The 111,490-nt window shown below is 41.7% G+C and overlaps 1 protein-coding gene across 4 annotated transcripts; it reads right to left on the bottom strand.

Moving 5' to 3' along the window:
- Nucleotides 1-8,853: 8,853 nt before the first annotated feature.
- Nucleotides 8,854-108,190, bottom strand: LOC117549173 (SH2 domain-containing adapter protein F-like). 4 transcript variants are annotated; one of them, XM_034220826.1, is made up of 8 exons: nucleotides 107,429-108,190; nucleotides 90,129-90,264; nucleotides 34,934-35,149; nucleotides 33,966-34,064; nucleotides 24,148-24,294; nucleotides 17,061-17,235; nucleotides 16,641-16,760; nucleotides 8,854-9,580 (listed from the first exon to the last, which is right to left on the bottom strand). In XM_034220826.1, exons 1-8 carry the CDS (start codon nucleotides 107,858-107,860, stop codon nucleotides 9,394-9,396), a joined length of 1,512 nt encoding a protein of 503 aa, XP_034076717.1. In that variant the 5' UTR covers nucleotides 107,861-108,190; the 3' UTR covers nucleotides 8,854-9,393. The 4 variants fall into 4 exon arrangements, with proteins under 4 accessions (XP_034076717.1, XP_034076718.1, XP_034076719.1 ...); XM_034220827.1 differs by lacking the exon at nucleotides 33,966-34,064 and having other exon boundaries at nucleotides 107,429-108,187; XM_034220828.1 differs by lacking the exon at nucleotides 24,148-24,294 and having other exon boundaries at nucleotides 107,429-108,184.
- Between the last annotated feature and the right edge of the window lie 3,300 nt (nucleotides 108,191-111,490).

The following is a 111,490-nucleotide window of genomic DNA, read 5'->3' as shown; positions in this document are numbered from 1 at the left end:
AAGTTTTAAGTCACTAGGACACACAGGTTCGGTTACTCATGGAACAAGAGACGTGTTTCAATTATCAAAAATAGAACAGTTTATTTGTGTACAATAGTAAAAAATACAATTTAAAAACAGTCACCGGGCTATATCCAAAAGGGAGAACTAACAAGGGCGCTGAGGCTTACCAGTGGGAGAGAGGGTCAACAAATGAGTAGAGGGATCCCGCAAAAATAAACCTAAGTCACCCCGGTCACACGTGTTCCACGCTCACACAATCACACGGAGAAAAGATCCAAAAAGCCGGGGAAGCACAGCACACGGAAAGGGGACACCAACACCACCACCTTCAGCTCTCAGTATAACTAAAACAGGGAAACACAATAAGTGGGGGGCAAAAGCACAGCATAACTCAAAATGAAATAAACCTAAATTAGCCGGAGCCATACGGGCAATCATGCGGCATAAACAAAACTATGCAAAAAGCAAAGAAAGAACCTAAACCAAAACAGTTTTCATCAATAAACAAAAATGAATTGACCAAAGATATATCGACACTATGTAAATAAGCCAAAAGTAAAGAAAGAAAATAACGAAAGAAAATAGGAATAAACTATAAATGAAGTAAACAAAATAGTTTAAATTGGTGAAGGAAATAATAACTAAACAGAGGGAGTTAGCCCACCAGTCCAGTCACTAAAATCCCACTAGGGGAGCGGACCTACAGTACAGAGTAGGCAACGCTAAACCGGCCCAACCACAGTAGCCACAAGCGAACAATTGAGGTAGCGTCCAGCAGCACAGGATCGGTAGGAGAGGTGATGATACTGCCGTATAGGCAATGCCAAACCGGACCAGACACGATATAGCCATGAAGCAGACAATTAATTAGCACTTAGCAGCACACAGGATCAGCAGTAGGCCTACCCTGCGCCAGAAACCCGTATTTTTCGGTGCAGCAAAACAGCAGCGGTTCTTTAAAGCTTGGCCCTAGATTCATAATAAACTAGGGCTGCTCAATTAATCGTATTTTAATCGCAATTACGATTATGGCTTGCAACGATTACGAAAACAACGTAATCGAAATAAAACGATTATTATTACTTTTTTCAAATACATTTTTTTTGTATTGGTTATTCAGTTGAATTATACTTAAAGTTCAGGGTAATCAACTGTTAAAAACATACTGTTCAAAAAAAATTATACAATAAATTGATGTTTTCAAAGTAAATGCATAATCGTTTTTAATAATCGTGATATCAATTATTGACCCAAATAATCGAGATATAGTAGCCCTATAATAAACACACAAGTATAATATTAATGTTCAGAAAAGGTGTGGTGAATGGACTGAACACATCTCTGAAGTCCATTTAGCTTAGGAACCTTCCTAACGGAGTGAAATGACCCGGTGTCGGTACCATATTATGTGTTCGGGGTACCATCATGGATGTATAATAAGAACCATATGTACCATGTTCGGCGGCCGTCTCTTACCAATGACGTCACGCATTGTACGCATTGTGATTGGCTGTACGGTAATTTACCCAGGGGTGCTCGGGGGCAAATCACAGACGAACCGAATTGAAGTATTCCTATACTCCTAGCGTGTGAAAATGTTTGTGAAAAACATGTAATAAAAAAACTATAATTTGTATTAGCCTTAACATGAAGTAACCCAAAATGTTAAACAGTAAGAGTAGTAGTCATCTTTCGTGAACCCTTTGAAGAGTACTCTCACACCGGTGTGATCATTCTATAATACACCATTTAAGCCCGGGGGAGAAATGCTAACGCTACATTAGCATCGGCGATCTTTTATTACATCATGCTATCTGCACAAATGGTTAACATTGAACATTAAAAAGACCAGGCAGTTAAGGGAGAATCAATGGAAGGCAGGCAGGCAGCTTTGCATGACATTCTTCTGGACGTGTTTCATTGTGTTGATAGCATAGACTGTAGGCTATATATAAAGGTTGATAGTGAAGGCAAGATAGTAGTGACGGCCATCTTGGGGACGTGTGTTGTTGTGCGAGACCAGAAATGTAGTTCACAGAAAAAAAGTCTCACTTCACAGTTTTACGGCAAAACTTTTTTTTTTTTATTGCAAAATTATCTTTTCAATTGACAAACATCATATGTGTAATTCGTGGCAGAATTCAAACGGGATCGAAAGATAACGTTGCTCTCGCCATTGACTTCAATACATAACTTCTCCGAAATAAGGTCCCATGGAGGTCCACCGGAAAGGGAGGGACTTGATTGGACAGCCAGTAACATAAACAAGGAAGTTGCAGAGATAAGCTTTATTAACATCCACTGATATGTTGCTTGTCAGGGTGTTGTTTCCACTCTCTAGCCCCATTCCCCCTCAGCCTTATTACAGAATGCTACATTTGCTTTGTCTGCTTGTCTCCCATCAGGGTATTTGGGGGAGGACATATTGCGGGCCCCCCTCCGCTACCTAGCGTTCTCCATTTACAGTAATTGCCCTGCTTAGTTTTATTACTGCATCTGTGAATGTGACAGCTCAATCAGTGGATTGCCCTTTCATGAGCACAGCACCCAAACAGCGCTTTGTGTCCGTCTGTCCCCATTACTGCTTTATATGCATGCACACCTGCGGGCAATTTCCACCTCAAACTGCCTCCAAGGGTATTTCAAAACCACAGCTTTTCCACTGTGCTGAAGAATCAATGTCAACAAACAATAGTGAATAAAAGTGCCATTGCCTTTCTAGTAGATTAAAAAGGAAACTGCTTGCCAAGATGAGATGGTATTTCAAACCGAGCAGGAGAAGAGTTTTGCATTTCCATTTAGACTGTGAAGTCAGGTGTGGTATGTGTTGCAGCATACACACATGTTGGTGTATTGTTTCTGGCTACTGTTTTCTATGCATAGACTGCCATCACAAGCCTCGTAACTGCAGCTTCAGGAAGATTCGCCTTGGAAAATCATGTGAAGTTGTCATGGAGACACTACGATATGCCGTCACACATATGGTATAGAAAAGCTGTTATTGCACACCATATGTGGGTCCCTTTTGTTGTCAACTGTGAGAGGAGTATTGGCTATATATAATATATTGCTTGAGATGAAATCCTCTACTGTGAATCCACCCTCACGTCAACATAGAACTGAAATTACAATACTCTATATCAGGGGTGTCAAACTCAAGGCCCGGGGGCGAAATCCGGCCCTCGACTTCATTGTATGTGGCCCGCAAGAGCTTGCAAAGAATATAATAAGTTTATTATATGGTTACATGCTACTTTACAGTATGGCTATATATGTTCATTTTAATTAATTTCTTATTTTATAGTTATTTATCATTTTTTAAATTTGATTTATCCTTAATTTTATTCATCTGTGTGAATCTGTGCTGTCCTGTTTTTCAATCTTACCCTGTTGCTGTTAAACAACTGAATTTCCCCACAGGGATTAATAAAGGTCCATCTTATCTTATCTTATTTTACAGAAGCATGTTGCCCTTAAACTACATGTCCCACAATGCATCTCATGTTGTGACATGCGCACTGAAGAGACTTGCAATTATTTGCCCTAGACTTCTGCTTTCAGACGTAGTTAATTATGAAGTTATTACCCTATCCAATAAAAATCCAATGCAGAGGCAATAATATAATACATTATTTCATATATATTATGTATTTATATATGTATATTTATATAGTTACAACCGGCCCTTTGAGTGCAATATGCATAATGCTAATGTGGCCCACGATGAAATTGAGTTTGACACCCCTGCTCTATATGAACTGTTTACTATTGTTTGCAACACTCTTTCAAAAGCTGTTCTTCAGTGTACAACCTTGCTATTCAAAAAGTTTCTATTTACTATTTTTCTTTGGAAAATCCAACACGAGATAATTATTTAGAAGTTTTTATCTGTCTTATTTAAATGGTGCTGTATGACACCCATTGTAGGCAAGTCAACTACTAACTTTGGCAACCTCAGAGGGAGTGGAAATAATATTAAAACATTCTTATGTCTCTTTCTCTGCACCTACCACTTGATCTTTTGTAGATACATATAGTCCCTCTTTATTGGGCTTTGTCACAGAGAATTTGAATAGCTGTAAACAACGACATTATTCTCCAATATTATGAGACTTTCTCTTTGTGTTCTTTAACACCTGTTATTATAATGACACGTACAGTATGTGTGGAAAAAAGCACTTCTGAGCAGGAACAGGAAATGGCTTAAACAACTGGAAATATGCCTTTATAATGAATAAAGTCTGGGGCTGGCACGAATCTGCCCAATTACTCCCACAGTGACCTGAGATCCAGGTAATGAGCAAGGTGCTGCACCAGCTCATTATGGGCAATATGTTAAACCAATAGAAAGCATCAAAGCCAGGCCTTTAGAAATGGTGTAAAAGCTCCTCTAATCAAGCCTTCACAGACAAGCAGAACAATGACAACACTATTCTCTCCAGATGAAATCCTCCGTCGTGCCAGTGGAGCAGGGAAGGAGAGAGTTGGCATAATGCCCTCAGTGCGCTTTCTGAAAGGAGGCAACTCATGTGGTATTAACATAAGGTCTGTTACCTGAGATTGCTTTCTGACTGGTGTGAGCGGAATATGAAATACGCCTCGGATGGACACGAGGCCTTTCTATCCCCGTGTGGGCCATTCATTGCTTTCAAGCCTTGCTTTTATTCTTCCTTTTTTTCAGCACTCTTTTTCTCCATAAAAGGGTCTTTGATGCATTTAATTCCAGGTGCTTTAACCCTTGAAGGAGCTTCTCTGGAGGAGAACAGAGGTAAAGATCATGAACAAACCGGTGTGAGAAACTTAAAATAGCAACTTCACTTTGTCAGGAGATGTGGACTGGGCTGACTTACTGTAGCTGTACAAAAGAGGAAGCCATTAGAAAGACAATACATTCAGTGCATGAGCATGTGTGTAGACAGTCATTTCTTGAAAGATGTACACTGCTATTTCAAGAGAAGAGTCTAAAAAAAAAAAAACATAAGAAATGGAGCAATTATTTGTTTCATTTGTACTCACTTTTACACCATAAAACGTGTACTATTGCACACAGACAAATGTATCCACAGATTGTCATCACATCCACATAGACAAAGTTCTCATTGCCTTGCTATTAAACTACTTGTGAGGCAGTGAATGGTCAATGTTTCCTAACATCAACCCCCTGTGCACTTCCTGAAAGCCTGCCAGATGTTTTATGACCAGAAAGTGGTGTGTAAAAACTCCCTCTGCTGTTACAATGCAACAGCTGTAAGACAAGGCACAATATTAAGGAATTTAATGTTAAAATTGCCTTCAATAGACCTGAATGCAAGCAGGTTACCTTACATCAAGCACTAACATCCAGTGTGTGATCGCTTGTTCTTTGTAGTGATGTGTTTGACTGAAACGTATGACCAGTTACCGAAAAATAATCAGGTACTTAAAACACATCGTATGGTTTTGAAACAAAAAAACAAAAAGATACATTTAAACCACCAACTAAATTATTTTTGTTGATGTTGCAAAGCATCCATAACTTTTATTTAGCTGGCATTTCAAATTTGCATTAAAAGAATATTGATTACATAACCTAGATGGCCCAAATGTGTTTTCAGCCAAGCACACAATAATTTAAAAAAAGTATTCAGTTTTTACAATAAGTTATTTTGAAATAATTTGGTTTAATTTCTCCTATAATCAATATCCAAGCCCAGGGTTATTCCAGTATATTTCTTGTAGAGACATATTTGACAGACCTATAAAATAAAGTGTTACTATTACAAATCAACACTACTTTTCTGTCTCCTCTGGGTTGAGATATCCTCTCAATCTGTTACTTCAGGCAAATACGTTCTGCAAAAGCCAAGAATAATATACGCTTTGCACTTCATTACATTTACAGTGTGGAAAAAAATAGCCTGCATTCATAAAATGCTGCTATAAACTTTTTTTTTATTGGACAAAAGGGCAGAGAAGAGATTCCTGGACGTAGCAGGGAGCCTACTTTTACTGCAGGAAATATGGACTACTGGAGCGCGCTTCAGACGGAAACACATCGGGCAAATGCTTCTGGGATGAACAACGGAAAAAAAAAATGGGATGCTACAAAGTGGATCAATAGAGGACAACAAGTGCTGGAGTACTGGCTAGATAATAGCTCTAGCTCTCTGTCCTTGGTGCAAACAATGGTCGCTCTCCATTATGTGTCAAAGGGCTTCACCATGGTTACTGGTGATGGTGAAGATACAGGAGCAGCTTTTTCTCTTACTAGTAATGATGTGTTTGAAAATAATAGAGCTCAGACATTATATCACACATTAACTCATAAACCCAATTTTTATTTATTTTGAACCTTGATGCCTCTTGTCCCCATACATTACATTCAGTATATACATTTGGCCATGAGGGACTGTACAGAGATATGTTATAGTAGTGCATACATACGTGGCACGGACATGTACACAAAGGAAACTCATACATGCCACTTTAGCACAGTAAAGTGAAACACAAGATACACACGGGGCTGATGGTTGCTCACACACACTCACACTTCTTTATGCATGCACACAAGCACACTTTAAGACACTTCTGAGGGAGGAGAAGGGCTCTTTCAGGTTCTAATGATAGACATATGAGAAGAGTGGGTCTGCTGATTGCAGCAAATCCCCCCCCTGTCAGAACACCCTCCCCTCTGTCTCCCCTCCTTACATCCATTTCTCCATATAGCTAAGGCCTCTCTTTGGGGCAGTGCGGCTGTCACACACAGGCTCTTTCCTTTTAGTAGAGACATTTTCATCAGCAGCAGTAACTTAATAAGGAGCCTCTACTCTCAACCTTTGTTATCTTAAACAGGGAACACAGAGGATACATCACACATAGTTTATTTCATTTTCATTTCTTCTTAGGATATCTTTTATCAAGAAAATACAGAGGTCCACTTCAACAACATACCGTTCCTTAATAAAGCCGCAGAGGTTACTATCTGATGTCTGCTCACTTACTACACCAACTAAATAAACGTCTTTCTGCCGACTATTCTCTTTAACATATCAAACATTCTGCTGATAAATCTCTTCCCGGTGGACATCTTGTACCATCACATTTGTCATAAACATTTGGTGGAGGCACACACTCCAATACATTTCCCTTCAATGACAGCAGTTTAAAGTTGCATAGCACACAGCAGTGTCAATAAGTATTGACTTTGTATTTACAGTGGTCATGCTCGCTTAAGTCTGTTTCTTATTCATAGTGTCTTCACCAAAGCCCCCCGTCATTTTCATTGTAACTGGGATTTGCTCATTAAACCACAGAAATGTGCAACTCATAGGACTGAAAAGGGTTTCCTGTGTAGTGCTACAAACATTAGGCCCTCTGCTTAGACTGAACTTGTTGTTGTTATTAGTCAGAAGTAGTATTATTTCATCAGAGAGCAGCCCACATAACAGTCCTATGAGTTGCTTAAATATAAATGTGGTTGTAAAAGAATACAAGAGGCCATTCAAATAAAACGAGTCATTGGGCTGACTTCTAGTTTCTTGATTCCAATGAGGAAAAAATACGGTTCTGACAACCAAAGACTTCAAGAAAGGGCTGTTCCCAGTTTGTACCAGCAGGATTAAAAACACTGGAACTCAAAAAGTATGCGCACACATTCTCATATGCATACATAACATTTTTCATTTCATGTTGGACGGGTTGGACACATGTATACTCATCACATTCACACATGTATGCACATCTGGTAGTAAAGGGTAGATGATTGAGCCATTTTAATGCAAAGAAGAAGCATGAAAAGTTGAAGGTAGGCGTGTTTTTTTTCTGGTTCTAACAGGCTGCGCTGTGATTGGTCCGGAGGAGAATATGCGATCGTCTCTCATGTGAGGTTTGACAATCCCCTTGGTCAGGAGACACCATGACTTGTTTCCCAAAGTCAGGCCACTGAGGCAAACGTGCGTTGAGCAGAACTTGGAACAACAAAAATGCAAAGCACCACAGGTAAAGAGGCTGGAGTAGTCCCAAAAAACACGATCACATCGGCACAGAACAATGAGGGCCAAGGGGCCGACGGGCCATCACAAAGGAGTAACACATCAGTAATAATTACCCCAGAATAAATTACAGTCACAGAACAATCGTTAAAAGCAGAACTGGAAATCAGCTGATCTAGCGGACTGATTCGACCCATGCATTATAAGGCATTAACCAAACATCTGTTACTGACATCACACAGTTTCATATTAGTGACTACTATACATACAATTGCTGATCTGAAAAATCTACTTTAGTTTTTCATTAAAAAGAAATATTTTATTTAAAAAACATATCCATAAACTGATGATGTCATTTTAAGGGAATTGGGAATGTCATAGGGAGAGCAGATCGATGTCTGAAATCCCATTGTACCTATTGATCTGCAGATGGGCGAATGAAATTGATTTTCTGAGGTAGACAATGCAGGCATATTTCATTCTCCCGATGCAAAGCCATTCTAAGGAGGGGTCGCCGCACTAATTTGGTCCATTTGGACAGGCTCTGGTCTCTAGCCCCGGCCAATTGTACTGTGTCAGATGAGTTGACCCATCCATCATGATCTCCTGCCTGTCTCGCCACCATGGTACTTACACCGTCATTGGTGTGATACACCCCCTCGGTGATGGATAGCAGACAGCATGTACTATGACAAGATAGAGAGATCAGCGTGCACTGCTCACAGGCCTGTTATTTCCACACAGCTGGGGACACACTATTCATACAAGGCCAGTGTATTCAATATCCAGACCCTCAACAGGGACAATATCTCTGTTGAGGGATATTGTCCACATGAGCCTCATACAGCGGTATGAGGCTCATGTGGACAATATCCCTCAACAGGCCTCATAAATGTTGCTTCCCTTACACAGCTCTTACAATCTTCAAGTCCTCTTACAAACAATTACAGAATCAACAGAGCCTAACCAAATGAGCATACACTATTTTTATGATGTGCACTCCTAGGATAAAACATTTTCTGAGAAAAGGTACACCCCAGTGACACATGTTACAATGTTGTACCTCTCTTTTTCTATGAGTGATAAGTGCTTAGGGAAATCAGCTGAAGAATCAGTGAAATTATGTTCATCAGGTGGTCAGTCTGTGATGTGATGAAGTGGGTGTCCGTCATAAATAAAATAAAAATAATAAAGCCTTCTACCTCATTGAGTCTGTACAGCATGTGTAAGATAATATGCAGTAGGCCTTCAAAACAGGTCTGGAATCCGTCGGCTAGTGAGGTGAGTTAGAATCAGCAGTTTTGGGATGTCACTGTTCGAATTCCCATGAGCCTTCTGGGCACTGTCCAGAGGGACAGGAAGTGTGGAGCCACAGGGTTGCCCGGTGGGTACGGCAGGGGCCTGCCAGTGACCCGGAGCACTATAGTGTCCTGATGGCTACGGGGTACAGCAGGGACATGTGTTCGGCACCCTTGATGGGCAGCTTGCGGCTAGAGTAGAAATAGATGATCTCAGGCACGCTGTCAAACGGGCAGCTGTTCTGGCCCAGGATGTACTTGCTCTCCTTCGTCCGTGACAGCTTCATGTGCATGAAGCCCTGGCTGCTCCTGGGGACAGAAGAAAACAAAAAGGGAGGGACCGAAAATATTTATTTATTATATCAAAACAAGACGAAGAGACTGCTTTATACATTTATATTTCATTAAGTTACAGATTTCATCTTCAATCCGGCATGAAAACCAATTATTTGTGCAAACCAAGGAGGAATCAGACAGCTCTGAGACAGTTTGGAGAAAAATGCTAATATCAGCATCTTGTATATTAAAAAAGCGAGAACTGCAGCTTCAAAATACCCTGCGTTATGAAAAGCACTTTCCCCATAAACCAATATCAATGCCACTTATGTAAAACTTTTGACAGGACAAGTTCAATTTATTTGTTCTTACCTAAAACTTTCTCCAAGCCTAAAAAAAGCCATGTTCATGTGCGTGTGAGTTAATCAATTATGCAATGGGCCACACAACATGGAACGTTTGCTAGTTAGCACAAACTAAGCTAAAACTAATGGGAATGCCATCATTTTCCAGGTTTTCATAAACACACAATATATACATATTTATTGTAGGTGGTGCAGAACAAATAAAAGTAAAGGTATCACAAAACCATTCTTTGGAACCATGAATGTCTCAACAAATAATACTCTAATCCATCATGTAGACATTTGGACATAACTTTGACGAGCTACATGGAAAGTGAGGGGATTACAGAAGTCATAAGGATACATCCTCTAGGAAACATGGGCACACGTATGCAATCCATTTGATAGCTGATGAGATATTTCAGTCAGGACCAAAGTTGTGGCCCAACCGACCATCACTGCTGTGCCTGGAGCCATGTAGCATGGCTCAAACCCAATTTAGGGAGAGAGGTATGTCAGGAGCCTGAATATATGGGGACTCAGCAGATTGCCCTTCCTTGACAGCTCCTTCCTCATTTACTCCCAGAGTAGTCGCTCCCTACAGTACGTGACAATGTTCTGAAAGCTGGATTACCTCTGATAACTTTGGAGCTGTCATGGGAGAAGACTAAAAGCCAGGTTGCTTAAGGTGCTGGGTTTCACATGCAGAGCATAAAGAGAAAGCTAATGAACCCCCAGGATAAATCACTTAAGCTACAGCAATAAATGCACGGCAAATTAAAAGCTCCTTGTGGATTTCTCGGGGCCTTGGATCAATATATTTTACAGCTTGCCAGTAATCTCCTGCTTTAAAATAGAAAATTACTTTTTGGAATTAAGTAATGCAACAGTGGATCTAATTGTCCCTATATCCTGCTGTAAACATATTGTTCTGATGATCTGTCTTTACAGAAACACATTAGCAAAATAGCTTTTTCAATCAGAAGCTAATGCTTCCAGCAAGTTATGATTGCTGCAGGCTCAAATACTGTGGACTCACTCGCTGTGATTTGGCATTATAGCCAACAAAGTTTTTTTTCCCACACCACTTAACAACTTATTCTACTTCATATGTGTGACTTCCTTAATCTGAAATGTAACCCCTGTTGCTGAAATGCGAAATAAATGCCAAGAAGGAGGATAATTACACTAGAAGAAAGAGAGGAGAATGAAACCCCTCCTCTAAATCTTGCTGTGACATGCAGCCAAGAAAATCAGGTAGGCATGAGAGTTGCGGACGCATTGACTCATGGGACCATTTAGTGTTATCTGCACGACACATTCTGTATGTGTCAAGGACGGTGTGGAACAGGACTCTCGTGAAGACACTACTACTAATTATACTACTAATATAAGTGCATACAAGGTGGTAACTAGAAGAGATAATATACATTCTATCAACAAAACTAGGATGTGAGAATATCGTTCTGACAGACAGAATATGCACGTATCTCTGTTTGGATAAGATAAGGTGCAAACACGGTGGTCAAGAGTGTTGATGAGGTCCATCTCATGCCATGCTCCTCTCCTCCATGTGTATTTGTATCTGTTCCTGATCATCATGTGTTTTCATAAATAGTGAGCACATTACAAGTGTAAATAAACGCACGTATTTGTGAATGTGTCCATTATCTGGCATGAGCAGCAGCAAGAACTGGGCTTTAGGCGCCTTAAACGTAAGGAAGGTCCATTCTTACTTATCTCATAATTACATGTGTAAAGCCTGCTGATGTGTTCGCTCCCTGATGCACAGAGAGACGCCGGCACAGAGATAACGCTGAAGTGGAAAACAGCTCAGAATGTACAGGGTTCAATCCAGGGACATCCATCAGGAATACGAATACAGGCAAAGCGATAAATGGTGATTATGTCATCAGAGGAAACCAATCCTTTTCTTAATATAAGTGTGATAAATACTATTATTACAGAAAGCCAGATAAAGCTTTGATCTATCTGCTCTATGAGGTTTGAGTCGTAGGTATTGTTGATAGCAGATGAAGGAGATTTCATTTGAAATGCTCACATTATTTTTCATCGGCGAGCTGAAGAGGATAGCTGCAGGCTCGCTGGGCTGTAAAACTGAAGTAAACAAAACTATAAGACTTCTCCATTACCTTCATCGCTTTTGGCCTCGATATTTATTTGTATCATTAACAATTTAATTATGATTTGAGGAGAAGAGGACACATTTTACTCGCATCCTTCTTCCACTCTGCAAGTGGTGCCAGGAGGGATCATTTAAAAAAAATAAATAAAAAAATCCTTCATGGAAAGTGCATCCGATGAGTCTTCACTGTTGGAGCGCTGGGACACAGGTGTTCGGTTACATAGAGCCACACTTAAAAAGGCAAACACATCAATAGCATCATTTTTAGATTCCCAACTGATTTCCAGTCGGTGCTCATGGCCGCTTATCACGTTACAGTGCTGCAGAGACCGGGTCAATGGAGCCATAATGCTGTTGGTAACATAAATATGGGGTTATCTTTGAGAAAACAAGCCTTCGTGGTGTTGTCATATCCCGGTTTGTTTGTTGATTAATCTCACTGGGGTTTATGGGGGTTCATGACTTTGACTTGAACCCTGTCGCTCTGAGAGCAGGAACAGCCTGGCAGCACTCACAGCTTATCTCCTTCAACATATTGGATTGCTCTATGAATGATGCTCTCAGCGTTATGGTTCTGTGGAGAAAGTGCAAAGCCCTCTGCCAAAAGATAATGATCCTTGGCAGAAGTGATGACCTTTTTAGACATTACTGGTTATCCTGTTCGCCCATTATTTCATATGCGCACTAATTGAATGAGTCTACCTGGGAGGAGCCCAATAATGCAGTAAAATACAAATGATGTACAAAGGATTCATTTATTGGTGTTAAGCAGACTGAGAAGGTGAAGTAAGACAATCTGACATCATATCCGATCTGGTTAATGGAATATAGCATGATGAAAACATAGCTTTGATCGGCTAAATATGCAAAAAAACACACAATATTAACATTGTTTTGTGTTATATGCAGTTAGTTGTGTCGTCTGCTCCACATAAAGGAAATCTCTGACACCATAAAAGCATGACATATCCTGGGAAGAGGAGTCAAATCGAAGAAGCAAATGCGTTCTGGTTGTTCTTTCAAATGGGTATTTAGTTTCCGCTTGTCTGTGTTGTGGCATCAAACAGATTCTAAAGGATAGATGTTATTCTACCACTAACTGTTTCTCTCCTCAGCCAGTGGGAGCCTGCTGTGCAGAGCTCTCTCGCGAGCAGAGGAACAGGATGACACTGTGCTCTGACAGACTTGTAAAGGGTTTAATATGTTTCAAATACCTCTCTCTTTCTCTCAGCGGAGACAGAAGAAAAAAAGCAAAAAGGAGTGGAGGGGCAGAGGGAGAGGGAACAGAAGAAAGGGGTTAGAAGGGCAAAATGCTTTCCCTCAGGCCAGAGGACTCTGGGGGCCGCAGTTCTCTGCGACGGCTGTCTTTATCAATAATGCAATACACATGCGTGCCACCTCATGGCCTTATACATTTTCAGCAACCTCAGACATGGAGGATCTTCACCTTGGGTTTCCACTCATTTGCAGTGGCAACCTGGGAGACAGGCTTGTGTGAGAAAGCTGAACTCAGAGAAACCTTTGCCTGCAGTAAGGTGGCACTTGTCATTCCCACAAATTGGCCCGCTGTTATCCAGGCTGGATCTGATTGATGCCAAAGGCACACGATATGACATTCGGTGAGACTTACACAAATATACACGTCTACACACAGAAGCACAAAGCTTCAAGAAACATTCTATATTTAGGGTTTTGCGTACTTCTGCCTTTTGTGCTGATCAACGTTTCCAAAAATATCAAACTAGTGTTTGCCAGCAGATCACAGCTGAATACAATTATGGCCTCAAAAAGCTGTGGGTAAGGAACAGAAACATTAACACTAGCTAGGGTGTCAATAAGGTGTCATCCAACGCCTTGCTCTTGGTTTTTGAAAAGAGAAGCAGGCAATTGGTAAGTACATTTGATGAATTAATGCTCATGGAGAATATGGTGAATAAACATGTAACTAAATAGTCCATTGGTAAAACCAGGTATAAAACTGTGGGATGTGAATTAGTGTGGCGACATGAATGTTATTAAGGCCATTCCTAAAATAGAAGGTTAAAACATTACCACACACTAAATCTACTCATCTCATTGTACCTGTCTAATGACAATAAAGGATTATATTCTATTCTATCAAGTGAAACTTTTATTTGAGATAATACCTTGCTCTTATTACTTTCTGTGCCTTCTGGACTTTCTCCCTCAAAAACGTTTCATTTAATTAATCTAGCAATTCATTAGGATAGGTAAAGCCCGCAAGCTGGGTAATTTACTTCCTCATATAATGGAGGGACGGGGTGGATCATTTCTCTCTAGCTATACAAAAAAATAATGTCTTCATATGTTCATGCTGCTTTTATCAAATTCACTCCTTGTACTATCACTAACTTTACCAGCATAGGGATAGCAAACTGTTTCAAACTTCATTGGAAATACTGTATAAGTCTAGTCCACTAAGACTTTTATATCTGTTTTTTAGTGACCATTTTACCCTGAACAATATTGGTGTTAAATCTGTATTTTAACTATTTGTGTATGTAGCTTTGAACTATTACTTTTGGTCTTGGTTTGCATTTCTTGATCATGTATCCTTTCTTATATAGCGTGGTATTTTAAAAATAAATATTGATTCCTACAGTATCTATGATTTTTTGAGTGATATGATTACTATTAGATCCATTTGTATCTCCAAGGTACCTTCCTTTTGCCAATGGAAATCTTTCAAAGGAGCTTCATGTAATGGATGATTTAAAGATAGTGTGTTCGGATACTTTAAAAACACACAAAATACTATACAGTATTGTAGTAGAGTAATACAGGCTTTGAGTTTTAGGTTTGTAGTCAGACAGAATGTCAGAGTGAGAGCACAAAAGGGAACCAGTCACACAAGCAAAATAAAATCATCCGTCACTGAGACAGTCAGCTACAGTAGCATGAAGAGAATTTGAGCAATGGAAAACATTATGTTTCCCTGCCAAGACACATAAGCCTCCAGCAAGAAAAGCTCTGCCGTAATAATGAAGGCTAATCAACGTCTCTGAGCATGTTATACTTTCATCTCATCTGAAGGCTGTCATTGAGCTGTGGAGATTTCTATAAATGTCATATGGATAAGCCTGCCAGGAAATGTAAAACTGACTTTATATGAAGGGAATGGGGAAAGTTACAAGGATTTTGAAACTGATGGCTCAAGCAAATTTACCACATTTAATCTTGGCAGGGCCGGTTGTGATTTTGCCACCTAGAACTTGCACTTGGCAACAAAATCATAAAAAAAACCCTCCAAAGACACACACTCCCGTCAAAACAATAGGAAGTGACTTCACCGCGGGGCCTTTCAGCTAACGTAACCTCTACCTAATGTCAGACTGGACTAAACCAATCAGAGGGGCTCCTCTGGACCCTCTGCTGGATGCGGCAGGGATCATGGGTCGCTGATGGAGGGCAACATTAACTGTGTTGTGGGCACATCAGCAAATCAAGTAGTGCACGGTGTCAGAGGGGTGACCGGGGGGAAGGGCAGAACAAGGGATGGGCAGGATGTAGCTGGGAGATAGAGGTCTGAAAGGTGAACATTATTACCATATTGAAAAGGTCGAGTCAGCAGAATATTGGGGACAGGTATACAAGGACCTTTGAGAGCAAGGTGTTAGATTTGTCCACCATGTGCACTCCTGGTAAGCATGTAAAGCTGCTAAAAACCTTTTACACAGAGGCAGGGGAAATGCCTGTTGCAAATAATTCTTGACACTTAAAGGGGACCTATCATGCAAAAAGCACTTTGTGATGTCTTTTATACATAAATATGTGCCCCCGGTGCGTCGGGGAACTCACACAGCGTCAGAAAATAAAACCCTCTCTCTTTTCCTCCGTACCCAAATCTTTTAAAAACGGGTGTACAACGAGCGGATACAGGTTTCCATCCGAACTGACGTGTCCATCCGTGGTGACGTCGGCGGACCCACAGAAAATTGCTATCAGAAACAATGCCTGACGTGTTTTGGACGTAATCTCGTCTTTGTTTACATTAGCAAGCCTCGCTAACACTCAGAGCTAAACTGTACTGAAGAGCACATGTGTTTAAAAAGCAGGAAATTAAAAAAGGAACTCACCTTGTGATAAACCCGCAAGAGAAAAAGCATTTGAGCTCCATACTGTTTCAGAAATAATCATTGATGTGGTTTAAACAGGATGGCGTTTTATCACAGCAGAATATAACTTTATATCCGGTAGAATTCTGATCAGGCATTAGCTCCGCCTCCTCTTATTTATGTTTTTCAAGCTAAGGACCCAAAATCTGCGTTTCTCTAACAGGGCTTCAAAAGAGGGGTATGAGCAGTATGAGGCATGGCTACAATGGGTGATCTGTTATGTATTTTGAAAAACATGTTTTATATAGGTATGGCCCTACAATATATGTTTCCAATATAGCATAATAGGTTAACTTTAAGACAATGAATACTGAATTGTACACATCATTTTCTTAACTCTAGGACACTTTAGTAGGTGAAATCACATTTTAAATTACTTTTGCACCCAGCTGTCATGTCCTCTTGTGCTTTAGTTTATCGTGTTTGTGGCTAATTGTTTTTCTAGGAAAAGAAAGTGCGGTCCTTACTTGAGGGAGAGGGAGTAGTCGTTTTTGCTGGTCTCGCTGTTCCTCACCAGGTAGCTGGCCTCCTTACACAGCCTGAGCAGAGACTCTGCGTCTGTCCGGCTGATCGCTCCATGGTACCAGCTGCAGTGAACAATAGGAAATAGGGAAGAGAAATAAGAGGAACAAAGGAATGATGAGAGATGCTGAAGAGTGATCATAATCGTGTTCCTACCCTGGGTCTGAAACAGAGATACTGAATAATGCTGGCTTTAATAGCGGCTAAAGCAGTCAAGTGCAGGGGTATTGATGATAGATACCATCTGTACCCTATTAACGAAAATGCCAGTTTTCTTTTCAGTAATTGACCAGGATCAGGGTACTACTGTGATATGTTGTGATGAATGGCCGAAGTGCTTTTTGGAATAACCCAATCTGACTCACAACTGGCTCTCCAGGGGCATGGTGGGGTCGATGCGCTCCCCGAGAGAGGAACCGCAGTGGTCCAGTGAAGACAGCTTCGTGTTGACCAGACAGCTACTGGAGTGTCGCTGCAGCGGGCGGGTTTTCCCATCCTTGGTAGGCGACATTCGAGACTTCTCCACACTATCAAACTGGACTGTAATAAAAAGAAAATGAAACAGTTTAAATATTTGATTCTGGAAGAATACAATAAGACTCTTCACAACTCTGGTAATATAACAACATATTCTCTATGTATACTTCAGCTAGAGTTCAGGTTAGGGTCACTTGAAAAGAATATATATAAAAGTTATTCATTGCTGTTAAATGTACCTGCTGAACTAAAACAGAGCAATGTAACTCAACGAACTAAAGGACATGGACACACAGTGGAGGAGGCATACATCAATCCTTTCACACTGTGCACACATCCCAGTGAGACAACATACACACAAACTTCCTCCATACCATTCAAACAACCACAGGCATACGTAAACACACTACAGTCTATGTCAGCAATTTACACTCTTTAACTGCACACAAACATATGTGCAGTCATGCAAATAAGCCGAATTGGAAAGTCAAATGTACAAACACACACACACACACACACACACACACTTGCACAAATCCCACGCACAGGTACTGCTAGTTAAACATTAAACCTGCTTTCCAAAACTCTCACGGTCAACTGTGGACATGATAAGCTGTCTTGGCAGCTTCACAGGGAAGTGTTTGATGCCGAGCGGGGGCTGGGGGTGACCTGTGCTCAGGACATGACTGCTGGAGGTCACTGAGCAGCTTCACAGCCAATCAGGACACAGAAAAACATTTACCGTAATTTACAAAAGCTAACACAAGAAGAAAAAAAGGAGATAATGTCCACAAGGCCGAATGAAAGTGAATTCTCTTTTCTGTAAGAGGGTCATGGAGGCCAAAAGAATGAAACGTACTGTGGGATGGGGGAGGATGGAGTCACAGAGTGGTCATCTGTGTGTGTGTGTGTGTGTGTGTGTGTGTGTGTGTGTGTGTGTACATGTGTGTTTGAGCCATTTCCCTCCACAATCCATCACTATAATTGATGTCATAGCACTCTTCTCTTTGGGAAGGCCTATTACAGCCACTGTCAGCTTCTCAACAGCCACACTTATAGGGCAAGATATAGCTGGAGATCGTTGGCTACTTAAAGGTTTTAGATCTGAGGCTTCGAGGAAAGGAGTTCATGTTTTATGAAGGTCACAGCCACTGCCTCCGTCTTTCCAGCTCCTGCTAATGGCCGTTATTGCGTCTAGTGCTTAATTACCTGGGCTGAACACGGCAGGTACTGTCCTGACAGACGTGCACTGTGATCTTCACAACATGTCGATAAAGATGGGTCTGTCTAGACTTAGTATTCCAGTCAGCGCATTACATTACACTTTACAGTTTGTGAGCTTGCCAAGCGTTCCTGTATCAGACTGAGAGTAAAGGCTGACAGCATCAATCAATCAATTTGGGCTGGACGAGACAACAGCTTGTCGACAGATTTCATTGAGATTGTGGACACTCCTAAGTGGGGCCTAACAGGAAAACGAAGGACCTTTTGCAGATACTGTAAATGGTTAAACAGAGATAATAGAATTAAAAGCAAGTTACATGATGATGGAACTGGACGAATAATTTCATTAACTCCAACTGAGAAAGTAACCCTGTACTAGTACTGCATCTCCATATGAAGTACTCTATACTTGAACTCCATTACATTTGAGAGAGAAATATATAGAGTTTTTAACTCAAAATGTTTGAGTTGTGGCCTATGACGAAGGCTGTAGTACTTACAATAATTGTAGACATTATAAGGGTCTCCTTCTCCCAATATTTCCAAAAGAAAAGTAGAAAACAAGTTTGTCGGTCATAATTAATAATCTCACTACAATTCAGATATAGCGTGTGACCCTTTGGAAGGGGTGTCAGCCCTAAATTAGGAACCACATAATCTATTATAGTTCGCTTAAACTACGAGCTCCATGTCATCAAAAAACCATATGCTATTTGAAATCATAAAACAATGTAATGTACAACACTTCATAAGCCAGAGGGCCCATTTTAAGTATGATTTATTGTGATACTTTTTATAGTAGATCTTGCTGATAATACTGTACTTTTACTCATATTAACCTTGATGCAAGATGAGATGCAAGACATTTTGAATGGTGTTATTAAGTTAATGATCAGGTTACTTTTTTCTATGGAGTATGATTTAACAGAAGGTATGAACATTGTCACATTGCTGCTGTTTCAGCTCTGACCACCAGGGGGTCCCCTTCATCTCCTCTCAACTCCACGTTGAACTCGCTGGCCTTGAGCTCACTGATGCATTTCCCTAAACATCATCTCATGGAAGTGATTATTCCAAATGACACCGCCTACCATTGTTGTCTTGGCTTCTGCCCTTTTGTCCGTAATAGGTCTACGGCGAGTCTTGAAATGACAGCTAAATTGTACTGTTGCATGGCAGCTGGGGAAATTGTGGCTCTAACCTCAGACCTGGGGAAGACTATGATCTGTGTCTGCACTTCCTCTGGGTCGGATGCTCGGACTGTGGGCGGTCACATTACGATCCCGTGTTGCGAATAAGTCAACGTGAAAGAAACCATTAGTCCTCTACTTTTTCATAAAGTCCATTTAAACCACATGCTGGCTGTTGGGAATACAGTGCCAGTAGGATGCACATACAGTACATGTGTAAGAGTAAAAAATAGCGTTTCCATGGAAACTGACCAAGGAGACAAGGGAGATGCATGTTTGCTCTGCTCATCCCTGTCAACGCTGACAGATCACAACATGAAGACGCAGCGAATTGCTCTCTCTTTCCCTTCTTCGCTCTCAATTCCTCTTTCCTCTTTTTCCTCTCCTCACCGTTTCTTTTGATCTTTCCATCTCACTGACTACGGTCCTGTCCGTCTTTCTGTGTTTTTCTCTGTGTTTTTGTTCATCAAGGACGGGAAAAGATAGTGGGAAACGGACTGTGGAGGAATGTCTGGTCGTCTGATAGAAAGAAAGAAGGCAGAGCAGTAACAGCTTTGATCTGCTATCTCCACTGTGTCTGATGGACCTAATGCAGGGCTATCAGTCACTCTCTGATCCTGCAACAAACATTTCAAACTTTCCATATGTATATATCAAAATTGGTTAACATATTCACTTTGAACATGATTTTTTTCTTCAGGTCCAACACTGATCTTAACAAATGCTGGAAAAATGTATCTGCTAGTGTGGCATGAGGATGGATGTTGCTATCTTGGTTTTCCCACACAGTCCATCTCTCAGTGTATCTGTAGCCCACTCAGCCATCCGCCTGACCTCAGCTCTTCGCAATTTCAACATTCTCCCAGTGCCCCCACTAATTCTTCCCCTTCCCCTGATTCAACACAATCAGTGCTTTATTTGACCATGATTAAACCCTTTTTCCTTCACCTGCTAGAAAGGGTTGAGTGGCTTTTCTCAGAGGAGCTCACCCCATCAACCTTACCTGTCAGAGCGGAGTCTTTTCCACAGACAGAGTGCATCGTTCTACAAAAAAAGTATTAACCTTAAGGGAGGGAAAGCCTGCAAACTAAAGAATAGCTATCGGTATATGTGCTCAACAATTAATTAACCCATGTCTGCTTTGATTGTCAGCCATATTACCAACACTATAGTTTTAAATAGATGAAGAACTTTTTGTAAAGGCTGAATATCATGGGAGTGAGCCAAACTCATTCCCCTTTCATTCTCTGGAGCACAGTCTGAGACATGGCGGACAGCAGATTGACGAGAGAATTGGCCCTGAGGAGAACAAAACCCCTGAGCGGCAGATTGAGAGAGACGACACACACACACACGCCTTCACATACACACAAAGACGTGTACGTAAATGTGCAGGGGCATCTGTGTGTGTTATCGGTATTGTTGCTTGTAAAGCACAGCAAATGGAATCTGCGTATCAGATTGAACTGTCAGTCAGATGGTGACGGATGGCTGGAAGACCTGCCCCCTTTAAACACAAAGCTTCCTTTAGAAAGATCCATAAAACACAGCGGAGGTTTAGGAGGGAGAGTGTGTGTGTGTGTGTGAGAGGGAGCTGATTGGCTGGGACACAGATAAACACAGAGGTCAAAATGACATTTCCATGATTACACTGCAACCAATACACTACATGAAGGTCTGCAATGTTATTCAGCACAGCACAATACACAAGACGCAATAATGTCAGACAGAGAGACTGATAGAGGCCATAAAAACACCGTAAAAAACATCTTGAATAAAGAAAGACTATTAAACGTAATGGGGTTTTTGTTCATGAGTGTTCGGGCCACAATATTTAAAAAGATAAAGTAAGATAAACATTTAAAATGAATTTACAATAAAGAACATGAGGCTTCTGAACAGCCTGACTACACCTCTTTCTCATCTGCACACATCCCTGAGCAAATGTCTCTAATTAAGCTGGCTAATTAATTCTCATTTACTAATGGTACTCCTATCAAAAGGATGACTAGTCTGAAGGGTGAAATGTGCCACCGACCGCCGTATTGTGAGGTGAAAATTAGCTAGGACGTGTGAGATGATTATTGGTCTGCTTCTCATTAGAATACAGAGCTCAGCGTGGAACGATAGCCCGGGAACTGGCAGCTTTAAAAATCACTCACTTTTATGTTGATATTAATTATGTGCATCAGGAACTCAAATAATCATTTGTTGAAATTGATTTTAATAAGATATTTTTAGAGCCTCTTTGCAGCTGCCGGATCCAGTAAAGCTTTGATGATCGTGCCATCTAAGAATATGCTTTCTTCTTTTACATAAATCCCCAAAATTATCTGCTGATAAGGTTTCTCAAGAAAAATGCAATGACCCTGCAAAGTGACAGCTAGTTTTAAATTATATCGGGATACATTTTAATTGCTTTGTTTTTTTAAGTCCTCTCAGATTAGAGGAAGGAGAAGGTAGGAGCAATGCTTCAAAAGCGTGGGATAATTCATTCATGTCAAAAAACAAAAGCTCCTCATTATACTCAGAGAAAAGAGCCCTCCATTTATATGTAGATGTAATATCTGCCCTGTCGAGAAGCATTTACATTTTGATAATGAGGTTGGACGGCTAAGCCAGATTTCCCTGAACTATAATGGATATTGTTTTCTCCTGGTCTCTATTGGAGCACACCTCATACATACACATACATAACCTTAGCTATTTAACATGCCGAGCCAATCTGGAGAATGTTAGCAGCCTGGATGTCTCAGTGTGTGTGACTGAGGGTCTGCCTGTACAACGAGGTCAAGAGAGTGCATTGTAACTGTATTCACCGGGGTCACGGAGGCCGCCCCCCCTCCCCTGTCTGCCACACTGGCCTTTGACCCCCAAGATGTAGAGTGGGGCCATACTGGCTCAGACAGAGAGAGGATCACTTTACAGCTGGACGCCAATCTTAAACCCACTGACATCACAGAGGGAACCAGAACCTTTCCCATGGATTTATGGATATAAATCAACTTCTTGCCCTGTCCTCGCCTTTAGCACACAGCGGTGTCCTCTTACACGGTCTCACTGCAAGTCTTCCCGCTCTTCCAGGGGGAAATCCCATTCCTGGCATTTGTTCTGCTACACGTCCCTCTTTTCCCCGGGTAATTACAGCAGTCAAAAGTGTGCTTTCAGGAATCAACTGATGGCTCAATCGGTGTTGACAAAAAACACGATTACGTGCGTTTTGTTTGTTAAGATGGTAAATTACAGTAAACCTGAGGTAAAGAGACTCAAGTCAAGAAGTGTTATGGACTCTAATGAGTTTCATTTTTCACATCATGTAGAACTGTGGAGAACAGTGAACCAGGGGGACATCTGGGACAGTTATGAGTATGTTGACAAGAGGAAATGGGGGTCACAGCGAATGGCAATTACGCATGCAGAAGGCAGTTTAGTACAATTAAAACTAATGAGCCTTCAGCCCTAAAAACCTGCATGAGAATCAGTGATTTTCTGCCACATGTAATCCAGATGGAAGAGTGCAGTCATTACTGAGCTGCTACCTAAAGTCACATTGCGCAGTTCTTCTAGAAGACTGTCAGTAAGTACAGTAATAACGGACTATAGTGTCGGCACATTAGACGTGAGAGAATTATCCTAAAAACTGTTTTGATTGTACATTTTACATTTATATATTCAGTTTAATATGTAATATTCCATCCCTCACATACATATGCATAGATAATAACTTGCTTTATATTTTAGTTTTAGTTAATATTTAAATTCAACATGTATATTTTCTACTTTTTTGTTTATTTCTAGTCTTTTTAATTGTTATTGTACAATGCCATGTCTTTTATGCTGCCGCAACACAAACATTTCCCAAATTGGGATAAATAAAGTCCTATCTTATCTTAGATTCCCATCCATATCACCTATTAATGCAATCATAGTATTGGTGATATTCTCCGCAAGCCCAATATGATGTACTTTACCTATATCACCAGACTCACCCTCGCTAATGGAAACAAGCAAGCAAATCACCAACATGCATTTTTAAAGAATAGGCCTTCCGACACCCCCACCCCTCACAGAGCACTGACCTTATCACACAGTCTCTGCCATCCCCATGCCTCAACCTTCACCCCTCTGGTTGCATTTACACACTACAACTACTCTGCAATAAAACTCGCTTTGGCAGAAGATTTGACCACACAGTAACATGCTTGTGTTATGTTGTTGTGTTGTTGATGTATACACCTGTATCTGCCGGTTACATGTTTTGTGTTTTGAGAGTGTTCCGACTGTTAAAAAAACCCACTCTCTACAGAAGACGAACAAGAAATGCACAATAAAGAGTTCTTGTTCTTTTTGTTAAATTATCCTCTACTGTCTACTATCCTCTAAACACATTTGCTGATTTATCGTACACATGCACACTCTTCACCAGTCAAACCGTTCCTCAGATTTACAGATAGATATATAATGACATTAAAGGGATTGGATGGATGGATTGGCGGATGAAAAGGGTTGGGGGGGGTCGATGATGGGAAAGACGCTGGACAATGTGAACACCAACACCCACCATGGTGGTGCTGGTCACAGCTGGTCTGTCCTGGCGAGGGCTGAGCCGTCTGCGAGGGAGACTCCAGCCCCTCCACCAGGGGAGGGCTGGTGTTGAGCTGCCCGACGGGGGGGGGCCACGGTAGGTCCTTGATCACTTTAATCTCTACTGCAAGTGTCGCCCCAAGTCACCAGAGGAGAGATGGAGGGAAGGAGAGGACAGCAACAAGAGGCATAAATGGACAACCACAAAGGAAGTGAGGAAAGGGAAGTTATGGCAGGAAACAAGGAGGAAAAAGAGAAAAGGAGGAAGTGAAAAATAGATAGAGCATTGTAGTAGAGAGCTGGTAATCCAAGAATCAGCAGTAGATGTGGACTACAAAAGGAGAGGAACACAACAGGACTGGAAAAAGATTCAAGTTAGTGTACGAGTAAGTAGGGTTGGGTTTTGATAGCAGGTGCTTTTGTGGATTTCATTTTAGGCCGATTTCTAAAGGGCTACGGTGTAATGGTCAACTGGTATTTACAAAGGTTGAAACTTAACTCCTAGAAGGAATGTTAAAGGACTCAACAACCACATTTCAAAGCAGATTTAGATTATATACAGTGCTAATAAACCCCAACCCTACCTAAAGAGTTCCCCTTTCCAATGGCTCTCACTCGACAATCCAGACTGAGGATCTTAAGTCTCACCAGAGATACATTAGAAACATGGCATTGCACAGTTCTCAATTGCTACTGTTATAAGAAGTAATGCATGATGTGCTGTATGACAGACTTACATAAGAGGCAGCCCTCAAGAATACAATGCTGTACTTCAAAGTGCAGACTGTGATATATAGGACTGCCTTGAGCTCAGCTACAGATGGTCACTGATACAGTTCAGCATACACTCTGCTCTTACTCTTTGAAAGACCTAAGGCTTCTATATTAAGATAAACAACAATGTAGACAATATCCTTCACTGGAATTTACCTCACAGCAATCCATCCTGGCAGTGGACACTCCCCGGCTTTGCCCTTTAAATAATGCATGCCTCGTGTCCAGCCGGGGTATTACCAGGGTAAATTGAGCACCCTAGCAAAAGCATATCTATCACTGAACAAGCCACTTGTTAGTAGCTGAGCATACTTTATAAATAGGATGGAGATGGGAAGGCTTTTCGTCATCCTCTGAAAGTTAAGTGGCCTGTTTAATTATACCACTCTTTTTAACATACATCTTCATACACTCATCTTCCAGTGAGAAAAGTTGCAGTAATGTCACTGTCCATGGTGCTGGAGATGTTACTACAGTAGATCAAAGACAATAGTGTGATTTCGTCAAAACAGTTTCCACTGATGGTAGCCAATGCCTTTATAGTCTACACAAACAGTTGGAAGCTTACAAAACACTAAAAGTTTCCAACCAAGAAAAACAAAAACAAAAGAATAGAAACAAAACTACAACGGGGAAGGGACCAAAAAAGAAAAACTCACAATAATATACCAAGAAAATGTGGTTTCAACCCAGGATAACTCTTCAAGAAGTCATGGCCAAAAGCTCACATTACGCTTGTTAATGGAACAGATAACTATGGGATGACACTAGCAAAAAAGCCTTCAATGTTAGTCTACCCTCGTACCTGGCCGCCGCGTTGGACGAGGTCAAATTGACGGAGAGTAGCAACAGATTGTCAGTTAAGCCCCTGTCACACTGTCCCGAAATTGACACCCGATGGACACACGATAAAGGAAATGTTCAAATTCGGCTGTGATCGTAGCAACATCGGGCCATTCGTGAGGGCATCTAAGCCATCGTATGACCGCCGGTGGAGTTTCTCAGGCTCCGGCAGCAACTTCGTGAGCGACAACTTCGTAAGGCACTCGTGAGGGCATCTTGTAAAATCGTGTCATCTTCATGTTATCATCGGTGCCATCGGTGCATTCACCCTCACTCTGATCGGGGCGAATGCCCGATGGCACCGATGATAACAAGATGCCCTCACGATGGCCTTACGAAGGGCAAAATGTACACACGAAGTCAACACAAAAATGAACCTTCGCAAGGTCCTTCGGCAATTTTTTGGCATGCCAAAGATTTTGGCACCGCTCACGAAGTCGCTGCCGGAGCCTGAGAAACTCCACCAGCGGTCATACAAAGGCTTAAGATGCCCTCACGAATGGCCCGATGTTGCTACGATCACAGCCGAATTTGAACATTTCCTTTATCGTGTGTCCATCGGGTTGTTTTATTGCACAACAAAATCATGTAAACATATTATGTAAATAACCCAATTTGTGTTCTGTGAAACTAAAAAGGATATAATATATTATTTTGAAGGCGAGTTGACAGGAAGTTGTTGTTGCTATGGAAACAACATTAAGGAGAACACTTAATATATTCTACATATAAAGACGGAGAAAGTAAAGAACAAAGTCTGAAGATATCAGTACAGTATCATAGTACTGTAACATAATTGTTTGTGTTACTTTCGTTGCAGTTGTACGTCTTAAATGTAATGTAAATGTTGCCTTCGTGTGTGGTTCGGGGCCATCTTCGTGCGAAATTCACAATTCAATATTCGTGTGTCCATCGGGTGTACATTTCGGGACAGTGTGACAGAGGCTTTAAGCAAATCAGCAAGAACATATTAAATACAGGACACGTCAATACATTCTGGAATTCTATAATTTTTGTAGATTTGTTCAGCATTCATTGGTTAGAGAAACATAAATGTACATAATAAAAAATATAAAAACGTTGTGAGAAAAAACCACAAGACTGCTAATCAGTCAGTATTTTCCACTGAGTATCACTTAAATTACGTCGTCCTTGCTACTTCAGTTAATAGGAACATAATGCATCTGTATTCATAATAACCATTAGTGTGTCTCTGTGTTGTAATGTTTCGCATAGAGGCTAGTTTTCAGTGCGCAGAAGAGCATAATGTTAGAGACGTGTCTATCTTCAACCCTACAAGGAATTACAGCTGCAGTGCTACGGGACATGCTAATGAGAAGCAATATCAGCGGGCTAGATGAAGGGGAAACTGGAGAATATTCAATCCGACAAGCAATTAAATAGCTAGACCCGCGGTGTCAGGGGGATAATCTGAAGAAAGGTGTCTGGGAGGAGGAGCTGCTTGCGGTCTGAACTGATGGCAGAGATGGGAGAGTTGTGGCTGGAGGCTGGGAGACGGAGACAGAAGGTCAGAAACTTTAGCAGCTAATATAACTTCCACTACTTTGGGGTGAAGTAGGGGACTCTCTTCCTATGAGATTAAAAGCCTAATACTCATTTCACATTGCAGATTAGCGTGTAATTGTTTGGGGAGCAGAAGGCTGCCTCCACTCTGCAGACTCACTGTGAGACGATGTGGGCGAGTGTGGCTTGGATTCGCTCCGTGGCACAGCTGAATAATAGTATTTAGAAATGTGGAAATTAAGGCAGGCTGATTCAATATTCTGTTTTTTTTTTTTTAAAACTCTGGGTGACTGCATTCTCCCTCACTTTGTAACACCATTAAAACAATTCTGCCATCCCCTAAAGTCTGGAATAATCATTGGCTTTATATGCTTAGGTGCCTCATGGATGAGTGCTTTTTCACACCTGTAGCTATCTATCCGAATTCAGGACTTAGGTGACAACAGCAGATCAGTAAAGCTGATTCACACATCAATATACAAGCTATCATAATATCACAAAATGGTTTACAGCTGTTTTAATCATACAGATTTCGACTATATATCAGCTCTGTGGATCAGAACAGTATTGGGTTTAATGCGAAGTATGTTTCTACATGGAAGGAGGTTGCTTTGGTGTATAATGGTGCCAACATAGACAAAGCAAGAGAAATACAAATGTATAATAAGATCAAGTATAAAATAGTATTAAAATAACTGGAAATGACAGGGATGGGACTTAAGTCAAGTTGAACTGGATGTAAATATCAGTGGAAAAAGTTAATTCCACTCACGATGAATCTTGTGACCTTCTGTCTTTTAATTGGTTGGTAATCTTTTCATTGTAAAGAACTTTAAGCCAAACCTATGTAGCAAAATATAGCTGTACAAATATATGAATATTATATACAATTTAACCCAAATTATTTGAATTATTGGTAGCAGTGTTGGTGCTTCCTTTTAATGAAAAGACACAGAAATAAGGTTAAGCCAAATTAATGAGGACAATGCATATATATTAATAGATTTCTACAACTCTGTCCCATCTGACTGCATTTGGATCAATATGCCATCTCTCATCTGCAAAATCCTGGATCTATATTAGTACGCATCGCCTGCTGTTGACATAGGGAAATACTGTAGGCTGTTAACGATTCTCGAATTGGAACACAGTGTGTTGCTTTGGAAACGTGTGTTGTTGGCTGGATGTCACGTGGATTGGACACAGGTTGATCAGCAGCATGATGGGAGGGGGGGGGCATTCAGTCAGCTATAAACACACTGCAGCTGATTAATTATTTGTTTCACAGCATGTGTGTTGACTACAGTTCATCAACAGAACCAGAGAATACTTGAACAATGGTCCCTTTTTAATCTGTGTTTACCTTCCCTTTGTTCTTCCAGGAGAAGATCTATTTTCAGGCCAGGTATTTGTTTACCCAGGCTTTTCATTAGCCCATGGCACTTCATCACTGTAAAGTGCTGCACCATAAATCACCAGCTATGCTTGTTTCCACCAACGCCATTTAATTTAGTTCTGCTTAATTTGGTTGGCTAATTGCATGCATATTCAGAACAAGCTGGAAGAGTGCGATGTTTATGCGTCACATTATGAGCAAACAAAACCAGCCTCTTCTGAAGATGTGTTTGTTCCACCCAGCGACACCCAAATCATCACAGATAACAACTGTGTAATGCTCCGGGGGAACTGAAATGCCACCTCATAATTCTCTGCATACTGTATCCGTCACATTATACGGTCCTGCTCTCTTTCAAAGCACAGATCTGTTTTGAAAGACTGTGTGTTTGCATTAAAAATGAAAAGTGGCCTTTTCCTTGCTCTTCTATCTTGAGATTGACGGAGGAGATGCGTTAGTGACGGCCGGCCAGCAGGAGATTTCGGGAGGGTGGGGGACGGGCTCGCTGGAGGAGCATCCATACTTTGTGAGGGAAGTTCACAGTGTGGTTGTGTGTGGCCAATGTGTGTGAGTGAAGATAAGACGTGTGGCAGCGCTGGGTAAAAAGAACACAGCACACGCTCATGAAAGAGGTCTGTCAGGAAGGTTATCAGCAGGGTGTTGCTGCAGAGGCCAGGAGGACGACACAGGGCTGCGGAGTGACAGACAGCGCGGGGAAGCAGAGAGAAACCGAGCCATGGCACCCACAAAACAGCTGGCTTTAACCCAGGTGCAAAGCCAGCGCAGGACTGTAACTGAATCAATTATTTATTTTAGGACATTAGACTTAAGCCTCAGCTTTCTGGGTCGTTAAGCCCATGAAGATTCATTAAAAAAAACATAAAGCTCCCCAAGACCTGAGGGAGCGAGCCAGAGCGCTTTCTCTTATCTCCCGTGTTAAATGCAGGGTACCCGGCTGGCTGGGAGCCAAGGGAAAGGAGTTAGTAGCAGGTAACAGAGGGCAAGGAGATTAAGTGACAATGGCTCTCGATCCCAATCCTGCTGTGATGAGGCTCAGATTTCCGATGGCGGCCTGGCCATGTCTGGGTGTGTGAGTGAGCGAGCCATATGCAAAAAGGGCTCACTGACGGACATGCGAGCCCACATGCAGGCTTCGTCATGTGGTCAAATTCTAATGTGTCTTCCTCACTGCTCATCCATCACCCACTCAGCTACCATGAGGGAGGAGGAGAGACGCTGTGGCGAGTGTGGGTTCAGTGTGTTGGGTTGGGGGGACAGCGGGGATGAGTGATTAACCAAACCGCAAGTACAGAACCCCCCAACACCCTAACAAGGCAGGGAATTCAAATTCCATTGCATACCTGTCAGTAGATAGCCCGGCAGTGAATAATAACGTAAGTGTTGTGAAGAGGCGAGTGAGGCAGCGATAGAGACGAGCGAGGAAAAAGGCTGCATTAGTCTGCTCTCCTTCCTCCATCATTAATGAAGACAAATAGTATTTTACGCAGATGGTATTAGAGTGTGGTGGGAGGGCGTAGGCAGCTCTTATTTTATCCCCCACCCCCCTCTGAAACCACTCAATGGCTTGGTAAGGTTGTGCATCTTTTTTTATTATCAGCTAATACTTTGTTTGCTGACACTTTCATTCCCCACGTAATTGTTGAAATATAAACTGTGAACGTTTTTGATGAGCGCAGAATAGTGTCCCTAAAATCCAAACGGTGAGCAGTATCATTACTCATTGATATTACCCAGTCATAAAGCGCCCCAGCAACTACACACATAACCGAGGGGAAATTGCTCTCTAGAAACCTAACACAGGGAGCTTTGGTTTAGTTTAGTGACTTTCTGCCTACAGAAGTGCTTCAATCAGGCCTGAATTAGTTGCCTGAAAATATTTATATATACTAACTTAATTGCTGACATCTGGGGACACGGCAACATCACCATACTGGAGTACATAAGGTCCAATGAAACAATAAACAGTAATGCAGCGTCCACACGGCGGTGTGTGTTGAAGCTTGCCGGTGGGCGTGTCTGAAACTCGACCAACAACCAATCACATTAATCTCCCACCCCGGACCCACAAGCACGCGGTTTGATTGGTTAGAGCTTGTACTGGCACATGATTTGATTGGCTGACGTTCAAAAGTTGAACATTGCTCAACTTTTGAAGCGAGCAACGCGAGCAAAGCGAAGCTCCCACAATGCAGTTCGGCAAAGTGTGACGTCATCCCATTCAAAGTGAATGGGCAGAAGCGTTGAAGCTTCAACGCACGCCGCCGTGTGGACGGGCCGTAAGGGCAGTCAGATAACCACACAGGTTGTCAAGAAATCACAATGAACTGAAATAAAGGGTATACAAATGTAAAACGATACACTAATGCGTTATCATCCATCATAAATAGGTGGTTTATGTTATATGTTCACATCTTTTTTTAATTTAATTACGCTTTTGGTTTGTATCCTAAACTAAACTCACATTAAGCTTTTTTGGAAATAGTCTCAAAAGGGACTACTTTCCTAAAAAGGGCTCAAACACCTAAACAACTTCAGGAAATGTATCTCTGAAAAAGCCTAACCACTAAAGTCACTTGGCCTTAATTTGAGAGACCAAAAATATCTAGTAACAGATTCGTCAACAGAAAGCAACTCTTTATCAACCATAATCCAATCCCAACTTGGATGTCACAACTACTTGGGCAAACATGTCCAGACGCATCAAGCTGGAACTTAAAGTAAAGCCCATGACCTCATGAGTCATGACTGCAGTCTAACATTTCATAAACCCCAGATAACCCTGCTTTGAGTACAAATGCAAGACAATTCTATACTGCCCCTATGAGAAATGTGATACCAAAGACTTTCAAGTTTGTATGACATCAACTTCTAAATCAGAGTTGTGAAACAGCTGTTCAGCCAAGTTTGTTCTTAATGGTTTCTGGTTGTTATAGACAGGGACGGGTGAGAAGGGTTTGATTGGTAATCTGGGACTGTCAACATTGCTAAAGAACTGGCTCACAAGTGGACTTAAATGCTCAAGTAGTGTATCATTTCTTGACATTTGAAGGTAAGCTGGTTGCAAAGATCAGAGCCTCGGGTGCAGGCGCATATGCTCGAGCCTTGAAAGGTGGGAAACTTTCTCTAAGCCTCTTGATGTAGGCCGGTCTACAGTGACACCTGCAACAGAAACAAGCCCATGTTGACAAGGCTTGTCCCAAAGACGCCTTTCCCATCATTCTTCCTCTTTCTGTCTTCCAAATAGAGGGTAATTATATCTGCCAGAATGAAACGCAGAATGAAGACGTGCAATAAATCAAAAAAGGACTCGCGGCTTTCTTCTTAACCTAAAGACGTATCGTCCCCGATTCCCAGCCAACACTTTGACATCGAAAGGAAATTCAATTAATCATCATCAAAAGAGGGACGCTATCTGTAAAAGAGGGGGTTGAAAGAGGGATGTGTTAGTAAACAGCGCCCTACACAAACTCTTCTGAGTAAAAATAATGAGGGAGAAGAAGAAAGTGATTAAGAATGCAGCATCACTTATTTAGCTAATCATTGGCAGAGGCAGAACAGAGAGACTCATATGAAGACCTCAGTGCCAAGATATACACATGAAACACAAATAAGGGTGACAGAAACATTAGTAAAACATAGAACAATGGTAAAGAATAGACAGACATATGATGTGTGCATTCAGAGAGATAAAGCCTGCTCTGGTTCTTTCCATCTGAACATGTAAATGATAAGATTACCGAGTCTTCAAAAAGGGAAAAATCAAGTCATTTATTCTTGTCGGTTTTAAGTGGTGCTACTATCTTTACCTTAGGAGGTACAGTAGGTTGGTATAAAGCTCATCACTTGCAAGTATGCACTAAATACTCCCTTACGCCTCCTTTTTTGTCTACAATAAATGAGATTGATGAGCTTGCTACCGTGTAATGCCACATAAGAGACTTCACACACATTTAAACACATTACATCCTACAGTGAAGACCACCATAGCACCATATCTGCCTCTTTTCACATTAGCAGCTAGCAACTGAAAGTAACAACTAATAAAACATATACAAAGTGAGAATTACAATCATAAGCCAGCTCAACAAAAGCAACACAATTGCTATCAGAGGAGCCAAAAAATGAAAAGATCCCATTTTAAATGTTTGGATCTAAATCAAAAATGAAGCTAAGAGTTGAGATACAAAAATACTCATATTTAAATACATTCACAGTGGGGGGTGTTTTAGCGTCCTTGAGTTGGTTTTATAATTTAGTGACGCAAGGCTTTTGAACATTTCGCACAATATAATATAAATATTTTGGAGATATTACCCACCAATATTTATACAATGATAAATCCGACTACATCCAACTCACAATCAACACCTCAGGGGTTTAATCTCGCTCTCATCCTCTCTACTAAAACATGCTACTTTATTAAAGTGTCACAAATCGAATGCTGTGTCTACAGAAAACAGAAAGGGAAATTAAAAGAGACACACTATGGACAAAAACATGGAAATAACAAAACAATTGTAGTTAAAAAATAATAGAATGTCATCAAAAAACATAATGAAGAAAAATACCCATTATTCTCATATTGTGTCTTGCTCGGTGAGATTACATTTACACCTCGGAAAAGCGCAATTACTCTTCCAAAGATTAAAGAAAAAACTAATCACAAACTTGGCAACTTATTTCCCCAAACGCCTCAGCTTTAATTAAAAAGAAAGAGTTCATTGATGGATGATTTAGTCCTCCTGGTGAGTTGAGCACAAGTCAGGTTTGTGTGCAGAACATCCCAATAAAGTAAAAACAGTTTCAGTCTTTCTTTAACTTAAGTGTTTTCTGTCCACAATAGCCTTAAAGTTAGTGGGGTGAAAAGTTCAGCTACAGCACCAAGAAGTGTGACTACACTTATTGCACTTCACAGTGGAAGCATCCTGATAATGCCATTTTAATCAAGGCGATTTGCATTTGAAGTGGCTGACTTTTTGTTAACATAATGTGCTGGTAGATTTTAATTTGATCATTTCTGAAGTGTTTAGCAAAACTTTACAACAGCTTATTATCTGCAAAACATGCTTTTAACATCAATTCTGAAGGACTTTTTAGCCTGTGTGCTGAGGATTTCAGTACAAAATAAACCTGAAAAAGCACGATTCACCGCAATCCATAAAAGGTGCAGACATCAAAGTCTAAGATGAGTAAACAGACAGACAAGAGACACTCCCCAGCCCCGTCTCCAATGGTACCTGTGAGGGGTTTAGAGTTGCAGTCCTTTCCTCCGTGGGGACTTGATCCAGTGCCACTTACAGAACCCTCGTAGCTAATGCAGTCATAACAAAGCAGAGCTGTTCAAGGATAAAAAGACAAATATAAAGAGAGAAGGGGCGATGAAAAATCGAGTCATGGGTTGCTGATTTTCTGTTGTTATATCAGTTAAAAGGCTTTGCTTTTTTCATAATTTGGGGTGCACTATTTATATTCCAAAGCCGTTTTCTTTCCAGGAACAGCCCTGTTTGATGTTATGGCTGTGTTAGCCATGCTGAAGCTCTAAAACCACAGTGACTACCTGCACCTACATGCACCTGCACCATGCCCCCCTGAGCAGAATCATCTTAGCTTAAACAGGCAGCCATTGGATCAAAACAGCAAACAGAAGACTGGACACCTGCAAGAGGACTTAGCTGGTGCTTTGACAGAGGCAGAGAAAAAGAAGCGTTAGCAGGGAGTGTAAAAGCAGCAGCAGCAGAACCCTCACAACCTGACAGAAGCCAAAATTGAATTTGTTAGCGCTGGGAAAGCAGACACCTGGGTTAGTAAAGCAGAAAGTAAACTGTGTTAAAAGCTTGAAATTGAAAAAAGGCAACCCTTACAGAAATGCAGTCATCGCTAACATGAATCAGTTTACACGGTTATATTCACTGTCTAAGCTTCTGACAACAGTACTTATTGTATGTAAAAGGAAGAGCTGAAGGAGTTTGCAACTATTTAAACTATACATGTGTTTTGATTGGGATTTAAAAAGCTTGTTATCTGTATGTTTCAAGAACAAATTGCTCCTGTTATGTGTATGCATTATGAGCAAAGAGTGTGTGATTTTCTACGGTCATTTTGTTTTAGCTACTTCTCCTTAAGCCCAATTTCCCGCTGGAGAAATAAAGTATTTATATGATTTGGTTTCTTGTGTCATATATTATGTTCGTGGTTATTTTCGTACCTGCAAAAGCTTTGGAAATCCTCTCCTTCTTCCACTCCCAAGGCTGGTCGTACTCCTCGGGGGGTCGCTCGTCATCCTGGGGCAGCCGGCTCTCTCTGGGGCAGCGCACGTCCGGGTCAGAGTCCCCCCCGTTCTCCGCCGGCTCGTACGGCGTGTCGTACAGGGGCAGCTGCCGCACCGATCCTTCCTTATTTCCTCGCCCCCCAGATCGTATTTCTACAAACAAGGAGAAAGACTGGTCGTTAATGCTGGGTTTCTGTAATAAAACTTTATAGATGAAATGGCTCCAAGGGGCAGAACACCGTCAGCATGTGAGAAAGGAAGATTTATGACGGTAGATGCACTTACAGAACACTAAAGCAACACATTTTGAAAAGCCTGACTTGCACATTTCTTGTAGCATTTGATGAATGTTTGGTGATATTTCAACTGATTCGACAAAGGAGCCCTAATGCCCAGAGATCCAGATACTTGCATGCTCGCTGTTCTGTAACTAAATGAACAGCCAATGACAGTTGTCAGGCTAAAGTGCACTAATAGCATTGCGTATCTTAAAATGAGACAGCAGCTGTAATCCAAGCAAAAATGTCACTTATGTTATGGCTGGTAATGAACATTTCCAGGCATCGCAGAATAAACTGAAGAAGGTCAAAAGGGAGACACAACGTTTATAAACTATTAAATTGCAATTTTTTCGGCTAATTTATTTTGCTGAGGAAATTAAGTGTCCACTAAAATTGTCCAAAAATGGCCAAGTGTTGAGCTGCATCAATGAAAAGTGAACGTGGACTGGGAACATGGACTGGATGCCTCACAATCAAACTATAGCCTAAATAAATACAACAACAAATAGCAAGGGATTTCAAATCTTGACAATGACATGGGACTAAAAGGTCCAAAGTAAAAGGTACAAAGCCTTTCAGTAATATAAATGGATGTTGGGCATCTCTCACCCTCATTTTATTTCTCAAATCCCCAACCAGCAACTGAAAGACATATCTATTCTACATGTTGGTTGGATGTTCGAGTGGTAGAGAAGGGGCTTCTTACATGAAGTGAATGATGGTGACAGTTTGCTGTTGCTGAACTGGTGACAGAAGCGAAAGGCAGAAGTGAGTGTTGAAATAAAGGGGAGAAGACGGGGGGCCTGCAGGGCTGAGCACCTGCAAAAGCACATAATGTAACCCCCCCAAGTACAGGACAATCACACAACAGCCTGGCCCCGGGCGGCACGTGCCTGCTGAGTCAGAACAGAGATGAAGAGAAAGCGCTTTATGTTAACCTTGTTCCCACCCCAAAAATATGAACATCGTACTAAACATTCAAAGTCTCTAGCTGTTGAATATACATTCTCACCTGTCATGTTAGTAGTATTAATATGTTCAAGATATCAAATCAAGATAAACTAACTTATTTTACGATAGCATCAAAAAGTGTCCCAAATCACCAAGTTCCTCAGTGTTAATAATCTAGTTTGGGAACTATGATACATTATGAAACATTACAAGTGAACACTGAGTATCATTCATCTTGCTGTATCAACAATCTGCAGTTATACAATATGTATGTATTAATTTAGTGGGCAATACATACTGAATGAGTATATATTTTGCAGTTTGAACATAGGTATACTTAAGCCCTCAAGATGGACAATTTCCTCAAACCTTTACAAACCAAAGACGGAGGTTAGAGATCTCCTCTACTGTATTACTATCTAATATATTCAACTCAAAAGCTTGAAGTACAACCTCTCTGAAGCAGCTACTTAGCAGCGTGTGCCACTCATCCAAAGATGGACTGCAGGAGAGGACTCGCAGTGCCAGAACAGAAGTTATTAGACGAAAAAGCTACTTGTATCTTAAAGTGACGAGGACTTCACCAACCAAAGTCTACAAAAGGGAACGAGGGCATAATGACATTCACCTTGAGAAATCCTCACACCATGCTGAAAGGCTCCTCAGTACATGCACCTTGCAAATGTCCACATCTCTAGTTTGTGTATATTTGGACTTAATGTCACCTTTGTACTGTAAACATAATAAGAAATCCTGAATAAGAAAGACTGGCTTGAGGGATGCCTGGTCGCTGTATGAGATATTTAATGTCATACAGCAGCCAAGCTTATCTAGAACATTTTCAAAGAGGCTATGAAAATCATAATTCAGAGAACTTAAATCACATTAAAAGATGTTTGAAAATGTCAAACTGTTGCCTGCATATGATTTCCTACATATATAATACGGAACAATGGACTCACTAATGTGTAATATGTGAATGTATTAATGTTGTTGTATTCATGTTCTGCTGACTTAAACTAAGATGCATGCTTAGGAGTAGAAATAGACCTGATTCCTGATAAAGCACTGTGCCCTTGAAAACTTTCCTCGTCTTCATTTCCCTCCTCCCCTCTCCCCTTACTCATACAAAGTTGTTAGCAGTTTGCACCCATCCTCCTGGGCCACATGAAGCTGTTAGTGGCCAGCACCTCCATAGAGTAATGCAATGTGAAGCGAATGAAATATTATGCCACAGAACTGCATAATTGCCTCTTAGCCCAAGGGAGCTCTAGCGGGAAAATGAGCAATGCGTTGAGCCTAATGGAGCTACCCGCTGGTGGTGGTGGAGGCAGAGGGGTGGAGTGAAGTGGGGTTGCCAGGTTCCGTATCTCAGCGTAATCCCGCAACTCACACTCTCTGATCCAGCAGTTAAAAGAGTTGGTATTACGAGATTCTGGCATGATTAGGCGCTACCTCCCCCGCAGAATAACAAATAGCTCTGGAAGAGGCTGAATGAAGTGAAGGATTGCTGCCAGAAGATGTCAAATGATAGTGGGATGGGAGGAGGGCCTTACTGGTGGTGCTGGTGGGTAAACCTTTTGGGAAGAACCCTTTAATAGGAGGCATGTTGCCTTCGATAAAATGCTGCGGTGGGTTGAGACCCCATGCTAGCTCCTTGGAATGAGGCACGCGTGTGCAGATAGGAGCCTTGTCGACTTCTTAGCACCGTCTTTTTACATTTCTTTCATCCTCCCTTCCTTCCTTGTTTCCTTCCTCCTTTTCTCTGTCAGCTCCTGTTAAGGCCTGCTTGGTAAACTGGGCGGGGATACATCTGTCTAGGTAAATTACAGTGATTGGCATGACAGTGGGGTTGCATGTTGCAACACAGCTGCAGTCTATCTTCTGTGTTTGACCTCTACCCTCTGTTCAGGGTCAGAGGGCAGACACCACACCCTCCCCCTCCCCGGATGTCAGAGTTCCTGTCCAGATGCTGCACTTCCTCTCTAATACCATTTGCCAACCCCTTCATTCATACCCCCAAAAGCTGGAGGTATTTAATTGAATGTCCCAGTATTTTTACAAGGTGAAGAAAAGGAGATATTTCAAGACCATTTATGCAGCCAGAAAAGCTGTTGCTCCAAAGTGTATTTCAAGAAACAATTAAACATCCAGAAAGTGTGCCACACTCCACTAGGCTTCAACAGTCATGGCGCAGCAGCAGCAGCAGCAGCAGCACTGACCACAACCATCTGTTTAGTGCCACTAGAAAATATGTGTTTGTGGGGGAATAGTAGAGCATACTGCTGTAAAACCAAACATCTGCATTGGAGTTACAAACCGTTTTTCCCTAATGAGAAAAGACACGGATACTGGCTTTCATAAAGATTCAACTGTAAAGCAGCAGCGGGTTGAATATAAGCTCCCACGAAATCAGAAGCAGTGAGGAGAAGCTCTGAAAGTGACAGATCCAGTCTTTGTTATCATCTTTCTTTCTGGTTCATGAACTAGAGAGATGTATCCTATAGGAGAGAAAAGAAAATGTCCATGCATTGAATCCAGGGGGGTTACTGTCCCACTTACTACAAGATGTAAGATGAAGCCTTCTGGGCATATGATCATGGCAGAGCGGGGGTAGAAAGATAGCTCTGGATTAAATCAAAAACATTAACAGCAACCAACAAGGCAGCCGCATCCTGCTGCACATAAAGGACTGACCCATCCATTTGCCCTCAGCGTCCAGACCACTCCGATTCCTTCTCCATTATGGCCAACAAGTGATTGCATTTGAAAGAAAGTATCAAACAAAGTGTGCTTTTATTGCCTGGCTTAAGCTTCAAATATGTAAAGGGAAAACACATTTATCTGCCTCTGTGGTTGAATGCCACCCACTCCTACTGAGCCAGAGAGAAATTGCAGCTGCAAGCGCTTGCAGACACACAGGGAATATCTGGATTTGATTGAGGGGATCTTCTGTGCACTACTGAAGGATTAAATGCGATTGACTTTACACCCCAGGAAAACAATAGCCAGAAAATATCCAGGCCTCAAGGATTTGCTCTGCCTGTTCCTCCCCTGCTCAGTCACTCACACAATCTAAAGCTGTGTATTGTCACTTCAGAGAGCGCGGCTATCAACAAGTTGGATCTTCATCTGAAGATAATTTAAAAAAGGGAAAAGGGTCAAGGAGTATAGTGTACATTAAAGTGCAACTATCAATGTCTATAAACTTTAAAGTAAAGACTTAAGATAAATGCATTGGGATCTTTTTTTCTGATTCACACGGATTGAAATGTTCAAGAAAAAAATGACTTGAACCATAAATAGCAATATGATGATTTGGCAGTATTTTTGCATTATTAAAATGTCTTCTTAAATTTGTAGAATACGATTTGTAGACCGGGACCAATAAACTGTATTTTGTAATATTTCTTCCATTAACAAAATATAACAATATTACATTTTTACAATAATTGTTTAGCCCTATATTAAAAGCATTAATAACTGAACTCCTGCCTTGCCGCTGAGCTCCTCATTAATAGTGTTGTAGTAACCTTAGCTATGTGTGACTGTTTGAAGCTTGTTCCATGACAAAGCCACATGTTAAAGCAAGCTGCAGGGTTGATTAACAAAGCCGCTGCAGAGGCTCATATGCGGCAGTGAGACTTTTTTTATAGCTTTGATTCATTCTGTGTGATGGCCCAGGTCTGTGAAGAGTGAGCCGAGTCAAACTCAGTCAGTGGTTTGAGCCGTATCGGGGGGGCCACCCACAGGTATTGTGTGTCAGTCTGAGATTCTGGCTGACAAGTGAAGGTGTTTGCTCCTTGACCCGTGGCGGCCTGCCATTGAGTGGCTTTCTGCGTAGTGACTGGAGCCGAGAGGAGGCTTTCTGCGCACGCTATCCTCCACAGACCACTGGGAGAATAGTAACAATAAGCAAAGACAAAACAGGCCTGTCAGCTTTGTGCTCAAATCTCGCTCCAATTTTGATTTCATTTTCACGTCTCGTGTGTTATGAAGGAACAAAAGCAGCAAAGACAAAAGGAATGAATTAGCATGTGTGCTTTTGACATACGCCTGCATAATTTAGATATTCCTTATTTGATATTTAGAGACAATTTGTACGAAGTCTGCAATTGCAGCTTAGATTTTTTGACACGCTCCTGTCTTTCTGTCACAGGTTTGTCCATCTGCAAGCGTGTGTGTGTGTGTGTGTGTGTGTGTGTGTGTGTGTGTGTGTGTGTGTGTGTGTGTGTGTGTGTGTGTGTGTGTGTGTGTGTCTGTCAGTGAGCTGCTGCTTCTCCATCAGCCTCCTGCAGACAGAACAAAAGCAGCCACGTTGTTTGTTCTCTCCGTCTCCCTCTTCCTCCTGGCTCACACTGTGCCAAGCTCTCGTTGGGTACTGGGTACACTGCGAGGTCTCTGCCTGCCTGTCTGTCACATTCACACACGTATTCGAATACTTTTGGGAAGCCTGGGAGCCAAAGCTCAGACAGTCTATTCATGCTTGGCCCAGACAGGAGAATATTTTGGTCTTGTGGAACTATTTTTGGTTTGTGCTTTCTTAAAAAATGCTGTTTCTATTTCAGCTGGAAGCCGTCGTTCGACACATAACAGATGTTGAAAGGCGCTTTTAGGCAGACTCAGAGAGCCGGGTCTTAATTTCAAACAAGCAACAAAAACATATCAATTTGCTCAAAGACAGGATATAGAAACTAATTTAAAGCCAGTTACACGTACTATCCTAGTAAATGCATGTCTGTATGGGTCTGTGCACTCGTGTTTGAGTAAATCTGCTGTTCTCCCAGATGTCCTGGGGGAACAGAAGCTGAAGGGTGTCTTCCTCAATATGCTGACATGTATACAGATTCATTCCCTTACTGGAGCAGGAGTAAGCCTAAAGAGATGACTTAAAAAAACAAATAAAAAAACAAACAAGAAGGAGGCGGCTGATGACGGAAGTAAGCCAGACAAAGTAACAGAGACACAGAGAGAGAGGAAGAGAGAGGAGCGTCGGAGGAGACTGCAGGGAGACAAAGAGCGACATGGAGTGAATCGAAAAAGGGAAGGGAAAGATGGAAAATTAGAGACAGGCAGGTGATGCAAGTTTGTCACTGAGGGAGAAATAAACAAAGACATTGTGACAGGAAGTCGAGGGGAGTGAAGGGAAGAGAGAGGGGGAGAAACAGACACACAAGGAGAGTGGCAAGAATAATAACTATGCACAGCAGTGAAGGGTTCTCCGTATCCAGCAGATAATGAACACACATCAGTGGAAAGCTCACTTCTGAGGAAGATAACTGTTACTTATGAGGGGCAGGACTAGCAGACCAATACGTGTAGTCCACTTTATTAAATTAAAGGGATGCTTCCAAAGTATTGGGTCATGTTGCAACACTTCAGTGAAGCCTTATTGGTTCTTTGTGTGATAACTTCTTGTATCTCATCCCTTTAGTATGCGTAAAGCCACGCTAAACGTATGTACACATCAATTATCTTTAAGACTGTGTGTAAGCATGGTTCTTTAAAAAGGAAATGCCCAAATTAGAATGCTAATATGCTAACATGTTTACCATCTTAGTTCATGTTCGCCAGCTGTCATCCAAATAGCATGTGCGAGGCGTTAGTTGTGCATTTACTTTGGTATAAACCTAAGTATGTGATCCTGGCACATAGTTGAAAGGTCAGGAGAACAATGTTTTTACAATTTGTACTCTTGGGAGCTTGAATGTCTATATCAAATGTCCTAGAAAATAGATCAAAGATTCAACATAATCAAGTATATAGATGTTTCACAGGGTAAGAGAACGATTTGACCTGCTGTCAGGGGATCACTAAAATCCTTTCAATCAATTCTCGAGGGAACTTGCATATCCCGTACCAAATGTCATGGCAATCCATCACATAGTTGTAGCGATATTTGACTGATGTCGACCAGGGGACCACCCCTCCCTTGAGAATGCCACTAGCTATAAACAGGACTTTTCAGAAAGGTATGAGGTAAGAAAGAAAAAGTTGGGATATCATTTATTTTCCTGTTATCATTGATAGGATTGCTAATTAACAAAGTCAGACATCCTGTAATGAGTGATTAACTGGATTTACTGTTTAACGGAGAATGATGTAATGCCCTTGAGAGGTCCCCTGTGATTTGATGCTGTCTGGCTGTGTAACACTGGCAATGCTTCACCTATGCAAATGCCTTTCCACTGCAGCGCCCCTGCATGGACGGTGGCATCGATCCTATGCGGGGCACACTCGCAATTACAGCTCGTTAGGATTGAGGTGAAAGCTCATTAATAGGAGATGAATGAGGACAGCTGCTTGGAAAGGTGCCCGTCTACCTACATGAATCACAAAATAGTCCTGCCTCGCAGCTAACTTTCGCAACTCTGTAGAGAACAACAAAGAGACGAGCAGTAGATCAACACGAAGACAAGGCGACATAAGTACAGAGGCGATTAGTCATTCACCGCTGCCGTCAATTGCACTGCAGAAATAGAAATGCAATTTGGACGACAGTCAAACACAGAAGCTGGAATCTTTACTCGACACGCTGTGTGGAAGACTTAATGTGAAGCAGTGACTGTTGGATGCAGAGGGTCCTAGTGCCTTGTGGGAGTGGAGCTATTTTTCTGCAGGCTGTGGTTCTGAGCTGCGGCTATTGTTCCTGTGCTGAGATAAGACTGGCGGTGGATTAGAGGAGAGTGCAACCAGAGTTCAGGTTGTGAATGGTTGCTGGAAGGGGAACACAGCATGGGAATGGGATTGGTTCTGGGAAGGGAACTGGGAAGAGGAGAGGAGATAAACAGAGGCGAGGAGAAAGGAAAGGAAGCACGAGTGAGCCGTGCCAGTGAGTGCCTCTTGTCCTGATGCCTAATCTGCGTGTGTGGTCGCAGAGGAGGGGGTTCTGATGACACGTGGATGTGGCTATGATGAATAGTCACTTCATGCCCCCACCCCATAGGGGGCAATAGCCCATTAATGGTGATAGGCCTTCGGCAAAGAACCACTTGCACCCCCACCACTTCGCTGCTTCAACCTTCAACTGACTCACTCACTCACTATCCCTCAGGGGGAGTAAAGACTACTCTTCTCTGTGGGGAAGAGAATTGAGAAAGATATGACATTGCGCCAATTTGTAGCACAAGTGGAGCGCTGTAAGAGATTTGGAATTATGCAGACATCGGTCAGACGGAGGTCATGTCTGTATGAAGTCACAGTGACTATAGATATTTGTATGTTAGATTTTAATCTGCAGTGTCTTGGTTAATATGTTAAAGGGCCTTATAAGGTTTTTTGGGGGGGGGTTACCTTTCCTGCAGTGTGTTATACAGTATAGATTGTTATGCATGTAAATGGTTTGCAAAGTCTAAAAGCTTCTCTCCCACACAATGGTATTTGGAATCTTTCAGTATGAGCGCAACATCATCCTGGTGCTGGATCTCCAACGATTTCTCTCAACAGCCATCTGCAAAGCTAAGACTCAAACAAAGCCCCCACACAGCTGTACACTTTAATAGGCGTCGTACTGAGTGGGGAAGAGTCTGATACTTTTAAGTCTATCCATCTTTTAAGTCGCTTTTCCTTATTGTCAGATAATCTGATAATCTCTCCCTGCAGCACAACAATGTAGACAGAAGCCGCAGCCGAGAAATCTGAGGGAAATTAAGTTCCATCACCTCCACGCTGAGCAGAGCTGACAGTCACTCTGCTCTCCTTGGGCTGCCTTTCATTAGCAGGGATGGATGCGTGCTCAAACGCTGACATGTTTTACTCACAAACTAGGTTAAAACCGAGGACAGCGGCAAATCCTTTTTTGTGGCAACATTACACAACCTGAACTGTGTATGACCTCAGTTTTACTATTTCCTCTACGCCAGCATGTCTAATCTCTCGAGACTCTTAGAAATACACCCTAAGAGCACTTACAAAATAAAGCATGATCATACTATTCCTGAACTTCAAAGCCATGGCTCATTATAAAGCATAACAAGAGGGTGAAACTGCAGCAAATTAGAGAAAAATAGTGTAACTAGTTCAACAGCGTAAGAAACGGTTGCATCTTAGAGCTAAAAGGTAACAGATAGGAAGGTGCTTGTTATTGATTTGTTCCCTTTATCGGAGAAGGCTACTTATGTTGGAGCAGCTTTGTGACCCGTTTACAAATCCTTCCAGTCCACAGGGCGTGCATGTCCTCGGGGAATCGTGCATTATAGGGCTTTAGCAATGCTAATAGTTCCATAGCAGTGACCTCACTCTCTGTTTTGACCTTCAGATTAGAGCAGGTTTTCAGGTAGGCGGTCCCCAGATGACTGTACGGGCAGTAGGTAAATACAGTAAGGGTGGATTACCACTGTAAACTGCTAACAGTGTTTACACGACTGTGTGTGACCTGATCGCTGTCACCTGGAGTCTGAGCGAACAAAACCCAACATGACCGCAAATAGATTAAACAATGGGAACTCTGACACCAACTCATACCACAGGAGAGGTCGAGCCTCAGCTGGCTGTTTCACAAAGGTGTTGTTGGGTCAGTGAGCAACAGATTTGTTGCCAAACATCTCAAGTATCATTTGATTAATGTCTGCTTTTGCAAAATATGGCATTCAAATGTTTTAAATGGTAACTATGTGTTTCCTCAAATGGTGCTCAAAATATTTAAAACACTGGAAATTATTTATGGGAGTAGAGTTATATAATGGATAGAGTTAAAGGTGGGGTAGGTCATTTTGAGAAACCGGCTCGAGATACACTTTTTGTTATATTCCATGGAATGCTCGTAACATCCCGATAGCAATGAATACATTAAATGCTTTGACAATAAATCCATTAAAAATATCATCTGTGGAAGCCGTGGCGCTGTAAAAAGCACGACCAATCATCTGTGCCGGCCCGGCTAAAGTAACTGGATGGCCTACCTGCCTGTCAGCCTTCCATCTGTGCACAAACTTATCTCGTGCCCTCATTGGTCATGTGCGCGTTCGTGTGTGCTGGAGGAGGGGCTCTGTAAGGAAGTGGCAGATTTTTTCCGGCTGTGTATTTTCAAATTCGAGCGCACTCGAGCTGGTTTCTCCAAAATTACCTAACCCACTTTTAAAACTGCAATATACATTATATAAAATATCACCATATTTTTTATCAATACCTCGATAATGACATTGCAACAATATGTTAGGGTTGAGTATTGGTGCATTCATAACATATTTACACAGTGGCAATTAATACATTATCATCAGTAATGACGATGATGCCTTAAAAAACATGAAGACAACACTATTGCAATATCATGATAATATGATCCATATATAATATAATACCAACATATGGACCAGCCTAAATGAAGGATATACATGTTTGAAAACCAAGCATTTCTCTGGTGCTAGATTATGCTTTTGTTCCCGTCTTTGACACAATATATACCTCAATGCAGGCAATCTAAGATCGGCCTATACAAATTGTAGTCTAGTTTAGAATATGAAGCTAGACAAGACTCCAACTCAATATTGTGAGACTGGATAAAGTTAATTTGTTTTGCATGTTTTATGGGATGTACTACATTGCTCAATGTCTGACATCCACTGCATCCAGTCATACTCTCAGATATGAGATGCTGCAATTGACCACAGTCTAATTAAAACCTACTGAACAAATGTCTGGATCTCGCTTGAGGCTGTTTCGTTGTTTACACCAGCTTATCACCATCTGCACAAAAGGCTGAGTATGCATACTGATAAATATGATACACTTCACCTCTCTGCTGCTCTGTCTAAACAATATCTGCCCACTCTGGTCCCTGTTTTGTACCCGGTGACCAATAGTCTGAAGTGCTGGTGTGTGTGTGTGTGTGTGTGTGTGTGTGTGTGTGTGTGTGTGTGTGTTTCTGCAGTATGTCCTCTTCAGCCTCCATTACATAAGACAGCCCGGAGAGAAGCTTATTGAGTCCAGTCAGACCTCTCAGCTCTGTCCAAGCTGATTCAATCTGACAGCGCATAGAGAGCGGTGCAGGGGAGGCAGATGAAATATGACCTACCCGCAACTTTACAAACAAAACTAAAAAAAGCAGACATAACAGGAAAGCTACTGATACTCAGAGAAGTGAAGTAAACATATACTGTATGCATCTGCTATGTAACCAAAGCAGATTAGTCTTAAAAACATCATGACATTAGACGGAGATGTTAATGTCGGTGAAGAAAATAAAAAGTCCTTATGTGTCCTCCCCTGATTTGTCTAACCCACATGCCCACCAGTTGGCAGAGATATGCCAACCAAGCTCCATGCAGGTGCAGTTTAGTGCGAACCAGTACAGAGACAGACGGGAAGAACGAACACAGAGTAGCAGATGGTCATTTGCATTATTTTCTTCCGCACCAATGTGTCTCTGAGGACATGGGAGATATGCAGGGTATTGAGTTCAAGCTCAACGCTGAAGAAATAGAAAAAAACCATAATGCAGGTTAGAAAAACCTTTACGTTCAGTATTTTTAGCATGTTTTGAACTACTTCAACAAGAAAAATCAACATAAGAACTGTTGTTGCAAATGGTTCCGCATCTTATTTTTCTTGGAAATAAACTCCCATGCTGAATATTATATTATACCATTTGTTCTCTGGCTATGAACATGTCATACATACTGCAGAAGGTCCATGAGAGGCATGTATTGCATTTAGTTTTTATTAAACCTTTCATCTTGTCATTCAATTCATATTATTTTCTTACATTTTCTTACCCCTGACATTTCATTGCTCTCATAAGCTATTTGATTGATTTGTCACACGGTATCAGAATCAAGATCCCTTGTTGGCATTTAAGTCAATATTTGACAACACGGCATGGGAAGATGCATCATTTTTACATGGGCTGCGTTTCTGAGATGTCTTCAGTATTTCACATGGCTCAGTGTTAATCAAAGGTCTTTAAAATGCATGGGGAGGGCTTACATATCAATACTGCTGAGCACCTTTCCCTAAGGAGTAAACAAGACACAACACTAGCAAAAAGAAAGGATGTCGCTTCGATTGTCAGGAATACGTTTATACTCTGTTGCGAATGTATGTTGTTGTTTGGCCAACTGAGGCTGATATACGAGTGAACTACTTAACATTGACGCGTGCTTACGGTGGAATATCAAACAAGAGAGAACACAAATCCCGCTTTCATGGCAGCATATAACAAACATCTCTTTAGTTTCCCCCCGAATGAACTTCCTAATTTAAATATTTTTCAAATTTGCTTTATGCAGACTCTACAAAGAGCTGTCCAATAAAGGCAAACTCATTTTCCTTAATGAATCAACCACACAGCAAAACTCCAAAAGACTGAACAATGAATGCAAATTGTCCCCAAGGGTGCCCTGTAGAAAATGAGCTCTTGTAAACAAAACTGATTACCCAGGAAAAAACAAGCTGCAATGTAAACCTTGACTAAGCTAGTTCTATTGCTGCCTAATGAGCAAAGCCTTTAGCACCTCCCGCTGCACTGCCATTCTTACACGGGAGGTTACATATGGCAGTTGATACACTGCAGGAGCACGACTGGTTTAGAGACTGCTGATTGATGGTTCGTGGAATTAGCCTTAAAGATTTTTGGCGTATTCCACAGTGACCTCGGATCAAAGTACCGATTTGCCAATATTTGCTTGTAATAGAAAAGCCATTGGAATTAGCATATTTAATTTTGAAGGCAGGATGTCTGTGATTGCTTCTGGCCATATGACATATCTGCAACCAAATTCTGATTACTGTCTTCTCTTTCTTTAACAGTGCTTATTTACACTATCGCTCCCTTTGGATAATATTACATAGAAATAGGTCATAACTTGTTACATATTAGGTACATCTTTTTTAACTCGTATTTGTCACCTATATGAAAATGTTAACACTTGCACTAGTAATTATTGTCATAAGACAGCTACTTAATATGTATATGATTGTGTTAAGCAAAGTGGTCCTTCAACCAATAGGGATTGCACAATCTCAGGATTAAGTAGCCAATACCAGTTCAATAATAATAAAAAACACTTTTTCTAATGTACTTCAACATGGATTCCTCTACAATCCTACAATTTCCATACTGCCATTTAAAAATGGGCCATCATTTCCTGACTAATTTATATTTACACTTCAAATAACTCAATTTTACAACATTACATTGAACAAATCATGATAATGCTTTAACTAACTGAATAGAGCTTGAATACACCATAACAACAATATGGAAACTCTGCTACTACGAGCTAACAGCTATAAATAACTAGCTTTCCACCGGCTGTATTCAGTTTTGTTGTTCAAAATGTAATAGTAAAATGTTAAGTCTTAAAAACAAATCCCTGCAGGAAAGACAAACAGATGCCTTCATTAGTCTCATAGCTGAACAATGATTACACCGTAATACTACTATGTCAGTGTCTGCTGGGCAAGGCCGCATACCTGAGTTTTATGACGCCTCTATGTTGGCCGGGCCCCAGACATGTGGCTGCAGCGCGCCACGTGGGCTTCTCCACTAACAGCAGTCGCTAGGGAAACTCTGCCAAACATCCGTCAGCCTTTTATAGCCCAAGCCCGAAAGAAAACAAAAAAAACACTGCAAGAAAACTACGACTTTGTGAGAGATCTCTGCCAGCCCAGAATTTCAGGAAAGTCAGAGTCACTGTTGCAGGACAGTCATAAACATCTGACTGGAATCTTGTTTGGGAGTTGCACGGAAATGTCCCATAGAGTATCTTTGGACCAAGCATTTAAAAAGTCAATTTCAATCCCATAAAAACACTCTTGCCATTAACAATGTATGATGCTGAGTGAGTAATCTTTGCCTCATCCCCTTCCCGGATCCAATAACTTGCCTCTGCCATTGTGGAAAGAAGAATTGCAGTACAAAGTTGATAAGAGTTCCCAGCTATGGGTCAACTCCTCCTGATGTAGCAGCCGTGGTTGATGTGGCAATATAAGTCAAAATAACTTGCTTAATAGTCATTAACTCATGACCATGCAGTTTCAAAATGAAGAAAATGTATCAGGAAATCTACTTTTTGATGATTTTAAAGACAAACCCAGAAAGAAAAGATAAACAAAATGACCCAAACGAGGTAGGTGAACAAGCAGTGGTGATGTGCCCAACGAGGCTTCCATCTCTCACTGTATCCGCTGTTTCCCTCAGGAGTGTAATCATCCTCCATGTGGTCTGGCTGCATCCTTCAACCCCAGCAGGAATGCCTTCCTCAATGCCAAACCCTCTTTCATAAAATGTGGATGCAAGCGAAACCCAACGAGGCTGACCGTTGAGCGGGATGAAGCTCATTCTGTCACTAAGGCAGAGAGCGTGTTATCACAGGGTTATGAGCAGCTGTCGAGCGTGTTTCGTAAAGGAATGCCAGTGTTGATTCAAGCCATCTCCCTCTACACGTCATGCTATACGAAAAGGAGAACCACACCACCCATTTTCTACCATAATTATTCACATACACACAAAGAGACGCGCACATATTAAAAACTCCACCTCTTAGAATAAAACCATCCATTACTGAGGTCTAAAATACCACGCAGGGCCTCACAAGGATACATATATGCTGCTGGCCTGGTATAGAGCTGGTGAGAGAACCAGCAAATGGAAGGTTTCTGGATTCCTCCCCCAGCTGTGTGGGTGACTACACTCAAACAAATCTCTGTTAACGAAAGGTCAGCCGGCTCACACACTAATATTAGGCCTGTAGTAACATGTGAGGGCACACATGACTGGCATAAATGTCCGTACAATACACAAGGTGCATACCAGGGACAGACAACCGTTCACACACCCATGGAGGTACGTCATGCTGTCGCCGCACCCCCCTCCAGTCCTTACAGTATGCCAAGGGTGGGCTGACAAGACCCATCCCGCTCAGAGCTGCTAACACATTCTTGCACCTGCTGCCTCCCTCAAGACGGCTGCTCATCCGCTCTCTTCAGGGAGCACACACACTGGATTCCATACTGGTGAGGTGGGTGAATGTGGAACAGTCATAATCTCTCAGCTACGCGCAGTTGTGCCGTTAACCTCTGACAAGTGTAATTCTAACTCCGGTTCTCAGTTTTCTCCAATGAATAAAACATAGGAGTAAGGATAAGGAGTCTCTAAGGAGCTGACAGGAAATTAGGTACGAGGAAATGTTCAGTGTGTGTGTGTGTGTGTGTGTGTGTGTGTGTGTGTGTGTGTGTGTGTGTGTGTGTGTGTGTGTGTTTGGTGTGTTCTCTGTGTGTGTGTTTGGTGTGTTCTCTGTGTGTGTGTGTCTGAATGTAAGACACTTTTGATGTATGCTGAGTGGGAGTTTGGAGTCCATACCATGTGTCTGTAATACTATGTGTGTGTGTGGTGTGGTGTGGTGTGGTGTGTGTGTGTGTGTGTGTGTGTGTGTGTGTGGTGTGTGTGTGTGTGTGTGTGTGTGTGTGCGCGCGCAGTGAGCCAGTCAGAGACGCACTAACAAATGAAGGCAGACTATTCGAACAGTGTATGAAGCCGCCAACTAAACACATGGAGACAGAGCCTCCAGTCCTGTGGGCGTGGAGATGAAAGACTAAGAAGTCTGACTTCTTGCACTTCCTGCTGAGACACAGGAAGCTACCAGAATCCTGTCAGGAACAGGAGGGGCCGTTTTCATTTCTGGCTCAGATTCTCCAGAACTTGTGAGTCTTTCCTTCACACGCTAGAGCCAAAGGAAAAACTGAGAGTACACATTCATGAAGAAAACAGCATGAGTCGTACATCGCTAATTCCTCTAAATCACAACGAGGTAGAATAATGTCGGAACGGTCTTATCACCATGCTCTCTGTGTATTGACATTTTCTATTGCTGTTGTGTAAATTCTTGTGGACACACTGTGGAGGATGTGGCACCGGCAAAATCTCTGCTGGCTAAATGATGGCTGACCTTTCTGCTGGCAGCCTACGAAACAGGGAGCTCAGCTCACCAGCGAGTCCTGATAGCACACAAGGAATGGAGTGGCAGATGCGGCCGAAGAATATTGACGACTCCGAGAACTCATGAATAAACACATGGATGGATGAAATGGATGAAGCAGTTGTTGCGAATGAGGGGGGAATGTTTTTTGTTACCTTGAAACGGTTGCATTTGAATGGCTGTCCGCTTGCATTAGCAGGCTTCATTTATAACATTCATTAGCCATTCATGGTCTATTTGAAGCACAGACTCTGCAGCCTCCCCTTGGCTCCAGTCCTGATACACTTACATAGGCCGTGTAATGCCTGCAGGACAATTCAATTAGAAGAGTGGCATTTGATCACTATTAAGACTCAAGACTCACGTCCTAAAAGCATAATTTATCCCCATCAAGGTCTATTGTATGACGATAGAAGATTAAGCGTTCTGAACATTTTCTGGAAGGTGACACATGGCTTACCAGAACTGTTAGTGGTAAATGAGATTAGCCTTGTATGTGCCTCTCCTAAAAATGGAGCCCAGCAGAATTAATGGCACTGACTAGCTTGTTTTTATTGTTTCTCCTACAATAGATTCTGGTTGAACACGGGCCATTTGTTGGCCCTCTCATCATGATTGCACAGCTTCCTTAAGGGAGCAACAGAGGGAGATGAAATCAATCAAAAATAAGCCTATCTGCAGACTTCACTTTAAATCATCATTAAAACATGTCCTTGAAAACTCTCCACCTAAACAGAGAATTGTGCTTCACAAAACCCTTCCAAAATCAGTTTATGCTGACTTTGCCAAGTGGGAGAGGAATGAGTAAGAGTCGACAATGAAAAAAGGGAAATAAGGGAAATGGATAGAAGATGAAGATGCCAGGAAGTGAGAAAGGGCAGTGTGTGAGCGGCTCACTGTTGGCAGGTCTGCTGCTCTCAACAGTGTCCCGGCACAGAGGGGGATCCTTGGTAATTTGTCCGCTTGTTTGGATAATCCACCATCTGCCTCCCTGCGAAAGCCCTCAGGCCCATCCATCAGCCTTCTTATTGGACCCTGAATGCTAAACATATGGGGTCAAGCAAAAAAAAAGTATCCAAGTTTCTCTGAGGGCACAAAAATTAAATTACAAGACTCAATCAGGAAGACATGGTTAGAGGGAACATGGGTCTATTCATGTCTTTACTGTACCAACACAGAATGCCTTGCTGTTTTAATGCTTTCAAGGAACCGCCTGCTTTGAAAAATGTATGATTGGGAATATTATGCCTAGAACATTTTGTATTGGAACACAATAAGCCAAGCACTCATTTGTATTCACTATTTCTTGAGATGTCTCCATCTGCACCAGACGCACAGTAAAAATGTTATAGGTAATCTGCACTTGACAGATGTCGAAAATTCAGTTGCCTGCAAAGATATCAATACTGTGCATCCTAAGAACAAATTACTTGTTAGAGCACATCCTCTACATGAATCACCATTTCTCCATCAGTGGACAAGCGGAAAGACTGTCTTTTAACAGCCTTGGATCAAAGTCTACCTTGATCCTCTGATGTATTAAACAGTTCTGTGCTTTGCTGTCGCTGATGAGAAATATAGAGCGCACTCCTGAATGAATGAATCCTATTCAAATACAGATTGTAAAACAAGTCTGCACCAGCCCAACAGAAATGATATTTTCCAAAGTGAAGGAAGCAGGAGGATAGTAGAGGATACTCAAATGTCATGGAAAACCCATCTCAGACAGGTTTGCCATACTGTCAAGAAATATTACTTTCAATTTCCTGGTTGTTTCTAGGCACGGGAAATGGAGACAGACGTGAAGCTTTATCTTATACATGACAGGGTTCTCAAATGACCTTTAAGAAATAGGAAAATTACTTTCCAGATCCTTCCAGGGTGAGAGCAGGATCAGGACAAATACTGCATAGTTGACATGGTGATATTTAAAGCAATTGTTGGATGCCAGAAATGCCAACAAATAAATAACCGGTTTAAAAAAAGAAAATACAGTATGCCCCCAATCTCCCCATGAGGAAAAACAAACATGACCTATTGAAATGTAAGAATGTCATTCCTTTCCGATCTTCTTCCTAATACAGATTAGTTGTTGTACTTCTAACAGCAACAACAAAGGAACAGGTGAAATGTTAGGAGAGAAATGGAGCAACCAGGGAGTCTTGGCAGAGAGACATTTTGACAATGACTCACTTTGCCTAAGATTGCCTCACAGCAGGATTTGGAAAGACTTGTCCATGCTTTTATCTTCAGTAGACTCGACTACTGCAATGGTGTCTTCACAGGTCTCACTAAAAAATCTATTAGAAAGCTGCAGCTGATGAAGAACGCCGCTGCTCGAGTCCTCACTAACACTAAGAAAGTGGATCACATCACTCCTGTTCTGAAGTCTTTACACTGGCTTCCTGTGTGTCAAAGAATAGATTTCAAAATACTGCTGCTGGTTTATAAAGCACTGAATGGTTTAGGCCCAAAATACATTTCTGACCTCCTGCTAAATTATGAACCATCCAGATCTCTCAGGTCTTCAGGGACTGGTCAGCTTTCTGTCCCCAGAGTCAGAACTAAACACGGTAAAGCAGCGTTCAGTTATTATGCTCCAAATATCTGGAACAAACTCCCAGAAACCTGCAGGTCCGCTGCAACTCTGACTACTTTTAAATCCAGGCTGAAGACTTTTCTTTTTGTCGCTGCTTGTACTTTTTCTTTTAATGTTTAATTGAACTATTCATATCTTAGACTGCACTGTAACTTGTATCCATGTACTTTTTCTTTTAATGTTTATTTTATTAGCTTTTCTTTTTAATGACTGATTTTAAATGCCATTTTCTTAATGTCTTTCATTTTTTGTAAAGCACTTTGAATTGCCTTGTGTTGAAAAGTGCTATATAAATAAACTTGCCTTGCCTTGCCTTGCCTTGCCTTTCAAACTATTCTCCTATTGTATTCCCTTTTTGACAACACTGTATTGCGGCACCGGCACACAGTGCTTTAAAGTGCCATGAAATGACAAACACCAATCTTTATTAAGGGGATGTAGTAAATTGCCAGGGGGTGTGACCGGGACTGAAGAGGTCGCTGTGAGGTGGAGGGTGGGGGGCTTACCCTGGCAGCAAGGCTGAGCGCTACAAAGGTGTGTTTTAATCTCACCAACTGAGATTTATAGTCACTTAAAACAAATGACAATCACGGTAATCAAAGATGGGGGTTTCCCCTTGAGCCATCCACACCTGCGGCTCCTACACTAACATTATTCCCTGGAAGACACATCACCAAGGATCTGTTTAATCATTTGGTAATTTACGATGGCTCTGAAGACCATGAAACAAATCCCGCACAGTGCGCTTAGGAAACGGCCATCAGGTGTTTTTTAAGAGGACTGACAGAAGTATTTTGTGTGGTTTGAAGATTGTTGTGCCAGAAAATGTGTGAAAAGAATGCCATCAGAACTACCAGCTACTTTACGTGGGATATAAAAAGAAGATTTAGTGAACATCAACAAGGCACAAAATATAAACAAAGGTACAGAATACAGAAAGTACACAGAATATTCAAACCGAGAGAGACCTTGCTAATGATTAATGTCCTTGCATGATTCCTGCTGTTGTTGCTTTTTACCCACAGAAATGACTGATTGATGTAATGTAAAAGAGTGTTACATTTCTTGATGAATATAAGACAAGTTTACTTATTCTAAACGTTCATTCATGATTGGGACACATTGAAGTTTGAACAAACAAAATAATGAATTTACCATTCAGTATCCCTTATCAATGGACAAATAGTTTGTTTTGTTTTTCTAACAGCTCAGTACTTATTGTGTAAGCCAACACTTTTTAACAATGTATTTCTGCCACACTACAATTTTTTGTTTGGCTCTTATAAATCCCACCTTTGCTGTTTTGTCGCCTTATTTTCCAGAGGTAGACATCACAGTAAGCACATTCTTAGTAAATCTAAAACATATCCTTTGGTTACATGCAACATCAAAGTATTTGCATGATAAGACACTTACTAGAACTGGCCTATGATATGTGTAATGTAAGGGCAAAGGTTAGGGGGTTAGCATGTTGTTTTTGAAGGTAATGGGATAAAAGAAAATCTGAAAACTGTACCTGTCAGGCTGCAACCAATAAGGGACAGGGTCAGGGGAAATTGATCTGCAGCTTTCTATACAAGCGGCTTTTTTGTAAATGATCACTCTTGTGGCATAGCTAGAACTTTTTAGTGTTTTGTTTCAGTGTATAAGTCAGCTGGGACATAATCAACAGGAACAACACATGCATATATCTGGAAATGTGTCAGAGAGGCCTTAATAATTGATTTGACAAACACAAGTTTTATATCACGCGACGGACTGTTGTCTCTTGAAGAGCAGGACTGCTTCATTTTCTAAACGCTTACCGGTGCAACTTCACATCTGCACACTCCTCCAGAATGCTGAATGAGTGCAAATTGCTATAATGAAGCTATTTCATTATGGGGATGAGCAGTGCTGAATAAACAGGAACAACAAGGCAGAGTGCTTCATTGAGTCATCTGTGGAAGTACTTTGGCAAGGAGTGCTGTGTTTACAACACTGATGGCTGGCAGGAGGACAGAGATGACTTCGAGCTAAGTGGAACAACACCATCTCCAACTTCTAGTGATTTATAAACAAAACTAATGAACAGCTCGGGCATTGGATGGAAGCTCCAAACTATAGGTCATTAATATTCAAGTGAGGTTGGTGTCATTTTGAAAAGCATCAGTGTCAGTGTGTGTTTACTCAATGTAATAACACCAGGAGATCATACCTTACCCAAACGGTGTCCATACATACTCAAAATATGCAATCCTTATTTGTTTTCATTTTATTGATTTCTTATAATACAGAAAGGGCACAGAGAAAGAAACTACTTACTGGTGATGTTTTGATAAAAATATAACATTTGAAAGTATATATTTTCCTCAATTCTCTCAAGCTTAGAAGTTTTGGATGACAAGATGAAAGGTAAAGCTAAAGAACACAGTGATACAAAAAAACGACCTGTGCTGACTTCAGGGAATAGACAGCAAGCAGATAAAATAGGCCAGGGGCAAATTCAACATATTTCACAAACAGCACGAAGACAGAGAGGTGAAGAGAGAAAGCATTAACAGTGCAACACCATTGCCTGTGACCGTGGTTTTGTTCAAACTCATGTAAAAAAAAAAGGGGAATTTCCGGGCATGTGTATTAAAAAAGGACAATTATTTGAATTCAAAAGATTTCGTGTTCTCTTTGATACAAAAATTGTCGGGCAATTTTGTCCAGACTGAATGCTTGAAGCAACAATGGACTAATACAAAAGGCATGCCTAATGAGTGCAAGTTGTTCCCTGCTATTGAAAGACTTCAGAATTGAAATTCAAAATATGTATGAGGTAAAAGAAAAAGGATAAGAAAAAACTACTTCTTTGTGAAATAGAGAAAAACTCTAAAAGCAGAATAGATATTGTTTTCTGGAATTCAAAAACAGCAACTGACTGCGCAGAACATAAATCATACTGAGGACGCTGCATGCTACAGTATGCTCTCATGTGATCATTTAACACATCATCCATATAGAAACATGTGTGCATTTTTACTCTTCATATTCAAGCATGCAATAAAAAAGAGAAACTCATGTTTGCACCTGTGACCTTCTGCTTATATGGTGACCTCTCTAATTGCCACCCTCCCCTCCTGTAATATTCACAGGTCACGCTCCACAGATGAGTACATGCTAAAGACGGACACATCCCCATCACATAAATCTCTATTCTCACTAATGCATCAGTCTGGATCAGCTCATTCTCATGCCGGAGTCACATTCTCCAGACATGTCATAATTGCTTGTCTCCTGAGTGTGTGTGTGTGCGTGTTGTGTGTGTGTGTGTGTGTGTGTGTGTGTGTGTGTGTGTGTGTGTGTGTGTGTGTGTGTGTGTGTGTGTGTGTGTGTGTGTGTGTGTGTGTGTGTGTGTGTGTGTGTGTGTGTGTGTGTGTGTGTGTGAGCACATTCCCCACACTGTTGATTGCTGTAATGGGTCGGGGCAGCTGCTCTCAGTTTTCCTGTCCTCTCTGTCACAGTGATGGGTTGATATGCAGCCACACAGCGCGCGTGTTGCTTGCCGCTCAGGCCTGCGTCTCATCCTCCTGTTACACTGCTAATAAACATCAACGCTAAATGAGTTACTCATTATGGGGGGGGGGTTGACCGATAATCCAGAAGTATTCAACGGTATAAGTTAGATTGATATCTTCAAAACCTGCTCACTGCAGCAATTAATATGAGAATGACTTTCATGACGTTAACGGAGTAGCTTCATTAGCATTTTCTATTTTATAAAATATACATTTGGTTACAAATTGCTAAGGGAGAAAGAGGTAAGCATAACATGGTTATGCTATGTCTACAAATGTTTGTTATTCTACTTTACACCTGCAACTCGCATGTTTTTCATGCCAATTAGAGGCTAAATAAAATAAACATAAAATATTCCTCTTCATTTTGAGTGAACCAGATGGGCTTATTCTCATCTCAGCTCTGAACAGTTATCAGAGTAACACAATCAGCAGTTAGGGAGCCTGCCCAGTATTGCATTTATTTGCCATTCAAACACAGCTCACCGTAATTTGTGACCGTGTGCCATGTCTCAATTACACCTGCTCTCACCCAGAAGATGATGCTAATGCCCTTAACTCTTCATATGTGCCATTAGATGTCATGGCCAATCATCCAATCACACAAGTTCAAGAAAGCAGAACAATCTCATTGTAGCTTCTTTTCTTCAGCATTATAGTACATCACATTTAAATGACTCGGCACAGTTGTAAAATGAAGACATTTTAATTGAATGTGTCTTGAGTGATCAGGTGTTAGAATTTAAAAGTGCTTAGGGTCTGTCAGGTGGCATAGTTGCAGTATAACTGTACCTGGCACGATGTCGACAAAAGAGATGAAGAACACTGTGAGTTATTGAAAGGTGGCTGGTTCAAATTCTCAACAGCTACAGGGGGCTTGGTTCCTGCTGTGAGCTGGTGAGTAGAGGGAGGGCGACCTGGGGGGCTGCAGGTGGGTCTAAAGAAAAGACCAGGTAATAGTAATGAGTGCAATAAGGTGAGATGCTGTTTGGGCTCTTCAAGCTTTGGTTTCTCCACATGTTGAAGTTGTGTGCATGGGCTTAGCTTATTACCTACTGTACAGATGCTAATTGAGTGTTATTTCACAGGAAGAAAATCACATCATTGGTTAACATTGACATTTTGCCAATATCTTCAAACACGTTCTGGCTAATTGCTAAAACAGATATATCTGCATATGTTATTATACCTCATTGAAGACTCACCTACTCCCAAGATTCATCCATAGTGGAATTTAGAGATTAGTGGTGTTTACTGCTCGAGTGAAACCACCTTTCACGGATATGAACTGTTTACCTAAAAGTAAAATTAACATGAAGTCATTCATATTAGAAATACATTATCTAACTATTCACCAATAATGATCTCTACTGATCTACATCAACATTGTATCATGTTCATTTAGGGTAAGGATGTTAAAAGGTCACTAAGTTTCACCACTTGACTTCAGGATTGTTTCCTTATCGTATAACCCAGTCAGGCAGAACCGATAGTGTCCTGGAGTTTATCTTGACGCACTTGAGCAAAACAGAACTGATCTAGACAAACTTTGCTCCTGTTTACACTGAATCAATTCCATGTAAGGAAGGGACAGATTTCCAAAGAAGTCTGACGAAGGTTTCTCATGAAGTGTCAGAGTGCAGTCAGATCAAAGCCATCATTATTTCACTTGTGAAGTCTGATTGATAGGATACAAAGGTGTTTTCTTTTACTCAGGAAATGAAAGGTCTCACTTTATCATTCGTTGTATGAAAGCCAACTAGCAAGACAGTAACCCTAACATTTTAAGCCTACAACTGATGTGTTTCCACTAATACGTCTTGTCCATGTCCTTCAGAAAACACGGAATTGTGCCAGAGTGGAACTATTAAAGCTGCAACTTCATTATCAACCTTCACTTTCTGGGGTTGTTGCATTTGATCTCTACACTTGCTTCCTGTATTCCAAAGAATCATGTTTAATTGACTACTGATGGCTGGTAAAGCACTGAATACTCCAACAATACTGATCTTCTGCTAAAGTATGAACATTCAAGAACAATCAGTGTGTGTGCTTTCTGTCCCAGAGTCCAAAATAATAAATAAGGGTTCAGTTCATGCACCATATATCTGCAACAAACCCCCCAAACAACTGCAAGTCTGCTGCAACTCAGTTTCTTTAATCAGTTGTTTCTTTAATGACTGTTTTGTACTTAAATGTTCTTTTGTTTTCCCCTCTTTTGTATTGATGCTTTCAAGGTTTTTCTTTGTTGGTTGTTTTTAGAAAAGCCTTGTTATTAAAATGTGCTGTATAGATAAAGTAGCCTTGACTTGCATTGTTATAATGAGCAAGACGATGACATACTGACCAGTTCACATTCAGATGAGGTTGGGCCCATTGTTTACTGGCTGCTGTGTTTCTATGAAATGATTTCACTTGAGTAATAGGAATACATTACTTTATAATTAGCATGATAAAACACACCACACCACTGTGCTTTATTTAGAACATCTGCCGTGCTTATTCTTTATTAATATGATCGCTACATTGATGTCCATGTGGGAGGACGAGCGTTTATCAAGCAGAGAGATCAGCAGGCCGCTTCACTACAACAGGGACGCAGCGCCCATGTCTCAAACATGAAAGTGTAAGGTCAGGGCTGTGCAGGACTATGAATATAAAACAGCTACAGTATGAAGGAGGGCTGCCAATATAGAAACCAACTTGGCTGCTACACACTAAGCCAGATGGGAGAGAAATACATCCACTTGATGTGTCAGAAGCATCTAATAATAGCATAAAACCACTACTGACCTCTGTGTTATGGACAGAAATTGACACGTAATGACCATTTTCCCAGTATTTAAAAACTTTGCCCATTTTCTACATAAGATGTTGCCACTGCACAATAAATTGTAAATAGCATAGTATTGTATTTTGGCCAATGTTATCAACAATACGTGCTTATCCTGTACCCGTTGTTGACAATATTCCTCATTAGAATTGCTCATTAAAATTATTCCTGCACCAGTTGAGTTATATTTACCATATTGGATAACAAGAGCAAAACACAAGGGTGGCAATACATTTTCTTTTTAGTAATGCATGGCAGTAAATTACAGGAATCATGCCAACTGCAAGCCATTATTGTGGCTCTATAGATACACCCTCACTTCTCTGTAGTGTTTCGACATTATGATTATTGTGATTCAAGAGAACACTGAGTCATCACTCCATGTGTGGACGGCTTAAACAGAGCCAATGTTAAATTAGCATTATAAGATATTAAAACATGCAAATTGATTTGTGTATTACCTTCCAACAAAGTATCTGTCCTTTGCAGAAGCTTGTTAAGCTTGTTTTATGTCCTTTTTGTTGTTCTGTTTATGTGTTTATGTTTCATGTGGAACCTACTTGAGCAGGTCTCCCTTGAAAAAGAGATCAATGATCTCAATGGGATACACCTGGATAAATAAAGGTTTGAAATGAAAAGTATCTAAAGACAACATAATTGTTTGTATGTGTACTTTTCTTTTTGGTTCATCATTAGAATACCTTTCATCTGGGAATTCAAAGGGAAAGACTAATGTTTGCTGAATGGCTCTCGGGGTGATTGACGTCACACTCTTTTGAGTTTTGCCTAATCAAAAAAAGGGATTGATTGGTATAAGAATGACAGGAATGCTGCTGGAACAACACTGTTATGGCTGTCTGTAAACAAACATCAAATCATTGACTGTTTACCATATTATAATATATGGTGTCTACCTGCAGCAAATAAAGCTTTTATTTAGAAAGCATCAAACTCTGCTGTCGTATGTCAGGTCTTTGGGCAATAAACCGTTTTTAATTGCCATTCAGCTAGAGTCACAATTTATAATTATGGCAGTAGACATACACATTGAGCACTGACACTGCTTCATCAATGTGAACATGTTTTTTTATATATGAAAACAACTGACAGGTAATTTTCAGTCATCAATTTTGTATGTATACGATGATGACTAAGTCGCAGGTGAACACACTCAAATTAACAAGCTTCTGCAAAGCAACAACCAACACGTATATAATGTTTCTACAGCATGAATTCCATACCACATGCAAGAAAAGCATGTAATAACAAATTGTCTAAGATGTATCTTTTAATCTTTAAACAAAGATGTGTCTTGAAACAGAGGATTTTGAACACCCATTCATATGAAATCAAATATCACAATCCTGGGCTAATGTCGAAAAAAGTCAATGCAACATTTCAAGGAACTGCTCAATTCCCAATTCTCTATGAACACATCTTTTCTGGCCTATTGAAGCGGAGTTGGGAGGTTTTTTTGCACAGTTGTTCAAAGAGTGACTTTGCCAAACAGGCTCTCTGCCCCATATCCAGAGGGCCAGTCTGAACTTCAGTACAAGACGCACCTGAAGCCTGTGTGAAGCGAGAGTGCATCAATCTGAAGGCACATATATTCAGGGAAGGAAATAGACATGGTAGCACCAACAGCACTATAGTCTGAGTATAGCTTCAAGACAGCATAACATCTTTTGTCTTTCAAACAGGGAAAGCTATTCTTAAACGCATAGATTATTATAAAAGTACGGATAAAAAGCCTCCAGATACATGGCTGCTTTCACATCTCTCTCATGCCCCTTTCACACCAGCGCTTTTTCAGCTCCGGCTCGGAGCTGGAGCCTGAAAAGCGCCGGTTTTTCCTGTTCACACCGCAGCGGCGCCGGCTCTTAGCTCCGGAATCCGGTTCACTTCCAGCTCCAAAAAATTGTCGGTCTAGAGGCAAGAGCTTCGGAGCTAAGAGCTGGCGTCGCTTACGTCTCTCTTACGTCGAGGCGTGCAGGAAACTAAACCCACCTCCCCTGAACATGGGTCGACTGTCATGCCTGCCTACAAGCAGTAGTGCTTATATAAACACACTTTATAAAGTCAGGCAACACTAACCAGGCTTCGTGTGATTCTGTTTATTTGTACCTTACTTTGACCATCCGTTCGCTGTTATTGATCATTGTGGAGAGAGGCAGACGTTTTGTTTTGTATTATAGCAGCTATCGGATGGAATCAATACATGGGCTGCACAGGTTGTCGTGTCCGACTATCACAAGTAGAATCATAATAAAAATACGCCGGTAAAATGGGCCTGTAGAAAACGGTTTATGCCACAATAGGATAGCAATAGCAAGTAGTCAGTTTAGCTTCGGTTGCTATGCTAACATCACCCATTTTATACCAGAGAAACTTTCATAACAGCGTTGTGATACCAAACAGCGTCAATTTAGACTGACACACATTCACTTAAGGGGAACTGGGGATATGTATCAGCTGCTTGTGTGAGTCGGACAGTGAATACTTTAGAGCGGCCGCAGCAATGTGAGCTAACCGGGAGCTAACGGAGGATAATTAACTCCCGTGGAAGAGCAGCCAACACTGCAGCGGTCGGTAAATGCTGCAGAAACACATTAATAAACAATGAACCACGGCACTCTGGAGCAAAGTATAAGGTTGGAGAAGTCGTTATTCAATTTATTCTGGCTTCGTGTGATTAAAAGCAACACGATCATCGACCCGACGCAGTTCCCCGTTGTTGTGAGCGCCGTGAGCGCCGTAATGCCGTTGGGGAGCAAATCAGCTTATCAGCGATGTAAACGGTGACGTCATGACGCAGCAGCGGCAGCACCAGTCGGGTGCTGGGCGGTGTGAACAGAGCGGGAGCAGAAAAGGGAAACCGGAGCTGAACCAGAAAAGCTCTAACTCGGAGCTAGAAAGGGAAAAGCGCTGGTGTGAAAGCCGCATAAGTGTCCTGACAGCGTTTCAGCAAGGCAAGCATTCAGCAATCACCCCATCACTCTGATTCAACACTTTCCAAGGTCCGCCTTAGCTTGCTTAGGCTATTTCAATTATGCATCAACTACTGATGAAAGGCAATTAATAGGCAAAGAAGCCTTTTGACTCTGTGGCTCTTAACCTTGTAAGGCCTTCAGTTCTGTTGAATAAATTATCAGCCAAAGGGATCTTGTGTTTGCATAGTGCTGTTTGTAGATTGAAAGGTCTGCTGTGTTGAGAGCAGCACACACTTATTGTTTTAGACTTAGTCAGGTCTCTGGGTTGCTGCTGCAAGATTTACCTGCAGCAATGCCTGACTTTGTGGAAAGCGCAGATAACCATCGGCTGATCCATTCCCACACCTCCATCAGTGGACAAGCAATCCCATTAGCAAACATCATCAGTATGCTGACAAAGGTATAAGGATCAGGGCCTTGGAGATCGACAATAGACTGTGTTTTAGGCACAGACAAACAGGTTAGTATTCTCAAAGAAAAGACAGCTGGAGAAACAGATGCTTTAATTATTTGTGCAACAGAGCAGACATGCCCTTTGTCAGTGTGACCTTGTTTCACATTCACATATGACAAGCCCAAAGCAGCAAGTATATAACTGCTGGATAAAGAGCAGCTCCTCTGAGGCAAGTGAAAGCTCGACCGTGAGCCACTCAACAGAAATAACACACTCTTGTTCAGGAATGAAAATCATATTGAAATGGGAGTTCCTCTATAAAGCACACTGTCCCGAAATTGACACCCGATAAAGGAAATGTTCAAATTCGGCTGTGATCGTAGCAACATCGGGCCATTCGTGAGGGCATCTAAGCCATCGTATGACCGCCGGTGGAGTTTCTCAGGCTCCGGCAGCAACTTCGTGAGCGGCAACTTCGTAAGGCACTCGTGAGGGCATCTTGTCAAATCGTGTCATCTTCGTGTTATCATCGGTGCCATCGGTGCATTCACCCTCACTCTGATCGGGGCGAATGCCCGATGGCCCCGATGATAACAAGATGCCCTCACGATGGCCTTACGAAGGGCAAAATTGACACACAAATTCAACACGAAAATGAACCTTCGCAAGGTCCTTCGGCAATTTTTTGGCATGCCAAAGATTTTGCCACCGCTCACGAAGTCGCTGCCGGGGCCTGAGAAACTCCACCAGCGATCATACGATGGCTTAAGATGCCCTCACGAATGGCCCGATGTTGCTACGATCACAGCCGAATTTGAACATTTCCTTTATCGTGCGTCCATCGGGTTGTTTTATTGCACAACAAAATCATGTAAACATATTATGTAAATAACCCAATTTGTGTTCTGTGAAACTAAAAAGGATATAATATATTATTTTGAAGGCGAGTTGACAGGAAGTTGTTGTTGTTGACGGAGAAAACTTAATATCTTCTACATATAAAGACGGAGAAAGTAAAGAACAAAGTCTGAAGATATCAGTACAGTATCATAGTACTTTAACATAATTGTTTGTGTTACTTTCGTTGCAGTTGTATGTCTTAAATGTAATGTAAATGTTGCCTTCGTGTGTGGTTCGGGGCCATCTTCGTGCGAAATTCACAATTCCATATTCGTGTCCATCGGGTGTCAATTTCGGGACAGTGTGACAGAGGCTTAACTAATATACTGTAGGAGAACGCTTTAGTGTATTTTAAAGTAGGGCTGCTCAATTAATCATATTTTAATCGCAATTATGATTATGGCTTGCAACGATTACGAAAACAACGTAATCGAAATAAAACGATTATTTTTGTATTATTATTATTAATAAATAATAATAAAAAAAGATTATTGGTTTTTCAGTTGAATTATACTTAAAGTTCAGGGTAATCAACTGTTAAAAACATACTGTTAAAAAAAAAATTCTCCAATAAATTGATGTTTTCAAAGTAAATAATACGTTTTTAATAATCGTGATATCAATTATTGACCCAAATAATCGAGATTATGATTTTTAAAGCGGTATACAACAGCTGCATCTGTCATCACCAATTCCACTTTGTGCAAAAAGGGGAGAAATATATAAAGCCAGTATAGCCATCTCTTACATGAACTCAATTTAAAAACCCATAAATCTCAGCCTACATCCCATAAGGATATCTGCAATATTGTGTATTACAATGGTTCAGTTCCTTTTATATTATTCTGTACACAAGAGACCAACTCTTTTGTTGCACTTTATTGCGAAAAGCACCTTCCTTTTCTCTGGACGGAAAATAATGCGGCACGAAACGACTTTGTTAGAATCAACTGGGAGGGAGAAAACATCCAGGATCATTATAGGGAGTGCAGAGACAGGCGGGATGTCAGACTTCCTCTCTTTCATTTTGTTTTAAGAACATGACCTATTTCGTTCACTGTACACTTCGTCTTCTTTCCCCGGGTACATTTCCGTGCTTTTACAGAACAGAGGCCCTGAAAAGGAATGGGAGTTTTCATTCCGGATCTCCTTTTCAATTAAAATGCCTCGCCTGCCAGGAGGAAAAGTCGTCCAGCGCTTATGCAATCCTCCTCCAAACACTAAGGCTAAGTGGCATTGGGAAGAGAAAGAATGAGAGACGGGAAGGAATGAAAGGAGTGCAGGAGGGGCGATCCTCAAAAGTGTCTGGCACTGTCTGACCCAGTGAGTGGCTTTCCTTTGTCAGGATGTAGAGAGTGTGGGTGGGAGGGAAGCTTCCGTCTCCATTTACACGCTTACTTCACAGACAGGGCCACTCTGTCGCCACACGCCTCCACACAGCTCTCGTAATTGTGCCAGTCGACAGGTAAACACAAAGTCAGCCCACCAGGCGTCACAGGCCCATGCCTCTCAATAAAGTCCCCAACAGATTCAGAAGTTTTCATCAAGCGGGCTGCAGAGCTGGCAGAGATGGGGGAAAAAAGGGGACTTGGTCGGAACTGGAAAGAAACTTTGATAAATATAGGGGGTGATAACATAACTCCCCAGGGAGAAGGAGTGAGGCTAGAATGAGAAATGGAGAACACAAGGCAAGCCGCAAAGTTTCGAAAAGTGAAACTGCTGTGGTGGCTTTGCGTGAACCCCCTCCTCTTCTTCCAAACTCCCCAGCAGCCCCTGTCTGCTACCTCAGAGTACACAGCAGCTTCTGGAAATACTAGGTCAGATGCATCGGAGAGAGGCTGCTGACTGATAATGCAGAGATTTTCTGCATAGCACTTCACTGCTCCAAGAAAGCCCAAAGAGTGCAATTACTCAAGATGAAACTGCTGCCGTATGCAGATCAGCATTATAGGGAAGATGTCTACGCCAATGTGACACCACAGATTAGATTTATGCGTAAAATGTTCAAGCAATCCTGTGATGGTTTATCTATGAACAATCTAACATCACAGAACTTTTGTCTAATGTAAGGAAACATGACATAAACATGCCAATTTCAGAAGGCGCTCTGGCAGTCTGTTCTCTCTGTTCATACACCTACATAAGTGCATACACAGATTTCCCTACTGTTTGCCTGCATAATCGCTACCTGCATACATACATGTAATAACCACAGCAAACAATCCCCATAGACTTCCAAGAGGAAAAGCTCTGCAGAGGAGAGGCCTCTTAAAATACAATGCATCTTTTAAGTAATGAGGAAAAAGGCTGCTATATTTTGCCTGGGGATGTATACTAATGGGGCTGAGCTGCTCTGCTGCAAGGCAATGAGGAACCAAATGCATTACATATGCCTTCTACTTTCTAGCATACACAATTGTAGAATGCGAAACTAGGGTCTTGTAGTAACGTGATTACATCAATTGAAGACGTACATCAGTTTATCCATCCATCTGTCCATAACGACTTCCTCCAGCTCCTTTATGGGAAGTTAATGGCCATCGTATTGTTGGCCTGCCTTGGGGTTTCCTCTGAGTTCCTGGGGTATTGTGAAAGGGAGACATCCTTCCTAATCAGATGCCCAAACTACCTCTACTGGATCCTTTGGGTGGCCCTTACCCTAGTTTGTTGGGTCACTACGCAAAGTAAAGGGTTGGATTCACTGGTAAATCAACACCTTTGCATTTAGGATAAGCTTCTTCTTCACTACAAATGTAACTGCCTGACCGATTTGCTTGTCGATCTCACGGTACAAGTCCCTCTCACCTATGAACAAGATCTACAGGTGGCATTTGCAAATGCTTAACTGCAAATTGCCCAGGTCGACGTAGTCATTTTTTAAAATACTAAAATTAAACTAACCTTGTGTTGAGAAATACCTAGAAAGCAGTGCAGTTATTTGAGTTTAGGCTACTACCATCCATGTTCAAATAAACCTCATCACCTCGACAATATATTCTCAAGCTTTTCTAAAGAGTGATCAAAGAAGCTGGAATCAAGTCTCTCTCTGTGTTTACTCCCCTCAACGCTACTGGCCATGTTTATGTGATGCCCTTCAAGATGGCTTTGGTATTGTAATCTCTTGCAGTGAGCTTTGGGTGAAATACAGGATGGAAAAGCCCATTGTTATTCTGATGGTCCTCACTCCTTTCTCTGGTCAGGAAACGACCCACCTGATTCAATCCAAGTATAGAGGCTTTACAGCTCAAGTGTTTTGTTGTGCTGAATACTGCCTCTTAACAAAGAGGGAGCATTGGCTACTAAGCAGAGGCAGAAGAGGGTAAGGGTCTCTTCAGATTACCCCTGAGAAGTCTAAGTAAGTTTCTCTTCTGGGACATTCATCTTAGCACCATGCATTAATGCACCAGCAGTGGAGCAGCTGTGGGAGCATATGAGGGTATTCCAGTGGGGTGAAAACCCATCCGAGGGTGAAAAAGGAAAGAAAATGAGAGCAGCGAATGCAATCCTATAGTGTGCACAGGCATCACGAGGGAAAGCAGTATTGACTTGAAATCAGACTGCCTTTGCCAACTGCTTTAATTGTGTTTCCAAGAACCACAGGAAAAGGAGTTTGCTGTCAGTCTCCCTTCTCGTTTGATCAGTCTAATCACATTAGCCTGCTTCATTTCTTCACACTTTGAGAAGAGAATGTGAGCTAACACACTGCCTGACTAATTAACAACAACACATACAAGAGGTATTGTCCACAACTTGGACCTCTCATTCAGTCATTTTCAGAAGCTCTATGATTAGTGCTGAGACTAAGCCCATATGCAAAAATCACACATTGAATGTCAGATGGTACTTGCGCTTGAATCAAAATGACTATGCATCACATCGTTTCTGGTGTTGATAACTGCGGAGAATTGTTTTGACTGAAGTTATTCACTTAGGTCTGATTTATGCGTCCCGTTTATTCTGCTACAAAATCCAAACGGAGAAGACAGCCAGGGGACACAACGGCAGCAAAATAGAAGAAGAAGGGGAAGACAGTTGAGCCAAGTCTCCTCCGTGTGTTTGTGGGTGCTGGTGAACTAGGCTGAGAGGATATGGAGAGGGTTTCCTGCAGGGCAGCAGTCTGCTCTGAATGGGCCAGCTGTTCTCCGCTCATTCTGGTGTCCCAGTGCCCGCCGAGCAGCCAGGCTCTGCCAAACAGGACAGACAGAGCCTCGCTGCATCGCACACAGTGACAATGGCTGTTCTTAAGGGGGGTTTCATTCAGAGGTGACCAACAGGCTCCGGGATAACTGTGCAGAGCATATGGTCTAATCTGAGCTTCTGTTCCTTCCGCAGCCCTTCTCCTTGGGATAGAATCCACCTACATTCACTCCTACGGCTGGCCCGGCCTGACCTGGCACGGCTACCCTGCGGGTGACCTCAGGGTCCCCAGGGAGGTGTTGATGGGCTCGGTGTCCCAGCCTGGATGCCCCGCAAGAAGCCAGCTGACAGTGACATGTGGGCCTGCTGACGGAGCACCGAGGGGGAGCTGAGAGGAGCATGGTGGAGTAATGTAGCTCGACATCTGTGGACTTGTGAGGGGGGGAGAGGGTCAACACCAAGCCAGAGAGGTGGAGAGCAATGGATGCTTTTACATTTTGTCTGTCAGCGAGTGCAACGACAGGTGCATACAGACAGAGAATAATGGAGTAATTTAGTGCAGTAAGTTCATCATTCACTTCAAAACCGAGAGTGGCATACCTTGAATGTTTTCACTGTACGGGGAATATATCCATCATAGCAGAATACAAAAAGTCAAAAGGTTCAAATTGAAGCGTTACCTTTAGGGTCTCTGAAGGAAAGATTAGTGTTTTTCAAATTAACCTTGGTTTCTTATCTCTTTGAAATGATGTGTGATAAAAAGCATATGCTCTGATCACTGAGATGCTCTGGTATCATCATGAATAATAACATGATTCCAATCACCTCACATAATCAGTGTAAGGAGAAAAAGAGACACAGGAATTGTCCTGAGTAAACAACGTGATTGATTATATTCACAAGGCACTAATCATTGGATGCCACAATGCAATTAATGTTTAATCTAACTTCCAAAGAATGCCATTGCTGAATCCATTTTTCATCAGCAAGAAATTACACACTGATAAGATAGACTTGAGCGGCTAAATAAAACGTTATTAAATGCATATAAATATAGTGTTTATAAGAGTCCTTTGTTTGGTATTAAAGACCATCTGATACCGGTGATACATCTGATACTTAAGATATGCTTAAGCACCTGTATTGGGATGGTTTTGTATATTGTGTTCCTATGTGTTGTTAAAAATGTTCAAAGATGGACGTCAATTGTCAGCACAATACTGGCTTTAAGTATTTGGTCTTTCTGTAAATTAGAATTTTACAGCTCAATATCTGAAACCGGTGTATTTTTTCTCTTAAACTTGAAATGTTGCATTTTCACAAGCTGTGATGAGAATGAAACATGTTGAAAACAGTTCAAATGGATATGCAAACCGTGTCATTCAAAACCTTTGTTCCACTAGTTATATCATTGGAAGCAAATCAATACTAGCTGCCTCACCAACAGTCATACGGACCAGCACTATCATCCCCACTGCTGCAGCAAAGAGCGCTCGCCTCTGTAATTCACCTGCTGCTTGTGTAAGCGACACATCTCTTTGTCTGCCACATCTGCTCGGGCCTAATGAGCTCTGAGGCCTGATAATGATATTACTGCCTGCAGAGAACAGCAGAGGAGAGCTTTCCTTCCCCTCTGCATAAGGGACAAACCAAACACAGACGGTCATATGCTGTCAGTAGTCATTACCGAGACCACAACGCTGATGTGCCCGCATATGTGGAAAAAAGACGATATGTATATGCCCATGTAGACATGTTGTCAGCCATCTTGTCTGCAGTCATTACCCAAAATACCTTGACGTGTGTAGAATGCAAAATTACACTTATTATGCACTGGATGTCATTTTTAACAAACATGCTGCTGCACTTCTTTGGATCTAGCTGACCACTGGCCATAAAGCCGGTCTTAACAGGTTGCCCTTAGGCTCTCAGCGAGGCCTGTGAAGCGGAAACGTCACCAGTTGAGATTATAAGATATGTATTGCCTATCTCCCCACTTGTACTCCTCCACCCCCAAAGCTTCAGATGCTTGTCGGGGCTACTATGAGTCACGCACAAGTCCACATTTAATTCAGGCTGACAGTGCTCAATACAAATATCCTCAGACGTTAATGTAGGACAGGATGTTGCATTCCATGTTTGATGTCCGTGGGTGTTGTTGCAGAGGCCCAACAAGTCCCTATCAAAAGATCGATTCATATTGTATCAAACTGTTTTGATTTATATTGGCAAACTAGACTCTTTATTTTGAGTGTTAAATATTTTAGACATATGGTATTGAGTGGTGTATAACAACATCTACATCAGCATGGGTGTCTGTATGCTTGCTACTGTACATTCATCTAATATTGGATTTGTCCTAGTAATGGTAGCAGCCGATTGGAGGGTATTCAGATGCTATTTAGTTTAGAAACTCCCCAACTATTGTCTGCGCTTTCTAGTGATACGGTCCGTCCACACAGCGGCGTGCATTGAAAGCTTCACCATTCACTTTGAATGGGGTGACGTCACTTTTCGCCGAACTTCATTGTGGGAAGCGACGCGTTGCTGGCGTGGCTCGCTGTAAAAGTTGAGCAATGTTCAACTTTTGACGCCTCGGCAGAAGCGTCAGCCAATCGAATCATATGCCAGTACAAGCTCTAGCCAATCAAACCGCTGCTTGTGTGTCAGGGGCGGGAGATTCATGTGATTGGTTGTTGGTCGAGTTTCAGACACGCCCGCCGGCAAGCTTCAACGCACGCCGCTGTGTGGACGGGCCGTTAGGCTCTGATTACAAAGCAGGAAGCCAACAACAATATCTTAATAGGTGGACAGCATGTAAATGTTTAAATAGCAGTCATGAAATTACAACATCATCAAGCCTGTTTCAGACAATAAGATGCTTTAGTACATGATGAGATAAAGTTTAAACACTGAACCCAAATGGGAGCAGTAGACTAAACAGATTGCAACCGCTCAGATTTATTTACATGACACATCTTCTAGAAGCGGTCCAGTGCGACAGATTAGAGAAGGTATTAGCGTTTCTGAGAACACAAACAAATGGAATTATTTATGTAACTCAGGTCTTCTGTGCTTGTGTTGATCTGATTACTCAGCAGCACGTATCAGTGACGCACAGCAAGAAGGTTCAAAGAAATGTTGGGTGTTATTATATGCCACTGTGAGTGAGTGAGTGTGTGTGTGTGCGTGCGTGTGCGTGTGTGTGTGTGTGTGTGTGCGTGTGTGTGTGTGTGTTCAGCCTTGCTTGCTCAGCGGCTAGCTGAGTCAGAGCATAGATGACATGTCTGGCTAGTTAAACAAGGACACATATTTGTCCAATGTCAGACTGATGTCACTTACATCCAAACAGCAAATTACACAGACTTACAGAGGAAGGCCGTTATTTGGCATAATCTTTGAATGTTTGTTTGAGACGCATTCATAATCTGGGTGTAAAATAAATGTGCAAAAGGTTTAGGATGAAGTACCCAGGGTTTCTTACTCTTAACTACCTAGTGGTGCACTCCCAAAGCCATGTAATGTGGCCTGGAGTAACTGTATGAATTTAATATAAAGATTCAAGATCTGTCCATATTGATATAAAAATAATTAAACTATCATTTGGAGTCGCTACAGTGTGGTGTGGTTTAACCTCATTTCTTGTTCTTAATCCTATTTTTCTTTGGGAAGATTTATCATGTTCTTGCGGTGGCAGTTTAAAAAAAGCAGTCAAATAACTAAGGTCGACTTCTCAAGGTCCACTAACTAGATATTTCCAAAGCTTTCAAATTCAGCTCTAACAAAACAAGTAAGTGGGCCTTGAGTTGAAAATGTTGAGTCCATTTTGTTCTTTTGAAAATAAGCCAAAAATAAGCTTGATAATTCACTTTTAAGCCAACACTGATGAGCAGTGTAAAAAGAGCTAAAGTTGAAATAATAACGGCTACTGATCTCCCAGGAAAAGACATTCATGTGTGGTATGAGACAATGTGTAATAAATAAAAGCTTTGGGGAAAAAAACTAGTAATTTGACAGGGACATAGAATTTCCAAGTACAATTTTCTTAAGTAAAAAATTAGTAACGATTGAACACTCGTTTTAATCAGTAGTACAATCAAATAGTTTGAAAGCGTTAGGAAGTACGGCACGTCTTTTTGTTTAGCTTTGTAGTGTTGCAATATCAAAAACACTCTAAACTTGAAAGTATGTGATTCACACTAGTCAAATGTAGGCAACATTACTTTAGACTTAAAATTGTGGCTGAAAAACAACTTTCCCTGCTTTTTCACAAAATGGTGACCAAACAACTCCTATGACAAACCAGGCTTCTTAACAAAGAAATCCTGGTGGACACACACGTATACACCAACAGAAAAACATGTGACTGTCCATCTTGGTTGTCTATCCCTGTAAAAATCAATACTGCTGCAATCAAAAAGTCAAACTGTTCACCACAGACGCAGGTCAGACTGCCTGTGCTTTATCCCCTGAAGTTCCACATGAACAGAGGTCACCTTACCGCTGGATTTCTCTCAGTCACACTCATAGACTGTATATATAAAGGTCACACTCCACTGAAAAGCACACATTTTTCAGATTTTTCCCCATATTCGGTTGAATATTCGGTGCTCAAACTTTAGACCATCCACCAGGTCATTCCAGTCATGACTCATCCTTGACACACACGTTTTTCAACAACAGATGTGCAAAGATTTTGATACAAAAACACAATATGATTCCATGCGAATGTGATATGTGTTCGGGGCTCAGTAGACTTCTATCAAGTGTTATGTGAATAACAGAGGGCGTGGTAAGATTGCATCATTCAAACAGGTGTAATAAATCTTCCTAGGCTCTGGTAGATCTTGACATTGGATTGCTCTTTCACACCTTAGCTGGTTTGGATGTGTTCACAACACCATTGCTCTATAAAGGGAATCTACTTTCAACATCCATCATCCTTTGTTACATCTTCACTTTATTGGTACATCAATAATTACCAGTGACATGAGCGTGCAACTTCCAAACATAGACTGTGCAATTAACATGGAGACAGAACATGTACAAGACAGATTCATTGGGAAACAAATGTCTTAAGAAAATATCATCTAGGGGAAATACACAAAGGGGGAAATAGAAATGAAAGTAAGAAATGGCCAATAAAGAGGGGGACTTAAGAGAGGAAAGAAACCCCTCAAGCAGCAACAAAGTTTGTGTGCAAGAATATATCAAACAAGGGCTTAAGAGGTGTTTCTTTTTTCCCAATCCGCCAATTAGCCTAGATTTCCTGTGAAAGCAGCTTACAGACAGAACGTGTGAGATACCGAAGAAGCCAGAAAAAGAGTCAACAGGATGCAGAAAGAAACCCCAGGCAGCCCTCAGCATCCACTGTTCCACATCAATACAGCGATCAGTACTTCCAGATCCCTGAGCTGGAGGTTAACCGTCCGGCCTGAGCTCTGGACAAAGGTTAACCAGGATAGGCTTGCTGTGAGGTCCGGTGACCCAGACACCCTTAATCACTATCACCAGATAGTCAATACTGTCCACAAGTCAATTACCAGGGGAGGAGAACTCATGGCGCCACGTGATCCAAGAGTTCCCCTTATCCAGGCCACCAATCTTCCTGACATTCAAATCATAAGCAACTTATTGGATTCAGTGGAGAAGCAGATCTTTACATTAATAATTCACTCAGGCCCAACGCTGCATCTAATCTCCCTCAGTGCTAGAGTGGGACCACACCGATGCACACAGCAGGCGAGAAAATGCAAAGTGCGAATGGAAACTAACCTCTCATTCTCTGCTTCTTTGCTCCCTCTGTGCCATTATTTGTTTTTCTTTCTTCTTCCACCTCTGTATTCATTCTGGTCGAGTGATTGTGTTCCTGTGCTTTTTCTTGTGCTGTCACAAAATCTCAATGTCCAACAGCTCTTCTCTGTACCGGCGACGCAGTTGAAAATAAAAACATTAATGGATAAATGACGGCAATGACAATAGTTTTTGACTTTCATATCAAAAGATTCATGCCAATATGAAGTGGCAAGGCGAGGCGAGGCAATTTGATTTATATAGCACTTTTCAGCACGTGGCGATTCAAAGTGCTTTACAGATTAAAAGCAAAAGACATTTAAGAACAAATACAGCATAAATACATTATTAAAAAGGCATTTAAAAACAGGCATAATAAGCAAAGGTAATGAAATAAAATAAATAAACACAGCAGGTACAGAATACATGACTAAAAAGGCATACTGCTGTGTGAGTATGGGCAGCTCAATTAAAAGTAGCGGCAAATAGGTGTGTTTTTAGTCTGGATTTAAAAATAGGAAGTGTTTCGGCGGACGTGCACGATTTAGGCAGTTTGTTCCAGATTGTTGGGGCATAATAACTAAAAGCTGCTTTTCCATGTTTAGTGGTTATTCTCGGAACAGAGAGCAGACCCGACCCAGAGGACTAGAGACTCCTGGATGCTTCATAGTTATGCAGGAGGTCGTCTATATACCTCGGTCCTAAGCCATTTAGAGATTTAAAAACTAGCAGTAGTATTTTAAAATCAATTATTTGGCAGACAGGAAGCCAGTGTAATGATCTCAGAACCGGAGTCATGTGATCCACTTTTCTAGTGTCAGTGAGGACTCGAGCAGCAGCGTTCTGAATCAGCTGCAGCTTTCTGATGGATGTTTTAGTGAGCCCTGTGAATACACCATTGCAGTACTCGAGTCCACTGAAAATAAAAGCATGGACAAGTTTTTCTAAATCATGTTGCGACATTAGTTTTTTTTAAAGTGTATATGCCTATTGCTGGTCTACTTGTTATGATTTCCTGGTGCTCTCTTCCTCTCTGTTCTCATTCCCCTCTCCACTGACCCATGCTGCTCTGCTGCCGACAGATCTATAGTGTCTTCTACTTCATTTTCAGCCTCCTCTCCAAATGACCTGTCTTTCTCTTCCATCCCCTTGCCTCAATCCCATTTTGCTCTTGCCAGTGGTATCCTGGTGGTGATGGAAAGCCTAATATCCCTCTGTGATCTGCTGTCCCTAATGAGGCTGCTCAGCCACACAGCGTATCAAATTAACAGGCTGCACCAAACCATTATAACCCAAACCCAGCAGCCGGGCCCTAGGCAGGCCGAGCGCCTCACCTCATCGCACTGGCGCTCGCACTTTGTGATTGATAAGATGTGGTGCAAACAAAGACAGAAGGGCTGGAGACAGAGAGCTGGAGAGAGAAAGAGACAGAAGTAGCCACATTTAAAGTATACACATCTGTATTTTGTCTGCAAGGAAACATATCAGCCTTTCCAATGAGTAATTGTCCTCTTGATGGAATATGTAATGAGGAGAAAAGGTCACAGATTGCTTAAGTGAAGAATAGCCGTTTTTTTATTCCTAGAAACAACATTGATTATTGCAAAAGACTCTCAAGGCCTCTCTTAAGTGCTCGACTAATAAAATACGCAGGTCATTCGTCAAGCTTACGATTTGACATACTAGTATTTTGGCAGTGAAAACATCCAAAAATGCATTTTGATTGGCTCCTGACCAGGCTTGAAATGCGCCACTTGGAAGGGAGAGTACGCACGGGAGAGTGTGTTATGCTGTAACCATCCATCTGGCTAATTGGATCTTGAGTCTTGGAACAAACACTTGACATGCTCTGATAAGGTTATAATCTCCCCTGTGCCTTTATGGTGCAAGTTTATTATTTTAATTAATTAGTCGACTCAAGTTTGAGCATGACATTCCTTTATAACTGTGACGAGGGAGGGAAGTGTGCGCTCGTAAGGAAGCAGATGCACCAGGGAAAATGACATTGGGTGATACAGTATTTATTGATACAAGACACACGTGTGTTCATTGCAGCATTGAGATGTATATAGACTAGCATATATCGAGCTTCAATAATGGTTGGATTACCCTGCGAGGAAAGATAACGCTCAGTGTTTCTGGAAGACAGACCTAGAGAAGGTCACTCCTGAATAAATGTCACAAATAAATTGGCTCCCAGAGAGAAAGAAAGACCCCAGGGTTGTTTTTACAAGACAACAAGGCTCTTATAAAAAGGGCTTAGTCCATAGTCTATCAGAGAAAACAGGAATGTCTCAGACTATTACCTCCTGGCTAGACTGATAGAGGACAACGGAGAGAAGGATGCAAGCAGTGAGGGAAAAGAAAATTCAATGTATATAAAATAGATGGGGACAAGATAAGCAGATAAAAGGATATGGGCCAGGAAGATATGGGAAAAGACAAAGAGTAGGAAGCGGGGAAAAGAGAACAAAACACAATGTGATAGACGAGAGAAAAAGAAAGAAAATACAGACGAGCTTAAGATGACGGCTTCATCTCTGCACTGAGTTGGATCTCAAACAAACAGTGTGTCAACAGGCTTTCCCTCCTTCATTACTCTCACTGCAACAGTAGTTATATGCTGCTCCACCTACCAGCCGAGGTTTAGGCAACATATCAATAGTGAACCATGCATCGAAATGGTAGTAATGTATGTTGCCTGCAAATGTCAACAACAACAAAATCTGTCATTTTCAAACTCAATTAACAAAATGTCATATTGAGGATCATTTGTTGAAATGTTCTGTATTGTTTTACGATTCCTAATCTGAGGTACCATGACTAAGCAACACTAGTAGGCACCTTCTTACAAACCCTTACAAACACACACCCCAACAGGTGCACCATGTTTCACTCAACAAAATAGAAAGCCATTGGGGTAGTACATCTTGTACATGACACAGTGAACAGCCACTTGAAGTTAAAGTAAGATTGTTTGAACTACTGTCAGACAGGAAGCATTTAACTCCTAGTTAATATAATGAAACCACATGGGGGAACATTTGACCTGAAGGTAACAGGTATCCACAGATTGACAGTAACTGGTATATTTAAGTGCAATGTAAGCATACTCTCTGATTACCATGTGTTCCCTGGTTTCTTGTGTGCATGTAAAAACAAGTGAAAGCCCTGATTCAGTAAAAGAGGCTTGTGCGACCCACTACACATACACAAATAGCATTTCACTGCTCCTGCTATTTGCACCTTTTTAAATGAGGTAATATGTTTGGCACATCATTGGCCACTTTCTATGCAAATGAGCCTCATAGCAAAAGCCAATCCAAAACAGTCCAATTCACAAGGATCTGCCTTAACAGCTACATGCAGTTAGAGTGAAATTATTTCTTCTATGTCTTCTGAGAATTGGTAGGGGCTGAAAAACTGACATTCCAAATGCGTTTGCTCTGTCACATTTAAATTCCTTGCCTGAAGTTTTGATGAAAGCCTCTTTAACGAATCAAACAGGACCGGCAGCTAAAAAAACATTTGTATTTTTCTCTCTGCCTCTGCATCAGTACTTTTCACATAACTGCCATCAGACACAAAATAAAAGGGCACATTTTACTCTGCTGCAAAACTTAATGCGCATGTTTGTGCTGTAATATACGGGGCGGAGTGGCGCAGTGGGCTGTGCGTTGATCATCAGTTCAAGGGGGCGTTGGGGAACACCAGTTTGAAACCCGTCCCCACCGCCACTGCGTCCGGCCGTTGTGTCCTTGGGCTAGACACTTCACCTGAATTTGCTCCTGTGGGTATTGTGGTACATGACCGTTACATGTCTGATATGTGTGTAATGTGTATCTATGCGCTTTGAGCTCTGGAAAAGCGCTATAATGAATGTAATGAATTGAATTGAATAAATAAGCACCATGTCTTTCCTAAATCAGATCTTGAGAGAGGCAGAAAATGATGTGCAATTCATGGTTTTATCAGCAGCCACAATTCATTCTTTGAGAATTTGCCCTTAAGTTTCTTCCTCTCCTCTATGTTTTTCATTTCATCTCTCTTTCATAAGCGCGCACACACACAGACACACAAAGAGTCCAAGACAGGCTCTTGTGAGAGTAAGGGATACGAGTCGTGGGTTATGATTGAAAAGCCTCGTCAAACAACACAAGCACAAGGTGAATCGAGAGGTATTGATCCTGATGCACTTAGACTGCAGATGAACGTGTCCCAAACAGAGAGGTTATAAACTCCCACAATGGCTCTGAACCTGGACTACAACCATCATAGTTTGTACAGCTAGATGCAATGTTGCCCCTGCTTTTATTTTATTAACGTTTATACAAAATAAAATACAGTTTTCTGATGTTCAGCCTAAACAATCCTGCCATTGCCTGTGCGTCCAACATTGCTTAGACTTGGTAAACTTATTTCATGAAGCATGTTTGTGCCTTCTACTCCCACACAGCCCAGCACACTCTGATATGTTTTGTACTGGTTTCAGTGAATTGTGCTTTTGTGTCCGTGTGAGTGTCTATCTGGTGTTCCTGTCTCCTTTTTTATGTGTGTGCCCATCTGTTCCTGTCGTGTCCTTCAACAGCTGCAGAGTGGTAACCGCCCACTCGCATTCACTCACACCTAAAAGCTCTGTCGCATGAGAGTGTCAACAGGCCAGATTTCCACTCCAGCTTGACTGTAAGCGCTGTTAAAAAAACTTGCAATTAGATTGGTGCCAGTCACCTCCCTGTCTATATTACGTATTCACCAAGTCTGTCATGCTATCTCTGTCTCAGCAGCCAGTCAAATCCGACCAATCACCTCCATCAAGTAACTGCCTGAACAAAGACACAAGCTGCAGCCTTTAGTTCAACAACAACTTCAGACCAGAAGGATACTTGACATATCAAATGACATAAGTGTGTCTCTGTGCATAACAGCTGTGTATGCATGTATCTGTATTTGTGTGTGTGCATACACAGACCTCATGTGTGTGTGCTGCAGGCGCTCAGTTAGCCAGCAGCGGGTATGAATTCTGCCCTGTCCTCCTCTGCAGTGGCCCAGACATGGATTAATGGTGTCATTAATCTTACCTTTTAAAATGAATGACTTCAGGACCTCCAACCTGCGCCTGAGAGGCTGCCCAGTACCCCCCCAAACCCCTCCTCCCTAACCCACATTGCAACCCCACCCCCCGGCCCATTCAGCTGTAACGGATGGATAGTGGGTCTGCCATCCTATCCATCCTTGGCTTGGCACAGCCTGGCACAGCAGGAGATCAGGGGCCAGCAGAATGTGCTTGCCAGTAGACAGCAACTCCTCAGCCAGTCTTGTCTTTCTGTTCTGTGTGTGTGCTCATGTACACACTGTGCTCATGTGTGTGTCTATGCTAGTTTGTTGTAGAAATGCATATATAATCCCCTTCAAAGAGTTTCTTATAAAGGTCGGCTAACTGCGGTCAAATGAGCAAATGCAATTATGGCAACTGCTGCTCCTGAGGTCTCTGTTTAATCATGGTCCAAACTGAGTGGTAGCACAGCTTTCTACAATTTATAAACTCAAAAACAAATGCAATGCTCTCTTTTCCATTTGGCCAGTTTAAGCACCCAATGTAAGTTCAGTGTCAGCATTGGAGAAAGCATTTAGTAGTTGTAATAGGAGTGTTTGTATCTAGAATGCACTTTGGAAATCACCAATTTGCTTGACACTAGAAACCAGCTGTTCAAAACGTTGTACTCGTGCTGTGTTGGGTGAACCTTAATGTGATCATGTTTTGATCAAAAGTGATACAACCAAATAAATACATTTGAGTAAGTTTCAGGCTACATGTTCTCTCTCTCATTTAGTGAGCATAATTGTGCAAGAAGTTTATTTAAGACAGATAAACAGCAAAAGTAGTGCTGTGCTCCAACCAGATCACACATGTCATGTGAGGAAATGTGAGCTCTATTAACAGCTGTCCAGCAATAAATCCATGCACAAAGCTGTGTGTGAGAAGTCTGAGCTACTGTGCAGGGCAGCGTTCATCACTAAGCGAGGGGGAGGGAGGTTATCAGACTGGAGCTGGAGATTTCTCTTTTCATCAATAAGTCGTCAGTCTTCCTGCTCTTCCCCTCTCCTCCCACCTCCTCTTCGTTACGCTCTTCAGCTTTGCCATATGACCCTACACGCCACAGAGGCCGCTGGCCATTATCCAGCAGGCCGGTGACACAAACACACGCAGCCATAACCCTGTCAGAGTCAAAGTCATGGAAACAACCGTCAGTTTAGCCAGGATTTCTTCCCGCAACAGAACACAGTTACAGAGCTCAGTGAGAGCAACGTATTCTTGTTCTGGCCACTCTGCTTCACATAGAAATCACCTTTCTTCTTTGGAGTAGATATCGGTGCTACATAGTAGTCCCCACATGGTTCTAAAAAATGTCTGGTTTTCGGTTCCTCCCACAAAAACAGTTAATGAGGTGAGATGTGCTGCTGAGTCACTGGTTCAAACCAAGGAGAACAGGAAAACTGTGCTCATTCACAAAGTGTGTGTTATGTTAAAGCTATAGAAAGCAAGCTAGGTTAATATTTGTTTTAAACAGGACCAACAGTAAACGTGTGTATCAGGCTAAACCTCTCTATGAACAGTAGAGTGAAACGCTATCACATCTAATATCTTGATATAAATAATGTTTTTAGAGAGATTTCTAACTTTTCTTTAAGCTAAATTGAGCTCCAGTTTGAAGTTGTGTTTCACTCCACGGGGATCTCATTACCTGCTTTTCCTCCAGCTCTGCTTTTTATTACACTCTGCATTTTGTTGACAAGAGCATTTTTAAACATTACAAAAATATGAGTTCAACAAAATCGGCAAGCCAAAACAGAAAGCACCTGACACCAGCTTTGGCACTGTGGAGCATTGGTTTCGCATCACATACCGTGCCATGTCAGATCAGAGCGTAATAACTGTCAGTCATCTCTCATGGGATCATGTAGATGTGACAAGTGGGTATCTCGCTTCTGACTAAATCTGGCAACACGGCGTAGACGCAACGACTGGGGAGCGAGGTGGAACAGAGAACTGCTTTCTGTTAAATAAGTGAACACACAGTAGAGAATAGAACATCTTAAGAGAACAAGATGATTGCAGGCGTGTTGTTGTGAACGGGGAGCCATGTTTTTAACTACAAGGAGACACATATCAAACAGTGGGTTGCAAGGTGTCTTAGGTCACCATTAAATAAATGCTGCACTGTTGTGGCTGTGGCCTGAACTTAGCAAGCCTTGCAGCAGAGCCAAAATGTAATTACAGTTCTTCTTTTGGGGACCTTTCCTTAAATGAGTAAACTAAATGAATCTGTAAATCATGAATATAGCCCAAAATATAAATAAACAAATCCCACTTTTAGCTGCTTTGATAATAAAGTAGCAGTTTTTATCAAGATGCGATTTTAGGGTTTTGATGTCAAGTTATTTTGTTTGGAGGATGCAGTATATAGCCATTCAGATGCTCTGTGTCATTGCCCTTATTGCCCTTTAAACAAAGTGGCTCCTACATGGAAACTTTTCATACTTTTTGTGCGATAACATAAACACTTCATGTGCTCTATTGTTTCATTGCATCGTACTGATGTTGTTAGTTGATGTTGTTCTTCATTATTCTGTGATATAATCAGGGAAATATTACGGTCAACCACTATCTTTAATTGACATTATAAAAGAAACCACATAAAGGTATGGAGGTCCTTTAACTACTCAGTACATATTTTATGACAAGAAATAAAAGCTGGCGTTGAAAAATGAAAGGTTTTAATAAGTTAAGCTGGTAAAAAGAGCAGCGGCGAGTTTGCATGGCCCTAATATACATAACAACAGTTGTGAGCCATGAGAAAAAAGAGCAGGGTGTTAATTATTCACCTCCCTGTCCAGTTTTCAGCTACTGGCCGTGCAGTCTATGCTTATGTATAGCTGTCCATAATCAGCTGGGGTAATGCAAATGTCTGCTGAGATCCATCTTAAGCAATCACCATGTTCGACGTGAACTAAATCTTAGATGAGAGGATAACTGCAGCAATATGTTTTACTTACGACAATGTAAACCAAAATCCCTACACTAATAGCACAGACTTTAGAAGAAAAAAAAAACTTTGAGAAGTGCCACTGTCGGTGCATGCTCCGGATGGGCCTCCAGTCACCGCTCTGGGCAATAAAAGCAGGGTTACAGGCCAAGAAATGTGCCGCCACTTGTACCTGCTGTCGCCTGGGGTGAGTTCTCACTGTTGTGAGTGAGTGAGTGAGTGAGGAGGAGATGGAAACCATTCAGCACACCATGCCTCCATTCTTTTCTCCTAAAATGTCCCCATAAACTCACACACGGGTGCTGAAACATGAATGTGTTCCCACTCGCTCTGCCTCTAGGTTGCTCTCTATACTTTTCTCTTTTTGTCTTGGCGGTGTGGTTCTGCTTTCCACTCTCTTTCTGTCTTGTTACAACTTTTCCTTTCCCTTCGTCATCCCTCTTTCAGAAAACGCCTCTGAACTTGTTCTCTCACCCACTCAGGATTTCGCCAAACTGGTAATATTCCTGGCATCTACACTTTGGATCCAACAGGGGGCTTAGCACCACGCTATCATGAGTAATTGAAATAATCAACTCCATTGCTAATGACTCATCTCCTTGGCCCTGGATGCTACGCAGCACATCATTCGGAGTGCAACACGTGGTGCCAGTGCCCGGAGACATTTCCCAGCACATTGCTCAGACAGAAAGAGGGAGAGAAATGCACATCTAACGTGAGTCAGCCATTATGGAAAACATCAAGGTTTTCCCCCCAGTTCAACTCTCCTGACGCTAAATGACTGAGCATGACCTGAAAGATGGGATGAGGACAAATTGAAGTTACAACTTTGACACCGTTTGTAATAAATTCACCACTGACGTAAAGTATTTCGCACCAGAGGGGTTGTTTCTGTCTAATTCCCCCACGCACATTCACAGACATCATCACACTAGATGCAGCATTGTGGCTATGGCTTGAAGACTTGGCGGTCGTGTGTTTGTTCGTGAGGGCTCAATCATACAAGATGTTTGCACAACAGGCCTCCTCTGCACTGTGGGAAATCTCTCACATGGTCGTCTGACGGGGAAGGATGACGATGGCGAGAGTGTGCTCATGGAGAAATGCCTTGACGCAGAGTGCATTACTAGCCCAACCCCTTCTTGTACATGTCAGTGCAACAAGTCTCAACAGCTACAACAAGCTATGAACTCAAAGACACGCAAAGCAGAGGAGATAAAGTAACATTCAAAGTCAATTTAAGCTTTTTCTTCTGACAGCTTTTCTTGTGATTTGGTTTCGTTGCTTGTGTTGAGGTATGCAAAGAATGGCCATGCTGACAGCTGAATGAAGAGGGGTGTGTGTGTGTGTGTGTGTGTGTGTGTGTGTGTGTGTGTGTGTGTGTGTGTGTGTGTGTGTGTGTGTGTGTGTCATGAATACATCTGTGAGTATTTATTTGTGGGAAAAAATATACAATAAGAAAATGATGTGCTAGTGTGAAATTAGCTGTTATTAAAATGGTTCTTATATTTGATACATATAATAGTTATTATTTGTAATGTATATTGTTACTTACAATTGTTTATGTATTGTCCTTATTATCTATATGTGTACGCTTGCCTGCTCTAGCCTGTGCGGTTTTCTCTCTTGCTGCTGTACGACCACTGCATTTCTGGGATCAATAAAAGTGTATCTAATATTTTCATGTTATCTTATACACAGTAGGGCAGGGGTTAGGCATCATGAATATCCCCAGACATCTTAGTATAACAATCATCATACTGGTGTGAAAGGAATGGAAAGGGATTATAAAATATTGCGATATACCGTTAATACCGCAACATTTCGATATGATTCTATTCATAGGCCATATCGCCCAGCCCTACATGCAACATATACTTCTTCAGTACAATAACTCAACATGCCAGAAGACCATCTGACTATGAGGGGGGGGAAAGGTCCTCTCCCAGGATCTCACACACACGTTCGACACACTAACAAGGATACATGCAGTAGCTGACGCGTGTAGACATGACAAACATTCGAGGCACTCAGGAAACACACACGCAGGAAACGTTGTGAAGACAGAGTGGCTGTGCACATGTCTTCACACATTACTGCAGGTGGAGCTGGGGCCAGAGCGGAGTAGCTTAGCGGGGGTGGGGCTGGCTTTTCAGGTTAAGGAAGTCGTGACATGCCCCTCCAACAGGCCCATAAATCAGCCGGCTCAACCTCACTAAGGGTGGCTCTTGGGAGCGGGAGACATGTAGTACACACACACACAAAAAACACACACACACACCGCACAGAAATGAGCACGGGCAAGTTCAGCTCACACACATACAAAGTCACCCACACATCCACAACGGTTTGTGTGCCAGCAAACACACACATTCAAACACACAGGGCAGGATTGCACTCTGTTATGTAAACGGCTGTGGCACTTTTCGCCCTCAGGCCTTACATACCACACCTCCCACTATGTGGTCTATTTGTGTGTTTGTGTGTCGAAGGTGTGAATAGTGTGTGTAATCAAGGAACTATAATTGTATTTGTAAAATAACACATCCGGTTTCAACTGAATTGTACTTCCACTAGTAACACCAGTTGCTTGAAAACAATGGCACACTGTTAATGGGTCATTTTGTTTTTAATCCACTGTGGGCGGGGTCTCAATGCTTGGTGCATTTATGAATGATCTGATGATCATTTCTTTCAATTCAACAATAAATGTTCAGTCTGCGAACATCAACTAATGGCCAACACATATTTACAGTGCCAAACATGACACCTTAAAATGTCTAAAGTCTAAATATACAAAAACATACAGATTGCAATAGGGCTGGGTATCGGTTATTGATACCTTTTTAGATTCTGAGCATAATAACCCTGTTGTAAAAAGTATGGATACTTCTTTTTATTACCTCAAAGAAAATAGTAATCAGTATTTAGATATTTTTTTGCAGCCAATACGTGAAAATTGCTGCCATTTTTTGTCAGTCGATCAACTCATCGATTAAAAGCTAAACTGATCCTTTCAGCTCTAGTCTGTATGCTTTCAAATTCAAGTTGTGGAGAAAAAAGGATGGAGGAAGGAACACGGAACAAACGCAGGTGTAACTGAACAACACTGTGCCTTGAAATGTCCTCTCTTGTGGACAATAGAGTGATATCGGATCAGTGGCTTTGAAAGACTGTAAGGATTCACCCTTCAGTGAATGGAATCAAATCAGTAGGAAAAGAAAATAGGACACGCCGACATCTGATTGGACGTTTATGGGGAGTGGAGATTATAGCGCTACAAGCTTTTTGTTCTCCATATAAAATGAATGGCCTTCCTGTAGCTTGTATATAATTTGAGATGAGAGCACATTGTAAAGCATAATAATCAATCGAGTGATGGTTCATAAAAAGCTAAATGCAACAGAGCAGAGGACTGAGAAAACAAAAGCCTTTTTAAATCAGCATATGAGTTCAGGCTGACCTCATACTTGCTAATCACAGACTTGTACAGAAAGCACCTGCGCCAACGGCTGCATCATGTACGAATTGAGCTCATTAACCTTTAGGTTTAGAAGAAAAGTCTCTGTATTCAACATATTTATGGAAACCTATTGCAGTAATACCATGAAAATATAGAGGCTCTAATCCATACTCCCTCACTGCAACTTAATACATGAAACGTTATGTTTTTACAAGCAGAATTCCCACTTTTTCGGCTGTAATCTGCCATCCCTCCACGACCTGCACGCCTCCAGGACCCTGAGGTGGGAAGATAGTGGCCGACCCCTCCCACCCTGGACACAAACTGTTCACCCCCCTCCCCTCTGGCAGGAGGCTGCGCTCCATCAGGACCAAAACCTCTCGCCACCTGAACAGTTTCTTCCCCTCCGCTACCGGCCTCTTAATTAAACAAGGCCCGGCCCCCCCACTGACACAACGTACACTCTGCATTACATTAATGCACACAATGTTCATACTGCTTACTGCACAAATTTCTTGTTTAATATTTAATATCCTATAATTAATTCATAGCATTTCCATGTAAATTACTGCTTTATTTTATTACGGTGTCCTTAAAATTTTCTTGTTTTATATTTTATGTATGCGCCATGACATCGAGTCAAATTCCTCGTATGTGTGATTCTGATTCTGAAATGTAAATGAGATGGTAATGAAGACTTATTTTTAAGCATTCATGGTACAGCTTAGTCACAGTGTTACTTTGCAGAGTACCTGCTGACACCCCCTGATCTCTGGTAAGTGCAGGGCAAAAACCACAAGTGATTACTCAACACTAAAGAAGCTAATCTGAGGCGTCCACTTCCAAAAGGTTAAGACATGCAAAGGCTTCTGCATGAGTCAGAAATATGAGCTATAAACAAGGCAGTTCCCTAGTTAATATGTAAGATCAACAAGGATATACGTGGTATCAAGGCCTCTTACTGTATGTAGGAAATGATAATGTATAGTAGGAGTATTCAATTACTGAGATTGATCGGAGTGTGTTTTTGTGTAACTGAGTGACTGTGTGTGAGATCCAGACCGACAGCAGCTCAAAGTAAATCTTGTATTGAAACTTGAAACGTAAAGGTCGTCTGTGAAGACAAACGAAAAACGTCAGGCGGTTTATTTTCAGGCTACTTGTTAGAATTAATTCTAAACACTTTTTACGAGAAATAATGGGTTACACACCTTTGAATTGTACACGTTCAGACAGCCCTTTTTATGAGGAGTTAGACGTAGCGTTTTATAAATGATATGAAATTGGCTGGTGGTAAATTATTAACTTGCTCCTACAGCCATAAATAAAAACGTGTCTCTTGTGTTGGCATGTTTGGGGCTTTTGTGTCCATCTACACCCATCTGTGAAAGCAAGTTGTGAGAAGAGGAAGGCTGGAAGAGAAACGGCTATCTGCAGCCCACAGTCTGAGAAGAGGAAAATGCAGGTATTGCCAACATTGCAGGTTGTCATTGAGAACCAAAGTGCCTGGGGAGGGAAAGAGAAATAGATGAGAGAGAGCAACAGTGACAGAATGAGAAAGAGAGAGACATGAACGCCTCTTGCTTCACATGAGCGGTTTGGTCATTTATTTACTTCAGTGCAGCAGCCCAAGGATTCTTTCTACCCTTTTTCACCTGACCAATACGCCGCCAGAGAGGAAGATGCAGCAATTACTATTTATTCACGGTGAGTATACCAACAAATATTGGAGATTGGAGTGATAGGGAGAGAAAACATAACAATATTTATAACTAAATACATTGATATCAATATTGAAAAGATACTGTACACTCTAGATGTGGATATAAATTGAAAAAGATGGGACAGTCGGTAATTTTAGTGCATCACTTAACTGTAATGCAGCCTGCATATCCCGTAAAAAGAAACGTATGCAATGATACGATCTAGAATATCCGAAGGTGATATCTAGACTCATATCGCGGTTCGGATATTACATTGATGTATTGCCTGACCCTTATTTGGGGGCGGCAGGAGCTGAGTCTGTAGGGACTTGGCTTAGGAACCGAAAGGTAGCCGGTTCAAGTCCCGATCGGACCAAAAATATGGAGTCTGGACTGGGGGAAAGGTGCCAGACACTTCGCCTTATTGGCACTGACAAGATGTCCTTGAGCAAGGCACTGAAACCCCAACTGCTCTCTATAGCGCCAAACAACCTAGCAGTCTCTCGGCTCTGACACCTCTCTATACAAATGCATGTATCTGTACATATCTGTATTCAGACTTCATCCGTAACGGACTTATGCATGTGTGTATTTGTAATGTGTGTGTATACAATAAATGACCTTCCCACTGGGGATTATACATCCTTGGGCACTTAATCTTTACATTTACATGGGTGGTGGTGTGTAACTGTGGGAAACGTTGTGAATCTGGAGCCAGGTGTTGCTGAAAAAAAGCAATGCTTGGATATAGAAATGTTGAGTAAAAATCGGCAACACTTCATATGCTACCGGGACTCAGCCAGTGAAACATAGCATTTTGGTTTTGGCGCAGTTAACCATGATTATACTTTTAGATTTTCAACTACCATTATTATGTATATATGGTTATATGCATGATTCATATTACAGAACATTCTAACCCACAGTCATCAATATGTCCTGTCTGACGTTCTTTCAGACATTTGATTTATTATGTGGACATTTCCCATAATGCCCTGTTTGCAGGTGAGTATATCAAACATTGTGAAATGATACCCTCTTCAAGTAATGGCATTCCTACCTTTGTGCCAGCATGTTGGAATTTCATGTATTATTTAGTGCTTGTGAAATCAGCCATCTATGAAATGAATCCATGGATCATTATGAAAATTAAAAGGATGACAGTACAGAGCCAAATAAATCCAACAGCTCTATTTAAAACAACGCCCTGCCAGCTCAGTCAAAACAGCAGACACGAAAAACTAAAAGTGGCAATCAATAGATATGATAGATAAAAGCATCCAGCCTGAAAACAACACCGCTTCAGGTTTTAAAGACAGGAGCAACAACAGGAACCCAAGTGAAGACTTCATCAGATCAAACAGACAACTGCTGCCAGCATAGTTTAGTTTGCCATGTGTAAAACTATGTCAAGTTGAACTTAAAAAAACACAAAAAACCTGGAATCAGTTCAAGATTCAAAGTGATACGACAAAAGCCTTGTTCAGAGTGTGCTTTTCTCTATAGCTTCCTCAGCCTCCGAGAGAAGCGATAAATCTTAAGGTTTGTTTTACTCTGCTGAGGCAATGACTGGGCCAGAGGTCAAACCAGTACGACAGATGAAAACAAGAGATTGTCTGGAGGCCTATTAAATGAAAATTGCTGAGGAGGGACATAGACATTCATGTCCTGCCTTTATGGGAGTGTGTGTGTGTGTGTGTGTGTGTGTGTGTGTGTGTGTGTGTGTGTGTGTGTGTGTATGTGTGTGTGTGTGTGTGTGTGTGTGTGTGTGTGTGTGTGTGTGTGTGTGTGTGTGTGTGTGTGTGTGTGTGTGTGTGTGTATAAGAGTACAGTATGTGCAGGAGGCTACGTGGTACCCATTGTAGGTGATATGAGTGTATCGGTGTATCAAGGTATAAGTGCTGATATCTCCGTGTCATCCACAAACATCCACTTGAGGTTTGACAGTCATACAAACATTCCTTTCCTGGGTACGAAAGCTTTTTAGGGAGAGGAAAAGCAGCATGTTCTGTTCTCTCTATATTGTTCATAATTTCTCCTCTTTTTCTTCCTGCACATTCTTTGTTCTTTGTCATCGCTGTGCTAACTTTGCCACAGAATGAATGTGCGCTGTGACAAAGCCGTGTGGGGAATGTGGCTCGGCTGAAATTCTTATGTTAGCACACAGCTATTGTTGGGCCTTCCTGGCAATCCCAGCATGTAGCTGTCTCAACATGCAAACAGATCAGCAGGGGGGGAAAGCATATTAAAAAAAAAAAAAGTTCTCTCTTCATTGGACCTCTGAAGTGTGTATTTAGATACACTTTCAGGCTTGTATGGTTTCTAGGGACAAAGTCATTCTGGCTTCTGGAAATGTTTTGACAACTTTCACCACATGCGGGTCATTTATGCTCTGCTGCACCTGTCATGTAATCCTGCATTAGGCCATCTGAGCCTCTTTATATATTCCCATTTTGGGGACATGTGCTCAAATCACACTGCATACTAATGAATGCTCCACTGTGATTTACAGTATGAAAGCATCAAAGGCACAAGGTGACAGAAGCAGCTGGAGATGGAGATCTAAGAGAACTGAAAACCTACCTGCCATCATCTTCTGGGCCTCGTATGGCTCCATGTAGCCGTCATTCTCCGTGGTCGTCACTTTTTCCGTGCTGGTCTGAGTGCCACCAGCCTGCTCGGCATCGAAAGGGTCCGCGTAGTCTTCGAGGATAATGAGCTGCAGAAGAAAAGGGGGAAAAAAACAAGGAAAGGTGAAATGGAGGGAGAAGTGAAACAGCAGGAGGGGAATATTTGCTCTGTTGAACAGTACAACATACAGTTGCAAGAAAAAGTATGTGAACCCTTTGGATTCTCCACACATAGCGTTGTGTGTTTCTTCCAAACAACTCAACTTTGGTTTCATCTGTCCACAGAATATTTTGCCAGTAGTGCTGTGGAACATCCAGGTGCTCTTTTGCAAACTTCAAACGTGCAGCAATGATTTTTCTGGACAGCAGTGGCTTCCTCCGTGGTGTCCTCCCATGAACTCCATTCTTGTTCAGTGTTTTACATATCGTAGATTCGTCAACAGAGATGTTAGCATGTGCCAGAGATTTCTTTAAGTCTCTAGTTCTCTAGGATTCTTCTTCACCTCATTGAGCATTCTGCGCTGTGCTCTTGCAGTCATCTTTACAGGACGGCCATTCCTAGGGAGAGTAGCAACAGGGCTGAACTTTCTCCACATATAGACAATGTGTCTTACCGTGGACTGATGAACATCAAGGCTTTTAGAGATACTTTTGTAACCCTTTCCAGCTTTATGCAAGTCAACAATTCTTAATCGTAGGTCTTCTGAGAGCTCTTTGGTGCGAGGCATGGTTCACATCTGGCAATGCTTCTTAAGAATAGCAAATTCAAAACTGGTGTGTATTTCTTATAGGGCAAGGCAGCTTTAACCAACACCTCCAATCTCGTCTCATTGATTGGACTCCAGGTTGGCTGACTCCTGACTCCAATTAGCTCTTGAAGAAGTCTTTAGTCTAGGGGTTTTCCACCCTGCACTGTGAATGTTTACATGGTGTGTTCAATAAAAACATGAAAACATATAATTGTTTGTGTGGTATTAGTTTAAGCAGACTGTGTTTGTCTATTGTTGTGACTTAGATGAAGATCAGAACACATTTTATGACCAACTTATGCAGAAATCCAGGTAATTCCAAAGGGTTCACATACTTTTTCTTGCAACTGTAGATAGGTGTCAGAAGAGTTGCCTGACAGATAATGCTGCGGCCCAGGAGAGGACCAAGTCATGTCCATGCTCCGGAGATAAAGGAGGAAACGCATACATCAATTATACCCTGTGTCTGTATAGCTCTGCACACCACCACAATGCCTCGGCTTTAAGCCTTACAGCAGGCTCTCTGCTACTGCTGGTCTTCCTAATTATACGATAGCACAGTGACAGGCCTACATTTCAAAAGTAGAGGAAAGGAAGACCACAACTGCTCAACTTTCTGAAGAGAAACAATTTGGCAGATTTGTACCGAGCTGGCGGCGAGCCATGGCTAATTGCAGTCTTGCTCTTTTGCTGAGCAGTTTGTGCAGTAGATGGCAATTAGGTGGATGTCCCGGGACCCAGAAATACAGCTGAAGCCTTTAGGGAGCAGAGCAACAGTCCGCAGATATAGTGCCTTGGGGGGATATTTGTTCCCTTTAAATGTTTGCTTCATCTACCAGGACACCGCTTCCAAAGTCAAGATCTAGCATTTGACGGGAAACAGACTCCCATCTGAGCCATCCGTCCATCTAATGAGGGGGAGTGCCTGTAGGGGTTTGGGCCTGCTGATAGAAAATGTACTTTTTCTCTGTTGAGGCTCCGGAGAGTCTGGTCCTGCCAGTCAGTGGGCAGACGTGTAGGGCACCGCATGTTCTGTAACTTGGAAACATTTCAGTCCAGGGTTTAAAAAAGGAAATTCTTATGCAAACACCTAAGAGAGCATGTCGGCTAAATGCCTGGATTACACCCTATGAGTCATGTGTAAGGGGCAGGGATTTGTTCTCGTATACATAAGGTCATCACACATCTGGTGGTTGGCGGCCGGGCAGTGTAAACTGGACCGTGCTTCGTGCCCGTCGCGCTGTTTGTCAAACAGAGCCAGCTTTCTAGAGACCAACCACTGTCTATCTCTGCCACAGAGGGAGCACACTTCTTAGAAGTTAACCCTTTATGCCGGCCACCCGGGAGAGTCACACACACACACACCATGTATACATCACTTCAGGGGACATTACATTGACTTACATGCATTTCCTGGAGACTTATCCTAACCTTAACCATAACATGCCTAACCCTAACCAAGTCTTCACCCTAAAATGAATGATTCCCCTCATGGGGACCTCCAATTTGTCCCCATAAGGGAGGCGAGTCCCCACACGTGACGTTGTAAACAGATGTAGGTCCCCACAAGTATAGTAATACACACACAAACACACACACACACACACACACACACACACACATCACACACACACACACACACACACACACACACACACACACACACACACACACACACACACACACACACACACACAACACACACACACACACACACACACTACACACACACACACACACACACACAACACACAACACACACACACCACACACACACACACACACACACACAAACACACACACACACACACACACCACACACACACACACACACACACACACACACACACACACACACACACACACACACACACAGCTCTGCTATTTTACTTCAGTTGGGAAAGCACCAACCTTTTTACAGTAGTGATCAAGGTGAAGTGTCAAAACATGCTAAAAGGTTCACTATATCTATCATATGTAAGCCGCTTAGTGGCAGAGGAATGCTGGCAGGTATATTCCTGCGCAGATCATCTCCTCTATACATGGATTAGGCAATAATAGCACAGAAGGTAAGCACCACAGATGTGTTTCATAGCTGCTACTGTGTGTTGAATCTACCTTCTTCGATACTCCCTATCCATCTGTTTTGGGGGAAATAACTAGGACTTGTTTCTGCCACAGCATAATTATGGGTTCCTCAAATGTTTTGCTTCTGTGAATTCAAGCAGGGAGAAAAATCCAATACAAACATTGTCCTAGTTTGTTTTTGTGCCACAGCAATATACATAATTCACTCGAAATGTAATTACAATTCAGATAAGCAACATGTTTGCAGCCCCAGAGACCCCAAAACTCTGTACATGTTATGCGTTGAAGCCACAGTGTCGCACCTTGTTGCATAGTAACTCAGTAATCATGGCGTGTGCCGAACCCACCTATGATACAGTCACTGCAAACACAGCCCACACCTAAGAATAAATCACCCTCACTAAAAAAACATATGAATCACCTAAATGGGTGGGATGAAGGCCAGTGGCCATTTGACTGCGGTCCACAGACTGTAGCAGAGTGGCTCGAGGTTTGAGACCATAGCCCGCAAATGTGATAAAACACTCCAAACGCTTCATCTCACATTCGCTCCAGAAGCATTAGACGAAAAAGATAGATTACATATTTGCGGTTTCAGCAGAGATTACACCTTCAACTTAGACCGCCTTACCGCTTTATGCACATTAATGAGCCAATGTTTGGGCATATTTCAGGACATAATTGCAATCACGTATTGAGTTACGTGCGGAGAGCCACTCCAAACACATGACATCATTTCCTGTCCAAAAGTGGTAAATATTTGTGGCTGGGAAATGTTGGTTTGGTAATATGTAAAGAAGCGTTGTAATAGATAGACAATTATATGTAAATCACTTCAATTAAAGTCTAAGTATTTGTTCTTTATCCATCTCAAACAATCATGATCAGGCTAAATAAAAGAATAACAGGTTTGTGATTTATTATCAAGAAAAGTAGGAATCACAATCAGGCTCTTGGTTGTTCTGCTCTTTTAAAATGACCTAAAGAAATATGCAATTTGAAAACATGAGAGAATATCTCCACTCAAGATTTGACTGATTTAAAAAGGAAAACATATTCTAACAATGTCTTAATGGTGGTACCTCCTTTGTCCTTATATACTTAAATATGGTTGTGAACATTTACATTTGACAGGCATGTGTATAGTTAGCTCAGAGCAGGGCAGTAGAAGCTCATTTCAGCACCTGGCTTACATAGGCAGGGCAAGTCAAGTTGTCCCATAACAAGCCACTTTAAGCTGATGACAAACCAGTCACCAGCCTGAGTGCCCTTGGATACAAATTAGTCATCCGTCCTCTTGCAATTCTTACTTTCAATTTGAATCTTTTGGGAAAACTGTGTTACAACATCAAGGAGTTGTGTGGGAACTAAGGAATCTTTGAATGAATGGGGATTTCCTCTCACTGTTTAGGCATCATCGCAGTTAGCGCAATATTTTGTATAAGCAAATGATGTGAAAATCTCAAAATGAAGTATTGTGAGAAGTCTTGTTTGTTACAGATCATCTCAAGAACACCACGATCATTTTAATATATTTGTCGTTGCTACTGTGAATAATGCTTCCAAAAGTATAATTCCATCTAATATCCAATCGCAATTAGTTATTATTTCCAAATTGTGCAGCTTTGTTGTTAACAGATGCATTCTTTTATTCTCAACCATTAGCAGGAATGTCATTAACTTCAGCCCACAAGGATCCTTTCTTTGCATTTGGGGATTTGAACCATCAACAAGATGATCTAAGGCTCCGTCACCCGGCCCCTGCAGCGTAGTTCATGTTTGGTTGGAGGAGGTGGTTCATATTTCCAAATTGTTCCAATGTGTCCTTCCTGTCCCATTGTACTAATGACTCCTCGACAGCAGGAGGAGCATAGGGAAGTGAGGAGAGGGATGCTAGAGAGCGGCAGCGTCGCCGGGGGAAACACCATCTGCCTTGTGGCGTGCCAGGGTGTGTCAGGACCGCAGCCAAGCCACACTTGTCATGAAAGCAAAATTCCCCCTCAGCACAAGACTGCAGCGCCTCAATATATCAGGTCTTTGCTAAGCCGCGCTGTAAGCCCAAATGAATCTCACAAAGCCACCTCGCAGGCTTAGGCCGAGTCCCGGATGGTAGCTGGGTCTTTTACTGGTCTGCAGCATAGCGAGAGAATTCACTCGATTACTTTCATTCCACAGCTCAGATCCCAGGTTGGCCATGTCTTACACCTGCCACAGCTCTGGCAGCTCGCAAAGGAGAGCAGACTTTTTGAAATGCACTACAGCTCTCAGGCGATGAAGCTGACTTCAAATCAGTGGGAACAGAGGGGGAACATTAGCAGAGGAGGGAGGCTATAACAGGCACCTGCCACTTTGGCTCAATAATAGATCTTGATGAAGCCGGGGCTTGCGGGATTGCAATTCGATTGGGTCCCAGTCTTCCATTAGAAGTGAGAACATATACAACAATTTTCCTTCTGCAGTATTAATGGAGAGTTTCGACTGACACATCGGGTAATTCGGAGCAAAAGAAAAAATCGGATGAGTTGAAATTTGAGCATGGGTGGAAATTGAGAATATTGGATATAATAATGGAAGTGGCTTTTGCTACATTGCTGTGTGCATTTTGAGCAAATCACATGTCTGGTGTTCACATTTTAGAGCCGGAATCAGACGCGGTATAAAAGCAGATTGACGATTCTGCCAGAGATAACTAGATAAACACCTTTAGACATTTACATGGATGAATGTAAACACCAATCCCACTCAGGCTGAATGAGTGCAGACAGGAATATGATATTAATGTCATGGCTGGTCCAGGAAGGATTGTATGCGTCACGGGCTAGTCAAGGTTGAAGCCCCCTTGAGGCAGAAAAGTCAGCAGGCTGCAGAATGAAGGAGGAAGAAAACAAAAGATAGAAAGAGGACTGACGTGTGTGATTTATGTCTCACGCCACGAGGGATTCCACTGATAACCTAATACAACTCAGTGCTTAGCAGCTCAATTGCATTAAGGCATTTCAAAAGGCTTTTTTCTTTGCTGCTATTGCTCTTTTGTTCTTTAATGTATCAAAAAAAGAAAGAATGCCACTATTGTAAAGACAGAAAGCCACTAGAAAGAAGAAGGAGACAAACGACGACGGGACACTATTTGTTGTTTTCGTTCTACAGATAATTGCTGCCATGCACACAGTATGTTCACTTACTGTTGGATGGAGAACTGTTCAAATGTAAAACCCAAACTCTGCACGCTGAGCCTCATTGCTTCTGCTGATAGCTCCTCCACCTTATCTCTGTCTGTAAACATAGGACGAATGCTGTATGACTGTGCAGTCGTTCTACAATAACTTGGCCACCATCTTTCAGAACATATTGGCACAAGAAACACTCCCTAAAGGCGGTGTATTTAAGCAAGCGTGATCACTGCTGCTCTGTTGACAAAATGCAGTTACTATCAATACTTTGTTGTTTCTAAGAAGCAAGCACAAATCTGGTTTCAATTCATTGAAGGCCCCTTGTGAAGAGCGACTGCTGGGTTCTGTATCTACCAAGCAGACTATGCAGATGGGAAATTGGCTTTGCCTCGAAAGGAGAGACAGTGCAGGAGTGCGTTTCCCACCATACAGGCCTGACATTAATGAAACGTTATTGAAATGTTTCCAAAGAGGCACGGTTGCTGCTTGGGGTCCTGCCTCTGGGAGCTTGGGAGAGTAATGTGCCTCCTCTAAAGGCCTACTTAGGAGTCTGCAGAGGCAGCTAATCAAATTACTATATTTGCTATAAACTTGCTTTTTCCCAATCAGTCACAAGCCGCTGCAGTCCACACACCACTGAAGAGCACTTCACTCCAGATAATCAAACATTCGGTTTATTTCCAGGTGTATTCATTTGCTTTTAATCTAATTGGAGAATCAATCAAGAGAAGCAGTTCAGTGTTTGAAAGCATGCACTTGTTTGCGGATCAGCACAACAAAATACCTAGCTTTCACACAGACAACAATTCCCACATCGCTTCAGAATGTAGGACCCGATAATTAGGTGAAACAAACTAATTAAAAACATCCCTTCTATGTTTATTTTCTACCACTGAGCCTCAAGCCGCAAAGTGCATTTTCTTGACCATAACAGCTACCTTAAGCACGCTCAGGGTTTACAGTCTATCTCTGCAACATATTCTTGAATGGATATGTTTTTAAGATTCTTTGCACATCAATGTACTCAACCATCAGTTTCACATGTGTCCATCTCCCTCAGCGACATGTGCGATGTTCAAAGAACGACTCACTTCTGGCTGCAGACTAATGTATTACACACACCCTCCCCTTTAGGATTCAGATGTTGGTTCTTCAGATCTCTGCACTTTTACCAATGTGGGGTGGCTTTCGCACGGCAGTTGGGGTAAAGTCGTTTCTTTAGGCCTGCTGTTGATCATGGTGTGCATGGGAATGCTTCCAGATGCAGAAACAGCGACACTGATAACATACAACACACTTGTGGTAAAGAGATCAGAACAGCGTTGAATGGAAAGGGATGTTAAACATATAATGTACACCTGGAGAGTTCCCACATCAACACTGTAAGTATAGGTTTCTGTGCATTATGGGGCTTTTAACACACACACACACACACACACACACACACACACACACACACACACACACACACACACACCACACACACACACACACACACACACACACACACACCACACACACACACACACACACCACACACACACACACACACACACACACACCACACACACACACACACACACACACACACACACACACACACACACACACACACACACACACACACACACACACACACACACACACACACACACACACACACACAAGGCTTAAGCAGGATAGGATGTATAGTGTTCATTATCAGTGCTCTTTCTAATCAGACCTACTAAAGACATTCAGTCTGTACACATTATTACTCAAGCGGTCCCGGCCGATCACAATGAAATGTGACTTAAAGTGGACCTATCATGCTATATTGGAAACATATATTGTAGGGCCATACCTATACAAAACATGTCTGTGAAGTTTTTTGCCTCAAATACCAAACAGTTCACCCATTGTAGCCATGCTTCATACTGCTCACACCCCTCTTTTGAAGCCCTGTTAGAGAAACGCGGATTTTGGGTCCTTAGCTTGAAAAAAAAAAAAGAGGAGGCGGAGCTAATGCCTGATCAGAATTCTACCGGAGATAAAGTTAAATTCTGTGATAAAACGCCATTCTGTTCTAAACCACATCAAGGATTATTTCTGAAACAGTATGGAGCTCAAATGCTTTTTCTCTTGCAGGTTTATCACAAGGTGAGTTCTTTTTTTATTTCCTGCTTTTTAAACACATGTGCTCTTCAGTACAGTTTAGCTCTGAGTGTTAGCGAGGCTTGCTAATGTAAACAAAGACGAGATTATGTCCAAAACACGTCAGGCATTGTTTCTGATAGCAAACTCTCTGTGGGTCCGCCGCCGATTTGACGTCAGATCGGCAGCAAATCTGTATCCGCTCGTTGTACCCCCGTTTTTAAAAGATTTGGGTACGGAGGAAAAGAGAGGGTTTTATTTTCTGACGCTGCGTGAGTTCCCCGACGCACCGGGGACACATATTTATGTATAAAAGACATCACAAAGTGCATTTTGCATGATAGGTCCCCTTTAAAAGGTAAAAATAGAGAAGTTACAAATACGTTAATGCAGATGTTATTTTCTTCCCCAAAATATATTTCAAAACCTTTAGGAGTACATTTCTCGCATCCAAGAACGCCCTTATACACAACTTCTAAGTGTTAATAGTGATGTGTTTTCTACTCTTGGTGTTCACAAAATGAACTTTTTGCATTCTGATGCAAACGTTTGTTTTGTATAAAAGCTCAACTTCAATTAAAATCAATCAAATGTGGCTACTGCAACAGATATTGGCGCAGAGCACTTTTCTTTCTTCAGGATTTCTTGTGCCAAATGTAACCTGAAAGACAAATGCTGTGTGTATTTTTAAAAAGGTCAAAGGTCACAACTATATTTTTTAATTGAATTACTTATGTATCTACATCCACATGAGCTGCTGAAGGATCTACACGCCCCTCCGTACCATCAATAAGCGTTCAGGCTATAAAGGAAGTCGACGTGATCCCTCAAACAAACTGCTAAACAGGCTAAACTGCACATGGAGAGAACTCTGTGCCCTGCATGCATTCCCCATCCATTCCTTTATTTACCAGGACAAATTGCCTAGCAGCATTCACACTTTTAAGTAGCTAGATAACTCTACTTTTCAATAAAATCCTACGCTAGCCGCCCTCCTCTCCAAATGAATGATGTATCTAACGTTAGCACTGAGGCAGTGAAGCACAAAAAGCACCCCAGCTTATCCCTAAGGACCTCTTTCATTGGAACCCACTCCACACTGCCACTTAAGACCTCCAGAGGAGAAAGTGGAGGAGGCCGTGGGTTGCACCCTACAGTATAAAGGTGCTCTTAATATGCTACAGATATTCAAGATTAAGCACTCGACGACACGCTTCACAAAATCCAATTTCCTTCCTCTGCTCCCATCCCTCTGTGATAGATTTATTGGCAGTGTTTCTGCGCCGTACGGTTAGTGTGCGGCACAAGAGTCTATAATAATTCAGGTGCTACAAAAGAATGTTGGTATTTTATAAAATATGATAATCCCTAAAATAGTCGCCCTTTGAATGAGCAATTTGTCCTCAACGTGGGCTACACTAAACTCCTTAATCAACACAGATTCAATTATTATGAAAACACCAATTTCTTTTTTAATGACAGGATGAAGTAGTAGGCTTAAAGAATAATAATAAAGTTGTTTAAACCACAAAAGTATGCTGACAAGAACTGTGAACATGCAGTTAACTCCAATGAGATGCTGTTACCACAACGCACACAAAAACACTTTTATTTATCTCCTATAAGATAGGAACTGACACGATTAGGAAAGTAGGGCTTCATGAAACAACATGAGGAGATCCACTGGGGACGCAAGCTTTGATTTTAGGAGAGAGATTTATAGAGCAGGGAGAAAAACAAGCCGCAGTCAGGCCGTAAACAAAGCTACAGATTGTGATTTGAGGACGTTGTGATTGTGGCTGGAAGCTCTGTGGCCTCAGATAGCCTCTGTGTGGTGAGGATGCACTGAGGGCCCTGCGTCGCCTACACTGACAATAGAGCGAACGCACAGGGTGGAGTCCTATACTGCTGCCATTGCTACGTGGCTTCCCACCTCTCAGAGCTGGAGCAAAGGGCTAGAGAAGCTATATTAGGAGGGGTGAGGGACAATCACCACCAGCATGTTTCCACAAAGAGCCCTCAGTGGGGCATGCAGCAGCTATGTGCCGTCACCATTTGTCACCTTTTCCGACATCCAGATAGCGCATGTCAAAGAAGCCGATAACATAAACCCTGGTTCTGGTTTAGCAAGCAAGCGGCAGCCAGAACACTCAGCCTACACACAGGGGCGAGCACAGACTTGTCAAGTTAAAAAGGGAATGTCACCAAGTTGTAAACACTTCCTGACAGGAAGGGAGCACTTCCTTAATCCTGGAGCAACCAAGCAGCCATTCCTTATTTTCCACCAAACAAACTGCAGACAGTGGCTTTCATTCTCTACATGCGTTCATATCACAAACAGTTCATTTGAACTGTGACAAAAAAAGACATTCAAATGTGACCTCATGTGAGCAGCATACTCAAAAGCTGTTTAGTGGACGTGTTTCCCATTCACAGAATAAAACAAAAGTCTGGAATCCCACTAAGAAATAAATGGAAGTGCACAGCTTCCTGGTGGGCTGCCGGATCACGGGGCAGCTCTGTTTGCAAGACGGAAGTCTGGCTGCCTCCTGCAGTGTGACACAAAAACAACAGCCTGTACTCACATGCACGGGATAAAAAGGCAAATCTCCATGACCTCTACAGTATACTGTATCTTGATGCAAGAAAGCGACTTGGTTACAGTTGCAATTTGCTTGTAGGGCCGAGCTACTGATTTTGCAAAGATGAATTCTTCATATTGGTTCTCCCTTTGTGCCTCTGACGGCATGCAAGCTTCAGGCTCAATTGTTTCTTTTTTAGATTGGTGTATGAAGATCTGCCTTCCCACTAGACTCAGCTACCCATGTGTACACACACACACACTGTCATTAAACAAAACAGAGCCATGTGTCTATAACTCCCAGGCGGCCAAAGCGGCAGTCCTCCGCAGGCTAATTGTGACCTGGTGGAATCATGTGACTGATGTTCCGGTGCAAAGCTAGAAAAAGCGATTCAAGCAGCAAACACAAGAGACTCTATCGGGACTCTTTAAATCCTCGATGAAGACTCCCAGATGGAGGGAAAGAAAAATAATAAGCAAACAATTGCTAAAGGGCATCATTTCCAAGACCAATAACTTTCAAGCACATGTGGCGGGATGGCCGTATATAAAACCTAACCATGAGTAGCTATTACACTCTGCGAAGCAGGCTTACAGTGCCATCATGTCAATGTAATAGGATTCACCAAAATGATATATCGATGAAAAGCCAATGCTCAATTGAATAACCATTACATTAAGGCTTCCAGCGCATGCTCCACTACAGGATGACTTCATCCTGCCCCACATGCTGTTCGGCTCTGAGTTGCTTCCTTCCTCTCAAAGTGCCCTTCCAGGATTCTTGTTGAGGTCCCAGGAATTCATTGTAAAGTTAAAAAAAACAGTGAGTTTAAAAAGTGTTTTACATGAAAGGAAAATGTGTTTTATTCTGAGCTGTGGGTAATGAGAGTTGAGTCTCTTGTAATCCGGAACTAGTGGATGTGACTTTGAGAAAATGCCTTAGATGCTTAATATAGTTCAGGAAATACATGGCATTCTTCACACCTCAGTGAACAGAAGGTCAAGCGGGAAACAGAAATCTCACAATCCTACCTGCCACTCCATGCAAACGATATCACAGTCTAGACTTTACTGTTAGACTATGAGTCAGCTATTATATGTTCTTAGGTATTTATTTACACAATTGTTCATGATTATCAAAATACTGATCTACTCTGGCCACTTCTGACTGTAACTCTTTTTTAATTAACAAACAACAGCTGCAAAATCCAAGACATGCAAATCACAGCTTTTACACCAATCTGTTGATTTGTTTTTAACTATTACATTTAACAACAGTGGAAAATGACTTTAAATTATTATTATTTTCATTATGTATTCATACGGCTTGGAAGTCCGGAGGTATTAAATAGTCTTTATTCTATATAATCCAAGTACAGAAATATCCCATTGTCCAACACAAAGACTTTTACTCAGCCAATGAGCATGAAAACAGGTTTGTGTAATTGTAGAGCAACAAGGGCACATCCTGTTTCACACTGACATCCAGCCAGGCCGGCTATCAACCCGACCGGCCTCCGTCTGATATGATAGGTAGAGAGCCGCACTTAAAAGGTGTGCTATAAGAAAACATGATGGGCTCTGATGTTTTCATCCATTTTCTGGCTCCCTGAAGAAAACCACTCTCGCAGACCCAGGTGATATTGACGTTTGTGCTCGACATTTCTCCTATCACTGGCAGAGATGAAAGCGTAAAAGGCCGCTGGGATGCATTTATGAAATCCCACAGATGTCTGGAGTGCTAGGGTGAAAGGCCAGGGGAAGATATTCAGGTTTTGGGGAAATTAAACTGTGCTCTACAGGCAATGTAATCTGCGGGCCGATCCAACACGTTCTACCCACACCAGAAGATAGTAGCTTGGCTGGTGTCAGGTGAGGATGTCATTCAGCTTTTTCAAATGCTGCATCTTAAATAAAGTGTGATCATTACACATCCAAATGGATTTAAACATATGCTAAAGATGAATGGAAGGAAGCGGACACCCTTTCCAGTTTCCACAAACAAATAAAGCCAGACTAAGCAAGTAGGGGAGGGTGTTATTTACTATGAAAACATCCGATCATAACCCCAAGCCCGGCAACTACACAAGACTGAAACCATTCATGTTTTTTAATTGATTAAATGATAAACACATAAACCTTTCTAGAATCTAAAATGTTATTTTTTAAACTTTGGTTTTTGTACGGATAAAACAAACAAGTTAAGGTGCGTGCATTTGAAAGCTAAGATAAAGTTTAGCCATACAAAATGATTGCTGGTGTTCACAAACAGATATGAGAGTGGTATCAATCAATCACACAAACTAACTCTTGGCAAAAAAGCTTATAAGCATATCTTCTGAACCCTTAAACTATTACTTAAGGCCAAAAGGTTCAAGCAGCTGTTTCTACCAGAAACAGAAGTCAAAAATAACTTTTAACTATATTATTCTATATTATGGCCTAACTTTCCACCTGATTTCACTAAACTCTGTTAAATCTTCGAGGTGATGCCAATAGAGTGGTGCAGGGATGACGTATTTACCCGGAAATTAACTGCGCATGGGTTCCCTCGACAAAAAAGCAATGGGATTTCTCCATAGGATTTTGGAAAATAGCTCGAAATAACGTGGAAAGCGAACCTGTTAGATAAATGCACGTTTTGTTCAGTCGGATAATCTCCACATGTCTACCCTACTTTTATAATTTTCTAATCATAAATCTAATCGCCAGAAGCTAAATGCTAACGTTATGCTATAAACGAACTACAGCAGGGTCGCTGCTTCAACGTCACGCCAACTTAAGATCCATATTCAAAACTACAGATTCTAAATTGTTCAAGTTGAAGCGTTTGTTTTAACAGTTTGCAGGAGGCAGGTACTTGCTTTCAAGCGGAACAGGGCAAACAAACTTAGTGGGAGTGTTTACGTGTTCGGCGTAATGACGTAAAACGGCCTCTACAACTTCTGTAGTCCTATTCAGCCACTTGTTAACAACCATCGTTTTTCAGACACGTAAACTCTTCAGAAATCACGAGTGGGGTCACTGCTGATTTAAATTTGTGTCAACCACAGACCTTATTTTGAGCTATTCTCCAAAATCCTATGGAGAAATCCCATTGACTCTGAGACGAGGGAACCGGTAGTGGTAAAATGCTAACTCACTTCCGGGTTTTAGGACTCGTCACTGCACCACTCTATTGTTTTCAACCTCCAGCCTACTCTCTTAAAAAGCCGAGCCAGGTCTTGTAATAAATAAGGTGTGTGGAAAGGATTAAGCAGCATAAGCACAGAGGAAATCTGTCCATCCAGATGCCCCTGTTGGCTCACAACAACTGTCTTGGCATCTGATCCAAAACGGTATAGATAGATATGCATGCTGGCTCTTATCGGATCCCTGCATTGAAAAGACCCCGAGCCATAAAAGGAGCCGAAGTTAGATTGGAAGAGGATGTTTCCCCAGGTGCTAAGACAGGTACTGATGATGGCGGACTGCACTTCATAATGATGCCGCAGCCCGTCAGCTCTGCACTACTGCTTTTGTTTACACACTTCCGAGTGGAGACCATTACCACTTTAGCGTGTCCTTGAGAGAAGTTAGGTTAGTGCTGAGTAGAGCGATGAGCTGGGAGATGAGGCCTTTAATTAGCTCCAAGGCGGGATGATAATTGATCATCTCCTTCAACTCGTTCTACCATGAAGGGCTTAACACCATTAAAAACAAAACACATCACAATACCTTGAAAACTCAAAACCACAAGTTGGATCAAAGACAGCTCCGCACAAAGAGTGCAACTTCAAACCAACACTGAAATCCGGATGGACACTTCTTAGATAATGATTTGCACTAAAAAACAACACAGAATAGGAAAACTGGGCGATGAAATGTCTGTGAAAATATAGCCTATATATTATTTATTTTGCAGTATATCATTGCATGTTTCTCATCTTGCTTTTTCCCCTACATAGAAGCCTGGTTAATAGAAATAGACTGAGGAAAATGCACTTGATGCCACTATTGGCATTTCAGGCATTAGGTAAGCAGTGATATAATTAGCATTCATGAGTCAAGTAATTAAAACATCAATGTAACCAAGCAGTGCTGTTAAGACACTTATTTGCTCAGCCTCCAACAGTCAGTGCAGTTAAAAAGACAGTTTCTCTAATGCAACTGACTCCATTCACTATCCACTGATGGTGCGAGGTAGGGCTGCTCGATTATGGCAAAAATCATAATCTCGATTATTTGGGTCAATAATTGATATCACGATTATTAAAAACGATTATCCATTTACTTTGAAAACATCCATTTATTGAAAAATACATTTGAACAGTATGTTTTTAACAGTTGATTACCCTGAACTTTAAGTATAATTCAACTGAAAAACCAATAAATAAATACTTTTTTTTTTAAATGTGTATGTATAAATCAGTAATCCACTCTTTAATGTGTGTATCATTGTCCAGACGTCAGAACACATTGTCTGTTCAATACTCTTTAAAATATAGCCTGAAGGGAGAGTGTGTGAAAACCAACTGCAAACAGCGCTTCCTACCATTGAAACAAGTGTCTTTACAATAGGACTTTGTCAACTCGAGGAGAGTCTCTCAAAAAAAGCATTTACAAACAATTATCATGCCTTCAGGACAAACTGTAATCCTCAAAAAAGTGTAAACACAGAGCCTCACACAACTCTTTAAAGCAACTACTAGCTTAGTGACCAGGCTTTTTCTGCAAACATATTCATTAATTATGAAGCTTTTTGTATTCCTCAGATATAGATGTAAACACACTCTAAGGTGGTAAAACACTTCCAGATATGCCCAGTTACATTGTTTCCACCACCGTGGAAGAGGAGGTACACCATGTACTACAGATGCAAAAAAAAACTGCCAATATTTAATATGTTCACTTCAACCCTTCAGCATCTTAGCAAGAAAACCCTTAACCCCCTCTCTCGACATATTGCTTAAGCCCAGCAGCTGTCAGTAATGATTGAGATCGTCCATAACATCATTTATACTGGTAGGTGTGAGGTATAACCATACTGAACAATCATCTGCCTGTCTGTTTAAGCCATATGTGCACACGGAGAGGAAAATAAGATGGGCATTGGCAACTGTATTCCTGACAGGGGAAAAGCAAATAAGCTTCAATTAACATGAGACAACTATAATCTGTTTAATCAGCTTGAACAGCTGCAGTGGCTGGGTGAAAATTCTGCTTTTCTGCTTGTTTTACTGATAACACATAGCCGTATGAGTATTAAACCTACATACTAAGTGCATGAGGGCTGCTGAAAACATGGTTTTGGAAAATAAACATTGGAATAGAAGATGGTTTCCGAGCCTCTATGTTCCCAGTGTCTGTGTTGAGGGCGTGTGGGAAATAAAAGGTGTTAGTAAGAGTTTCGCTTGTTGTGTCTTCCTGTTCTTGTGACAGGTTGAAGACACTGTGCAATATAAATAAAAGTGCCAAACCAAAACCAACTGTGAACTCGCCACACGTCCAAAGACAGGTGCGAAAGCAAACACAAGAGTAGGAGGAAGTAATGTGAAGGTGCAATCAAGATGACCGCAAAAATGTCAGGTATTGAGATGTGATCTGAGGAGGAAACAGTGGTGTGTACAGTGTGTATTTTCACAGAGCCATGCTTCCTCCTCTGTACAGAACTACGCAGACACTGAAACATTCATCCGTGGGATCACACTCGTCATAAGGTATGTCCTCACCGACAAATCTCAGGTTTCTCCAAATGAACCCAGTGTGTGTGAATTCCTGAGAGGCCTGACATGACAGTGTTCTCCACATTCATGTTGTGCTGATGAGTGCAAACAGCTCCTTGCGATAGCCTCAACTTCAAGGTAAAAAAAATAGTGTAAGGCTTGTGCTGTACATGCAGATAAATGTGTCAAGAGAGTTTCAAATCAGAGCCATCTATCTACTAATCATTTCCATGCATGGCAATGGGCATCAGTGCAAAAATAACATTAACAAAATTCATCTCTCTAGTTCAATAACATTGAATATATATATATTCAAGTTGAATAAGCAGATTACATTGTAGCATGAGAATAAGCTGCTCACCCAGCAGAGCAGAGTTTGCATGCACTTTACAGCAAGTTGACTTTCACAGAGTAACAAAAGATCATAATTGTCAGTATTAATGCAAGCCTGCTCTGATACATTGAGCTGTGTGTCAACACATGACAGACTGCTCCCTCCACAGCACTCCCTGTAGTGCAGGTTAGTTATTAGACAAGAGGTGGATGTCGCAACTCGTGTGGACAGCCGTTGTGATAACAAGTTCTGCCGGTTGTAACGATGCATTTCTTACAGGAGTAGGTCAATTTCTCCATAAACAGGCCATGTTTCAAACATTTTGTAGGGGGAAAAAAATGTTGTGATTTCAGAGAGAAAGCTATACTTAAATATGGGAGTTTACTAAGAATTGTTAATTTGGGGTTGTAATTGAAAGATTACAAAATGTTTAAAAGTTTAGTTGTAGCTCCAAACTTGTCCACAGACTAATGTTTGGACTTATTTCACCCACCTTCTCCTTGTTGTCGTGGTCCGAGGGAGGTGAAGTGGGAGATTTAACACTCCCCAGAGCAACAGCTTGGGTGACTGTGACACCTCCGCCTGGAGCTGGGCTGGGCTTTTCGATAGTTTCCACCTTGATAAGTCGGTGTTTTGGTGACACATACTTGATATCCGGCGACCCCACGCTGTTCAAGCTCGAGCCGAATGAAATATTTCCACCTGGAGTGTACGGGTCCTCGAAGTCCAGCTCCTTTTGTAGTTTGTACGCAGCGAGGATGTCCGGTTGAGCGGGGCTCGGGAAGGTGACCCCGCAGATTGTTTGTTGGTAGCCAGGCGCACTGGGCACACCGGTGTGACAGTGTCTGTAGTCCGGTTTCGGAGGCGCCGGAGGGGGTGATTTGGTAGTTTTGAATCCTAGGTGCTCCTTGAACCACTTGGCCATGCTGCCAGTGCATCGCTCTCAAGTCAATGAATGTAGTTTAGTTCCAGCTTTCCTGCCAGCGGAGCCCGAGTGTGTTCGTCAAAAGTGGGCTCCTCGGGTCACGCGCGGCCAGCACACCGGTGTCTGAGCGTGTTGCCAGTCTCGTGCGACTCTAGGTCTGGAGAGGAGTGCGCGAGGAAATGTGAGCGCGGCCACAGGCACTTTCTGATCTGCCTTGCTGCAACTCAGTCCGCTCCGCTCGGCTGCTCTCCACGTCAGGTTTCCAGACTACGCAACATGGGAGCGCTTGTGCAAGAGGAACACACGCCCCCCCACAACCTGCCCTCCCTACCTGAGAACATTCACTGCCACCTACCGGACTTGTGAAGCCCCGCTGACTGTTGACTACTGAGAATACCAGTCACCGCTGCATGAAAGTTTGGAGAGTTTTACAAAACCCACAGCTCCGAGCACCCTCTGAGAAGAGTCTTCAGGAATCCCCGGATGTGGACTTGATGTATCTGGGCCGATATAGAAAAATAAAAAATCGATTAGCCTATACATGACATGGTGTTTTGCCTGAACACCATGTCATTGTCCAAGTGTATTGGAACCATTTTGGCCCCTTACTTAAATGTGGGGGAGTAATTTCAGGTATAGATCCAGTGGCGGTTCTAGAACATTTTACATGGGGGGGCAAAGGGGGGGGCAAGAGGTCATGCCAGGGTGGCATAGGAAGGCGGACAGTACGTGGTATTTTATACTGTATAACCTATTTATTGTTAATTCATGCCCTAACACAAGTGTTCTTAATGCACAAGAGAAACAAGGTGTTCAGACAAACAATCGGGTGCCCTTTGAGTCCCCCAAGCTTACCTCAACCATTTTAAATGAAAGGAAACTACAAAATGTATTTTAAAGCAATGAATTAATGGAACAGGTTGTTTTGCATTACAATGTAAAATTAAATATATATTTTGTTTTAAAAAAAATTGGTTGTCTTAGACAGGCATATTTGCATGTCCTCACTAAGCATTATTACATATTAATTTAATATTAAACAAATCAAAATGGCCAATTATCCCAACATGTTGCTGCTAATATAATCATATGCTTGTCAACTTTAACTGATCACAAATCAATTCTGAAAAAATACTTGAATTATCTATGAAATTGCAATATTATCCCTCAGTTTGTTTCAACCCTGTCACGCCATACCATTTACCCTCCTATTAAAATAATGGATCAGTCCATGTGTGATCTGCATTGAGGGAATTACATCACAAAAGTGTCAGTTTATTTTCTTACCTATATTTCAGTTTTTGTATTTTCAGATTAAGATTGACAAGCTCAACATTTCAACTAAGTTGTATGAATTAATAATAGTAAATAATTGTTTATTACAAAAATAAACAATAGTTTTGCAAAATATTATAATGTTTTAATGTCCTTGACTTCCATGTGGTGCCATATCTTAGCTAAACAAGGTCTCATGCCTACTTTTTGTCAAAAACTTCAACCCTGTTACATTTTTTCTAGTAAATTCCTAGTAATTATTTATATTTTGAGCCTGAGGTGGGAAAATGTAAGTAGTCCACTACCAGATGTTATGACCAAACATTTTGGTTTCATTTTTCAAAGATATAAAGACCCAAAAGGCACCCGATTCAGAGAATACTCAGAATTCTGCATACTGTAAGTACTTAATTATAATTAAGGCGAGACACCCCAGGTGAATAGGGTAATTTTTTTAACTTAAAGGTATCAGCTAGAAATTTCTCCAGTTAATTACTTACAATAAGGCAATTGTCTTTTGTATTACAAGTTTTCTGAAATAGCATGTTTAAATATGCAAATTTCCATTATCTCACTAAATATGCACATATTTTAACACATTTCAGGAATCGAAATCTGAACTTTGGATATAGCCAGATTCAAAATTATTGTTTCATTTTGTAGTCATATTAGTATCTAAGGCTTTTACAGAAGGGATATTGGATATCTCTTTTTATCATTCCATAAATCAGAAAATACTGTCAACAGCCCTAAAATATCCATTTTCGCCATGTTTTTAGGTATACAATGTTGTATAATTCAGGCTATGAATTATATATGAACAAACCCTTCTGTAAAAGCCTTCATAATATTGATAGGAATATAACTGGAAGGTTTGGTGTATCTACGTGCTACTGAAGTTGAAATTTCGAACTCAGAGTAGGAGAAAAAACTCATTTTGAGAAAACGACCTTTAAAGATTGCAGTGAGGCGCTAGCTAAACCCTCCTGTTCTCTGGATGACAGCTTGCGCATCGACGCACTCCGTGAAGGTATTTCATGTTCAGGGTAATTTTTTTTTTATAACCTTGCTTCGTGCAAGTGACAATTGTTGTCGTCTTCTCTGTGAACGTTTTTTTCGCCGTTCTTTTGGCATTTTGAGATTTCAATTTCTAGCTGAAAGCTAACCAGGAAGTGTTTTAGCACACCACGTGACGCATCTGAACGAATCACGTTGTCAGAAATTGACACCAGCCAATGAGATTTCGTGTCTTGGTTTAAGACCCCTTTGTGCTTTCACGATTGGTTGCTGATACAAAGGAAATGACCATATTTGGATCCGATGAGATTGTGCAGGAGAGACGGAGCTTTCCAGCGATACCTCTGTTGACATGGTGCACACAGCGGTCGCGGTACTTTATGTTACGTTAGAATGCTAACTTTTGGTGAATTTAGGAGAAATCTACAGACGCAAATAGACAAACTATAGTAAAATAAACACTTAAATGTGTATTTTGTACGTTTTCCTTCCAAAAGCCTGAAAGAAAACATGTTATGGAATCAAAATAGCACAAATTCTCAAAATTGACCAGTACTTGAAAAACGATGTTTTTGCCTGCCGTGTCTCGCCTTAAGTACACAAATGACATCACCCATCTCTTCAGAGAGCTACAGGTGACCTGTGCAGCAACACATTTCAATCAATATTTGTCAATACTAAGAGCTGCTAGATTGTGCTGCTGTAATGGAATATGTAAGGAGAATAAGAACATACCATGTGGTCCAGCTGGAGTTTCATCTGCCTCCTGATCCCTGCCTCTGTCCCTCTTTCTGATACTTCATCTTTATTCCTCACATATATTTCTTCTTCTTCACTAATGTCTTCATCTCCTCCTCTTCCTCCTGCTCTGACCCTCCTGGTCTCTTCATCTCTTTTTTCCTTTTCCTCTTTCTGTTCGTCCTGATCACTTCTCATATGTATTTTTGCTGTTGTTGAATCACTCCTATACTCTGGCCTGCAAGAGTCTACTTGTGAAAAGTACTGGTACAAATGCTTGTACAACTTTACACGTTAGGGCCATGTAGCCTAGCTAATATGTAGCATATCATAAATATAACATCAGAAAGTATTGATCAAGCGCACACAGGCAGCTGTGTTTGGATCCAGTTTTTACGGCAAATGATGTATCCTGGTTTCATTGATCTGGCCTCATGGCTGTGATGTGTAGTTTACGTGGATTTAATAGGAGGCTACCGCGTAGTTTAACAAAGTGATCGATCTCCCAGCTAACGCTGTCTGCGTAGTATTTTGTAACGTAACGCCCCAAACAGCGCCCGTCTGTTAAACGCTATCGATTCAAACGGCAGCGTTTTATTA

This window comes from Gymnodraco acuticeps, unplaced genomic scaffold (assembly GCF_902827175.1).
Source record: "Gymnodraco acuticeps unplaced genomic scaffold, fGymAcu1.1, whole genome shotgun sequence".
Lineage (NCBI taxonomy): Eukaryota > Metazoa > Chordata > Actinopteri > Perciformes > Bathydraconidae > Gymnodraco > Gymnodraco acuticeps.
Note: the sequence above shows the minus strand (reverse complement) of the source record. Positions and strands in the feature narration are given on the sequence as shown.

Coding starts and splice junctions, on each gene's coding strand:
- LOC117549173 (XM_034220826.1), bottom strand. CDS start 107,860: ATGGCCAAGTGGTTCAAGGAGCACCTAGGATTCAAAACTACCAAATCA. Junction 24,295..33,965: donor CAACTCTAAACCCCTCACAG/GTACCATTGGAG, acceptor CGACACTTGCAG/TAGAGATTAAAGTGATCAAG. Junction 17,236..24,147: donor CTGTGACCAGCACCACCATG/GTGGGTGTTGGT, acceptor TTTTTATTACAG/TCCAGTTTGATAGTGTGGAG.